General features: G+C 40.8%; 1 protein-coding gene across 27 annotated transcripts; it reads right to left on the bottom strand.

Annotated features, from left to right (window-relative positions):
- Positions 1-76316: 76316 nt before the first annotated feature.
- On the bottom strand, positions 76317-134981 carry SLC16A9 (solute carrier family 16 member 9). Of its 27 annotated transcripts, XM_065521071.2 has the most exons (11): positions 134758-134981; positions 129419-129502; positions 127931-128047; positions 127705-127829; positions 127306-127601; positions 127067-127220; positions 110518-110749; positions 99576-99719; positions 90930-91025; positions 79252-80166; positions 76317-78517 (listed from the first exon to the last, which is right to left on the bottom strand). In XM_065521071.2, exons 7-11 carry the CDS (start codon positions 110711-110713, stop codon positions 78339-78341), a joined length of 1530 nt encoding a protein of 509 aa, XP_065377143.1. In that variant the 5' UTR covers positions 110714-110749; positions 127067-127220; positions 127306-127601; positions 127705-127829; positions 127931-128047; positions 129419-129502; positions 134758-134981; the 3' UTR covers positions 76317-78338. The 27 variants fall into 27 exon arrangements, with proteins under 27 accessions (XP_065377143.1, XP_073858218.1, XP_073858212.1 ...); XM_074002117.1 differs by lacking the exon at positions 99576-99719; XM_074002111.1 differs by lacking the exon at positions 127067-127220.
- Positions 134982-144179: the final 9198 nt, after the last annotated feature.

Below are 144179 nucleotides of genomic sequence, written 5' to 3'. Positions count from 1 at the left end.
GTGCTCATGAGAGCAATTTATTTATACATACATGAAACACCTGGTACTGATGGAGAGCAGAAGGAAGAACAATCTGACTCAGGTTTCCTTTAGCCTTCCAGATCTCACTTCTTGTGTCTTTATAGCCATGCACTGCAGGTCTATAGCTTTCACATATTTTTTCATTATCAACCAAGAAACCCAATCTGAGCACACTAGCTTTTTATTTTTGGCAAGGCAGACGACTCAACCGCTGGAGAATGCTCCCCTGGCAAATCTCTCAGGCAATCCCTAATCCACTTGCTGATTGCTCTCATCACATGAGACCTAAAACAATTTCCTGAGCTGGGGGCGGAGTCGGCAGGTGAAGGGGATTAGATGGCTATGACTGATGCTGCTTTCTCCCTGGTCAATGGGGTGGAGTGGAGGATGTGGGGACTCTGGAGATTTCAGCCACACTTTCTAGGGATTCCTGTTGCATCCTATAAAATAAAATGACATGTCACTCTGCATCTCTGGTCACTTCCCTAAAATGTACCTCAAAACCATCTACTACAGAGGCCCTAAATTTTTCTTTCCTTAAACAATCCACCACTGCACGAAATAGATGCTTTATTCACGTGGCTTATCATCCATGCCCTCATCATCTGTGTGATAACATTAGCTAAGTGAGAACATATCCTCACTTCTCTCAGTGGTTACTGCATTTCCTATTAAGTCCTGGATCATTACATTCCCTAATTGATTGCTACCCCATCTTTGAAGCTGCAGCTGCTATTTTAAAATCTCACCACAAAACTGCTCCAGTTTATTTAATTTTTGAAGATTCTCCTGATGATGTCAGAGAAGCATTGATTTAGGAATCCATAATTACTACCACCAGTGGGTCAAAAGACTTGGAGTCCACTGTTATGAAAGGAGAAGAATCAGCATAGTCACTCATCCCTATGTAAGTAGAAACCTTGGAGAAAACAAACCAAAAAGCCTCAATTCCATCGCTTTCTGCTCTTTTCTGTCCTAAACCTTACATATGCCTGTTAGCAGACAAAGCAGGCTTTTACCAAAAATGATATCTATATGAATAAACAAGGTCAACAATCAACTAGCTGTACTTACCAAGTAGAGTCTGGTACAGGAATATTGTCTAATGTGGCACTGACCAGATCCCCAACTTCTGTTCTGAGAGTTCGCTTAATCCTTTAAAGAACAACTGGTTGTCCAGAGAATTTTGGACAATAAATAGAACAATCTTAAGAATCATCCTGGGGCTTGACAAGACTAAGAACAATTTTGCTTTTTTTTTTTTTTTTTTTTTTTTTTTTTTTTTTTGAGCAAAATTTAGCCTGATACTGAACATGTGGTATGAAGAAATGCATCCCCCTCACCTCCAAAAGGTCCTGTGAATCTGATCAGGCAGGAAATTTAGAAGGCTGAGAATATGAGGTATCTAGGTAGCAGCCTGGCCTGGGTACATCAGCAAATATCCATTTCTCTTGGTGGCTCCCCTCTCTTCACTTAAATGTCAGGTCAGGCAGGAAGAAATCTTTTCATTCTCAGATACTATGGATTTCTGAGAAGACAACAGAACATTGACTTTGGTTGGCCCTAGTTGGAAAGGGGCAGATTATACAACACTATGATAGAATTTTCACTTTGTTCCCAAGCACAGAGCCTTTTCAGGTTTTCTAAACCTCAATTTTAATGCTGTCAATGGTGGGAAACTAAGTTTAACTAATTCATTTTTCCTAAGTGTCCTAAAGAGTAAGGAGGCCAGATAACAGTTGTGTTCTATTAATAGGACTTATGCTTAAATGGGTTAATAATATTGAAATGGGAGAACTCCCTGGCCCCTTTGCAGGACATGCAATGGGAGGTGTGGCTCTCTGTTAGGCCACCGCAGGCTCAAACTCCTTATGGAGCAGGTGCAGGAACTGGGGCAAGTGCTTTTGGGCTCCAGCCCCATGGCAGTGTCTAGGGGTGGGTGTCTGTGACTCCCAACACCCAAGTGGGTGCATGTAACAGTGTGCACTTTTACCCTTGCTGTCCACATATGGCTTAAATGTTAACCAGTTCAGTGGACTCTCTGCCTTTTTACAAGGGCAGAGGGCCAAGTGTGAGAGCTTTCTGTAACCCAAGCTCTTGTCCAGGGTCCCAAAAGAATCAGGTCATACATGGACTTGAAGGATGAATGTGGGGTTTTATTGAGTGGTGGAGATGGCTCTCAGCAAGATGGATAGGGAGCTGGAAGGGGGATGGAGTTGGAAGATGATCTCCCCCTGGAGTTGGGCCATCTTAGCAGCTGAACTCCTCTCTGCCTCCAGCCAAACTCCTCTCAGCATTCAGAGCCTCCATCTCTTCTCTCTTTCTCTGCCATGCCATTCTGCCATTTGTCTGCTTGTCTCCTCATCTCCTCATCTCCTCATCTGCTTCTGGAACCTGGGGTTTGGGGCTTATATGGGTACAGGATAGGGGAGTAGTGGCCAAAAGGCAACTTTTGGGCACAAAAACAGGAATGCCTGTCCTCATTTAGGGCTGGGATATCCAGGCTTGAGGGTAGGGCCTTTGTCAGGGAACCGCCCTCTTCTACCTGGTATTTCCCTGTCTCCTTTCCATATCAATATTACTTTATTTTAAAAGAAAACTTAGCATCAAGCATTCTTGGGTGCTTTATTGTAGGAATTTGAAGCCTATGAAAGAAGTAATTGGGTGAGATCTGGGATGGGGGTGAGTGTTGGATTTTGACAGAAGTGAGGCTGGGAAAGCTTCTAAAGGGTGTTGTGTTGAGTTTCCAGTAAAAGTGGTAGCAGGAAAAGGAGAAATAGGGGCACCCAGTCTCCCCTTCATCCTTCCCCCATTTTCCTCCAAGTGCCATAAAAATGGCTGTCACTGAATCATCCATAAAACTCCCCTAAACTGACTCTGGGTGGAGTAGTAAGCAGATGGTAGAGGGGGTATGGGAGCTGCAGTCGGTAAGGAAGAGGAGGGAAGTCGTGGTTCCTATTAAGAGTTGTAGCTTAAGTAAGACATGAGCTGGTCAGAGACAACTATAATTGGATTCTATATACAAAGTGATGTCACTTCTCAGTTCCTTAAATCTTTAGCCATAATGTCCAATGAGGTTGAATGTGTCCCTATTCATTCCATTTTAATGTAAGACTGCCAAGAAATAAGTTGAAAGGATTCAGGAGGTATTTAACACTAAGTCAACTTAGGCCCTCATAGAAATGATTAGAGTTTAAAAAACTAAAACCTAGTTGACCAGCTGCCTCCTCTCTTAAAAAAAATACCTAAACTCCCCGAAATGGTGATCTTCACATGTTCCTTGATGGGCACAAACATCGCCTGAACAGTTTGTTTCCATTTGTTTCAGAGATGTTTACAAATGCTCATTGAAACATTTTTAAGACATCTTCTTTAAAATACTTATCAGATTATTCCAACATCTGTGTTGTCTCAGTAGTGGCATCTGTTGATTTCCTTCTCTCATTCCAGTTGAGAGTTTCCTGGCTCTTGGTATGATGAGTGGTTTTTTATCCTATTCTGAACATTTGGGATGTTACATTATGAGTCTCTAGATCTTATGTAAATCTTTTGTTTTAGCTGGCCTATGCTGAAACTGGACTGGTGGTGGAAGCCGGGCACTAACTTTTTATCACTGGAAGGAAGTGGAAGTCCAGACTCCCCAGCAGCCTGCATTGGTATCACCATGGCAGGGAGCGGGGAGCTATTCATTACCAGCAGATGAGGATAGAAGTTCATGCTCCCTGGGTAGTCTCCACTGAACTGAGGGAAGGCATTCAGGGAAGGGCAGCTCATCACCACAGGGCGGAGGTAGAAATCCAGGCTCCCTGCTCGACTTCCTGGGAGACCACCTCAGCATGGACGGAAAAGAGCACCTCATTACCTCCAGGTGAAGATGGAAGTCTATGTTTTCAACCTATGCTTCTCAGCCTTTTCTACAAAGTAAAGGTATGGCATGGATTCTTCCCTGGTATTTTGTTGGAAAAGATTATTTATTGTCAAAAATTTTAAAAAGAATATTGCTTACATGATGTCTGGGTGTTTAGCTATAGTTAGGGGTTAATCCCTAACCATTCTACCTTCTTCTCTCCACCTTTCAGAGACTTTTTATGTTTATTTTATATATAATGTCTGGGTTTTTAGCTGTACTTTATAGGAAGGCTAGGGAGAAATGCATTAAGTTCATTTGTCTAGAACTGGAAATCCTACAGTTTGCCTGCTAAAATGTAAATTCCTTCCCACCACCCATCTAGGAAATTCTGTTTCCATTACATCAGCATGAAGCCCAGGAAACACTGAAGAAGTCAAACACAGACAAAGGGAAGAGGACACTGGTTAAGCCCCATAAATACAACAAACTGAATAATATGGTTACAAAATCACCATAATAATAAGAATCTGTTTTCAAATTATTGTCACATTCCATTCTCTTTGGCCCTTATGCCATTTACAGAAGAACCCAAGGTAGTGACATGACTTCTCCAAAGTCAAACTAATAATCAACAAAAGAAAATATAATCCTTTCTGGCTTTTTTGGCCTACCTTAGCTCTGGAATTCTTCTGTGTTTATAGTCAGCTTCAGCCCTCCAAATTTTGTTAGGTCAGTGGTTCTCAACCTAACCACACTTGTAGGGAACTTTAAAAAATGCTTATACCTGAGACCACCCCACCCCTCACCCGCTTCTTCTTGGAAATTCCCATCTCAGGTCTAGGTTACGGCTGGAGCATCAGTATTTTACTTATTCTCCCTAGATAATTTCAGTGTGCAGCCAAGAATGAGACCACTGTTTGTGGTGTTTTTTTTTCTTTCTTTCTTTCTCCAGTAATTAATTGTAACCTTTCTCCTTTAAAGAAAAACACTAATTTTTTTGCTAATAGCAATAAGGAGAAACAGCTGGAGCTAAAATATTGCTTCCAGGCCCCTTTTGGCTAAGCCTTTGTCAGAACTGTGTAGATGCTAAGCTGTCACGGCAAGTCATATCTCAACAGCATTTAAGAGGATGAGAACATTCAGAAGGCATTAAAAGAAGACACGGAGAAAAGGGAATGATAATGAATTGGCCCCCTAGTTTGCTACAAAGTGAATGTAGCTAGCCATCAAAAGAGGGGTGGGAGTGACAGCAGCCAGAGCTGGATCACCTTTGCATCTTCCCATGTTTTCACTAGACGGATATTTCCATTGAGATTCCCAAATTAATATTTGTAAGTTACAAAAACAAGAAGACAGCAGCAATCAGGAGCACAATACTGACCCCAAGTGGAATAAAATCTAAATAGTACTTCAATGTCCCTGCAGAGGTGAGAGCCACAGTTTCTGATGGAAGAAAAACAATATCAGCTAGACAAAGCTGTTGAGTTTTAAAGATGCTCAGAAGAAACAAATGTATTGATTTCCTTATCGGTAATAAATTTTGATACAGAAGATGCTGAAGATAGTAGTGGTTCATGAGGTTACTTTCAGGTAAATGTCCTACAAGTTCATTATATACATAATTTATATACATAAATTTCTAATTATCGTGTTTATGGGTATGCAGGTAAGGTTAATAATCTTTAGGTAAATATAATCTGAAGATTTTTCTGAAAAAAACAAAAGCAAATTCTGAGAAAACTCTCAATAATCTTACCTAAGTGGAAATTACACACACGTGTACACACACACACACAGAGAGAGAGAGAGAGAGAGTAATTTGGCTTCTCAAAGCTTTGAAACTCATCTCTGGGTTCAGCGTTTATGAGTAGATATTGAAGAACAGAGAAAGGCAAGTGCTCTAAAAGAGAAGATGGGATCAGGGGTTACTAAGACAAATATTGAAGGCTGCAAGCTCAACTCAGGGGCTTCTCCATCTCCTTCTTTGGTTATCCAAATATATTCACTTACCTGAGTGTGTTAAGAGGGGGATGGAAATTATGGGCAAGACTTAGAAAGTAATTAAATAAACTTGTAACATCACTCTAAAAGGCTCTCTCTCTCATTCTCTGCATCAGATTTAGCCCAGCCTATGGTTTTGTGTCCATCTCTTGGGAAACACTCTATGGCCAATGAAATCCCCAAAAATCCTTTTGACTAAAGATGCTGTCTTTATTTGTTACCTTAAGGCTTCTTGAGTCCACAATATGGGGCGTGGGGGTGGAGAACCTCAGCCATAATAGACTATCAATGAAGAGGATGTCAACCAGTATTATTTACAGAAATACAAAGGGCATACAGGTTAAAATAGGTGTGACTAAGGCCCTCAATGAGAATAGATTGTTGCTATGAACTCTCCTCATCCAGAAGTGAAATATCCTCATCAGTCTTGATCAAAAATGTAACATATTATTTTTAAAAGGATGAAGTTTTCTACAAAACACATGAAACAACACCAGAAACTAGATTGGAAAATACTGTCTCTTCCAACACTCTGCCAAGTCTCTGCCCCAGAACAGTGACATCTGAATCTCTGGGGAGCTGGGACAACATCTCCCAAGTGTTCTTGATGATGAGAATTGCCTGGGTCCTTGCTACATCTAGAAACTCCCAGTCCCCCAGGCCATATCTCAGACCCACAGAGTTGAATCTCCAGGGCTTGGGAGTCTGTACATTTCACATTGCCCAGCTGGTCTAGAGTGGGAGGTAGACCTTTATAAAATAATTATATACATATATGGTGCTGTGACAAAAAGAGAATAAGGAGCTATGTGACAACCTAACTTAGGCTGAGGAATCCATAAGACTTCTCAGGAAAAGCCCCTTTTCCCCTTTTGAATGCTGATGTAAAGATGAGTAAGAGTGAATTAGGTATGGTGAGGGCAAGGGGAGAAGGTAAATGTATATTTCAAGGATACGGGAAAAAGTGTGAGGAGGCTCTGGGGAGCTTAGAGTCTAATAGTAGGAGTAGAACATGTACTCCAAACACTAGGAAACAGGTTCATATATTTTAAGTGTCATGGGGTAGGAAAAAATGCAAAATGCAATAAAAATCTGGAGTCAGAATTGTGATTGGGAAAACGTGGGGGTGGGAGTGTGGAAGGACTCAGAGAATTTCTGTCCTCAGAGATGTAGGCTTTCCGAGTAGAAGGCAGAGAATAGGCAGAGATGACAAGGGAATAGCAGGACTGTCTGTGAGCTGGCAGCAGTACAGGGCAGTGCAGGGAAGACAGCAGAGAGAATGGTGACCTACGGGGGCAGATCCCAGAGAGACTTGAGTGACAGGCTTAGGATTTTTTTTTTCTTTCCTGAGTATTTTTTCTTCTCCTGAGCCCTGCATCGTTTTGAAATTCCATTTCTGGTCTAACCCTTGGAATAGTTTCATCTATTATCAACATTCCTACTTAAAATCTTCTCATCCTTTCAGTCTTTAATACTTCCATCTTATAATCATTTGAAAATATTCAGCTATGACACACCTCTCTCCAGCCATCCTAAGTTTCCCAGGAAATAAGGAATTATAGATAGGCTATGTAGGCCTCTGAGCACTCAAATAAAAGCAGTAGTATAAAGCTTTTACTGGTTATTTTCCATTATTCTTTGTATTTAACTCGGCTTAAATTAACTATGATTTTATTTTCAAATTAGTGTTCTCAAAGGAAAATATATTAGATTGAGGCTTTTCATTTGGAAAACCATAATATTCTCATTACCATTTCAATGTCCATTTGGTTATTAAAAGTGATAATTCATGCTGATGGGCAGCAGCCCTGAATGAAGGCCAATAATGAGAGAGGAGAGCATTCTTCAGGCTGTTAGGCTTCAGCTGCTAACCTCATCTACCCTCGCCACAGTGAGGGTCTGTCATCTCATAGTGCCCAGAATGGTCATGCAGATGTGGTCAAAGATATCCATGGCATGGTGCCGCTTACAATAGATTTTATGATTTCAATGTGTCTCTTGTAGTTTAATTTAAATGGAATGAATGACTATTGGCTTGAAGCCATACTGATTCTTCTGGCTCTTTTATATCAAAGACAGCTTCATTCAGGAAATGGGATTTGGTTTAGGTACCCACAGGGAATTTGCTGTGGTCTGAATGTGTCCTTTAAAATGTGTATAAAGGACACAAATTGGAACTGTAATCTCCAGTGCAGCCGTGTTGGAAGGTAGGGCCGTTGGGGAGGTGTTTGGGTGAAGGCTCTGCTCTCATGAATGGATTAGTGCCTTATAAAAGGGATTGATGGAGGCAGTTCTTCTTTTTTTTGCCCTTCCAATTTCCACTATGTGAGGATGCAGCAAAACGACCTTCACCAGATGCCACTGCCTTAATTTTGAACTTCTCACCCTCTAGAACACTGAGAAGTAAACTTCTGGTCATTATAAATTATCCAGTTTGTGGTACAATGTCATAGCACAAGTGGAAGAAGATATAGTCCAAAGAAACTTAAAAAATAACCAGTGACTGAGGTGGATCTTAGGACCAGTCCCCACTCTGGTCTTCTCCAGGGCCACATGTTCTCTCAGGAGGTTGAGACAGGAAGATAAATTGAGCCTGAGAAGCTGAGGCTGTAATGAGCCGTGATCATGCCACTGCACTTCGGCCTGGGTGACAGAGCGAGACCCTGTCTCAAAAAAAGAAGAAAAATGTAGATCTGGAGATCCCTACTTCCGTGAGCCCAGGTTCAGACGGCCTGGAACAGTGTCAAGCAAGTAATGTGTATTTTTTACAAGCTGCCCAGGTGATTCTGACCCAGGGAGTCCTCAGACCACTCTGAGAAACATGGATACAAGGATATTCCAATAAGTGTGAAAAAATTTAATTATCCAATCTGGTTTCATTGAAGATAGAAAAACAAAATAAGAGGCATCAAGACATAGAACCTGAGTTTCAACACTGACTTTACAGTTTTGCCTTGGATTTGAGACAGGGATTAATCTATTTTTCTATAATCAGTGTCATTGCCTAAAAGCCTATAGATGTGCTCTCCCTTCACTCTCTCCCCTCCAGCCTTCACTGCTCACCAAAACTTCTTGCATCTCAGTCTTGCTCAGAGCCCATCCTAGCCACAACCCTCTTTAGAATCCTTTTTTTTTTTGAGACAGAATCTTGCTCTGTTGCCCAGGCTGGAGTGCAGTGGTGAGATCTCAGCTCACTGCAAGCTCTGCCTCCAGGGTTCACACCATTCTCCTGCCTCAGCCTCCCGAGTAGCTGGAACTACAGGCGCCCACCACCACGCCCAGCTAATTTTTTGTATTTTTAGTAGAGACAGGGTTTCACCATGTTAGCCAGGATGGTATCGATCTCCTGATCTCATGATCCGCCCACCTCGGCCTCCCAAAGTGCTGGGATTACAGGCTTGAGCCACTGCGCCCGGCCTAGACTCCTCTTAAATTCCAATGCCCACTGTTGAAGGACCCCAGGTCTTTCTTCCAGATACAAATTCTTAAGAAAGAATATGATTGGCTCAGCTTATCCCAGTGTACTGAAGTAGTAAATGCCCACATAAGGTGGCATTCAAATTATTATAGTTAGCAATTAGCTCTGCACTTACAGAGAAAAATCAGCATCAAGGCTGCCCGAGGCCTGGAGCAGGGTCCTCTAAATCCCTTAGTCTCACAAGGGTTAATTCTTTAATTGCTAGAGTATGGAAAGTTGAGAAGAGAGATGGGCTTAGACAGCCAGGTCAGTGGGAGGGTACCAGGAAGGCTCAGGGCAGCCATCATTTTCAATACAGAAATACGCCAATATTTTAATTACCAGTATAGCCACACTGGTACGGACCACTGAAACCTCTGAATCACTGAGGGTATAGGGAGGCACAGGGCCATGAAATACACAATATGACCACCATAGACAGTGGTCTGGTTTTAACAGGCATTTGAGACTCAACCTGTCCAATACCTATGGGTATATTTGAAAAAGTTATGAACCTTGAGGACAGCAATAACTTAATGTTTTAGTTTTTATTAAACTCCCTCATACAACTATTCATGTTCTCCTACACTAAGGGGACTGAGTCAATTCAGTGTCATCTGACCAGTGAGTGAGGGTTCCTCTGGGCAGGAGACCAGGTGTTGCATATATCCAGCTATGGGGCTTTGGACACAAGGTTTTTAGCTTCCACAACTTAAAAGTGATGAGCTTATACTGGACAGACGCTGCAATCCCTTTGCCACTTCAGATTCCTCTTGTGTTTATGGGGCATTATTTTAAGATTTGTGAGCAAAGGTACAGGCCGTGCCAGCTTCAGGAAGGAGGAGGAAAGGCAGAAATGCAACTTTATTTGGATAAATTCAGCACAGCAATGAAGAACACAGGCTCTAGGATCCAATCCTAACTCAACCAATTGTAGCTGGCATAACCTTGAACAAATTATTCACAGTCTCTCTGCCTCCATTTTTTTGTCCGTAAAATGGGAATAATAAAAAGACTTCACAGTGTTGTTATAAAGAACAAATAAGACAGTCTATGTAAAGTATTTAAATCAGTGCCCAGCACACAGCAGGCACTCAATTAAATATTAAACGATATTATCATTAGAAGTCACCCTAGGAAACTTCTATTCATTACCTCATTTAAATATTTAAGTATTTAGAAGATTAAGTATACTTAAATATTTAAATGAGGTAATTAACCATACAAGATACTGTTTTTATTAATTTCATATTATCTATGAGAAAAACTGAGGCTGGGAGAGATACTTTAATTCACCTAGGTAAAAGGTTGATCAGTTTTTTTCATAAAGGGCCAGACAGTAAATATTTTGGGCTTGGCAGGCTGTACAGTCTCTGACATAAGTACACAATTCCGCCATTATAGCTGAAAATAGCCACAGACAATAGTAAATGAATGGACAAGGCTCCGATTCAATAAAATTGTATTTATAAAAACAGGCTGGCTGGCCCTTGGCAGGCAGCCATCATTTGTCAACCCCTGGCTAAAATCACACAACCAATTGGCAGTTAGGATTTGAACTCAAGAGAATCAATCTATCCACTACACCAGAGATTTTCTAGTTCTTCTTTTAGTAAAAACTTTTTTTTACAACGAAACTTTATGAAGCACTCAGGGTATAAATTATAGCCAGAATCCCACTTAACACATACTTCTCTTAACCATCCCAACTACTTTCCTTGAATAAGTCTGTGGTTCTCAAACCATACGCGTTAGATACAAATGCAGATCTGGGCTAGGCACGGTGACTCACGCCTGTAATCCCAGCACTTTGAGAGACAAAGCAGTTGGATTGCTTGAGCCCAGGAGTTCAACAACAGCCTGGGCAACATGGTGAAACCCCATCTCTACAAAATAAATAAATAAATAAATAAATAAATAAATAAAACTAGCCAGGCATGGTGATCCACGCCTGTAGTCTCAGCTACTCAGGAGGTTGAGACAGGAGGATCAATTGAGTCTGAGAAGCTGAGGCTATAACGAGCCGTGATAATGCCACTGCACTTCAGCCTGGGCAACAAAGCGAGACCCTGTCTCAAAAAAAGAAAAGAAAAATGTAGATCTGGAGATCCCTACTTCCATGAGCCCAGGTTCAGACGGCCTGGAACCTGGAACAGTGTCGAATAATATGTATTTTTTACAAGCTGCCTGGGTGATTCTGACCCAGGGAGTCTTCAGACCATTCTTTGAGAAACATGAATATAAGGATATTCCAATAAGTGTGAAAAACTTTAATTATCCAAACTGGTTTCATTGAAGATAGGAGAACAAAATAAGAGGCATCAAGACATAGAACCTGAGTTCAACACTGACTTCACAGTTTTGCCTTGACTTTGAGACAGGGAGTAATCTATTTTTGTGTCATCAGTGTCATTGCCTAAAAGCTTGTCGGTTGCTTTGAAAAGCAATGAGCCACTCCTATTATGTCATAGATTCCCTTGGCACCTGATCTTATTAATATGAAGTACACATAGAATCTTTCCTTAACCCTGCTATGAATCTAACAAGAAGCTACAACAGTAGTAGATGAATTCCCTCAAGACATTAGGTTGGAAGATTGGTGATAGGAAATGACTCCAGTAGCTTCATTGAAAAGAAATCCGACAAGTTCTGACACATGTGCAGACAGTAAAGGCAATATCGAGTTATATGACAAAGAGGTATCAAAAGAGTGTCTGCTCGAAGCAGCCAGGGACAGCTCAGTGCAAGGAGGGCTCAAACAGGACACCCAGCAGGCAGATGCCTGAGAAGCTTGGTGTGGTACCTAGTTCCACTTCTAGAAGAATACTGTTAGCTGAACAAAGCACAGGCAATTCAAATTTTAATATCATTGTAAGTGCTGAAATGTCCTCATAAAACTTGAAGATCTGTGCTTTCTGGATCCACAGAGAATGGTCTGTACTTTTCTGGGCTATAAATTTGACCTACAGGGAGAGCTAATAAGAAGGGTCTGCCTTTTTTCTTCTTCTTTTTTTTTTTTTTTTTTTTTTTTTTTTTTGACTGGTCTTCCTTGGCTTCTCTGAGACCACCTTCAGGAGAGATTTGGATCCCACATCTGGCTTGTCCCCAGGCAACTGGAACTGCTAAAAACAGACCCACTAAATAACCGCTCCCCAGGTAACTAAAAGCTAGAAACAGGATGGGGTCCCTGCCTGTGAGGGTCTCCAAACATTTCCTTCTACTTTAGAAAAGCCTCCTCCCAGTCTTGCTACAACTTAAAGGGGCACAGCTCCATAAACACTCTGTCAAAGGCTCTTGCTTTTCCTGAGAAGCTGACAATCTGGCCCCCTTTAGGGCTGCTTCAGGAGATAAAATAGAGAAACCACCAGCCTAAAAGTTGGAATATAACAATAATGGCAGCAGCTACAATTTATTGAAGGCCTGTACTATGTGTCAGACTATTTGCTGAGCACTTATCTATACAAATTCATTCAATCTCAACACAACTTTAGGAGGTTGTTTTATATAGGTTATTGCTACTCAAAATCTGGTCCAGGACTAGCAGCATAGGCCTCACTGGGAGCTTGTCAGAGCTGCAGAGTCACGGGCCCCACCCAGACCTAGGAAACCAGATTTAGCATTTTTAACAGGCATCTCAGTTGATGTTTGTGCACATTGCAGTTAGAGAAGCACTGACGCAGTTCGCAAATGAATAACTGCATCATCTTCCTTCCTTACTACCTTCCTTAATCTTCAGGTAAGCACGGGTTTTCTTGCCTGAGAAAAAACGGAGTTGCCGATCATCATTTCCACTTGCTGAGCACACTGTCATGCACACACACATTGCCACTCATCCTCACAACAGCCCTGAAAGGCTGGCATTCAGATTCCCATGTTGCAAACCAAAACCAAGGCCACAAGCCATCAAACAGCTTCCTCTTGCAGAGTTAGAAAGCAGCAGCCTTCTCTGTATGTCTAAAAGATAATGCTTTTTCCTCTCCACCATGCCACCTCTCTCAGATGATCCTTGAGATCATTCGGCTCTTGGTGAACAACTGGGTTGACCCAACTGCTTAGTCAATGGACATATTAACCAGCTATGTTCCCTAACATAGATGTTAGGGAGCTCGCTCCAGTCAGCTCTGAACAGTCCCTTGTTCTTGCTCAGCTCCCTCCTCTCTCAGCACATCTCATTTGTCCAGCCCCAAGAGACCTCAGATCAGCAGCCTGCTCATTACCTGACCTGCTGCATGCTTTCCTAAGTGCTTCACCATGACTAGCTCACCATGGATCGTTGGTCACCACTGATTCCCAATAACACCTGTTCCTCTGTAGGTCAAGACCCAGCCTCACTTGAAAACTCACTAGGAATGGACCTCCCTTTTCCTGTTCCATTTTAGAGCCCAGAGTACTCATAGAGTAGTCTCTTGTTAATGTACTAATAGACAGTCAGAGCTAGCTCAGCACAATTTATCACTACACCTGATTCATTCTAGTGAGGGAGACATTAAGACATCTGAAGCTCCATCATGCATCATCCTGACCAATCTTTCATTTTACAGTGGCACAGTTTGAGATCCAAAAGGCATAAGTCATTTTCTTTCTTCTCTTGGTTAGAAGATCTTTGTAATGGTTGCCCTGAGTCTCTTTGATGCAGGACAGGTGAGCCCCAGAATTGCTGCTTAGTCCAGGAGGATTCTTAGCTTTGCCCAGGAAAGAAGTTGAGCATGAGCAGGTGGTGTTAGACAGCAATCTTTTATCGAATTGTGCTGCTCCTTATGGAGTAGGACTAACTCACAGGCAGTGCACAGAGTCAGCAGGGTACGGGTTCTTGGCAACTGTATTTATGCTCACTTATACCCACTTTCCATTATACTCAAATTAAGGAGCAGGTTAATGCAGACTGAAGGATGAGTTATTTAGAGCTTTCTTTTTTGCAGGGGATGGGGAGGGAATGGCGTTTTGCTCTTGCCACTTAGGCTAGAGTGCAATGGCACAATCTTGGCTCACTGCAACCTCCGCCTCCTGGGTTCAAGCAATTCTCCTGCCTCAGCCTCCTAAGTAGCTGGAATTACAGGTGTCTGCCACCATGCATGGCTAATTTTTGTATTTTTAGTAGAGACGGGGTTTCACCATGTTGGTTATGCTGCTCTTGAATTCCTGGATTCAAATGAGCCACCTGCCTAGGCCTCCCAAAGTGCTGGGATTATAGGCATGAGCCACCACGCCCAGCCAGCTTACTTAGGACTTTCTAGGAAAGGGGTGATAACTTCTGGGTCATGGCCATGGAAAGGGGTGGTAACTTCCAGGTCGTTGCCGTGGCATTTGTAAACTGTCATGGGACTTGTGGGAGTGTCTTATGTGAATGAACAATGAGAACAACCAGGAATGGCTTTTGTCACCATCTACTGGTTCCTGCCAGTTTCTTCATTTCATCTCATTGGGACCAGGAAATAAGTTATTCCAGTCCCCAGCCTCATCTTGAAATGAAATTTTAGCTCATCCTCTTATATCCTGAAGTATTATCATTAGTTGTTGATTTATTATTTACATACAAGAACAGCAACAAAAAACTTTGATGTGTTCTATTTCTCTAGTAAGCCCAGTAGAATTATAAGGGCTTGAAGAGAAGACAAAATAGAAGATAGAGAAACAGACAGGAGAAAAATGAAAGGAAGAAAGGAGAAAATACAGGTAGAATTGTGCATTTGTTTTCATCAGCTCAGAAAGAGTGAAATCAATTAAAACTCTTCCATAGTAGTAGTAAAAATAACTACCATCCATTGTAAATATTCTAGGCATTAGGCACTCCTAAGCATTCTCCAGCTATGACTTTATTGAATTCTTACAATTCCATGGATCAGGTACTGTTGTCAGCCCCAAAAAGAGGAAAGTGATTCAACCTAGTGGTTGAACAATTAACTAAAGTTAGTATGTGATGGAACATATCCAAACCCTAGGCGAAAGCCTACCCTCTTCAACTTGACACTACAGGCACCAGGAACTTTCTCTCCCTTCACTACAGACTTCCATAGGTACCTAGGAATATCAGCTTTAACATGACCATGCTGGCCCTGGAACCCAGAAACAGCAGTGAGATCGTAAATGGAAGAGCTTTAGTTTGGGATAGCTTGGCCAAAAAGGCAATATTCTATCTTCTCTTGGATTCCTGTGTGGCTGCGGATGCTTCAGAAACAGATGTTGAACACTGCTTAACTTCTGCCTTTCCCCCCTAGGAAAACAGAAGGTTCTCTAGTTTCACATTAGCTGATTTCCCATTATGTAGACGGTCTGAGCCATCTTCATTCAATTTATTGCTACATTAGTCCCAAACCTGGCAATGGAAAATACATTAACTTTTAATAACACGCCTTTGATGACTTGTAGAAATCAGTTTCTGCCCGCTCCTTCTTCCATTTATCCTTGTGGATCAGGGAGCAGTGGGGAAAATGGCAAATTAAACCTAATGTCATTCTACAGCTGAGAGAAAGAAAGGAATTTTGAGTTCATGGGACAACTTAAAAAATATAACTAGTGCTTAATCATCTGCTGGAAGCATATGGTAATAAGAAGTAACTTGTGGCCGGGCGCGGTGGCTCACGCCTGTAATCCCAGCACCTTAGGAGGTACTGCACGTACCTTCATTCAAAATCCTGACAATGGCACAACTACCAACAGGGTAAAAAAGAACATTACTTAGGAAATCTCTGGGAGCTACGTTTCCTGATCACAGCCCTGCTTTCCAAGGTGGGGAGCAATTTAGGTTTTATGCATTGCTATAATAGACCCGAAATTAATTCAGCATCTAATCACAACAAGAGCCTTTAGAATCAATCCAATTTTAGTCAACATCATTATCATCACCATCAACAAATGTTTCTTGAGCATCTAGGACACTAGATGCTGGGAATACAAAGAAGCCGGAGCCCTTCTTTCTGCTCTAAGGGGGATTCAACAGAGAGAAAAAGAACAACACATATTAGAACTCACTGAAAAGATATTATAGAAGATGGCTGACTAGAGGTATCTGGTACTTGCCTTCTCCACAAATAAGAACCAAACAGCAAGTAGATAATCATACATCAAATAGATCATCTGAGAACACTGGAATTCAACAGGGGAATGACAGGAAATGCCTAAAGCAAGGAATGAGAAGGAGGCAAGGCAGCCTGTTTGGCGGGATGAGCTGGGAGCGAGGAGAGGCTCCCCAATGTGGAGAGAGGGTGAGTGAGTGACCCCAAAGGTCCACTGTCCCACCATAGACTCTGCAAGCCATGGAGAGTCCCTTGACTCTCACAGACCAAGACTAACATAGGGAGCTGCCTGGAGACCGTGAGACAGCATTGCCCCAGAGAGGGAACTCACACTGGGTCCCACACACACCGTGAGCCTAAGCAGCCACAGCAATGTGCCATACTGAGAGCCCAATCTCAATCAGATTGCATCTTGCCCTTGGACCCAACAGCCCCTGCATCTCGAAATCCCTGAAACCCCACTGACATCCCTACCCAGAGCCCCCTTCACAGCTGGCTTCTGCCTCCAGGGCTGAAGCCATCAGCAAAGACTCTACTACCCCCAGCAGTGAAGCCACAGCATATTTCCATGTACTCCAAGGACAATTCACCTGCCTGCAGTACTGCCACAGCCAGGGCACCAGCAAAGTGCACGCTCCCCAGCCGTCTGCATATGGCTGCTGCTGCTGAAAGCAACCTCACCCTCCCCAGTAGCAGGGCTGCAGTGAAGCCACTGACTCCCCCACCAGAGAATTCCACCTTGGGCCTGAGGACCACACGGTCCCTGCCTACCACAGCCACAGCTTGTACACACCACCGGGGGCCCTTAGGACAGGTTTCCCTGGCCCAACAGTGTCTTCTCAGTGATCAAGCCCTCTGCCCATGGGGCTGGTGATGACCCAGCCCAATTCAACGCTATTGGCACCTGAACACCCCTCCCAGGGGCCTGAGGTCCTGCAGGTCCACTCAAACTGCCACGACCACCACAGTGGGCACCCACTGGCACATGCCACCTGCAGACCTGGGGACAAGCCCACTCAACCCATTGCAGCCACTCCACTGCCAACACTAGCATGAACCGCTTGGGACCCAGAGGTTACTCCCACCACTGTTACTGCCATTGCCCATACCACATTGGCTGCCCAGGGCCTGAGGACCCACCCACCCACCAAGCCCACCACTGCCACTACTGGCATCCAAGCAAGCCACCTGGAGACGTATGAATCTGCCCACCTGGACCCGCTAACACCTGTGCCAGCATATGCTGCCCTGGGTCCCAAGGACAGGCACGCTGAGCCTACTGCTGTCAACACTAGGGCCCAAGGACTTTCCCACCCGGTGTCCCTGTCCCAGGCAAAACTTGACTACAGCCTGCATTAACTACTGTATGCTAAGCTACTAAAGAAATCACAGACACCACTGATGCTCTTTATAGCCAAAGAAATCATAAGAAGACTCCACTACTGCACACACCCAGAATCAGAGTCAAGTGCCCTACCCCCAACCAACACTGTAGGAAAAAGCCCTCCTCTACAAAACAAATTCAAATAATTGAAAGAAGCGACTGTGACACCAGATACACAGATATCAATGTAAGGAAAAAAGAAGCATGAAAAAGCAAAGAAATATGATGCCTCCAAAGAAACATCATGATTTCCAGCAATAGATTTCAATCAGAAAAGATATTTATGAAATCCCAGACAAAGAATTCAAAATGATGATATTAAAGAAGCTCAGTGAGATACAAGAGAATAACAGAAAAATAATACAAAGGAATCAGAAAAACAATTCATATTATGAATGAGAAATTTGTCAAAGAGATAGATAGATATTATAAAAAAGAACTAAACAGAAATTCTAGAACTGAAGAATTTATAAAGTGAAATACAAAACACATTCAAAAGAAGGGGCTCCAAGAAAGCTGACTAGAAGCATTTCATGCTCAGCTTCTCTACTTTTAAAAGAGCCAAAATAATGTATAGACAAGCACACTTTATTCAAGAGCGAACATTAGAATTCAACAGAAAAGTGATAGGAAATACCAAGAGTAAAAAAGGATAAGGAAGAATGGCAGCCTTATTGAGCGGGATCAGCTGGGAGTGACGGCTCAATGCTGGGAAGGTGGAAATGAGAGACTTCTAGTGGCCTACATCCTCACTGTTGAATCATGCAACCCCAGCCACAGGAGATCCCCTCAACCTGCCACCTGAAGCTAACACAGGGAGCTGCCAGGAGACGGGGGGATGGAACCACTCCAGGGAGGCAGCTTCTGCTGAGACCCACACACTTTCCTAGACCTAAGCAACTACAGTAAGGTGCCTGTTTCTAACCTAGCCTTTGGCAGACTGCGTGCTCTCCTGGAGCCCGGCAGCACTGGAACAGAAGCATTAGGGAAACCTGGGCTGTTGTTGCTGAGACTGCGATATGAGCCGGGAGCATGCTTTCATAGCCAGGGTTGAGAAATGAGTGAGGCATGGACTGTGTCTGCCAGTGCTGAAAAGTGAACACCACCAACACTGAGATTAGTATGCAGTGGGGCATGAGTCGCCACTTGGACCTAGTTGCAAGCCGGGCAGGGATTCCTATCACCAGAGCTGAGGTGAGAGCTAGGCGGAGGGTACTGCCATGGGGGGTGGGATGTGAGCCTCACCAGGTCTGGGACATGAGAGGGATGCACACTCCCCACCCACTACTCCAGGCTGTGGCCACCAAGGGTGGTCCAGCACTCTCCAGTGGCAGGGTCTCAGTGCAGCTGCTGTCACCCTTCACCCAAGCACTTCACCGGGAGACTAAGAGACTTGCCCCTGCCAACCATGGCTGGTACCTGCTTTCACCTTTGGGGAGCCTGAGCACTTGCCAACCCAGCACAGCTTAGCCATGCCATCCAAAACAGCATACAGCTGGGGGTCCTAGGGATTGCCCAACCAATCTACCACTTTGGGCACCTTAGCACTCCCCCTGGAAGCCTGAGGTTGAGCCTGAACTCCTGGCTGCTACCACATCAGCTGACACCTACCTGCAAGCGCCACCTGTGGTACTGGGGACTGGCCTACCCACCCCATCACAGACACCACCAACATCAATGCATGCTACTGGAGACCCAGAGAACATCCCACCACTGCTACTGCCATTGCCCATTCCACCCCAGCTGCCCAGGGGCCTGAGAACTCACACACCTGCCTGGGGCACTGCTGCCACTACTGGCATCCGAGAAAGCACTTGGAGGCCTGAGAATAAGCCCGCTGGTGACTGCCAACACAGGTGCCAGCACACACCACTCTGGGACACAAAGATAGGCACATTCAACCCACTGCTGCTACCAATGGGGCCTGGAGACTGGCCCACCTGGCATCCCAGTCCCCAGCATGACTTCATCACAGCCTCCACGAATAACCACACCCTAACCCACCAAGGAAATCACAGACACCACTAACATTGTTTACAGCCAAAGAAATCACATAAAGACTATACTACTGCACACACCCAGAATCAAAGCCAAAGTGTCCTACCCAACCAACACCATAGACATGTCTGCAGGAAAAAGTTCTTCCCTATGAAGGTAAATTCAAAAACAGAAAGAAGTGACTGTTACACCAGATGCACAGAATATCAACGTAAAGACACAAGAAAAATGAAAAAGGAAGGAAAAATGAACCTCCAAAGGAACACAATAATGATACTGCAATAAATCTTAATCAAAAAGAAATTTTATTTGCTTTCTTTTTTTCTTCTTCTTTTTTTCTTTTTTTTTGAGACAGGGTCTCACTCTGTCACCAAGTCTGGGGTACAGTGGCATGATCACGGTTCACAGCAGCCTCAACCTCCCCAGGCTCTGGTGATTCTCCCATCTCAGCCTCCTAAGTAGCTGAGATTACAGGCACATGCCACTATGCCCGGTTAATTTCTATATTTTTTGTAGAGATGGGGTTTCACCATGTTGCCCAGGCTGGTCTCAAACTCTCTGGGCTCAAGCAATCCACCCACCTCAGCTTTCCAAAGTGTTGGGATTATAAAAGTGAGGCACTGTGCCTGGCGCAGATCTTTTTAAATAATCCATTCAAACAAAAATAAAGAAAAAAGAATGAACAATGGCTATAGTTAACAACAGCGAATTGTATATTATATATTCCAAAATACCAAGAAGAGAGGATTTGAGATGTTCCCAACACATAGAAACGATACTCAAAGTGATGGATATCCCAAACACCCTGAGTGGATCACTACACAGTTTATGCATGTAAGAAAATATCACATGTACCCTGTAAATATGCACAAATATTTGTATCGTTTTTTTTTTTTAAAAAAGGTATTATGGGAGATAGGTTGGGACAGAGAAGGAAAGCCAGGAAGAAAAGACAGTATGTGCAAAAGCATGGAGATCAGAATTCGAAGAGGATACTGCTAAGGTAAGAAGGATCATCTGTCTGTAGCACAGCATTCATGCCAGGGTTGGTATACAGAGGCCTGGAAGATGTTGAGTGACTATGATACTTCATCCTTTGGCACTAGGGAATCATTGAAGGTTCTAGATTAGGAGAGTGATTTATGCAGAGTGCGCTTAGGAAGATCTGCAGTGGGCTTGTGCAGTATGACACCAGGAGAACTTAGTTTAAGAGGGACTCATTTGGAAATGGTCCCTGGGATAGGTAAGGCAAATACAGACTTGAGGGTGGCCTGTGGGAATATGAAATAAAGGCCCACTATAGACACCAACAAAAACAAGATGTCCACAATTCCTTTCTATGTGCCTCTAAAATTATCTGCCACTTCCTACTTATCTTTCCACCAGTGATAATAAGGTAACAGAAAGACCAGGTTGAAACACTTCATTTTTCTCTCACCGATCCTATACTTTCAAATAAATTTCCTTTGATTTTGCTTTCCCTTAGTGTAATTTTTCAAATTTTTATGTTTTACCATATTTGAAAAGAGGCCTTGTTTTAAACAATCCCATTTTAATAAGACATCTTCCTAAAGGAGACTTTGGGAAGGCTGTTTATTAAGTTGATATTATCAACCAAATACGCAGTTCTCTAAACAAAGATAATGGTTAATGCAAAAGCAACCACAGGCAATTGGGGTTGGTTGGCTGCCTGGGGCTTTATTCTTTTAATTAGCATTGGAATAATTCTCGCCTCTGAGGGCCAATTACCTCCTCCAAACAATGGCAAAGCCAAATCCATTTAGGATGGACATCCCCAAGTTACGAATGGGTTGTGCTCTAGAACATGAATTTGTCATTTTAGAGTCAGGCCAAAGCTTTCTCACAGAGGAAAAAAAATGAACCAGAGAATAAGCAATGTAATGGCTCTGTGACAGGCACTTCTAAACCTTTTGTGTGGATTATTCCATTTATTCTTCACCTCAAATTCTATAAAGTTGGCATGATTATTATTGCTGTTTTTGTGAGGGGGAAACTGGGATGCAGAGTGTAAATATCTTCCCTCAGATTATACAACTAAGAAGTGTCAGCACCAATGGACTATGCTCTCGTTTGTTTGTGAGATGGGGTCTCCTTATGTCAACCAGACTGGAGTACAGTGGCATGAACCTAGTTCACTGTAGCCTTGACCTCCTGGACTCAAGCAATCCTCCCACCTGTCTCCCAAGTAGCTGGGACCACAGGCACATGCCACGACACCCCGCTAATTTTTCTTTTTTTTTTTTTTTTTTTTGTAGAAATTAGAGACAGAGTCTTGCTATGTTGCCCAGTCTGGTCTCAAACTCCTGGCCTGAAGCAATCCTACCTTGGCCTCCCAAAGTGCTGGGATTACAGGCATCAGCCACCACACCCAACCCATGCTCTTAACCAGTGTTCGAACCTGCCTTCTCTGGGGAGTAGGAAGTTTCTAAGTAGGGCCATGTGTAGGGTGAGGCAGGTGAAGCACTTGCCTTGGGCGCAGAATTGAAGGGGCTGCAAAAGCACACAAACACAAACCAACTTGGTAGACCAGCCCCAATCAGCCTTTCGAGTCTGTAGCGAAGTTTCCCTAACCTCCTCTCACACTGTAGGACTTGGTCAGCCTGGGCCATTCAACATACCCATCTTAAACTCATGAGTGGTCCTCAAACATGAGTTCAAGAATCACCTGTAGTTCTTGCCCCACCCCAAAAAATTAGGATTTGGTTGGCCCAGGGTGGTTTTTGTGCCACTCCCATCTGCAGCTGGCCTCCTGCCATTGACCCTCTGCCTGACTACTCACCTGAGATGGAGAGCCGAAACTGGACCAGGAACGAGCAGAGGGACGGTCAGCCTGAGAGCATAGCTACTTGGCCAGAAGAGCAAAGAGTGGGAGAGGAGGGACGAGAAATCAAGGACAGGCTTCTGGGACAGCATAACCAGGCCAGCTCTGTCCATAGTGAAGGGTAACACTATTAGTATAGAGAAATCTGGTGGAAAACCATTCAGTATTAGCTAAACTGGAATGGCCCTACACACCATCTTTTTAAACAAATGCCACTTGCCATTACAACAAAACACAGGCTATAAAAACTAAGTGCAATGTTCAGATCAAATTTCAAAATATTTGTTTATCTATTTTTAAGTACTTATTTGAATAATCAAAGGAATGGTATCTTTATCAATGTTTAACTCTTTCCCATTTTTCAGAGGCAAAAGTAGAAGCATGAATAATCAAAGGAATGGTATCTTTATCAATGTTTAACTCTTTCCCATTTTTCAGAGGCAAAAGTAGAAGCATGAATAATCAAAGGAATGGTATCTTTATCAATGTTTAACTCTTTCCCATTTTTCAGAGCAAAAGTAGAAGTATGAAAGTTTAAAAGGCTAGCACATAAACCTAAAAAAATGGCTTGATCTGGATAAATAACAGTAGAGACAGAAAGAGCTAGGATATGTTTTAAGGGCAGACCTAACCAGACTTGCTAATGGATTGATTGTGGGAGGTGAAGGAAAAGGAGAAGTGAAGGTAATTACTGCCAAAGCACATGGAATCTGTCCCAAGCCACCAACAGCTTCTGGAGGCATATGGATTAGCATTGCATTTAGATCATGACGTTGAAACTTCCACGTCACTTCTCCAAAGATAGCTACACCCCAAAGAGAAAAGTGTTGGTTACTCACTGCTATCAAGTATCCACTTGGTGCTAAAATACTGGTAGGGGGCATTGTTAAACATAGCATACAAGGAATACAAGGAATGAATTTTTTCCTCTTGAAGATTATTAACTCATAGATGCAGCGGAAGAACAAAGATATTCGGCATATGAACAGGAGTCTCTCACATGCTTGAGCTTTGATATCAACACACACTCTGATTAATTAAAGAGGCTGATGTGTTTATTGCAATTTCATCAGGAATTGTCATTCTAAATAATTGAGACTTGAGTGGACTTTGCAGGATATTAGGATTCAGATAGGCGGAGAAGTAGAAGGGAAGCACACTTAATCAACTGGATTTCATGAAGCAAAACTTCTGTCAATTCTGAGCTAAATGTAGATGCAATGTATCAAATAAGTGTGAAGAAATCACTGAAATGAAGTCCCATCAGGATCCTCCAAGCAATTCCTGGGACTTGGGATTCGTGTTCCAGGGCCCTTAGTCTCTGGAGCAAGGATAATATGGAAATTGGCTGCCAACTCTTATATTTAGCCAAAACCTTGAGTTTTCTGAATCCATAGGCCTTTTTAATGGCCTCTGTTAGTCTTTTTCTCTTCATCTTCTCTAAAAGAAATTAATAATATCTAGAGAAATACTATAAGGTTTGGGGTTCTTGTTCATATATTTTCCTTTATGACAAACTAGATGATGCTTAGAATTTGTTTTTATACAAGGGTTCTTTCCTGCTCCATGATATTTTCCAGAACAGTATTTGATACATAAAGGTAACATACATAATATACATTTAAAATATAAAACAAATTACATCAAACACTATGACTACACTTCTAAACCTGAAACTAGACTGTTGACAACAACTTATATTTATTTCTGTGCTTTTCCCCATCCTCTTGTCCTCATTTTATCACTGAAGCAGCCACTGCTTGATGTTTTAAAAAATTATTTATGAAACTATTTTTTTTAAGTTTTTATTATCGGACACGTGCTTCTGTCTATAAACAACATATAATTTAGTTTTATTTTTGAGTTTTATAAAATGGTATCATATATGAACCTTCTGAGATGTATGTTTCTGAAATTCAACCATGTACTATGTAGTCCAGTCATTTTCTCTGCTGTATGATATTCCATCATGTGAATGTACCTCGATACATGCATTTACTCTTCTTACCACGGGAAAAAAAATATTGTAATCTCTAGTCACTCAAAAGTCCAACCCTGTGTTTTATAATTACAAGATTAGGAAATGATCACAGCTAAAAATATTAATGCATAAAGGGAAGTAAGTTTCACAAGTCCATCATTAGCCTTCATATTTATATAAGGGCATGTCACTCTGAATGGCATCAGTCTGTTTTATTTTTGAACCGAATTTATGCAGCACCAAAAAGAACAGATCATCATTCAGATGAATGAGGGCTAAATTTTCACTTGTCAAACATGTGTTTTGAATCTTGTAATACAGACAGCACAGAGGAAAATATAAGAAAGTTACCCTTTAGAGAAGCTACCTAAATAAATTTGCCATCAAAATAAACCAAATGTATAATTGAAAAAATATCTGATGTGTCACCTGCAAGCTTGATACACAATCATAAACTCTAAGAATAGAGCAAGTAAAAAAAAAAACTTTGGTAATTATGGCATTGATTCTAAATTAAAAGCCATTCAATAACTGATCATTCATTGATCCTGGAAATTTTTACTTATGCCCATGATAAAGCCAGAGAATAAAAATAATTATCAAATTTTGCAGATTGTATACTCTACATAATTTATACCCATTTATCCCACTGAATCCACTTTAGCAAATGATTAATCAGTTAACTTTTCTTTCTCTCCCTCATGGTTGAAATACGGTTGCAATTTTTATTTTTTGCATTTCATTCACTGCAAGGAAGAATACGAATTTATCAACTATTCAATTGCCAAAGAACCCACAGGCCAGTGTATGTGGAAGATTTCCTTGCTTCCTGAAAAATGGGTGTTGTATAAACTTTCAGGTCTGGAAGATCTATGCAGTTTATGCTTTTAACCAATGTGGAATAATGGTTAATAACTCAGTAGTTAAGAAACATGGAGAGAGAGAACAGAATTACGGTTACCAGAAGCTGGGAAGGGTAGCTGGGCAGAGGGATGGGGGTGGGGTGGAGGGGTTGGAGGAGAGGTGGAAATGGTTAATGGGTACAAAAAAAATAGAAAGAATGAATAAGATCTAGTACTTGATAGCATAATAGGGTGACTATTTCCTTTATTATCTGGATCTTTGATGTATGAATTGGTTATGAGAAAGAATAAATATTGATTGAAAGGCTCTCAATAAATTGCACGGTATTTGTATCTGTCATCATAAATTATAAATGTTGAAAAATGAATCTTGTTAGAAAAAGATTGCGAAATACATTTTGAGAGTTTGACATCCTGATACACACACGCGCACATACACACACACACACACACACACACAGAATCCTGATTCATGAATTTGCCTTTTACCTTACTTTTGTTGCCTTAACTTTACAGATAAAGACCTATACAAATTAACTTCCCATATTGCTTCAAAATTACTTACTTCAGTCCCATCACAATTCATTCAAAAAAGGAAAGGAAAGTGAATCGGTATGGATTTCCTGTCCTGTGTCAGGCACCCCATGCAGGCCTTTCCACACGTAGTATTTTATTAATGCAAGAGCCCATTTATAGAGGAGAAACTGCAGTTCAAAGATCTGCTTGCTGAAGGTCATCCAAGTGTTTAAATGCTAGGAAATCAAGTCTTTTCAATTCCAAAGCCCACATTTGAAATAATTAAGTCCTAATCATTCTGCAATTTCAATTCACCAATCATAATTCAAAATAAATGGGTCACTGGCAGGCCTTGAAAATATTTAAAAATAAAGATCATCCAATATTCTTCAGCAAAATGGGAAGACTAAAAACTATGTAATTTGTAGGTGGTTTATTAAGAGCTATAACTAACAAATCAGAAAAGCTAAGACTCAAAATGAAGTGAATATTGAAGTTAATATGACTTTTTAAATTGAGGTATTTTGGGTATGGGGAGAGACAATGTTGGTGGTAATAGTGGCTTTTTGTTTTTCTTAAATGTTTTTGCTTGTTTTGATAAAAGCTGTATTGCATCTGCCTCATAGATAAAGATTTAATATTAACAAACCACAAGAACAAACGTGTTCATTGAACTTCTATTTTACTTCCATCTGCTCTGTCTAAAAGTATATTGTCACACTGGCAAAGGTAAAACTAATTTTGTTAAGTGGGAATTGAAGCTACAGAAAGGTAAGGAGATTTTAAATGAGGACCTAGCTGCTCTAAATGAGTTTCAAGTGGGACAAAAAACAAGTACAGGGGATACAGTGAGAACTGGTATTGGCAATCTTTGAAGAAACAGAGAAAAAGAAAGCATAATCCCCATTCTCATAAAATAAAAGAAGAAAGCACATTCTACAAAAACCATGTAGTTGAAATGTCCAAAGAGAAATAAAAGGCTTCATGCAATCTACCAACAGTACTAATGGCTGCCTGGGAGGTGACAAAGAAGTCAGACCAGTTCCGCTTCCTCCGATTAACTTCACCTTCATGCTTTACAAAGGTATAAAGGAAGAGGACTGTATGTTCACCTGCTGTTTGAAAAAACAGCAGGGATTTGAAACAAAGATCCGAAAAATGGTCTGGGTTGAGCATCTGAGACTCTCTGGGAAGTAGCATTTGAAATTCATAACAGGGAGACCCAACTGTATTGAGGGACAGTCAGAAAACACTTCCCTGAAAAGGTGGCTGTATGCAGTTAGGCTAAGTAAAAAGGAGGAGGAAGACATAGCCTATGCTCAGAAGAGAATAAAGGAAGTGAGGGGTCCCAGTCCTGGCCCCCAAAGAAAAAATGGCTTCCTCCATCTCCTTCCCCCAAGTCCTAGGTACCAGGCTGCAGAGACTTAGCTGGAAGGCAACTAATAGCAGTGACAGCACAGGTGGAACATCTCTGGGGGAAGATTAGTTGGCCAGTGGCATGCAGTTTCTCCTTGAAGCATCAACAGGATGATGCTAGCCTCTACACACATTAGCAATGACCAGGGCTCCATCCCCATGATCTGAATGTGGAGCAAAATAACAACTACCTACTGTGTGCCAGGTACTGTCTCCAGTGCTCATAGTGATCCTATAATACAAACTCCATTATTCTTTCATTTTACAAATAAGGAAACTGATCTTTAGAAAGCCAACCAACTTGGTCCACATAACACAACTAGTTAATGCCCGTGAGGATCTGAACTGTAGTCTACCTGGCCCCAAAGTGGATACTATCCGCTCTACACTTGAAGAAAGAGAGATTTGGATGCACCAGACATCTCTCCCCAAACTTTGAGCCATGCTTGGATAGGTTGGGTCATGAGGTGGGGGCCCTCATTATGGTATTAATTCCCTTATAAAAAGAAGAGGAGACCAGGCTCTCTCTCTCTGAGTGCACGCACTGAGAGATGCCGTCTGAGGAAGAGGCCCTCGGGGGAACCTGATCATGCTGCATCCTGATGTCAGATTTCCAGCCTCCAGGTCTGGGACAAACAAACTTCTGTCGTTTAAGTCATCTAGTCTATGATATTTTTGTCATGTAACTCAAACTGACTAAGACAGTGACCTAACAAAAAATCGACAAAATCCTGGGTAATGAAATTTTCATGTGGGTAGGAACCCAGAGGCAAGTGCTTTGGATCAGTGAAACAATTCCAAGAATTCTTGTCACAGGAAATTTTTGGAAAGTCCCAGACTTTGGCCCAAAGAATTAAATGTGTAAGTAAAATAGTGATATGTGAAAAAGAATTAATAGCTCTTGATGAACTTTTAGGCAATTTGAGACAGTTAAGAGATGTAGCCACAAACAAATTAGTAAATTCTTAATCTCTAATAGTGGAAATGATAATATCTAAAAAAAAAGAAAACGACATTTCCAATTATTTGTTAGCATATATCTGAAGTACTGTGTGTCATCCTCAGTGCCACAAGTCAGGAGTAATACTCCCAAATGGAAGTATGTCCATAGTGCACTTCATTCATTCATTCAAGAAACATTTATTGAGTACCTCGTATGTTTTGATCAGTATTAGGATTAGAATAAATTCCTACTAAGAACGCAGCGAGTAGGAAAGAAATAGTCACTTGCTAACTTACTGTAACACTGTTTTTAAAACCAGTAGTTATCTTTTAAAAATGGATACTGAATCTTTTAATAAGATGATATGATGTCTGAAATTTGCTTCAAAATAATCTGATGAAATGGAGGGAGTGGTGAAGTGATAGCCAAAGCAATGTTGGTCATGAGTTGGTAAGTTGAATATGTGGCAGGGTTACATGAGGATTCTTTATACTATTTGGCCTTTTTGTATATTGTTCGTAAGTTTTTATTTTAAAAAAATGCTTACTACTCTAATAGAGTATATATTATAAAGGGGGAAAAATAAAACAAAGGCATAGTCGGGCCGGCTGCGGTGGCTCATGCCTGTAATCCCAGCACTTTGGGAGCCAAGGCAGGTGGATCACGAAGTCAGAAGAGAGAGACCATCCTGGCCAATATAGTGAAACCCCGTCTCTACCAAAAATACAAAAATTAGCCAGGCATGGTGGTGGATGCCTGTAATCCCAGCTACTCAGGAGTCTGAGGCTGGAGAATCATTTGAACCTGGGAGGTGGAGCTTGCAGTGAGCAGAGATCATCCCACTGCACTCCAGCCTGGGCAACAGAGCGACACTCCATCTCAAAAACAAAACAAAACAAACAAACAAAAATATAGTCCCAACAATGGAGAGCATTAAGAAGTAAAAAATACAGACGCTCTGAAATTCATAACAGGGAGACCCAACTGTATTGAGGGACAGTCAGAAAACACTTCCCTGAAAAGGTGGCTGTATTAGACTGTTCTTACATTGCTATAAAGAAACACTCAAGACTAGGGGATTTATAAAGTAAAGAGGTTTAATTGGCTCACAGTTCTGCAGGTTGTACAGGAAGCATGGTGCCAGCATCTGCTTGGCTTCTGGGGAGGCCTCAGGAAACTTACAATCATGGCAGAAGGTGAAAGGGGAGCTAGCAAGTCACATGGGGAAACCAGGAGCAAGAGAGTGAGTGGGGAGGTGCCACACACTTAAATGACCAGATCCCATGAGACTCACTCATCATTACAACAACAGTACTGAGGGGATGGTACTAAACAACTCCTGAGAAAAGCTGCCCCATCATCCAGTCACCGCCCACCAGTCCCCACTCCCAACACTGGGGATTCTAACTCAACATGAGATTTGGGTGGGGACACAGATCCAAACCACATCAGTGTCATACAGCTGGGGCCTGAGGAAAAGTAACATTGGCCAAATGAATGCAGAGGGAATTGGAAGGAAAAGACTGTTTCAGTCAGAGGGGCACACATGTCTGAAGGCCCAAAAGCAAAGGAGAGAATGCCCTGTTCAAGGAACTGAAAGAAGTCTGCTGTGATTGAGATCAGGAAAGACATGAGAATAGAGATAAAACACAAGGCTGAGAAGTCAACAGACAGCCATATAGCTATGGGATAGGGTTTATATTTTATTCCAGTACAACAGGATGCCATTAATTTATTTTCCACCAGAGAGTAACAGAATCAAATTTGTAGATTTAAAGTATCGCTCTCTGGCTTTAGGGTGGAGAATTGACCAGAAGGTGGCATTGAGAGGTAGGGAATGATGATGCAGAGACTATTGTGTTAGCCTAGACCAGAGATGATGGCAGCTTGGACTAGAGTGGTAGCCATGGTAGCCCTGAGTAAGGAGAGTAGCTGATAGATTCAAGAGATACTGAAGACATAGAGACAACAAAACCAAGTAAAAGACTGCATGGGGATAGGGGTGAGGGAAAGAGGAGGGGCAAGGATAAACCTCATATTTCAGGTACCTGGGTTGCTATGGTCTGAAGGTTTGTGTTCCCCAAAACTTGTATGTTGAAATCCTGACCTCCAGGTAATGGTATTAGGAAGTGGAGCCTTTAGGAGGTGATTAGGTCATGAGGGTGGAGCTCTCTTAAATGGGATTAGTGCTCTTACAAAAGAGGCCGCCTGAGGGAGCTGGTTTGCCCTTTTGCTGTGAGGCCTGGCAAGAAGATGCCATTTATGAACCAGCAAGTGGGTCCTGACCAGACACCAAACCTGCCACCTCCTTGATGTTGGACTTCTCAGGCTCCAGAACTATTAGAACTAAATTTATTTTGTTTATAAGCCACCTAATCTATAGTATTTTGTTATAGCAGACCTGACAGACTAAGACATGCATGCATGGCTGCTATCATTTACTGAGCCCCCAAACACTGACCAAAATACAGGCTTAGAAGGGAAGAGAATGGAGAGTTAGTGAAGCCATGGGAATAGAAGAGAAGGTCCAGGAAGGGAGTGTAGAGTGAACACAGAAAATGGCCTGTGGCAGGAAGCAGAGTGGTGAGGAATCTTACATTAATAGCTTATGAGAAGGAAACACAAAGTAACAGTAGAGCAAAATTCTCATAGGTATAGGGCCTTAATTTAAAAGAAAGATTAGACTTTCCATATGTGTCCTGAAGGCCAATTGAGGACAACAGTTTAAAGTTTGGGAAGTGTATTTAGATTTACCATAAAGAAGAATTTTCTAAAAGCTCAAGTTCCCCAAACTGAAATGAGTTGTTTAAGCACAATCATAATCACTTTCTATGTTACCTCATTTAATTTTCGAATCCTATCAGGTAGGTATTCCTGTCCTCATTCTGCAAATGAGAAAATTGAATGGCAAGGAGAGTATGTAATTCATTCAAGATCACACAACTAATAAGTGTTGATATTGGAATTTGAAATTAGGCCCTCAGTCCTATAGTCTTTGCATCCACTACTCTGAAAAGAAAGCTAAACTAAATTTTATAATTCTGAGGGTTCACAATCTAAAATGTGGTGAAAAATGTGACTTCCTTTAGAAGGACTACTATATGCAATCACTCAGTCCCAATCTTTCAACTCTAAGTACAGATGAAGCACTTGAAAAAGCAGGTTTTTATTCACATACATATTTCTTTTTTTTAATTTTACTTTAAGTTCTGGGATAGATGGGCAAAACTTGCAGGTTTGTTACATCAGTATACATGTGCCATAGTGGTTTACTGCACCTGTCAACCCACCATCTAAGTTTTAAGCCCCACATGCATTTGGTATTTGTCCTAATACTCTCCGTCCCCTTGCCCCACACCCTACCCCTCCACCGACAGACCCCGGTGTGTGATGTTTCCCTCCCTGTGTCCATGTGTTCTCATTGTTCAACTTCCACTTATGAGTGAGAATGTACGGTGTTTGGTTTTCTGTTCCTGTGTTAGTTTCACATACATACTTCTTTCTGCCATGCGTGTGTGTGTGTGTATGTGTGTGTAAAGCTTTTGCTAAAACTACTTTGGATATTGAGGATAAAGATTCAACACTTAGAGTACACAAATCTCTGAGCATTCTACGTGAGAATGTAACTGAAAGTATGCTACAAGATCATCTGATGTAAAATTAAAAGGAAAAATTTAGTAACAACAAATCGGATGTATATAAAATTAACAGGAAAACATTACTGTCAGGCTACCAAGCTTTTGGGTTCACTCCTTCAGCAAGGAGCTTTTTGTAGCCCATTTGTAGGGGCGGGTGCAAGACTTTGATAATATATGAGATAAATTCTATGGTGTTTCTACTTAATGCTGGAGAACTGTCAACCTCATTTCCCGGGAGCATTGGCACATGGAGTCTGACTCATGCTGAGAGCAGAAAATTATAACCTTTCAGTAGCACATTAGTCTTCATTTCCCAATTTATTTGTAGCATTTTGAGACTGCAAGGCATTTTTATGGCATACATATATTACTATAGTTACATAAAAGTCACATTTCATTCTAAAGCAAAGATGGATGATAGATAGCCTGTCATTCTCCATTCCCCCAGAGAAAGCAGAACGTGGAGTATGGGCTTACCAATATAATTTGAGATAGCAACTGAAGTGAGATAAAGAGTAGTGTAGTGTGTATCAGAATACTAAATGGGAATCAAGAGGCAGAGACGTGCTCCTAAAATTCATGGTGTAACCTTGAACATGTTAATTTTTTACTATTCTTATTCCTTTCTGATAAAATGAGAATGATATTCACATCTTATCTATCTCGTGGTAATGTTCCAGTGCTGTAGATGAGACCAGAGACAAGGGAGACAACAGAGATGATAAAGGTTTCTGCCAATTTCCATCTGTCAAATCACTCATCATAATAATACATTTATCTTCCTTGTTTCCGTGGCTCTGAGCTCATGCCTTGTATTATAGTGTTTTCTCAATGATTGTATGTGTTGCTTTTATAATGATTCTTATTAATGAGCTTTGTGTTTTAACTTGGAAAGAAAAAACAGGTCCTAGCCATGATCAGTTTATAAACAGGGGTTATAGGGAAAAATAAATACTCAAGGTAGCTGATGTAGAAGTTCATTGAACTCCCTGATTCCACTGGGTAAGACTATGCCCAAATTGTTCTAAGCTAGTGAGTCTGTCAACAACATGGTAGGTGTCCCCACCCCGAACCCCTCAGGGCTTACCACTTCCATGCTTGTACACTGTCTTCACACACACACCTTCCCCAGTCCTTAGGGGACCAAAGACAGTTAGCACTCTTATCTCTAGACCTCCATGTTCTCCTTAAAGACCTTTATAAGGAGGTAGGGAGCAGCTATGAAACTGAAAAAAAATCATTCCTTTAGGTGTAAATCATCTCAAAGTGAATGCACACAGAAAAAAAGAGGCTATGATCATAATAGGTAATATTTATTCAGCATATCTGTAAACCAGATCCTCTGTAAAGTGCTTTACATACATCATTTTATTTATTCTCATGGCAACTTTATGAAATAGAATTGTTATCTCAATTTTGCTGATGAGATAACAGAACCATGAAGGGGTCATATGGTTTGAAAGAGTCAGGGTTTGGGCGTGACTGCCTTGTGATTCCATGCATGCATTTTCCCCTATGCTACATAGACTCCCTACAATAAAATAAAGCAGTTTTTGTACATCTAGTAGCCTAGGCTTCTAGTTTGCAGCATATACCAACTGGTGCAAGACCCAAAATCAGAATCATTACAAAGCCTGAGAAAGAACGTAAATTGTGAGAGCAGCAGGAAAATATCTTAATAAATACAGCTGGTAATTACCAGACTTTCAGACATCACCTGTGCTGCACTGCTGGCTGTAAAGCGAACAATCCAAGTTTACCCAACATGAGTAAATTGCTGAATGTGCAAAAAACACAGGGAACTCACAACAGTGTTCTACACAAAGTCTTCCTTTTGGCTGCAAATATGCATACCTCAAGAAAACAGATAGGGATAAAAATAAAGTGAGCCACTGAAAGCATGATCCATCAAAAAAAAATTGGTAAACTGGACTTCATCAAAGGTAACATAAAACAAAAAGCAAAACTTTTTCCCTGTGAAATATCCTGTAAAGAGGATGAAAAGACAAGCTACAGACTAGAAGAAAAATATTTGCATACCACACATCCAGCAAAGAAGTTGTATCGTTCAAACTCAACAGTGAAAAAATCAAACAATTAGAAATAAATAATTAGAAAAGGAGCAAAAGCCATGAATAGCTAGTTCACTGAAGAGGGTATACAGGCAGAAAATAAGCACATGAAAAGATGTTTAACATCACTGACCACTAGGGAAATACAAATTAAAATCTATATCACTACATACCTATCAAAGGGGATAAAACAAAAAATAGTGATAACTCCAAATGCCGGTGAGAATGTGGAGAAAATATATCACTCATATGTTGCTGATGGGAATATAAAATTGTACAGCCACTCTTAAAAAAAGAGTATAGCAGTTTCTTACAGAACTAATTATGCAATTACCGTGTGACCTAGCAATTTTACAATCTTGGGCATTTATCCCAGAGTAATGAAAACTTATGTTCATACTAAAACCTATGCATAGATGTTCACAGAAGCTTTATTTATGGTTATCATGAGTTAAGGAGTGGCTGGGAGGAAAGTGACTGTGGCAATAAAAAGTAGTATCAGGGTTCCTTAGGATATAACTGTTTTTCATCTCGACTATGGTAGTCCTACCATTCCAAACGTGGTAAAATTGCATAGAACAAAATACACACACACACACACACACACACACACACGAGTGCATGTAAAACTACTGAAATCTGAACAAGGCCAATGGATTGTAGCAATGTTAATTTCCTGATTATGATGTTATGCTATAATTATGCAAGATGTTGGCTGGGTGCAGTGGCTCACACCTGTAATCCCAGCACTTTGGGAGGCTGAGGCAGGGGGATCACCTGAGGTCAGGAGTTCAAGACCAGCCTGGCCAACATCATGAAACCTTTTCTCTACTAAAAATACAAAAATTATCCAGGCGTGGTGGTGCACACCTGTAATTCCAGCTACTTGGGAGGCTGAGGGAGGAGAATGGCTTGAACCTGGGGGGCGGAGGTTGCAGTGAGCCAAGATCGTGCCACTGCACTTCAGCCTGGGCGACAGAGCAAGATTCTGTCTCAAAAAAAAAATTACCAGTGGGAGAAGCTGGGAAGCAACATATGAACTCTCTTTGCAGTATTTCTTACAAGTATATGTAAATCTACAATTATAAGTTTTAAATTTTTAAATTGTATTTAGTAAAATTTAGAAGTAAAATTGGAATATAGGAATGTTTATGTTTGCTCATATAGATTAAATTATAGTTTTACCTTTACAAAATGATGTATAGGTAACTCATTTACATTATTGGTGCTAAGGTTTATCTCTTTTTTTCTTTTTCTTTAGGTAAATAGAGCAAGGAGATCCAGCAGTAAATTAAAGCATATTTGGATCTTCCACAAGAAGTTTTAGATTTTCATGTCTTACATGTCAACAGGGTGTAGGGGAAAGAGTCCAGTCCCAGTAATCAGGAGCCCTCAGTTCTGATTCTGTTTTTACCTCTCTCTAGCCAAGGCCAGGTTTGACCTTTAGTGATAATACAACACAAACATCATTTCCTTTAGAACATCAGTATCTGAAATGTCCATCCTTACTGAACATTCTTACGGTATCTTAATTTAACTTATAGAAGGCAAGAACAGCTTTTTCTTATATTTCTCCTCCTGAAGTCATGTGCCATGATTCAACTTTCTCTTTGTTCATAAATATATGGAGGACCTTAATCCAAATTCATAAATCTTTAGATATCTGTTCAAATAGCAAAATATTCCCAACCCAGTACCTCTCAGATCTCTTAGGAAACCTCAGTTCTTATCTCCACTGCTGATGTCCTGGTAGAGCAAACTTCTCCCAATAACTCACTCCCTCTTCAGCCAAATTAAAACTTAGATTTATTCCAAATGACTCTGACATGTCATTAGAGGAACAGTTACTAGCTATGTGCATTTGACCTAACTCTACCTTTCAACAAGATCATACAATGATTGACTTAGCCAAGGAAATGCATGGCAGCATAGTCTCAGAATTTTTCTTTTTCTTTGCTTTCTAACTTGACCAAAAAGTTATGAGCTTTAAAAATGCCAAACTGTGTCTTTGTCTTGCAACTAATGTAGCTGAGTTCACGTTCTAATACATAATGGACTGATACAATTTTTTTGTCTCTTGGACAGTGAGGTAATATGTTGGAAAGCTGGGGGTACACATTCTAGTGTGGAGACCCCATCCTCCATATGCTTAGTTTATTACTTTAAATCAGGCAAGTCCTAAGGAACTTTGGAAGATGGGATGGTCATCCCTAGCAGATACAGGTAATAGAAAGAGGATCAAGTAGGGATCTCTCTAGATTATTGTTCCAAGAGAAGGTTTTGACAAAAATAGTTTGTAGCAAATATTCTGTAAGATAAGAAAAGCTTTGGATTTGGCGAAATACCATTTGAGACTTATAAAATAGGAAGTCCTAGGTACAAGGTGATCTTTAAAAGAAATTCTAAGGTCAAACAGAATGAAGTTAAATGTTACAGACTGAGTGTTTCTGTCCCCCAAACTTCATATCCTGAAGTCCTAACCCTCAATGTGATGGTCTTTGGAGGTGGAGACTTTGGAATGTAAGTAGATTTGGATAAGGTCATGACGGTGGGGCACCCATGATGGGTTTAGTGTCCTTATAAGAAGAGAAAGAGACCCCAGCTTGCTCAAGAGCTCTCGCTCTCACTCCCGCTTTCTCTTTCTCTCTCTCTCTCTCTCTCTTTCTCTCTCTCTCTGTCTCTCTCTCCCTGCCATCTGAGGACACAGTAAGAAGGCAGCCATCTGCAGGCTAGGAAGAGAGCCCTCACAGAACTTGACCACGCTGGCACCCTGATCTGGGACTTATCCTGTCACTGGAACTGAAAAATAAATACGTGTTGCATAAGCCACCCAGCCTGTGTGTTTGATTGTGGGAGCCCAAGCTCACTAAGAGTAAGACTGTACTGGACCATATAAATGGGCAAGATTTCAAGCTATCATCGTAAAGGGAATCAGACTATTGAGTCACCTCTTAGGGCTTAAAGTCACGTTAGCTCAAAATTTGAAGCAGCCTGTACAAAGAAAAAGAACTCACTTCAGAAACTAATGGGTCCTTGTCAGACAATAAGTAGAAATATTTATCACCATATAAAAAGTTATTCACCTCTAAAAATAAATGAGTAAATAAATAAATACACAAGTGTTTCCATAACACTGAATCCACTACGTAAGTCAAGGACTCTTTGGGATGAATATTTCCTTGGCACAGTCTTCCTGAGGTTCTCAGTGCTTTGTGAGGTGAAGCGCAGGGGTAGGCAGTGTTAAGGGGGAGGTGCCTGTACATATAGACATTTCTAGTGATTCTTGCCAATCCTCCTCTCACCACTGCAGCCACTGCTCCCCCCACTACCACATCAGAATAACAGCTCAGAAACATTTAAAAACAGGTGAGGAATCAAGTGGAAAAGGAAAAGAAAATAGTTTCCTGGCATCATGTCTTTTTCTGGAGCCTCCACAGTTGGAACTGGTGTGGCACCACCCCACTCCCCCATCCCAAGTGAGCACTATCCCTCTTGCGTCAGGAGCAGATTCAAAGCACTCTCTGGAGTTAGTTTCCCTTTTGGGTTTTGTTATTGTGGTTGTTGTTGTTTTGTATTGTATTGTTTTGTTGCTTGTTTGAGACAGGGTCTCACTCTGTCACCATCCAGGCTGGAGTGCAGTGGCACAACTGTAGCTTCAGCCCCTGGAGTAGCTGGGACCAGAGGAGCATGCCACCATGCCCAGTTAATTTTTAAATATACATATATATATATATATATATATATTTTTTTTTTTTTTTTTTTTTTAGAGATGAGGTTTTGCTCCATTGCCCAGGCTGGTCTTGAACTCCTGGGCTCGAGCAATCCTCCTGCCTCAGTCCCCAAAATGCAAGGATTACAGGCATAAGCCACCACGCCAGGCTTATTTCCCTTTGGTAATCCCCCTAACCTCTAGCAAAGTCTTCTTCTGACTATTCCAGCTCTGTCTCACAGAGACATAAAATGTCTCACATTTTATGACAAAAATTAGAAGTATCTACCGTCCTTGGTGGGCTGGATTTCCAAAGAGAATATGGAGAGCATGAAAATGGCAGTGGAATGAGCAGAGATCCCAAGAGGAAAGGAAGGCTTTGGTAAGAATTTGTGTCATGAGCTCCTGCAGCACACCCCAAGAGATCCTCTTTACAGGGCAATCGTGAAGGCTCTGGGTTTTAAGTACCATACCATCTCCTTAGGAACACCTTGATGATAGTAACCTTCCAGTGAGGAAAGTTCCCCACCTTCCCTCTCTTACCTCTGATATCACCTCTGAGCCCATTCACTGCCTTCGACTTCATTTCACACATTAAAGCTACTAATGCCAATTTGTCCAGAATAGCATACTAACCTGAATATAGACCAGGTCCTGAATGTATAGCAGGCCTGGGCAAACTATGGCCCTCTGACCAAATCTGGCCTACTACATGTTTTTATCAGTAAGGTTTTATTGGAATACTGCCATGTCCATTTGTATTATATCTGCTTGACTTCATGCTACAAAGGCAGAGATGAGTAGTTGTAACAAAGACCACATGGCCCATAAAGCTTAAAATATTTCCTATCTGATATTTATAGAAAACATTTGCTATCCCCTGGTATAGTCATCTTTGTTTAGGCTGCTATAAGAAAATACCACAAACTAAGTGGCTTAGAAACAACAGAAATTTAAAAATTTATTTCTCACAGTTCTGGAAACAGGAAAGTCCAACATTAACCATCAGCAGATTCAATGTCTGGTGAGGGCCTGATTTATTTTTTTTATTTTTGTTTTCATTTTATATTTATTTATTTATTTGATACAGAGTCTCGCTCTGTAGCCCAGGCTGAAGTGCAGTGGTGCGATCTCGGGTCACCACAACCTCCACAACCTCCGCTTCCTGGATTTAAGCTATTCTCCCACCTCAGCCTCCCTAGTAGCTAGGATTACAGGCATGTGCCACCATGCTCGGCTAACTTTTTTGTATTTTTAGGAGAGATGGGGTTTCTCTATGTTGGTCAGGCTGGTCTCGAACTCCCAACCTCAGGTGATCCGCCCACCTCGGATCCCAAAGTGCTGGAATTACAGGCGTGAGCCACCATGCCTGGTCGAGAGCCTGCTTTATAGATGGTGCCTTCTTGGTGTCCTCACATGGTGGAAGGGATGATGGGTCTCTCTTGAATCTCTTTTATAAGGAGATTAATCTGATGCATGAGGTCTCCACCCTCATTACCCAATTATCCCCAAAGGCCCCATTTACCACTTCCTCATACTGTCACATTGGGGGTAAGGATTTCGACATATGAATTTGGGGGAAGGAGGACATGAGCATCCAGAGCACAGCAATAGTAAAAGTAAGAAAATGAAAAGAAAAAAAAAAACACACACACACATTGTGTACTTAGGTATTTAAAACTGCTTTCATATGCATAACCCTATTGGAACCTCTCAACACACTTTCTTTGGTTTTCCTACAGTAGTCTTGAGTAAGAAAAAATAATTTTTTTTAATATTCAAATAAGCGTATGACTTTAGTACACTAAATGATAATAATATATTTACTATCAGTTTTCACATATTCTATTTGCTAGAAAGGGCAAATGGTAATCACATTATTAACAGTTGTTGGCCTACTGAGGTCTGGAGTAAAATTAATCACAGATAATTTAACTAGCAATTCTCCCCCTCATGCTAGGGACATGGCCACAAGAGCAGGAGGGCACAGGGAACTGGGGTCTTCTTATACTGCTGGCTGCAGGCCTTTGAGAAAAGCCCTGTGGGAGAGCCACTATAGATGAAAATCACTCATTTCCTATCACACGTCTTCAATGTCTTGTGCATTGAAATATTTTTATTTTGAGATGGTTTGGGCTTTTTAGTCCATTTGGGCTAACAACATGTCTTAGATTGCATGGCTTATAAACAACAGAAATTTATCTCTCACAATTATGGAGGCTGAGAAGCCCAAAATCAAGGTGCCAGCAGATTTCAGTGTCTGGTGAGAGCCCGCTTTCCCATTCATCAATGGCATCCTCTCCCTGCACCTCCTGCATCCCCACAAGGTGGAAGGGGTACACCAGTTCACTCAAGGCTTTTATAAGGACACTAATCCCATCCATGAGGGCTCCGTCCTCTTGGACTAATCACCTCCCAAATGCCCCACCTCCTAATACCATCACCTTGGGGGTTAGGATTTCAACATATGCATTCAACATAAACATTCGGACCATAGTAGATGGTTTTAACTTTTTTCCTTGAATTTTTTGATACTTTTAAATTTTTTAAGGTAAATATATTATCTCTGTAATCAGAAAAAAAAAATGCTATTTAAAAATAAACTATACAAAAGGCCCATTAATTTCACATACACTATTTAGGTTATCTATATAACATCCTACAAAGCTAATCTTCTAAAAACACACAAACACACAGCCATTAAAAAGTAACTGTGGGCCAGGCGTGGTGGCTCACACCTGTAATCCCAGCACTTCGGGAGGTTGAGGCGGGCAGATCACAAGGTCAGGAGTTTGAGACCAGCCTGACCAACATGGTGAAACCCCATCTCTACTAAAAATACAAAAATTAGCCGGGCATGGTGGTACACACCTGTAATCCCAGCTACTCAGGAGTCTGAGGCAGGAGAATCTCTTGAACCTGGGAGGCGGAGGTTGCAATGAGCCGAGATCACGCCACTACACTCCAGCCTGGGTGACAGAGCAAGACTCCATTAAAAAAAAAAAAAAAAAAAAAAGTGACTGTGTCCATGGACATAGAAAGTAGAAGGATGGCTATCAAAGGCTGGGAAGGGTAGTGGGGTGCTGGGGAGAAGGTGGGGATTGTAAATGGGCACACAAAAAAAGATGAATTAGACCTATCATTTGATAGCACAATAGGGTGACTAGAGTCAATAATAACTTAATTATATATTTAAAAATAATTTAAAGAATGTAATTGGATTGTTTGTAACTCAGAGGATAAATGCTTCAGGGGATGGATATCCCATTCTCCATGATGTGCTTATTTCACATCATGTGCCTGTATCAAAACATATCATGTATCCTATGAATATGTACACCTACTATCATCCACAAAAATTTTAAAAAGTGACTGTGTTGCCATATACAGTAATCTAGAGGTACCAGTTGGTGGCCTGTTAGGAATCAGGCTGCACAGCAGGAGACGAGCGGCAGGCAAGCGAGCGAAGCTTCATCCGTACTTATAGTTGCTCCCCATCACTCACATTACCACCTGGGCTCCCCCTCCTATCAGATCAGTGGCATTAGATTCTCACAGAAGCGTGGACCCTGCTGTGAATTGTTCATGTGAGGGAGCTAGGTTGCACACTCCTCAGGAGAATCTAATGCCTGATAATCTGTCATTGCTTCCCCTGTGCCCCCGAGATGGGACTGTCTAGTTGTAGGAAAACACGCTCAGCATTCCCACTGATTCTACATCAAGGAGAGTTGTATAATTACTTCATTCTGTATTACAATGTAAAAATGGTAGAAATAAAGTGTACAATGAATGTAATGTGCTTGAATCATCTGGAAACCATCCCTCCTCCCCACAGTCTGAGGAAAATTGTCTTCCACTAAAACTGGCCCCTGGTGCCAGAAATGTTGGGGGCTGCTGCGGTATTCCATGGCCATCTAAATATTTCCTGTATATCCCAGGATAGTCGTTCCCAGGGCTCAGCTGTAAGATCTAATACATGAGCTCCCCAGCCTTCTCTTGGTAGAGAATGCACTTTTAAAAACATACACCTTATTTTTAAGGCTGGGCACAGTGGCTCACAACTGTAATCCCAGTGCTTGGGGAGGCTGAAGCAGACAGATCACTTGAGACCAGGAGTTCGAGACCAGCCCAGCCAACATAGTGAAACCCCATCTCTACCGAAAATACAAAAATTAGCTGGGCGTGGTGGCATGCACCTGTAATCCCAACTACTTGCGAGGCTGAGGCAGGAGAATCACTTGAACCCAGGAGGCGGAGGTTGCAGTGAGCCTAAATCACACCACTGCATTCCAGCCTGGGTGACAGAGCGAGACTCTGTCTAAAATAAATAAATAAATAAACAAAAATTAAATAAAAAACAAAAACATACACTTTTAGAATAGATTTTACTTCTAGATTTACCCAAAAAATGAGAAGATAATACAAAGAGTTCCTCTATGCCTACCCCACACAGTTTCAATTAACATCTTACATTATAGCCCATCTGTTACAATTAATGAGCCAATGTTGATAAATTATTAAAGTCAAAAGTGCAACAAGGCTGGCATGGTGGCTCACACCTGTAACCCTAGCACTTTGAGAGGCCAAGGCAGGTGGATCGCTTGAGCTCAGGAGTTCAAGACCAGCCTGAGCAACATGGCAAAATTCTGTCTCTACAAAAAATACAAAACCTAGCCAGGCATGGTGGTGTACTTCTGGAGTCCCAGCTACTTAGGAGGCTGAGGTGGGAGGATCACTTGAGCCCAGGAGGTCGAGGGTGCAATGAGGCAAGGTTGTGCCACTGAACTCCCAAAGTGAGACCCTGTCTCAAAAAAAAAAAAAGGAGTCAATAGTACAATACATTCAAGACTTCCTGATGCCCTTTTTCTCTTCCAGGATCTCATCCAGGATCTCACATTACCTTTAGTTGTCATGTCCCCTTAGGCTCCTCTTGGCTGTGACAGTTTTTTAGTCTTTCCTTATTGTTAATGATCTTGACAGTTTGGGGGAGTCTTGATCAAATATATTGTAGGATGCACCCACAACTGGGATTTGTCTGATGTTTTTCTCAAGATTAGACTAGAGTTACAGGTTTTAGGGGAGGAAGATCACATAGATAAGTGATACCTTTATCACATCACATTAAAGGCACATACTATTGATATGACTGTTGATGTTTACCTTGGTGCATTGGCTAAAGTAATATTTGTCAGATTTCTCCACTGTAAAGACACTCTTTTTTCCCCTCTTCCTTTTGATACTGTGCTCTTCAGAAGGAAGTCACTATGCAAACTCTATATTTAAGAAATGGGGGTTATGCGCCACCTCTCCTAAGGCAGTTTTACCTATATACATTTGCCTACATAAATTTTTTTTAATTCTTCCACATAGATTTGTCTCTTCTTCCCCACTTATTAACTTATTCAATCATTCACTCTAATCAATATGGGCTTGTGGATATTTCTCTTACACTTTGGGTTATAATAGAATGTAATTTTATAAAGATATAAAATACTAAAATACAGTGTTCCAGAAAAACAACAAGAGCTATGATCCAAGCCCTGCCTGTGCTGCTGAAATAATCGATGTCATTTATTGGGACAATCTGTTTCCATGTCCAGTTCTGTCCTTCTGGGGATAGTTCTCCTGCTATGAAAAATAAAAAAGATTAAAAGTTAAATGCTGAGCCTAGTCTTTCTCATTCCAGCCATACCTGACTTGTGGCTTCTGTCTGCAATACTCATTTAAGAAATACTTACAAAATGATGCGTCCAAGAAACAGTGAGTCCCTAAATCTCTTAAAAGTGCTATTTGCTGTCCAATAAGGCAGTAAAGAACATTTTCCCTAGGATGCACTGTGGTTCAGATAGAAGCCCTGATTTTGCACAGAGCGCTTTCTCTTTTATTTCTTCACACACAACCATTGGAAAATTGACTTTCCCAGGAAAAAGGAGGGAGGAACATTTTTGTCCCTGTAATTGAACATTGATGTTGAACTAAGAATCTCTCCTATGACATAAGAAAATTCATATCAAAGCATATTTAGATTTTTAGTTTATTGTTTAAAAAAACAAAGGTCTTTTGAACCCAAGGGAGGCATTCCCAACAAAGCACTCCTCTAAGAGAAGGTCAAGCATTGTGGGCAGGAATAGCACTGTTTTTCTGTATTCCTTCAGTACCCACATACAATAGATGATAAATATATATGAAATATATGTGAGTTAATTAACTAATTGGAAGAAAGAAACCCAGGCTCCTGCATCAGGAGGCCCATGTACCTGTCCATGACCTGGCTGTCTGTGCTGGAATCACTTTGTGATTCTGTGGCTCGGATTTTTTTGAGCAGGGATGGGAGAGGCTGTTCATTCTAACTATTAAAAAGCAAAAACACTGCATGTACTTTGTACTGGAAGTTCTTAGACTTCAAAATATGTTCCAGGAAACCGACTGAGAAAATGTCACTGCTGGGTGAAAGTAGCCAGATTGATTATAATTGCGTGACAGTCACGGAAAACAGGCCACCATTGCTAGAAGCTTCCACAATTGCTCCTGAGAGGAAAAGGGGCAGTGACAATAAAGAACAAAGCTGCTCCTCATTTTTCTAGACCAAGCCAGATTTCAGCAAAATTAAGAATTAAACAATATGTGTTTTTCTATTTTCTCCCCGCTTTGTATGTAATTTTTACCTTTTAAAATAAACTGTTATTACAGGAACAGAACACATGTAGAGTAGAAAATAATGAAGTAGAAGCAAGTATAGCTTTAAAAATAAAAACATCACATTTCTGCCTTGCAGAGAACACCATTGTTAACAGCTTACTGACTGTCATTCTGGGTTGTTTTTCTGTATATATGTACAAATTATGTGTGTTTAACTGAAATGAGATCATATACTATTTTATTGCCTATTTCTTCAGTCAGTGATCTCTACTTTATTATTTCAACTAATATCCAGACAACATTCAGATTTTCCTAATTGACCCCAAAATGTCTTTTAGCTGTTTTTTCAAACCAATATCCCACTTAGAACAATGAGGGCATTACACTTTTTCATTTTTCCTTTTTAGTCTTTTTTAATCTAGTTCATTCACCCAGACTTGTGAAATAGATAGTTTCGATGATCCTGGAGAATGTTCCACCTTCTGGGTTTGGATTTGTCTTTGCTGCTGTCTTACAGTGTTGTTTAGCCATTCCTGTTCAGTCTAAAGGCTCAATGGGCTCAAGTAACATCACATCAGAAGACATAATCATATCTTAGCACAAGTTGATGATGCTGAGCCTGGCCCCTGGATCGATGTGATGATGGTCTAATATCATGTTGTGCTTTCGCTTTGTGCAAGTTTTCCCCCTGTATCTGAGCATGTATCTGTGTGGTATAACTTTGCCACAATGGAAATGTTCCATTCTCCTTCAGCTAGCCACCTAATGATTTTTTTTTTCTTTTTTTGAGATGGAGTCTTCACTCTGTTGCCCTGGCTGGTTTGGAGTAGCCCAGTCTCGGCTCACTGCAACCTCCGCCTCCCAGGATCAAGCATTTCTCCTGCATCAGCCTCCTAAGTAGCTGGGATTACAGGTGCCAGCCACCACACCCAGCTAATTTTTGTATTTTTAGTAAAGACAGGTCTTACCATATTGGCCATGGCTGGTCTCGAACTCTTGACCTCAGATGACCCGCCCACCTAAGCCTCCCAATCCCAAAGTGCTGGGATTACAGGCATGAGCCACCGCACCTGGCCCACCTAATGACTTTTAACACAAATTGATCATGCATGCCTAGAGGAATACTTTAATTATGATTTCCAAAACCGTATTTTCCTTTTTCTTCCCTTTTTTGCATATTAAAAGTATCTATCTCCCTTTGAGCATCCCAACTGTTCCCAGCCACTTGTGGATTCTCAAGGTACCATATCAATGGTCTCTTGAGCCTTCCAGCTGGGATGGACACATATGAATGTATAAGCTTCCACATTATTAGCATGAGGGAGTTAGCTCTGCTCACAGCTTCATGAACTATCACCCCAGTGCCTCCCTGTTTTGTAATGACGCTACCTGAAACGTCATTCATATGTAAGGGCAACTGAGATAGGGGCATCAACTTCGTAAGTGGGATCATGATTTGGATTTTGGAAATACACACACTTTTGTAGCGCTTTGCATGTATTAATAGAAAGCATTCAAAACCTGGTCTTTTTTTCCTTGTATGGTTTATTGTTCCCCACCCTCTGTTCCCCATCACTACTTCACCCTCATGTTGCCATGAGATCTAGTGGGAAGGGGCTGATCCTATCTAAGTCAAGATCACTTTCTCCTATCATTTGTCCTGTCTGGACTTCATAACCAAAGAACACATGACTATTGCAGCAACAGTTTCCTGAAATTCTTGAACTATGGATGCTGGAAATGTAAGAACATGCTTTGATTGACTTTGTCTTGTGTATCAGGCATTGACTTTGTCTTGTGTATCAGGCATTCTGTTAAGAACATAATTCTGAAACACCAATTTATGGGTAAAGAAAACTGAGGACAGAGATATTAAGATTCTTGCCCCATGCTTCAGATATTTAGTTGTCTATTGACTACATTGCCCCACTCCTCCCCTGCTGGTAAAGTTCACCTCTCACTCCAGAGACTAAAAATGTCACAGCTAGGGTATAAACATGTGACTTATTCAGGCAAGAACAAATCTTCAAGAGGGCTTCTGAGATATGCTTCCCTTCCTCATAAAAAAAGAGTGCATAAGAAACTCCCACTCCTCACTTTTTTTCTTTTTGCCTTTCATTGGGATTGTGTGAGAGAGTGATGCTTGGTGCTATGGCAGCCATCTTGTTACCATAAGACAATATTTTTGATGACAACAGCCAGCATACTGACAATGGCAGAGCAGAAAGATAGAACTTGAATACTTGCTGGCATCAATTGAAACCAAACTTGAGTATCTGATGGCATCAATTACTAGCCTCAGAATTGCCCTGAGTTACAACTTGCTTGTACATGAGATAGTAAATATCATCCAAACATCCTAACTAACACACTTAGGAAGCAAGGAGTAAGGGTGTGAGTCCCACTGTGTCTCCTATGAAAACAGGAGTTTCAATTTCTTAGCCCTCCTTGTTTGTTTCTAGACTGTAGAATATTCAAAGGAGAGTCAGAGAGACTGATGGCCCTGCTATGTTCTACCCAGCCGCCCCCAAATATGTGGCCTGATGCTTAGCTCTTCACTTATCATTCAGCTAGGCCTTATTTTACAATGGTTTGGTCTATGATTTACTGGCTGATGTTGGCCCCAAGTCTGCCCCCTCATCCAGACTTGAACTTGTCTTTAAGATCCAGCTCTGGGAAAGGCATCTCAAGCACTAAACCTCCTCTTCTGCCTGCAAGGGTCAATATAAGAGCCTGGACCTAACTGCTGGCAGGTAGCCCAAGTTAAATAAAAAATAAATGCTAGGCAAATACTCGATCTTCCAAGCATGCTGCCTGTGTGGCAATATTTCTGCTAATAGACTCCAGCCATGAGTCATCTGTCCATCTTGACATACTGTGCATTGCAGATGAGAAGGAATATTCCTTTCCCCTACAGTATTTGCATGTTGATATTTTCCTTTAGGGAAATACCTGAATTTCATATCACCCACCTCATTAAAATTTACCTTCCACAGAACTCGTGTAATATGTACTTTTTTTTTTTTCCCCCCGAGACGGAGTCTCACTCTGTTGCCAGGCTGGAGTGAAGTGGCGCAATCTCAGCTCACTGCAGCCTCCACCTCCTGGGTTCAAGCAATTCTCCTGTCTCAGCCTCCCAAGTAGCTGGGACTACAGGTGTGCACCACCATGCTAGGCTAATTTTTGTATTTTTAGTAGAGACGGGGTTTCACCATGTTGGCCAGGCTGGTCTCAATCTCTTGACCTGGTGACCCACCTGCCTCGGCCTCCTAAAGTGCTGGGATTACAGGCCTGAGCCACCATACCCAGTCAATACATACTTTTATAATAAAAATAAAGTTGCAAATGAAAGCTTAAATTGCTTCCTTAGCAGAATTATACTTTTAAGGCCTGCCAATGCCTTAACTGGAAGGAGAGATTCACACAGAACTACAGGTGCTGAGGCCACCTAGTGGGAAGAAATTTTTATTTCAGAGGTTTTTTTCTATGCCATTTACATCCCTTGTGCACACAGGCATGTGCATGCATACACACACACACACACACACACACACATACACACACACCGTCACCAGGTGTGATGGCAGCCCACGAGCCTTAGCAAAAAGGTGAATGTTGGGGCCAAGAGCAGACAGGACTCCACTGTGTTGCCTCTGATCTAGGAGGCTGCATAGGCAGAAGCTGTGTCTGTTTTTACTTAATATCTGAAATTGTAGGTACACTCTGACTCTGGGAGGAAAGGGGAAGCTAAACACAGAGAACCATTAACTTTGGGGACTGAAGGAGGGGACATAAGTTGTTTGACCTTGTTAGTTGTAATGATTGTTCTTCGCCTTTGTTTGAATAAGTAAATAAAATCCTGTAGGTAAATGTGCATTTCTTGACATCTTGGACCTCTTCCACTCTGGATCAAGGGACCCCCAGCTCACTCATCAGACAAGGAAGGGTCAGTAAGGTTGAGCTCAGCCAAAAGTCATGAAGTCGGAGAAACTTGTCCCCAGAACTCTGCAGTCTACCGCTTTTGGCTCTCCTTTCTCCCCTCAGTTCTAGGCCTACTGTTAAATTAAGGTTAGCCTAAAGCTGCCTTCTTACATATTTTAAGTTTGGCCTAAAGCTTTCCCCATACATAGTGAACTGTAACCCGATTGGTGTGTAAACAGAGTGAAACCTACTCTAATACCAATCGCCAAGTTTCAGCCACTTACAGGCCAGCTGTTCAAACTGTATTCAAAGAAGGCAAACGCCAAGCTGTAATCAATCTGGCTGTTTCTGTACCTCATTTCCATTTTCTGTACATAACTTTCCTCTTTCCATCTATAAATCATCTCGAACCACGCAGCAGCATGGAGCCTTTCTGAACCTATTCTGGTTCAGTGACAACCCAATTCACAAGTTCTTTGCTATCTACCCAGGCAAGTCTCTTGTACACTGACCATTTTCTCCCTTATAGTTACTATTCAAATATTGCCTCAGCTAAACCTTGGGGAAATGTCCACAATGATGGGATGAGAGCTTCGTGTGTTATTCTTATGAAGTCTTCTCATGGGCCCAGAGCACAATACCTTACCCCAGAAATGAAGCCTGCATCGTGAAATCTCAAAATGGGAGGAGAGAGATGATTGAATCATGGCTATCCAGCTGCTCCTCAGAATGTTTGTTTGGCCTATATTGAACACAGGGAAGACATTAATGTTACCAGAAAAGCCTGATCCAGACCCCAAGAGAGGGTTCTTAGATCTCATGCAAGAAAGAACTTGGGGTGAGTCCATAGAGTAAAGTGAAAGCAAGTTTATTAAGAAAGTAAAGGAATAAAAGAATGTCTTCTCCAAAGCCAGAGCAGCCCCAAGGGCTGCTGGTTGGCTGCTTTTATGGTTATTTCATGATCATATGCTAAACAATGGGTGGATTATCCATGAGTTTTCCAGAAAAAAAAGCCGGTAGTTCCTGGAACTGTGAGTTCCTTCCCTTTTTAGACCCTATTGGGTGGCTTTCAGATGTTGCCATGGCATTTGTAAACTGTCATGGTGCTGGTGGGAGTGGCTTTTAGCATGTTAATGTATTATAGTTAGCATATAATGAGCAGTGAGGATGAACAGAAGTCATTTTCTTCACCCAAAAGTGGGATTTGCCCGGCTTCTTTACTGCATCCTGTTTTATCAGTAAGGTCTTTGTGACCTGTATCTTGTGATACCTGTCCTGCTGACCACCTAGCTCATCCTATGACTAAGAATGCCTAACCTCCTGAGAATGCGGCCCAGCAGGTCCCAGCCTCATTTTACCCAACCCCTATTCCAAATGGAGTCGCTCTAGTTCGAATGTCCCTGATATTAACACTCCAAATAATGCCATAGAAATGTTAGCTACTATCATCATCACCATCACCATCATCATCAGGCCCAGGGATTGAGTCAGGCATGTGAGGCTCTCACTTTCAGAGTCAATTTGCATCCCCACCTGCTTTACCTCTTTCCAGCACTGACTGTAATCATCAATGAGGCCTTAGTAGCTCCCAGGCCCTGTTATAAGGCCCTTATACGTTATTAATTCATTTAATGAGAAAAAGAAACAGCCACAGAAAGCTCACCAATACACATTCTGCCCAAGTTACACAGTGAAAGAAGGGTAAACCTTGGATTTGAACTGGTTTAACAATACTTAACACAGGTCTCTTAAGTTTCTGACACTTGGAGACTCAGGGACTCAAGATACTGATTTTATTCATCACTCTGAGTACAAGCACATCTTTGCAAAAATCGGATGACATATTTTAAGTGGGAAATTGCAGGATAATGTAGTCCATTGTTAGCAGTGGTAAGTTAGTCAACTGTTGGTGGGAGTGTAAATTAGTCCAATCATTGTGGAAAGCAGTATGCTGATTCCTCAAAGAACTAAAAGCAGAACTGCCACTTGACCCAGTAATCCCATTGCTGGGTATATAACCAGAGGAATATAAAGCATTCTGCCATAAAGACACACGCACACGAATGTTCACTGCAGCACTATTCAAATAACAAAGACATGGAATCAACCTAAATGTTCATCAGCGACAGACTGGATAAAGAAAATGTGGGGCCGGGCGCGGTGGCTCAAGCCTGTAATCCCAGCACTTTGGGAGGCCGAGACGGGCGGATCACGAGGTCAGGAGATCGAGACCATCCTGGCTAACATGGTGAAACCCCGTCTCTACTAAAAAATACAAAAAACTAGCTGGGCGTGGTGGCGGGCGCCTGTGGTCCCAGCTACTTGGGAGGCTGAGGCAGGAGAATGGCATAAATCCAGGAGGCGGAGCTTGCAGTGAGCTGAGATCCGGCCACTGCACTCCAGTCTGGGTGACAGAGCCAGACTCAGTCTCAAAAAAAAAAAAAAAAAAAAAAAAAAAAAAAAGAAAATGTGGTACACACACACTGTGAAATATTACACAGCCAAAAAAAAAGAATAAGATCATGATTTTTGTGGGAACAGGATAGAGCTGGAGGCTATCATCCTTAGCAAGCAGGAACAGAAAACCAAATACCATGTGTTCTCACATATAGGTGGGAGGTAAATAAGAAGAACTCACGAACACTAAGAAGGAAACAACAGACGCTGGGGTCTGCTTGAGTGGGAAGTGTGGGGAGAGGAGCAGAAAAGGGAACTATTGGGTACTGAGCTTAATACCTGGGTGATGTATTAATATGTACAACAGACCACTGTGACACACGTGTTTACGTGACAAACCTTCGCATGTACCCCCAAACCTAAAATAAACATTAAACAAAAAAGACTCTGCCAGTGACCACAAGCAAGTCAAACAGCCTCTCCATGCCTTTAAGCAAATTGCAAACTAATACACCTTTGGCGCAGGAACAAATGATAAGGGAATTTGGGAGTACAGGTGTAAAATAACAGGGAAGTACAAAAAGTTACTCACAGAAAAATTACTGGGCCACGGATATTGGCAAAACCGCTGCACAATCTGTCAGTTTTCTAACACTGGTTTTCAACCAATGCTGGCCAAAGCAACATGTCTGCTGATAAAATTCAGCTGCAGACTGAGTTGTGGATTCAATGAAGTGAGCACGGTTTCCAGGATGTATCACCAATGGCCAGGAGCTAATTCCTAACTTGGAGCAGCTGAAAACAATCACGCCACATTTTACAGTAACAGCAGACAGGGATGCCAAGTTCCTCGGCTAAGCCGAGTCATCTGTGAAAAGTAGACACAATTCAATCTAAATAATAGAGAACAGTGGCAGCCTGGATTGATGTTTCTGCATGACTCTCTGCTTAGTTCAAATTGGAGCCATTACCTCGTCGGATTTCTCAGCAGGCGGTTTAGCCTATAGGAGACATTCCCTATTCAGTAACAAATCTCATTTCCTCTCAGGCTGAAGGAGACAACAAAAGCCAGATGGCCCTTCAAGACTGTTCATGATGCTCCATGAGCCTAAGATGGATGCGGCCCATTTCTAGACTCTTTTCAGCTGAACCACAAGGTGGTGCTAAAGTACAAAAAATGCTGCTACAGCCTGCAGGTGTCACCCACTGCGAGGAAGGCAAAAGAAAGACAAGACCATTATTTCACATCCCTGAATAAAAAAGAAAATGCAAGTCTAGAAGGGCCTAACGAGGCCTCAGCACACAGCAAATCCCCACTTATTCTTAGTAAATTCGGGTGCCTGAGTTTCAGGAGGCTGCAGGTAAATTGGGTCTGAAAATTCAAAGGAGCTTAAAAGAGCAATTAAGCCTTTGGTTGGCTAATGAAGGCAGCACTGAGCAATAGGGCCAGACAATTAGTGTAATTGAGCTCAGTGCTGAAAGAGCTACTGTGTCTCATTGTAAATTCTGCACCTGTTAAGGGCTGTGTGTGTTTACAGGTGGGCTAATCAAAGAAGAAAGGCACGGGTAGATCCTGCAGAAAATTTCAGGCAACTGGAAGGTCACCTCCCCCAAAATCCAGGGAGCACAGAGGACTGCTTTCCTCACAATCCTTCCTTCTAGACCTGTATTGTGCAATACGGCAACCACAGGTGGCAGGCCCTAAACTGAAAATATACGCTGGAGTTCAGCAACAACAAAAAGTGAAATCGCTCATTAATCAGTTGGATATTAGTTACATGTTGAAATGATGACATTTTGGACCCACTGAGTAAGACAAATGTCAAATTTAATTTTCCCCATTTCTTTTTACTTTTGTTCTTTGTCTCCTAAATATGTTTAGTTACAAAGATACTGCTCTCAGTATATTTCTATGGGATATTACTTCTCAAAGAGAATATCATTGATAAAATATGGAAATACTTCCACACCAATGGGATGCTTACACTGCCCTGGGCCTCATCCCCTCCTCCCTATGTCCCACTGCCTCGGCTGCTCAATCCCTCACAGCCCTGCAGTGCCTGCCACCCAGCCAGCCTGAGGGAGGCCCCTCATTCCCTCACATCCATCCCACCACCCCCAGGATGGGCCTGGATCCAAAAGAGAATGCCCTATGCCCATCTGGCAAGTCTTAGTCACACTGTCCCCGGCTATAAGAAACAGCCTTTGCAGTGACTCTAACAAGTGTCAAATATTTGGTATTTGTTATTGTTGCTTTTTTTGAGACAGAGTCTCACTCACTCTGTCACCCAGGCTGGAGTGAGTGCAGTAGTACTATCTCTGCCTTCTGGGCTTAAGCAATCCTCCCACCTCAGCCTCCTGAGTATCTGGGACTACAGGCATGTGCCACCACTCCCAGCTAATTTTTGTATTTTTTGTAGAGACGGGGTTTCACCATGTTGCCCAGGCTGATCACAAACTCCTGGGCTCAAGTGATCCTCCCACCTCAGCCTCCCCGTGCTGTGGGATTACAGGCGTGAGCCACTGCACCTGACCAGTTGTCGACCCTTTCGAATATCACTCACACCTATAAAGTTTGCACTTATCTCTACAATGACATTTCTCAATTTGTATATTGGTCTCCTCAGGAAGCATATGAGCTCATGGGTGGCAGGACAAACCTTGACCAGCCTTATTTCCCCTGCTCCCAGTCCTGTGAGCACTGGTATATATGTGTGCTGTGCATATGTACCTTGTGTATTTGTTGGTTGAAGGTGAGTAATAGAAAGACACCAATGCAGGGTCAAGAGGCCACACAGTGTCCTTTGATCCTGGGGCTCTACAGACCATGTTGCCTCTCACATTCAAAAAGGAGACTGACTTCTCCAAAAGAGATACTGAGATCAATTTCTCCCTTGGGGTTAGGCTATTTGGGAAGAACAGAGAGCAGGAAATCTATGAAGGGTTTACACAGTGAAGAAAGACAGAATCTGGCAGAGTGCGGTGGCTCACGCCTGTAATCCTAACACTTTGGGAGGCCGAGGCGGGAGGATCATGAGGTCAAGAGATCGAGACTACCCTGGCCAACACGGTGAAACTCCATCTCTACTAAATATACAAAAATTAGCTGGGTGTGGTGGCACATGCCTGTAGTCCCAGCTACTCAGGAGGCTGAGGCAGGAGAATCGCTTGAACTCAGGAGGCAGAGGTTGCAGTGAGCCAAGATCATGCCACTGCACTCCAGCCTGGCAACACAGTGAGACTCTGTCTCAAGGAAAAAAAAAAAAAAAAAAAAAGAATCTAGAATTGACTTTGTCGGGAATCTGACATTTGGCATCAAATGACCCAAGTCGTGTTCATCCTGTGGGTTGAGGTCTCAATTTGATCTGGCTCTTCACAGCCTCATTTATTCTGTTTCTTATATGAAGATGTCTATTTCTTTCCAAGCTCTCACTTGAATCAAAAATTGCAAGATACAAGGCAGGTACATTTTCTTCTCTCTAGGATTGAGGGTCTCACATAACCCTTACAACAGGCCTTGGGAAGGAGGCCAGTGGAAGAAGAGCTGTTCACCAGAGAGGACCCCCTTGTCAGTTTGAAAGGAGAAGGCATTGGATTACTCTGTGCCTTGGGGGAGACCTAATGTGTCAGCAAACCACAGGTAAGGATTTCACTGACAGGAGAATAAAGATTGAACTCCAAGGCTTTCTCTCAGCTCTCTAAACCTGACTCCTGTGTTGCTAACAGAGAGCATGGAGGGAAATGGCTTGCCCATCCAAATGCGTAGCACTTGGTGAAATTTCCTGGGCTCCCAGGTGTTTCCACTAATCAAGGAGGCAAGGACAGGAGATACCAACTCATTGTAGGAAAAGCAGATGACTTTATAAAGTGCCTTCCTAAGAGTACACGCCCCGACCACAGCCAGCCTCCCAGCTATCCTTTATCGAAGGCTCACAAAGTGCCAAGCTCTGTGCTAAGGAGTTCCCAAACCTTACCTCAATCATCATTCCAAATGAAAAGATAATTACTATTATTGATCTCTACTTTGTAGATGAGGAAACTGACACTCAGAGAGAGTCATCAACTTGCTTAATGTTATACAGCAAACAGGTTTCAAGAGCTTCCCCGATCTGTCCAAATTCAAAGTCCAGGAATTTAATCACTACAAAATGCCACTCCTGATACATGAGAGATGTTGATTACTCAAGAAAAGACTTCACAACATTAGCTCAACAGAAAGGTTGGTCTCACCAACCCCTCTCCATACATACAACATTGGAGGGGGCACTGAGGGTCTGCCTGGCACTGGTTTGGGCACAGCTAACACTTGACTCTTCTTTAGACTCAAGTGGCTGCCTTGGGGGCTGCTTTGCTGAGAATCATAGCTGTCAATCAATTATGTGCAAGAAGGACACCGCTGTGATCACCTACTGTTGACAGGTACAGAAGGGAGTGGGAGAGAGAAAGTTTGTTGAGGTGCACATATATACCACTTTATATAACCTTCATAACATATAAAGGAGGGGCCGGAGGCTCAGTAAGGTAAAGGACTTGGCAATTGTCACATAGCTAGCTAGTAAAAAGTAAACAAAGGATTTAACCTAGGATTGTCAATCTCCAAAGTAAGAGACTGCTTCTCCCCATGAGACAGAGTAAGGGCCCCCCTAAGGGGCCAACGTGAGCCTCTCCAAACATGGAAATAAAAGAAAATCTTGAGTTTTCTTCAAGGGAAATTCTAGGTACCTCACTAGCCTTAATAAGTAAGTGACCAATTTGGTAAGCAGGAAGGTGACTGTAGCTTAAAACAACGACCATCCAAGTAAGTTAGAGCCATGAGATGATTGGTTCCCTATGGAAACTAAAGATATCTTCACCTATGTCCCTGACTTGTTTTTCAAACCTGAACCCCTACCAGATGGAAAATGCCAACTGCTGTCACACAGAGCTCAGATAAGGGGAAACTGAGGGCTGAATTCTGACCACTGCTCCTTGTTCTAAATTTCTTCCTGGGCAGCCTGGAGAAAGTCATGCCCACAGGCCAGACCTTAGCATTCCTTTCTGTTAACTCCAAGTTTTTAGATGAAACTTCACTTTCTTAACCAATTGCAAATCAGAGGATCTTTGAATCGACCTATTACCTGTAAGCACCCACTTCAATGGTAACCTCCATGTATTAATTTATTATTTTTGCCTGTAACTTCTGCTTTTCTGAAACTTACCCCTGCCTTCAAAAATTCTTGCCTGTGGTCGGGCATGGTGGCTCATGCCTGTAATCCCAGCACGTTGGGAGGCCGAGGAGGGTGGGTCACTTGAGCCCAGGAGTTCAAAACCAGCCTGGGCAACGTGGCAAAGCCCCATCTCTACTAAAAATACAAAAATTAGCCAAGTGTGCTGGTGCACGCCTGTAATTCCAGCTACTTGAGAGGCTAAGGCACAAGAATTGGTTGAACCCAGGAGGCAAAGGTTGCAGTGAGCCGAGATCATGCCACTGCACTCCAGCCTGGGCAACACAGTAAGACCCTGTCTCAAAAAATAATGACGACCACAACAACAAAAAAACCCTTGCTTGTAAGCTATCGAGGAGGTCAGATCTTAAGCATGAGCTGCCCAATTGCCCTTGCTTGGAGTCCTGCAAATAAATGTCCTCCCTTCTCCTGCTATAAAACCTCAGTGTGACTGTTCGGCTTTACTGCATTGGGCGAATGGAACCTAGTTAGATTCAATAACACCCAGAGTGGATGAGATACCTTTTCAAGGTTCTTCTGAACCATATGATCATGTAACTTCAGGAGAAATTCAGATGCTAAAAAGAATTTGAAATTATAGTGCCTGGGAAACGGTAATTCTCATTAATGAAATTTCATAGTCTCTTTCCTCTCTGTTAGGATAGCCTTTTGTGTGTAATACTTATCGTATTTGTACTAGTTAAAAATATTGTTGGAAATAGAATCGGTGAAAGTGTTTTGAGATTCTTTTTTCTTACAGGCATGGAGCAAAAGAGTCAGGCAACGAAAGTTGATTTGGACCCTACTAAGATCAAACATTGTATGAAATACAGATTAGTGACTAAAGCAGACATCAACTCTACCTATTCTAGCTAGTGATCTGGAAGAAGCCAGACACTCAGATTTTTTCCCCGTTAATCTCTCACTAACAATTTATGCAGAAGCCTTATTGAATCTTCCTTCCAAATCTCTTTCCGAACATCCTCTCCTCCATCACAATTCAAGCATGCATCATCTAGACTTTGGCCATCTATGTCCTCCCTGCCTCTAGTCTTGCCCCTGCCATTTACCAGCTTCTCAATTACAGCCAGAAGACTATTTCTAAAATGCAAATTGGGCCATGTCACTCCTTTGCTCAAAATTCTTTCATGAAGAATGAAGTGAAAACTGAAAGTTTCTTATAACAACAACAACAAAAAATGCATATCTACCTCATAACCCAGTAGGTCTAAGTATTTTTACCAAATTGTGGTATATTTATAGCATAGCATACGACAACGTTTTAGAAAAGCTGAAAACATAACAGTAGGGATTATGGGTACCAGATTTAGCAAATAAAATACAGATTTTGCATGGAACCTGCTTTTGCTAAAAAATATTTGGAGTTTATCTGAAATTCAAATTTAACTGGGCATCCTATACTTTCTCTGGAAAAGTTAACATGGATAAATCTTCAAAATATTATGTTAAGCAACTGAAGTCAGACACAGTAAAGCAGACGCTAAATGATTCCTTTTGTATGAAGTTCATGGGCAGGAAAAAGTCATACTTAGTGATAGAAATTAGAGCGGTGGCTGCCTCTGGGAAGTGAGGATTGAGGGGAGACTAAGGGACATTTCCAGGGTAATGAAAATGTTGGTGGGGAGGGTGTATACATGGGTGTATACACAGGTATGTACATTTAATAAAACTTGTCGACTTGTACTCTTCATTTTGCCTCAATGTTTAAAACTTGTAAAATAACCCCACACTATCCTCCATGGATTCTCAACCCCTAAGCTTTTGAATATAGTACACGTTTCTTCCTTATCTTGCCATTCTTATGCATAGGTCTTCCTTTCCTCCCATTATCCTTAGTGAGTCCTTCTGACCAAGTATGATGAAACCCTTACTCATCACTTCAGACTACCCCTGGCTCTACCTCCTGTAAGCTGAAGACTTGCTAGAGAGATTTAGACCTCCCTCTCTTCTCCCGTCCCTGGTACCTTGCAACCCACCTCCACGACAGCACTATCCCATTGCATTATTGTCATTGTTTGTGCTACACTACACTGTAAATTCCTCGTTAAGGCAGGGACCTTTCTTCTTTGTATTAATGCGGTACAATGCAAGGCACCTAGCCACCATCCGTGAATGAACAAAACAGTCACTCACTCTGGCTTCTCTGCTTAATACCCTACCTAGAAGCTCAATATGTTCATTTAATTTTTATTTCAAATATAATATTAAGTACCTATGCACTTATATTTAAAAAGTAGAATGGTCAGAAGAGAATGAATGAAGGACAAATCTTCTGTATACCCTATTTGCACATTTGCCTTTACCAGAAGCAACCACTATTTACATTTTCTTCTATACCATTCCAGAAATTTTCTATGCACAACTAGCATTTTTTGTGTGTGCATATATGTACATATTTATATATTTCTCCTATTTACATAAATAGGAGATACTGTGCTACTTCTTTTCTACTTTCCACTCCCCATTCCCAGTCTATTTTAGGTCCTATTCCTTGTCCTCAGAAGTGACCCCTGTATACCTTATACACCTTGCAGGCTAGTTTCCAATTGGGTTTGTCCAGTGAGAGATGATGGAAGGGGATTGGAGAGTGAGAGGAGAGAAGTTTGGGTATCTCTTCTTCCTCCACTTTAGCTGCATGCTGCTGGTAGTAGTTGCATCCCTTCACAACTTCAGCTTCTGCATGCAGGCTCTACTTTCAGTCCCTAGCACTTTCAGCACCTTTGGCCCCAGGGATATGCCTTAGATTAGGTTCCCTGGAAACTAACTGAGATGGAGAGGTGTGTGCAGATGGCTTGTGGAAGGGTGGTTTTTGGGAGACACCAGTAAGGAAAGGAGGAAAGCAGGCCTGGCTGGAAGGAGAAGCTAACCTGAAATGCAGTTCAATGAGGCCTCAGCTGATGCTACAGGGAACTTCTGGATGGCCCTTGAGAATTGTCCCAAATTGAGACAAGGGGGCTGGGCTTTCATATCACTGAATTGAACAGTCGCTGACCATGGTCACCCCCAAGCAAAAGTGCAACCTGGGTGAGACTGTACCTGTGGTGGCTGAGCGAATTCTAGTGAGGGCTCAGCTGTGAGCAAACACCAGCTGATATTCTCAGCCCTTGTGGATGATGTGTCAGACCTGAAAAGGAGACCAGGTGGAGCAGCACTGTGATAATGGTTTCCCACTGGTGCTAGTGTCTGAGTGTCGTAACGTACCCTGCCCACACTTCTGGTCATTGTCCATTCATTAAAGCTCAACATTTGAACCATCTGGGGCAAATTCTGTTTCCTGATTGGATCTTGATTGATAAACACACACACACACACACACACACACACACACACTTCACTTAATCTATCCTGAAGCACACACTATATCAGCGCATCTCAGTCTCTCTTATTCTCTCTACTGGCTGCATGGCAGTTCAGTATCGATATAATTAATATAATATAATATTAATCTTTATTAAGCCTTCTAATCTTAGACATTGGGGTTGTTCCCAGTTTCAGTCTTATATTCAATGCTGTCATGAGCATTTGTGTTCATCTTTGCACACATCTACAAAATTGGTATAAATTTATTTTTGTGGGTTTTTTTGTTGTTGTTGTCATTTGTTTGTTGTTTGAGGCAGAATCTCACTCAGTCACCCAGGCTGGAATGCAGTGGCATGATCTCGGCTCACCACAACATCCACTTCCCTAGTTCAAGTGATCCTTTCACCTCAGCCTCTTTAATAGCTGGGACTACAGGCTTGTGCCACCAGGCCTGACTAATTTTTAAATTTTTTTGTAGAGATGGGGTTTCACCATGTTGGCCAGGCTGGTCTCAAACTCCTGAGCTCAAGCCATCCACCTGCCTCAGCCTCCCAAAGTGCCAGGAAGTAAAAATTCATAATAGTGAGACTACTGTATCAAAGGGTATACACATTCAGATTTTGGTAGATATTGCCAAATTGTCTGTGAATAATTTACTCTGGCGCCTGTCATCATGGCATATGAATACATTCAGAGTTTAGTAGATATTGCCAAATTGTCTATGAATAATTTACTCTGATGCCTGTCATCATGGCATGTGAGAGTGACTGTATCACTACACATTTCCTAAATGTGTGTGTTCACCACTTAGAGCAGCCTGTTTGATTTAAGAGCTCCCAGGCACACGCTTCTACCACTCCACATGCCTCCTTTGGAGATACACTTACTGCTGGACTGGAGGAAAACCACTCATAGATGTTGTGTGACCTCACCACCTGTTTTCCCCACAGTCATTTTGCCTTTCCTTCGTGTAGACTGTTGCATGATACTTGGCCCTCAGATGCAATTAATGGAGTAATTTCTATCTGTCCCCTCTTCTCCCTGAGTTCAAGATGGCTTTATAATTCCATGAAATGTCTACAGCTAGCAAACCGGAAATTAACCTGAAATAATGAAATCTGTCGTATACAAATACATCTTACTATGTAATCAGTAATCAGGCCAGTGCCTCACATTGAGCAGGCTCTGCAGACACTGAATGTGTGTGCGCTGCTTGAGAATACTAGCGATCATGACTTGACAACCCTTTTGAAGCCACTGTAACATCTTAAGGGAAAAACATGAGCTTTCAGAAAAAAAAATCAGGTTTATTAATTCTGTCAGCTCGATTCCAAATTTCCCCCTTAATACCCTCCCATTTATGCATAACATAGAGACATGTTTCATTTGCTTTGACTAGGAATATTAGCATGTGAATTAAACTCTCTAAAATTAGGTTCTGGAATGTTCTTGGTAATGGAAGAGAAGTTAGATAATTTCAGAAACACAAAATGAAAGGCCACCTATTGGGTTACTTTGTAACTTTAATCCTTTATCTCTTAATTTTAAAAAGAGCTACACTTGATTTTAATAGAAGTAAATGTCATCTAGTAAAATCTGATAGGCTTGTCACCTCCATTCAAACTATGAGACACAACCTGCGAAAAACAGACCATCTGCAAGGGTCAAAAAAGGAGAGAGCTGAGGCTGGAGTCCATGACTTCCAGACACCAAGGCAGGTCGAGCAGCCCCAGGTTGTTGATACACCACAGTGAAGGCTAAATGCCATCCTTTCTTCCCTTCCTGTTACCAGGAAGACATCACACAGGAGAGCAGCTCTAGCCAAGAACAATAGGGCTGAGCTAGCCAGTAGAACCAGACTGAATGGGAACAACAGGAGACAGGTGGTCAGAAGTCCTGGGTGTGCATCCCAGCTCCATGCCCTAAGACAATTCCTCAGCCACTGGAATCTTCAGTTTCCTCCTTTATAAAATAGTGATTTCATCATCTGCCTGGCCTACATCACACTGTTGTTATGAGGATCAGATGAGATGATGAATAATAAAGCACTTTGTAAACCAGGCAGTGCTGTAAAATCAAAGGAGGTGATACTTTATAACTTCATCCACAGCAACTGCCACCCAGTAGGTCCAACCAGAATGCCTTGCCCCAACTTACTACACAGGTGGGGAGGACTTTCATAAGGAAGATGGCTAGGGATCACCCTTCAGTCAGACAGATGTTTCAAGTTATTTTTCCAGAACTGTGCATGAGTTTGTAATGACTCATCCACATTCTCTCAAGGTAATTTCCAGAGGAGAGTATCAAGAATGATCAAAGCCAAGAATTCACTTTTGGCCATGAGACAAAAACAAATTGGCCTTGTGTTTAAATCTCACATAGGGATGGAAACAGAAATTTTGGGCAAATGAGCATCATGTTCAATCAGTCAACAGAGTTTATATTTTCATCATACACAAGAATAAACTACTGAAGAGTCATTTATATTGATGATTTCCAATCACTTTCCCCCAATTCTCTATTGAACCCATTCTAATGAGACACTTGTGTGCTGACTACTCCTGCAAACTACTTATCAAGATCACCCAATGATCTCCACACTGTTGAAGCCAGGGATCAGTGTGCAGCCCTTACCTTACTTGATCCATCAGCATCATTTAACACCACTGATCACTTCCTCTTTCTTGAATCGCTTTCTTCACTTGGCTGCAGAGACACTCTTCTCTCCTTTTCCTCCTATCTTACTGACCTGGTCCCTTTCAGTCTCTTTTGTTGATTTCATGGAATTCTCAGACTCAATCCTTGCCTCTCTTCTCTTCACTCACTCCCTAGGTATCTCATTCAGACTCGTAGCTTTAAATACCTTCTGTATGACCGGTGACTCCCAAGTACACAGACAGCAACCCTGAACTCCATGCTCGTACATCTTGCTTAACATCTCCGTTTGGATGTATATCTCAAACTTAACATAGCCACCCCAGGACTCTTATTTTACAATATGTATAACTTTTCCCTTCTCAACAAACGGCAACTCCATTCTTTTGGTTGCTGAAGCCAAAAGGCATGGGATAATTTTTGCCTTTCTCCTTCATACCCCATACCAAACTTAATATTACTCTACCTTGAAGTATATCCAGAATCTGGTTACATATCAACACCGCTAATCTATTCCAAGTTACCTTTATCTCCCAACTGAATTACTGTAATGGCTTCCTACCTTATCTCTCTGCTTTTCCCCCTTGCGTTCTTACAGTTCATTCTCAACAAAACAACCAGAAGGATTCTCTTAAAGCATTAATCAGGGTCAGGCATGGTTGCTTATGCCTATAATCCCAGCACTTGGGGATGCCTGGGCAGGAAGATCACTTGAGACAAGGAGTTCAAGACCAGCCTGGGCAACATAGTGAGACCTCATCTCTACAAAAAATAAAAAAAATAAACCAGGCATGGTGGTGTGCATCTGTAGTTCCAGCTACTCCAGAGGCTGAGGTGGGAGGATCACTTGAGCCCATGAGGTAAAGGCTGCAGTGAGCTGCGATTGTACTACTGCACTAAAGCCTGGGCAACAGAGTGAGACCCTGTCTGAAAAAAAAACCAGATCTGTCACTTTTCTTCCTTCTTACCTTCCTGCCTGCCTTCCTTTTTTCTTTCCTTTATTCCTCCCGCTCTCCCTTCCAATCTCTCCACTCCCTATCTCTCATCACTGGATTGGTCTCAACCTCATTTAATGCAAAAGCCAACATCCTTATAGTGGTCTATAAGGCTCTGTATGATGCCTGTAAGTTCCTTCAGTCTCTGATCTCCTCTCCTTCTCATTCACGTTACTCCACCCATCACAGCTAAGCATATTCCTGCCTCAGCAACTTGGAACTTTGTTGCTTTACCTAGACTGCTCTTTCCATAGGTAGCCATGTAGCTTGCTTTCTCATTTGCGTCATGACTCTACTCAAATGTCAACTCCTCAATGAAAAACCTCCCTGTCAATTATATCTTTAAAAACATCCCCATATCCTAGCCTGCTCATCCCTCTTACTCCTTCTGTCCATTGTATATATATATGTATGCATACACACACACACACACACACACACACACACACAGATCTATTTGTTTTTTTATCTCTCTGCCTTACATAAAATCTAAGCTTCTTAAGGCCAGTATGTGGCTGGCACATGGTGGGCATTCATTTATTTCAATATAAATAACATGCAGGTACATTTAAGTATTCAATTTTCAAAATAAAAATAGCTGGCATATCCCATGACTTTCGGCCTAGAATTCATAAATTTTAAATTATGTTTTGCCTTGTTTGTCTAGATTTTAGAGGCAGAGAGAACATCGCCTGTCGGTTTCTGACACTGGGGATCTGCTTGTGATGTGAGCAATGTGATTTGAAGGAGCTATCTCACAAGGGATTTCTGTGAACTAGTGAATTTAAAAGACTTGACCAAAAATTCCCATGCTCTCAGCAGATTTTCCTGTTTCCTCTTGGAAACTATCATAAGGGAGCAGATTTAAAAGATAAGTGATTTAATACACAGGACGTCTAGCTAGTTGTTTAGAAAAAACAATAAGCTTGATCCCTAGCTCACTGCTTACACTAACACAAATTTTAGGTGGATGGAAGTTTTATGTGTAAGAAATGAATCTGCAAGACTACACAATGGTGATTTCTTTCTTGCTCTAAAAACCCAGATTATGCTCACATGTGTGGTAATGATTTGCTTTAGGCCCCGCGCAAGTCTCAGGATTAAATCTTTTAAAAAAATTTTTTTGAGACTGGGTCTCACTCTGTTGCCCAGGCTGGAGTCCAATGGTGCAATTATAGCTCACTGCAACCTCCAACTCCTGGGTTCAAGCGATCCTGCCACCTCAGCCTCTTGCATAGCTGAAACTATAGTGCATGCAACCACACCCAGCTAATTTTTAATTTTTTAAGTAGAGATGGGGTCTCATTATGTTGCCCAGGCTGGCTTCAAACTGCTAAACTCAAGAGAGCCTCCCGCCTCAGCCTCCGAATGTGATAGAATTACAAGCATAAGCTACCACGCTCAGCCAGTTAAATCTTTATTAGTCATTCTTGCCAATTTCATCTCCAACTCTAGTGACTGAACTGGAAATGGTCATGCAGCATGATTTGGACCCAAGTCCAGCCATGGGCCTTCTGAGAATGGTTTTCCACTTTGTCCAAACATGAAGTCTGAGGAGAAGCCTTCATCTCCTATTTTTATGGTTGTCTGCATATGACACTCAGAACAGTGGCAGCCCGGCCAGACGCGGTGGCTGATACCTGTAATCCTAGCACTTTGGGAGGCTGAGGCTGGCGGATCACAAGATCAGGAGATCAAGACCATCCTGTCTAACACGGTGAAATCCCATCTCTACTAAAAGTACAAAAAATTAGCCGGGTGTGGTGGCGGGCGCCTATAGTCCCAGCTACTTGGGAGGCTGAGGCAGGAGAATGGGGTGAACCTGGGAGGCGGAACTTGCAGTGAGCCAAGATCACGCCACTGCACTCCAGCCTGGGCAACAGAGCAGACTCCATCTCAAAAAAAAAAAAAAAAAAAAAAAAAAGAACAGTGGCAGCCCTTGGAGGCCATGAGGACAGCCAGCCTAAGAGGATAAACTACTATATTATGATCATAAAACAAAAAGATGAAAACAACTTAGGTCCTTGATGACAATGTTTTGTCACAAAATTAACTATGCTGAACTTTTCTTAGCTCCGGATTTTTTGCTATGCAAGATAATGAATATTCTTAACATACTTACTTACAATTTTTAATGTTGGTATTCTGTAGTCTGTAACCAAAAATATCCTGATACATTTAAAAAATAATTTGAGGTTGAGAAGGCCTTCCTAAGCATGGAAAAAAACTCATAAGGCATAGATGGGAAGTATTTATAAAATTCACTCCATACTATGTAAACTTTTTATTATAGTTACAAAAATAAGCAAATAAGTAAAAATATTAGCTACTATCTAAGCTACTATCTAAATTATACAAATAACTCATAGCTACTAAGTTACTATCTAAGCTACTAAGGTATACAAATTTATATTTTAAATGAATTTGAGAAAACATGATAAAAATGAGTTAAATAAAAATAAAAGCTTTAACATGGCAAAAGATGTGATAAATAAAAAGACAAATGAAAAAATGGGAAAAACCAATTTCAACTTACAGTACAGACAAACAAGGGGTAAATATCCCTAATATAGAATAGAAAAGGTTTCTAAAAAATAGGGAAAAAACAGGCAAACTGTCCTGTAGAAAAGGAGAATTTACAAATAAAGGAATACAAATATCCCTTAAATGTATAAAAAGATATTCAATCTCACACATTATAGGACAAATACAAATTAAAAGTGCACAAATAAACCCAAGTAAGTATCAAATTGGTGACTTAGTCACACGGAGAGAAACCATTTCAAGGGACTATAACATAGTTGGCTCACACATCTAGAATAGGTTACTCTAGAGACAAAAAGAACTAGAAAACAGTTTTCAGTAATCATATTACTAGTAATAATTATAATATTATTGCTATTTTGAGAATGTTATACAAATAGTAGGATAAAGCAAATACATTACTGTCATTCGAAAATTGGGATTTTTAGCAACACAGAATTTAAATACAAAAATCAATGAAGTTAGGTAAAAAACATGTGATCATTGATTTAAATTAGAGTTGTCAGTATTAACTCATGATGCATTTTCTGCTTACAAAACAAAAATACCGATTTTGCAGAAACAATCTCCAACCCAGTAGCAATGAGTGTCTCGAGTACCCACATTACAGTCTAAAAACTATCCCCAAAGACTCCTTGGAGGAATAGCTAATTCCAGATCTGAGGCAAAAAAATATCCAAAATGATCCTAAAATATCTTATCCTATTGGTGAGTAAAGAAACTGTCAAGGACTACTGACCGTATGTGGACTTTGGACTCAGGAGTCAATTTGGTAGAAAATTTGAGCATCAAACAACAACAAAAAATAAACTGCCATTGCTGAAATTCTCCCTCCTCCAAAATTTAAAATCTGTGAAATCATAATAATATTTGCCCTCAAGGGAGGGAAAAACTCACTCATTGGTCAACTCGGAATCAACTAGGTTGGTTTCATATCTTGGCTATTGTAGATAATGTTGCAATAAATACAAAGGTGCAGATGTCTCTAATATAATGAATTCCTTTCCTCTGGATAAATTCCCAGTAGCGGGATTACTGGAACATATGGCAGTTCTATTTGTAGTTTTTTGAGGAACCTCCATACTGTTCTCCATAGTGGCTGTACTAGTTTACATTCCCACAAACAATGTATAAGAATTCCTTTTTCTCTGCATCCTTACCAGCATTTGTTATGCTTCGTCTTTTTGATAACAGCCATCCTAATTGGGAAAGATGATACCTTACTGCCGTTTTGACTTGCGTTTTCCTGAGATTAGTGATGTTGAGCATTTTTTTCGTATTTATTGGCCACTTGTATGTCTTCCTTTTTTTTTTTAATTTAATTTTTATTTTTTTAAGAGATGGGGTCTCACTTTGTTGCCTAGACTGGAGCGCAGTGGTATGATTATAGATCATTGCAGCCTTGATCTCCTGGCCAAGCAACCATGTGCCTATGCTCCTGGCTAGAGTAACAGCACTGTGGCCTCAATCCTGTGGCCAGTCTCCAAGTTAACCAACCCAGTGTGTATACACATAAGCCCTTGGCCTGTAAAACAGCCTGGTGAGCCCAAAACCAATAACACTGCTACCACAACCTCTCTCAGCTTTGGCCACTGAGAAATTTTTAAATGCCACTAGTGTGGATTGTAGCTAAAGAAACTACACAAAGACTACACTGCTAAATCTACCTAGAACAAAGGCCAACATATCCCACCAAACTGATACCCCAGGACCCATTCATACAAATAAATATTTCCTGACAAACTCTGGTTATTATATTATATTATGTTAGCTATTATAAACAGGATTCTCCTTCTTGATTTCTTTTTTGGCTAGTTTGTTGTTCATGAATAGAAACACTATTGATTTTTCTACGTTAATTTTGTATCCTGCAACTTTACTGAATTCATTTGTCTGTTCTAAGAGCTTTTTTGATAGAGTCTTTGGCTTTTTTCTACATATAAGAGCATGTCATCTGCAAACAGGGAAAAGTTTACTTCTTTCTTTCCAATTTGGATGTGTTTTATTTCTTTCTTGCTTAAATGTTCTATCTAGGACTGATAGTACTGTGTTGATTAAGAGTGGTGAGAGTGGACATCCTTGTTTTGTTCCAGCTCTTAGAGGAAAAGCTTTCAGCTTTCCCCTGTTCGGTAAGATGTTAGATGTGGGTTTGTCATATATGGCCTTTATTATATTGAGGTACTTTCTTTCTATGCCTAATTCATTGAGAGTTTTTATCACTTTGTGATAAAACTCACTTTGTGTGTTTTTGTTTGATCGTTTGATGCTTTTTCTGCATCTATTGAGATGATCCTATTGTTTTTGTCCTCTATTCATTGATGTGATGTATGATGTTTATTGACTTGCATATATTAAACCATCCTTATATTCCTAGGATAAATCCCACTTGATTTTGACATATTATCTTTTTAATGTGTTGTTAGATTAGGTTTCCTAGTATTTTGTTGAAGATTTTTTGTGTCCATATTCATTAAGGATATTGGCCTGTATTTTTCTTTCTTGTTGCTGTTCTATTCTTACCAGGTTTGGGTATCAGGGCAATGCTGGCCGCATAGAATGAGTTAGAAAGAATTCCCTTTGCTTCAGTTTTTTGAGATAGTTTGAGAATAATTGATATTAATCCTTCTTTAAAGATTTGAGAGAATCCAGGGGGTGAAGACATCTGTCTTAGACTCTTCTTTGTTGGAAGACTTTTTTTTTTTTTTTTTTTTGAGACAAAGATTCACTCTGTCCCCCAGGCTAGAGTGCAGTGGCCCGATCTTGGCTCCTTGCAACCTCTGCCTTCCAGGTTCAAGTGATTCTCCTGCCTCAGCCTCCCAAGTAGCTGGGACTATAAGTATGTGCCACCATGGCCAGCTAATTTTCGTATTTATAGTAAAGACAGGTTGTTGAACAGGCTGGTCTTGAACTCCTGACCCCAGGTGATCCACATGCCTCAGCCCCCCAAAGGGCTAGGATTACAGGAATGAGCCACCATGCCCAGGCCGTTGGAAGATTTTTTATTACTGATTCAATCTTATTACTTGTTATTGGTCTACTCAGGTTTTCTATTTCTTTTTGTTTAATCTTGGTAGGTTGTATGTGTACAGCAATTTATCCATTTCCTCTAAATTTTTTAATTTATTGGCATACAGTTGTTCAAGATATTTTCTAATGATCCTGTATATTTCGGTGGTATCCATTGTGATGTCTCCTTTTGTGTATCTGATTCTATTTATGTGTTTTTTTTTTTTTCTTAGTCTAACTAATGGCTTGTTGGTTTTGTTTATCTTTTCAAAAAAACAGCTTTTTGTTTTGTTGATCTTTTGTGGGGATGTTTTGTCTCAATTTCATTTATTTGTTCTCTGATCTTTATTATTTCTTTCCTTCTACTAATTTGGGGTTTGAATTGTTCTTGCTTTTCTAGTTCCTTGAGGTACACCATTAGGTTGTTTATTTGAAATCTTTCTAGTTTTTTTAAATATGTATTGATTGCAATAAACTTTCTTCTTAATATTGCTTTTGCTGTGTCCCATATATTTGGGTAGGTTGTGTTTTTATTTTCATAGTTTCAAGAAATTTTTTTTATATTTCATTCTTAATTTTTTTCTTCACCCATTGGTCATTCAGGAGCATGTAGTTTAATTTTCGTGTATTCATATAGTTTCAAATGTTTCTTTTGTTATTGATGTCTGGTTTTATTCTATTGTGGTCACATAAGATACTAGATATGATTTGATTTTTTTTTACTGGGACTTGTTTTGTGTACTAACACATGGTCAGTAACTGGAGAATGTCCCATGTGCTTATGAAAAGAATGTGTATTCTGCAGGTGTTGGGTGAAATGCTTTGTAAACATCTGTTAGGTTCATTTGGTCTACCGTGCAGCTTAACTTCAGTGTTTCTTTGTTGATTTTCTATCTAGATCATCTGTTACAATGATGAGAGTGGGGTGTTGAAGTCACCAACTATTACTGTATAAGGATCTCTGTCTTTAGATCTAATAATATTTGCTTTATGTATCTAGGTGCTCCAGTGTTGGGTAAATATTTACAATTGTTATATTCTCTTGCTAATTGGTCCCTTTACTATTATCTAACGTCTTTGTCTTTTCTTGCAGCTTTTAACTTGAATTCTCTTTTGTCTAATATCAGTATAACTATTCCTTTTCACTTTTGGTTTCCATTTGCGTGGAATACCTTTTTCCATCCCTTCACTTTCAGTCTATGTGTGCATTTACAGGTGAGGTGAAATTCTTATAGGCAACATATAGTTGAGTCTTATTTCTGAAATCCATTTAGCCAGTCTATATCTTTTAAATGGGGAATTTAAACCATCTACATTCAAGATTATTATTGATAGGCAAGAACCTACTCTTGTCATTTTATTTATTGTTTTCTGATTCTTTTGCATATTCTTCATTCCTTACTTTCTTTCTCATTGCTTATTTTTGTATGTGGGTGGCTTTCTGTAGTGATAAGGTTTGATTCCTTTTTCTTTCTCCTTTGTGTATTGACTCTGCCAGTGAGTTTTATAGTTTTCTTTTTTTTTTTTTTTTTTTTGAGACGGAGTCTCGCTCTGCCGCCCAGGCTGGAGTGCAGTGGCCAGATCTCGGCTCACTGCAAGCTCTGCCTCCCGGGTTCACACCATTCTCCTGCCTCAGCCTCCTGAGTAGCTGGGACTACAGGCGCCCACCACCTCGCCCAGCTAGTTTTTTGTATTTTTTAGTAGAGACGGGGTTTCACCGTGTCAGCCAGGATGGTCTCGATCTCCTGACCTCGTGATCCACCCGTCTCGGCCTCCCAAAGTGCTGGGATTACAGGCTTGAGCCACCGCGCCCGGCCTATAGTTTTCATGATGGTAGTTTTACTTCCAGATGTCAGACTCCTTTGAGCATTTCTTGTAAGACTAATTGATCTAATGGTGATTAATTCCCCTAGTTTTTGCTTGTCTGTGAAAGATTTTATTTCTTCTTCATTTCTGAAGGATAGCTTTGCTGGGTACGATATTTCTGTTTGGCACTTTTTTCTTTCAGCATTTCAGATACGTCATCTCATTCTCTCCTGGCCTGTAAGGTTTCTGTTGAGGAATCTGCTATTAGTCTAGTAGTTATTTCTTTATATGTGACTTGATGCTTTTCTCTTGCTACTTTTAAAATTCTTTCTCTCTCTTTGACTTTAGACAATCTGACTCTAGTTTGCCTCAGAGATAACCTTTTTGGTTGAATCTTTCTGGGGTTCTTTGAATTTCCTGGACCTGGATGTCCATCCCTCTCCCAAGACTTGGGAAGTTCTCTGCCATTATTTCATTAAATATATTTTTCTCAACTTTTCCCATCTCTTCTCCTTCTGTATATAATGGGAATGCCCATTATACAAATATTTGTTCACTTAATGGTGTCTCATATATCCTGTAGGCTTTCTTCATTCTTTCTTATTTTTTCTTCTTTTATTTCTGTCTTCCTGTGTTATTTCAAATAATCTGTCTTCAAGTTTAGAAATTATTTTTTTGCTTGGTCTAGTCTGTTATTGAAGTTCTCAGTTGTACCTTTTATTTCTTTTTTGAATTCTTCAGCTCTAAGATTTCTGTCTGGTTCTTTTTTATAGTATCTCTTTGTGGAATTTCTTATTCAAATTACGAATTGTTCTCCTGATTTCCCTGAATTGTCTATCTGTATTCACTTGTATCTCACTGTGTTTCCTTAAGATTATTATTTTGAATTCTTTTCTGACATTTTTACGTATTTCCTCTTGATTGGGGTCTGTTACTAGGGAATTCTTGCTTTTACTTGCAGATGATGTGTTTCCTTGCTTTTTTGTGGTTGATGTGTCTTTGTGTTCATTTCTATGCATCTAGTGGAAAAGTCACCTCTTCCAATTTTAAGAATTAGGTTTTGTCAGGAAAAATTTATTTGTATGAATGGGTCCTGGGATATCAGTTTGGTGGGATATGTGGGCCTTTGTTCTAGATAGATTTAGCAGTGTAGTCTTTGTGTAGTTTCTTCAGCTATGACCCACACTAGTGGCATTTAAAAATTTCTTAGTGGCCAAGGCTGAGAGGGGTTGTGGCAGCAGTGCTGTTGGTGTTGGGCTCATCAGGCTGTTTCACAGGCCAAGGGCTTATGCTATACACAGTGGGTTGGCCAACTTGGGGATTGGCTCACTAGGAAAGGCCACAGTGCTGTTACTCTTGCCATGGGCGTAGGCACATGGTTGCTTGGCCAGGGTGGGGGTGTGCCTACCAGGAGAAGCTTGCAGAGCTGTTTCTCAGGTCCAGAATGCAGGCATAAAACTGCTTGGTCAGCCTGGGGACATATGTGTTAGGGGCAGCCCTTAGGGCTATTTCTCAGGTCTCAGATGTGGTAACACAGTTTCTCAGCTCACCTGAGTGCATGACTGCTGGAGGTGACCCAGGGGGCTATTTTGCTGTCTTGGAACACAGATACAAATCTGCTTGGTCAGCCTAGAAGCATATCTGCTATGGGTGGCCCACAAGGCTATTTTTCAGGTCCAAAACATGAGCACATTGCTGCCAACCTGGCCTAGGGGCTTGTTTGTCAGGGGAGCCACGAGACTGATTCTCAGACTCATGACATTGCTGCATGACTGCTTAGCAAACCTGGTGGTGTTTCTACAGGGAAGAGCCTACCAAGGCTGTTTTGTAGGTCTGGGATGCAAGCACAGGCATGAAGCTATGCCCACTAGAAGCAGCCCATGAAGCCCAATACATGGGTGAACAGTTGCTTGGCTAGCCTGGAGGCATGCCCACCAGGAGCAACCTGCAGGACTGTTTCTCAGGCCCTCGTTGGGGATGCAGGGCCACTGGACAGTCCAGAGGCATGTCTGTGGAGAGCAAGGGTGCTACAGGGCTGTTTCCAGATTCTGGACTCATTTCCTCTCCAATGGCACAGGGGCATATCAGCTGCTTGGAGGCTCAGGGACTGCTTCTGCTCACGATAGTGTATGCAGCAGTTTGGCCAGCTCAAGGGAAGGGTCGCCCTGGGTGGGACTGCCAGACCATTTGTTTGACTGGAAGTGCAGCAGTAGAGGTTGGTTTCTTGGCTGTGCAGGACCAGAGTCACAGCTGATTCTGGGCTCTGGCTCCACGCTGCTGGGGTTGTGGCATTCACTCATCTCTGTGGACTTGTGGAATGAAGATGGAGCTCCGGTGCTGGAGAGGTGCCGTGGCTGCTAGCCCCCAGAGCAGGGTACATTCCAGAGGTGACTTTGGTCTCAAGATGGCACTGTGCTGCAGCAGCTTGGTTCACAGAGGCTCGAGGGTAGGAGTACACACCTTGTGCTCCTAATCTGGGGCAACGTAGCTGAGTGAATTCCCAGCAGCTCTCCAAATTGGGCTCAGGACTTGTGAGGACTGCAGGATTTTCCTGTTGTAAGGACTGTAGCTGTCTGCAGTATCAATGAGGGCTGGTGGGGATCTTTTGCTTCCTTTCCCATGCAACAGGAAGTCCCTCCTGTCTCGGACAATCCAATCTAGGTGGAGGAGACGGGACTGCAGCTGTCAGGTACCTCCACACTGCCCTCCTAGACTTTGAATCACCACAGGTGCATCTCCACTGTCCCACTGTACCCCAGCAGTCTATCTTCAACACTGCAGTCAAATTTTAGCTGTGTATTTCTTTCCTTGGTTCTTTTGTGTGAGCGGAGAGTGCCAGGCTTCTCTAGTTAGCCATCTTGCTCCCCTAAATCCATTCTTTTTGGAATCTTAATGTGAATCAGACATGACTGAACTCCACTGGGCCAATGCTGAAGGACCATCCCAGCTCCAGAATTTCCCACAGGAGCTGAAGCTTCTGTTACAACTGCGTTGCCATCTAACTTATTCTGATCAACTCTGGGGCACCGATGAGCTCAAAGAGTACAGGAACCTTGTTTATCTTGCTCATCATTATATCCTTGGTACCTGGGAGAGTACCCAACACATACTAGGTGCTCACTTAAGAAGTGTTGGATGAATAAGAAATGAAGTACCTGAACCTGTCAGGAAAGAGTCAGACTCCAAATGTCCTAAGACAAGAAGGCGTCTTTATGGTATCTTGACAGTTGAGCAGCCAGTCTTGCCAACAGCTTTAGAGCTTAAACAGGACAAGACATGGTTTGTGAAGTACCTGGAACAATACTGGGCACATAAAAGGCCTTCAAGAAAGGTGTCTCCAGCCGGGCGCGATGGCTCACGCCTGTAATCCCAGCACTTTGGGAGGCTGAGGCGGGCGGATCACAAGGTCAGGAGATCAAGACCATCCTGGCTAACACGGTGAAACCCCGTCTCTACTAAAAATACAAAAAATTAGCCTGGCGTGGTGGCGGGCGCCTGTGGTCCCAGCTACTCGGGAGGCTGAGGCAGGAGAATGGCGTGGGCCCGGGAGGCGGAGCTTGCAGTGAGCCGAGATTGCGCCACTGCACTCCAGCCTAACAGAGCAAGACTTCGTCTCAAAAAAAAAAAAAAAAAGAAAGGTGTCTCCCTCCCTCTCTGCTCTGATGACCCTGTGTATTTGGCATTATCTCAACATGTTGAGATTTCAGTTGTCCTGTTTCCTGGTGGGAAAGACTATGGAACAGAGTTTGCATGCAGGAAGTTTACTAGGGAGTGCTTTCCAGAAAAATGCCTGCTCCTTTGTTGCAAGGGTTCTAAAGTCATTTGGGCTGCCCTTAGCAATGCCCTATTAGAGCTGTAGATATTCAGCAGTTTTCAGATTTAAGCTGGAGGAATCACAACTTGCTTTATCACATCAGGAACTTTTCCAGGAGAAAAGAATAAGCATATATTTGTGGCTATGTAGTTTTAAGTTGACCTATCGCAGGAAAGCACTTGACCACAGTTAATTATTAGGTATTGAAAACATGTTGCTTACCAAAGATTTTAGAATATCTTTTTTTATTAAACACTGATTAAATTTAAATTTTTCTTTTTGCAAGGAGAAAGAATAAAAGTAAATGACTCATTAGGACAAGGAATGCATGCAGCAAAAAAACAACTAATGCAGCTGAGATCTACTAGTAATAGAATCCCAGGAGACCTGGCAAGAAATTGCACTCCCTCAAGAGTAAGTCTCAAAGGCTGGAAAGCAATGAGGTAAGGGACCTGAGCCGAAGCCAATTAGTACTCAGTAAACAAATCAGATCATTTTGCTTTCTGCCCAATTTCAGGCCCACCTTCTGAGCAGTTCAGATGAGAGTTCTTAAGAAAAAGAAAAAGTTCAAATTCCCATAGCAATTCAATTTACAAAGTGGCTTCTATTTGATTTGTGGAGGAACAGCCTGTGTTTTGTTTTGTGTCAGAGCTTCTGAATGGCAATTCCAAAAAATGTGCTGAGTCATGAATCCCTAAGGAAAGAAGATTTTGACAAGAACAGGCAAGAGCTGTGACAGTTATGTGATTAGGAATAACAGAGGCTCATTATTCTTCCAAATGAAGCTCTTTAATGCAAACATTAACCCTACACCAGTTCCGGGAACACTTGATGCCTCCCTCAGGTACAGAGAAGCAATGCATTTAAGAATGACGACAAAAATAATAGCTAATATTTTATTGGACATCTACCATGTCAGGTATATATACTGGGAATCTTATTTAATTCCCACAATAGCCCCCCTGGCCACAGGGACCGAGATAGGCAATCTGGTTGTGGAATCACAACCTTAACAAGTGTGTACACTGCAGTCCCAAGTATTATCCAGGTATTCATAGAGCTCTGATCATTTTAACTGACTGCGATTAAACTCCTTATTCAAAGAGGGATCTTACTGACCATCCTTTATATACAATTGACTATATAGCAGACGGTCCCGAGATTTTTGTTTTTTTTCTTTTTGAGATGGGGTCTCATTCTGTCACCCAGGCTGAAATGCAGTGGCACAATCTTGGCTCACTGCAGCTTCGAACTCCCAGGTTCAAGTGACTCTCCTGCCTCAGTCACCGGAGTAGCTGGGATTACAGGCATGTGCTAGCACACCTGGTTAATTTTTGTATTTTTAGTTGAGATGGGGTTTCACCATGTTGACCGGGCTGTTCTCCAACTTCTGGCCTCAAGTCTCCCAAAGTGCTGGGATTACAGATATGAGCCACTGTGCCCAGCCCAAGATTGTTATTAATGAAGGAGAAAGTGCATGACACTGCTAATGTAAATCATGTATTTTATGCGCTCAGTATAATATTCCTAAGTAAAAGAGAAAATGAGATGTCCTTTGTTTCAAAATGGAGCTCCCCTTTATGTCCTGGAACATCCTGAGTTAGGATAATTCTATACCAATTGCTAAGTGCTGAGGCTACCCAAGGTCATGGGACTGGTTGGCTGGCACATATGTTTTTGGTCATGACCTCCCAGTGCTGGAACTCCTGGTTCTTGGGAATTGTTCCTCATGAGCCCTTTAAAGATTGGTGGCTGAACTTTCTTCCCTGCTGACATGATTACCCTACAGAAAATTTTCTCTGTTCACTAAAGGATTGGTTTTAGAGCAACCCTCCTGGGTAGGCCTAATTTCTAAACCATGTTAGAAATTAAAGGGTTTACTTTAATTTCTACAAAGAGAAACATTTTGCGTTTTGGTTTTGGAAATTACTTATACTTTTATAATATGCTGTCCATAGTATTATGACAATTATATTTTAGATTATAAAATGAGGGTCATAATTTCCATCTCACAAGGTTATTATGAGGGTTAAACAACACAAGCTTGAAACATATTAAGAATTCTATAAATAATTGGTGAAATTATTATTAAGAATTAAGACCTGCAGAGTACTCTTTACAACAAGAGGTAAAGCTGATATACCAGCTTTTTGGAAGGCAATGATCAAAGTAGCTAAGCATTTAGAATATGCTTTTGTCCAGTCACCAAGTTCCAGAGTCTGAATTATGCCGGGTAATTTATAGTTTTACATTCAAGTGATGTGCCACTATAATTGGGTGGAGAACTAAGAGGAGAGAAAGCAACCAAACTGATGCAAAACAAAAATATTTTATTGTAACTTAAAATTCATCCCCTAGACAATAGATAACACACACATTGGATGTTATTTAGTAGACATAGTGAAGATGCCTTTGGACAATTATCAGCATTGATGAATATGAAGATGTCACATCAAAGTCAAACTTTTTCAGGTTATTGAGTTTCCTGAACATAACATTGGCAAAAAGGAACTTTCAACACAACAGGTAGTTTTGTTTTGTTTTTTATGTCACTTATTTTATTTACTAACCTTGATAGGGACTAAAGAATGAGGTACGGAAAACTTTCCAGAAGTCTGAGTGTCGTGTAGAAGTCCAAGACATCTTGGAGCTCCATTATTGCATTATTAAGTAGAATGAACTGTTAGGAAATTCTCCATACTCCAGGTTTACTACATAGAAAAGTACTATTTATCTACCTCACAGAGGTGCTGTGAGGATTCGTGCTTATAAAGTGCTTCAGGCGCCTTCAAAGAAAGGCAACATACAAGTATAAAATAACCATACATATTTCAAAAGAAATGAAAAGATGATTTTGGCACAATGGGAAGGGTGCCTCCTATTTAAAGAACACTTGGCTATTTGTTTATAAAAACCCCCTGACCTCTTGGGTTTTTAGAAAATTATTATTTAAAAGAATAAATGTTTTTCCATTGCCAATCTTATAAAAATTCTCAATCCAGGTTGTGTTATCAGAATCACTCGAAGAGCTCAATAAAATGATAGATGCTTGGGCAACAGCCTACACCAGCAGAATTAAAAGCTCCACACATGATACCCAGGCACCTATATTTTCAAAAAGATCTGTAGAGGATTCTGATGCACACCGAAGTTTAAAACCCATTTCTTTAGGAAAAAAATCAAAGTATTAAACATTGGAGTTTATCCCAAGGACATTTTTCTTAAGGTTAAATGCAGTTGAATAAGGGTATGAATTTCTTATTGCCCTTTTCCATTCCCATATCCCACGGAGACTTAGAGCATGCATAGCACATGCACACACACACACATACACACTCACTTTTAGTTCTGCCCTTGAATTAAATTTGATAGTGGTAAAATCCGATAGTAGCAAATAAATGCTTCACCGGGAGGATACGCAAGAACTTGCAACCCATCCCCACTGTGCCCAAAGCAAATGGATGGTTCCCATTTGCCAGAACGGAATGATTGAGAAATGTGTTTCCAATTTGGAAACAGGTAAAATTAGCACTTCCCGGGAAACATCAGCTGAGTGGATGGTCAAGAAACAAAAGTGAGCAAGGCTGGAGTGGCCAACCATGAAGAAAGTCTACAGTGACTACTCCTCCATTTGGAGTTACCCACATCTCAGCAAACACCTTAGGGACTGAAACAGTGTATGCTCAGTGGGTACCAAACAACATGCGAGTACTTCAGTGAGGTAAATAAAACAGAATAATGAAAACTGGTGACTGTAGGTTAAAATAACTTTAAAAAAAAAATGACCAATTTGTTCCACTGCAATTCTTAAGGCTGTTTTAGTAACCACTTTAATTTCCTGGCTGGCTTGAAGTCTTCTGTTTACTAGCAAGTCAAACATAGAGAAGAGAATGATTTATTTCCTAGTGGGCTTCACACATATCTTATCATGCTGGTTGCATCACTTTTAAAATAGGAGTGGTCTCTCTAGGTGCCTTGTAGTGGAATAAATGGAGTCGGCAGAGAAATTATACTTCTTTACACAGAGAAAGCCTTGTGAGGCTGGTCAAACTTTTTACAATGTTAAGAACTAGTGAATAACAGTAAAATAGAATAGTCCCATTGATGGTGCGGGGAGGAGAAAGAGAAAAAAAATACATGAGATAGAGGCTACGCATACACTACATAAAAAATAGGATATGTAAAAAACAATAATAATTCACTCAGAGTCATCCATTGTGAAATTTTGCTATAAGAAAATAATCTTGACTCTAGAAAATTTGCTTGAGAATCTGTTAAAATATCATTGCTATATGGCATAAAATAGCAAAAATAGTGTCTTCCAATATTCCTCTAAACATTAGAGGCAACTTTGTACAAGAAAGTTGTTGGAGCTGGCTTGGGGAGTTGCTTGTTGCATGTATTCCAAGAAGGCAAGGCTGCCAGCAGCAGAATAAAACCTCCCAGCAGGACGCAGAAGCCACTAAAATAAAATGCAATGTCATAGGTCTGGGTCCAGTCATAAAACCAACCTGAAAAGACAGTAAGAAAAAAAGTAAGTTTCATGGAAATAGTACGAACATCCAGCCCACACCCTAATTTCATCAGTTTTATATATAGCTATAATTATGATATATATTACTCTACTACTTCCAACGTGGTTTACTGGGAGTTAGAAGAAGAGAATCTCTCAAATATTTGGATAAGAATAAGCAGGCAGGCTGGGCGCAATGGCTCATGCCTGTAATCCCAGCACTTTGGGAGGCCAAGGCAGGTGGATCACGAGATCAGGAGATCAAGACCATCCTGCCTAACATGGTGAAACCTCATCTCTACTAAAAAAAAAACACACAAACAAAAACAAAAACAAAAATTAGCCAGGCGTGGTGGCAGGCGCCTGCAGTCCCAGCTACTCCAGAGGCTGAGGCAGGAGAATGGTGTGAATCTAGAATGCGGAGCTTGCAGTGAGCTGAGATTGCGCCACTGCACTCCAGCCTGGGCAACAGAGTGAAACTCCGTCTCAAAAGAAAAGAATAAGCAGGCACTTTGAGTTTCTCCCAAATGTAGAGTGAATACAAATCCCAGGGCATACATACTGGCTTTCTCAATTACATCAAAGCAGTCTTGAATAAATCATTACCATGAGATGTTCCATGCAGATTTATTTTGTACAAATTTGTGCTACTATTACAATCTGGATTTCTGTATCTGGAGATATGACAGGGAAGAACAGTAAAATGGGATGACTTTAAGATAAATATCTTACCAACGATGGGTGGTCCAAGGCTATTTCCAAGTCCAGCAAAAAACATTAATATCCCATAGGCATGGGCTAATTTTTCAATTCCCACAGTCTTTGTGGTCACATATGGAAAGATGGACCAATTACCAGTAAAAAACCCTAGAATCGCAGAAAGCAACGCCAGTGTGACATAGCTTTTGGCAAATGGAATTGCACACAAGGCCAGGCCCATGATGATTAAGGTAGCAACATAAAGATACAAGGTATTAATCCACTTGAAGTCAGCCAATATCCCTAAAAGCAGTTTACCAACTGCTGTCATAATGCCTATAATGGAAATAAGTGGCATAATAAACTCTTCTTCTTTCACATTTGAACTTCTTGCTACATCTTCCATAAGTAATGAAGGTGGAAACCCTCCGATGTCAAAGAGTAAGATAGCAATGAAAAGGGCTGAAAATACTTTGTTTTTAAAAAGAGCCACAGTTTCTCCACAGTAGTTTTTATATAACTGCCACTTCCTTTTGGCAAGCTGTTTGCAAAAATATGTCTGTTCTGCAACTTTCTTTTTGTACGTTTCAGGCTCTTTTGTGTGTGTCACTGTGGGGTTTTTAAGAAGTAGGCTTTCTTGTTTCCAGTCACCATTGGCTAATATGCTCCTGCATTTCTCCTCACTACTGTAGCTCTTGTCAAGAATGTTTATGTTTTCTTCCAGATTCTTTCCTTTTTCATTGTAAATGCAGTATTTATCTGGTAGATCTTCTGGAGCTATTTTTTTAGGCAAAGGACAATCAGAAGATTGGAGGGGTCTCATCAGACTGCCACAGGCTAATATATTTAAAGCTAAAGCACCCACAATCAGCAAGCATCCATCCAGTCCATAGAACTCAACCAGCATCCTCTGCAGAGCAGCATATATGAAAAGGCCAACGCTTGAACCTAAAAAGGGAACGGGAACTGTTCAACCTCATAATCTCAGGCTCTCAGGATTAGAATTTGTAGTATCACAATTCAATTTATTTTTTACACTGGCATTTATATGTAACTTTATATTAAAATCATAGTAAAGATAGAAGATAACAATAATAACAATAATATAGCAATACTGATAGAACATTTAAGAATTAGAAGTTGCAGCTCAGACACTGTTAAGCACTTCACATTGCACAATCATGTTTCATGCTTTTACTGATCCCATTGAGTAGGTCCTATTATTATTTCCAATCTAGAGATAAAGTGACCTAGGGCTGGAATGGTTGAGAAATTTGCCATGGATCAAAAATCTGTAAAGAACATAAATAGGATTCACACTCAGTCAGTTTGACCCCAATAGCCCATATTCTTAACAAGTATCATTGGCTGGGCACGGTGGCTCAGGCCTGTAATCCCAGCACTTTGGGAGGCCAAGGCGGGTGGCTCACAAGGTCCGGAGGTCGAGACCATCCTGGCCAACATGGTGAAACCCCGTCTCTACTAAAAACACAAAAATTAGCTGGGCGTGTTGCCGCACGCCTGTAGTCCCAGCTACTCCGGAGGCTGAGGCAGGAGAATCACTTGAACCCAGGAGGTAGAGGTTGCCGTGAGCCATGATTGCGCCACTGCACTCCAGCCTCGTGACAGAGCAAGACTCCGTCTCAAACAAACAAACAAAAAAACCCCAAAACAAAGTATCATCATGAAACTACTTTCTTTGCACTTATTATGTGTCAGGCTTCATTCTACATATTTATTCCAGAAAAGTAAATTTTCATATTTTACTTTTTAAAAACAGTATATTGCAGTTTAAGGATATTTAAAATGGCTTGATAGTTCAAATCTATTGCTGAATCACCAGAATGAGTGATTCACACTTTTCATGCATTAATGCAATTATGAGAAAAGTATAATTTTTAGGGTATTTAAATTACAAAGTATGCTGGTTTATACATCTGTGTAACACTGTGAATAATTCACATTTTTAGCACTGATCACACTAAACACACAGTGTTGCCAAGTTATGGTAGCCTAATCAATTGGTACTGTTCTCATCTGTTTCTGATTTCAATCTTTAAAAACAGAGCATTTTAAAATTTAAACGTTGTTGGGAAATGTCATGTGAAAAAACAGGAAAAAATAGTCTGAAAAAGTTGATCATGTGTTTAAGATGGTCAATATTAAATTACATTATAACCTCATGAGGATGCCAATAGGACCAAGCTCAGAGGCATCACTGATTGCATGGATATGATTGCTATAAAAACCCATCTTATAAAACAATTCTTCTAAATAGCCAAATGGCTCTGCCTTAGAGTTGTAAGAAAATATTTTCTTTGGGACCTCAGTTGTCCCTTCTTAACATTTTTTAAAGTTAACCCCTTCATTCCCAAAGGAAAAAAAAACTTTGCAAATATTAATGTCTCATGTTAATGTAACGGCAGCTAAAATAGACTGCTAAGAGAGTATCTCTTTGCTAACTACTGAGAAGTAGTAACAGTAGAAAAATGTAATCCTTTCTTTCTCTCATTAAATGTGGCATATACTGTAAAACTTAAAAATGCTACAGAAAACACACTGACAGAATTAAAAACAGCAGGGTGACCTCAGGTATTGCTGGCTGCATTAGTACCCATTAACTATAAATTTGTGATTTTTGCCTAACATTTCTTTGTACAGATTCTAACAAAGTGCCACATCATTAGATACTTAAAACTGCTCTAGGTGTTTTGAAAGTTCTATATTTTCACATGGAACAAATAAACAAACAACTTTCCTATTCTTGCCAACCAAGTTTATCTGTCAACATGATGAAAATCAATTCAACAGATATTTATTGAACACATAAGATAGGAGAGAGTGGGGAAAATCAAATTACACATTGGAGGCTAGTTTCCTCAGCCTTCATCCCACAAGAACATGTCTGTGGTTTAAAAAGACGCAGGAATGGTTGGGCGCGGTGGCTCAAGCCTGTAATCCCAGCACTTTGGGAGGCCGAGATGGGCGGATCACGAGGTCAGGAGATCGAGACCATCCTGGCTAACACGGCGAAACCCCGTCTCTACTAAAAAATACAAAAAACTAGCTGGGCGAGGTGGCGGGCGCCTGTAGTCCCAGCTACTCGGGAGGCTGAGGCAGGAGAATGGGGTAAACCCGGGAGGCGGAGCTTGCAGTGAGCTGAGATCCGGCCACTGCACTCCAGCCTGGGTGACAGAGCGAGACTCCGTCTCAAAAAAAAAAAAAAAAAAAAAAAAAGATGCAGGATTTTTTCCCCCCAGGGTATTGAAAAGTAATTTAGAGTTTCCTGGTGGAATTTTGCAAACTGCAAAACTGTGATTTTTTTTTTTTTAATTTTAAGTTCCAGGATACATGTGCAGGACGTGCAGGTTTGTTACATAGGTAAACGTGTGCCATGGTGGTTTGCTGCACCTATCAACCCATTACCTAGGTATTAAGCCCCGCATGCAATAGCTAAAACTGTAATTTTTAGTCTTCAAAAAGAACATCCTAATTTTAATATAATCATTGCAAAGGGTTAAGTGAAATAAAACTAATTATGCTTCCATGCATGTTATACATTATTACAAAGAGAAAATATTAAATGGTGTTCAGGGAACACAAAGCAGTGAGAAATACAGCCATGCTTTAACTCATTAATACCAGGGATCAATAACTTCTGGAAAGGATCAGAGAGTAAATATTTAAGGCATAGAGGGTGTACAATCTCTGTCCCAAACACTCAACTCTGCCCTTGAAGCATGAAACCAGCCAGGGACAATCCATAAAAAAACAAGTATGGCTGTGTTATAATAAAATTTTATTTATGAACACTGAAATGGAAATTGCACCTAGTTTTCACATATTATGAATATTCTTCTTTTGATTTTTTTCAACATTTAAAAAAGTAAAAAGCAATCGTAGCTTGTTAATCATACATAAACCAGCAGTAGGCCAGATTGGGCCCATGGGCATTTCTGGACCAACCCCTGTTCACTACGAAGGAAGATCGCTTTCCCCAAACCTTTATTTCATGCCCACATTCCTTTCTTTCAACTAGATCACAATATTTCAAGTGTTTGGATGTGGGGTTTCTTTTTAATTTTTAAAAAACTCTACTGTGACTTTTGTTTTGTTTATCATATCTTTGACTGAAGGTGGGTTCATACTTCTCCCTAATTTCCCTTCACCGAGCTCCCTGTGAGTTGAAACTGAAAACTCCTTTCAATCTTGACTGTCCATAGTTGCTTCATTTTTTATTTAGTGTGCTATGGACCAGGCCCCTGTGCCCTCCTCTCAAGACTGAGTGAAAAGCAAGATCGATCATCTGTCACAGCATGCAATTCCCAACACCTTCAAAACAAATAAATTTGGACATTAGGGAAACCTAGGTCAGAATTATAACTTCTAACACTTGAGAGCTCTTGTCATGTGCCTTACACATACATCCCTTTCATATGTCCAATAACCCAATGTGATGGGTACTATTTGTAAATCAAAAATAAAATTCTAAGCCACCCAGCCAGCTGATGGACCCTCCCCTTGGCCAAGGATATTCCGAAGTAAACCTGAAACACTAGTTCAGGCCATGATAAGGTCAGAGGGATGGGGGCTAGACATGCCTCATTTTACTCTCCCCTCTTTGGAATTCAGACACAGCTGAGCAGTATTAACATTAAAACAGGCACCTTAAGATTGAAAGAACAGACTCTTTAAGTCTGATAAGAAATACTCCCTTCTATTGATTCTATCTGCATAATGGGACTCTTGGTCTCCATAACCCCTTGTCTTAACCCAGACATTCCCTTGTATCGAATCAGGATCTTTAGACAATAACTTAATCCTTTCAATTTACTGCCAATTAAAAAATTCCTGAATCCACCTACAACCTGGACACCCCTGTTTCCAGTTGTCCTGCCTTTCTAGACCAAGCCAATGTACAACTTACATGTATTGATCAATGTCTTATGTCTCCCTAAAATGTATAAAATGAAGTTTAGCCTGACCACCTGAGACAGAATCTCGTGGGACTGTGTCACGGGCCACTTGTTGCTCATGAAAATTCAAATATTTTAAAGAATTTGACTCTTTTCATCAACATACTATTATCCCCAGTTTACAGTTCCGAAACGGAGGCACAGAACAGTTAAGTAACTTGTCTAACACCAGATAGCTAGTGAGTGACAGAAGGAGCATTCAAAACTAGACAGTATGGATCCAGGATCGTGCTTCTAACTCGACGTCATGCTGCCTCTACAGAAAATACAGTACAGCTGAGACCCACTGTCCTTGAAGCTGCCATACCTACTCTCACAGTCCTTCCTACACTTGTAGAAGATCCTCACAGGTTCTGCAAACTGCAATCCAACTACTCTGGATTCCCCATCTTCTGTGTCTGCATCCCTTCTCCCATCACTGCCTTAGCCATATCCTCTGACTCTGGCCTTGTCTCCACCTAGACCACAATTCCCACTTCTCACCAGGCAGTGCTTCTTAAAATACACTGGAGAAATATCCAGCTGGATTCAATTCAACCACGAATCACTTTGTTGCCACTCGGTTGGCCTCAGGAACAAAATATTAGTTTGGATCCTGTTGCCAGAATAACTACCGACGTTCTTCAGCCTAGCTAAAAGCCTGACCTTCCAGGGTTACCCACCTGCCTGGGGCTGCTGCCTTTCTTTCAGAGACATCCTGGCCAGAGAGAAGGAATCTAGAGAGCAGGAGTGGCTTTCAAAAGTCTCTAAGATATCTAATTTGGGGGCATTCAATGTCCAACATAACATATGAAGAGAAAGCTTATGGGCCCAGTAAATTGAGAGTCACATGCTGGTGAAGACTTTGCCAAAAGAAAAAGCAAGTGCTTCTAGAAAGTACTTTATCCCTGAAAAAGGTAGGAGAAAAGGAAGGAAAAAAGGGATAAAGTGCTTTCTAGAAGTGCTTGCTTTTTCTTTTGGAGAAAAAAGAATAAAAAGGAACAAAGCCTCCAAGAAATATGGGACTATGTGAAAAGACCAAACCTACTTTTGACTGGTACACCTGAAAGTGATGGGGAGAATTGAACCAACTTGGAAAATACACTTCAGGATATTATCAAGGAGAATGTCCCCAACCTAGCAAGACAGGCCAACATTCAAATTCAGGAAATACAGAGAACAACACAAAGATACTCCTTGAGAAGGGCAACCCTAAGACACATAGTTATAAGATTCACCAAGGTTGAAATGAAAGAAAAAATGTTAAGGGCAGCCAGAGAGAAAGGTCAGGTTACCCACAAAGGGAAGCCCATTGGACTAAAAGCGGATCTCTCTGCAGAGACCTTACAAGCCAGAAGAGAATGGGGACCAATATTCAACATTCTTAAAGAAAAGAATTTTCATCCCAGAATTTTATATCCAGCCAAACTAAGCTTCATAAGTGAAGGAGAAATAAAATTCTTTACAGACAAGCAAATGCTGAGAGATTCTGTCTCCACCAGTCCTGCCTTACAAGAGCTCCTGAAGCAAGCACTAAATATGGAAAGGAAAAACAGGTACCAGCCACTGCAAAAACATACCAAAATGTAAAGACCATCAACACTATGAAGAAACTGCATCAACTAATGGGCAAAATAACCAACTAGCATCATAATGACAGGATCAAATTTACACATAACAATATTAACCCTAAATGTAAATGGGCTAAATGCCCCAATTAAAAGACACAGACTGGCAAATTGCATAAAGAGTCAAGACCCATCGGTGTGCTATACTCAGGAGACCCATCTCATGTGCAAAAACGCTCGTAGGCTCAAAATAAAGGGATGGAGGAAGATTTACCAAGCAAATGGAAAGGAAAAAAAGCAGGGGTTGCAATCCTATTCTCCGATAGAACAAATTTGAAAGAAACAAAGATCAAAAAAGACAAAGAAGGGCAGTATATAATGGTAAAGAGATTGATGCAACAAGAACAGCTAACAATCCTAAATATACATGCACCTAATACAGGAGCACCCATATTCATAAAGCAAGTTCTTAGAGACCTACAAGGAGACTTAGACTCCCACACAATAATAGTGGGAGGTTTTAATATCCTGCTGTCAACACTGGACAGATCAATGAGACAGAAAATTAGCAAGGATATTCAGGACTTAAACTCAGCTCTGGACCAAGCAGACCTAATAGACATCTACAGAACTCTACACCCCAAATCAACAGAATATACATTCTTCTCAGCATCACATAGCACTTATTCTGAAACAGATCACATAATTGGAAGTAAAACACTCCTCAGCAAATGAAAAAGAACAGAAATCATAACAAACAGTCTCTCGGACAACAGGCAATCAAATTAGAACCAGAATTAAGAAACTCACTGAAAACTGCACAACTACATGGAAACTGAACAACCTGCTTCTGAATGACTACTGGGTAAATAACAAAATTAAGGCAGAAATAAAAGTTCTTTGAAACCAAAGAGAACAAAGACACAATGAACCAGAATCTCTGGGACACAGCTAAAGCAGTGTTTAGAGGGAAATTTATAGCACTAAATGCCCACAGGAGAAAATTGAAATATCTAAAATCGACACCCTAACAACTCAATTTAAAGAACTAGAGAAGCAAGAGCAAACAAATTCAAAAGCTAGCATAAGACAAGAAACAACTAAGATCAGAGCAGAACTGAAGGAGATAGAGACAAGAAAAATCCTTCAAGAAAAAAATCAGTGAATCCAGGAGCTGGTTTTTTGAAAAGATTAACAAAATAGATAGACCACTAACCAGACTAATAAATAAGAAAAGAGAATAGAATCAAATAGACACAATAAAAAATGATAAAGGGGAGATCACCACTGATCCCACAGAAATACAAATCCCATCAGAGAATACTATAAATACCTCTACACAAGTAAACTAGAAAATCTAGAATAAATGGATACATTCCTGGACACATACACCCTCCCAAGACTAAACCAGGAAGAAGTTGAATTCCTGAATAGATCAATAACAAGCTCTGAAATTGAGGCAGTAATTAATAGCCTACCAACCAAAAAAATGCCCATGACCAGGCAGATTCACAGCCAAATTCTAACAGAGGTACAAAGAGGAGCTGGCAGCATTTCTTCTAAAACTATTCCAAACAATAGAAAAACAGGGACTCCTCCCTAACTCATTTTATGAGGCCAGCATCATCCTGATACCAAAACCTGGCAGAGACACAACAAAAAAAGAAAATTTCAGGCCAATATCCCTGATGAACATTGATGCAAATTTCCTCAATAAAATACTGGCAAACCAAATCCAGCAGCACATTAAAAAGCTTATCCACCACAATCAAGTTGGCTTCATCCCTAGGATGCAAGGCTGGTTCAACATACGCAAATCGATAAACATAATCCATCACATAAACAGAACCAATGACAAAAACAAAATGATTATCTCAGTAGATGCAGAAAAGGCCTTGGATAAAATTCAACACCCCTTCATGCTAAAATGTCTCAATAAATTAGGTATTGAGGGAACATATCTCAAAATATGACAAACCCACAGCCAATATCATACTGAATGGGCAAAAGCTAGAAGCATTCCCTTTGAAAACCAGCACAAGACAAAGATACCCTCTCTCACCACTTCTATTCATTATAGTATTGGAAGTTCTGGCCAAGGCAATCAGGCAAGAGACAGAAATAAAGTGTATTCAAATAGGAAAAGAGGAAATCAAATTACCTCTGTTTGCAGATGACATGATTGTATATTTAGAAAACCCCATTGTCTCAGCCCAAAATCTCCTTAAGCTGATAAACAACTTCAGCAAAGTCTCAGGATACAAAATCAATGTGCAAAAATCACAAGCATTCCTATACACCGATAATAGACAGAGAGCCAAATCATGAGTGAACTCCCACTCACAATTGCTACATAGAGAATAAAATACTTAGAAATGCAATTTACAAGGGATGTGAAGGACCTCTTCAAGGAGAACTACAAACCACTGCTCAAGGAAATAAGAGAGGACACAAACAAATGAAAAAACTTTCCATGCTGATGCATAGGAAGAATCAATATCGTGAAAATGGCCATACTGCCCAAGGTAATTTATAGATTCAACGCTATTCCCATCAAGCTACCATTGACTTGCTTCATAGAATTGGAAAAAACTACTTTAAATTTCATATAGAACCAAAAAAGAGCCCATATAGCCAAGACAATTCTAAGCAAAAGGAACAAAGCTGAAGGCTTCACACTACCTGACTTCAAACTACACTACACGGCTACAGTAACCACAACAGCATGGTACTGGTACCAAAACAGAGATAAAGACCAATGGAACAGAACAGGGGCCTCAGAAATAACACCACACATCTACAACCATCTGATCTTTGACAAACCTGACAAAAACAAGAAATGGGGAAAGGATTCCCTACTTAACAAGTGGTGTTGGGAAAACAGGCTAGCCATATGCAGAAAACTGAAACTGAACCCCTTCTTTACACCTTATACAAAAATTAACTCAAGATGGATTAAAGACTTAAATGTTAGACCTAAAACCATAAAAACTCTAGAAGGAAACCTAGGCAATACCATTCAGGACATAGGCATGGGCAAAGACTTCATCACTGAAACACCAACAGCAAGGGCAACAAAAGCCAAAATAGACAAATGGGATCTGATTAAAGTAAAGAGCTTTTGCACAGCAAAAGAAACTATCATCAGAGTGAACCAGCAAACTACAGAATGGGGAAAATTTTTGCAATCTATCCATCTGACAAAGGACTAATATCCAGAATCTACAAGGAACATAAACAAATTTACAAGAAAAAAAAAAACAACCCCATCAAAAAGTGGCAAAGGATATGAACAGACACTTTTCAACAGAAGACATCTGGCCAGGCACAGTGGCTCATGCCTGTAATCCCAGCACTTTAGGAGCCTGAGGCAGGCAGATCACAAAGTCAGGAGTTTGAGACCACCATGGCCAATGTGGTGAAACCCTGTCTCTATTAAAAATACAAAGCTTAGCTGGGCGTGGTGGTGGGCACTTATAATCCCGGCTACTCGGGAGGCTGAGGCAGGAGAATCACTTGAAACTGGAAGGTGGAGGTTGCAGTGAGCCGAGATTGTGCCACTGCACTCCAGCCTGGACAAAAGAGCGAAACTCCATCTCAAAAAAAAAAGAAAAAGAAAAAAGAAAAGAAAAGAAAAAAAGAAGACATTTATGCAGCCAACAAACATGAAAAAAAAAAAAAACTCATCATCACTGGTCATTAGAGAAATGCAAATCAAAACCACAATGAGATACCATCTCATGCCAGTTAGAATGGCAATCATTAAAAAGTCAGGAAAGAACAGGTGCTGGAGAGGATGTGGAGAAACAGGAATGCTTTTACACTTCAATCATTGTGGAAGACAGTGTGGCGATTCCTCAAGGATCTAGAACTAGAAATACCATTTGACCCAGCAATCCCATGACTGGGTATATACCCAAAGGATTATAAATCATTCTGCTATAACGACACATGCACATGTATGTTTATTGCAGCACTATTCACAGTAGCAAAGACTTGGAACCAACCCAAATGTCCATCAGTGTTAGACTGGATAAAGAAAACGTGGCATGTATAGGCAGGGCGCGGTGGCTCACGCCTGTAATCCCAGCACTTTGGGAGGCCAAGGAGGGCAGATCACCTAAAATCCGGAGTTCGAGATCAGCCTGACCAACAGGAAGAAACCCTGTCTCTACTAAAAATACAAAATATTAGCCAGGCATGGTAGCACATGGCTATAATTACAGCTACTCAGGAGGCTGAGACAAGAGAACTGCTTGAACCCAGAAGGCAGAGGTTGCAGTGAGCCAAGATCGTGCCATTGCACTCCAGCCTGGGCAACAAAGTGAAACTCCATCTCAAAAAAAAAAAAAAAGAAAAAAAAGAAAGAAAATGTGGCACATATACTCCACAGAATACTATGCAGCCATAAAAAAGAATGAGTTCATGGGACATGAGTGAAGCTAGAAACCATAATTCTCAGCAAACTAACACAGAACAGGAAACCAAACACCACATGTTCTCACTGATAAGTGGGAGTTGAACAATGAAAGCATATGGGCACGGGGAGGAGAACATCACACACTGGGCCTGTTGGGGGTGGGGCTAGGGGAGGGATAACATTAGGAGAAATACCTAATGTAGATCATGGGTTGACAGGTGCAGCAAACCACCAGGGCACATGTATACCTATGTAACAAACCTGCACGTTCTTGCACATGTATCCCGGAACTTAAAATATAATAATAATAAATAACAAATAATGAGATGGTTTACTTTGGAATTTCAGGAAGCAAATACAATGGATGAAAAAATAGCTTTTAAAAAAATATCATAAACACTAGTTTTCAAGTTTTATGGTCATTTAAATTTAAGTTTCTAAAAGTGCTTTGACAATCATAGGTGTCCATGTAAAAATTTATTAATGTTATACTAAATATCAGTTTACAATTTTAGAAGAGCTATATATTTTAGAAAACATCCCATATAAGACATAAAAATTTATAATGTAAAAAAAGAAAAAAGAAAAAAGAAAGTCACTGCCATATTTACGGTGTAAAATAAACTTTCCTTCTAGAAGTAAAGAAATTATTTTGCTACATGATTGGTAGCTGGGTAATGACTGGTTAAACATGTCTGTGCTTGGTAACTTTTTACTTTGTTTAGCAGACTGAATGGTGACAATACTGTACTCAATTTGAAAATTTACCTGTTGAAATCAGGCCAAGCGCTAGGCCTCGGCGATCGTCAAAATACTGGCACGTAATGGTCACTGTTGCAGTGTATAATAAACCACATCCAAGACCTAAGCATGAGAAGACATTGCATAAATTAAGACACTGCATTACATCAATACAAGAGAAAAAAGGAAAAACAAGTATGCCCAACAGGGCATTCCATTATTCACTGGCTAAAACTGTTATAAGTACAGACTCCTAGATTCCTTCCATGTGTGTAGCCCCAATAGACACCATTGGGCAGCCTCATTTTTCACCCCATACCCTAGATCAGGATCAAGTAAAAAAGCATCCAATGTCTAAAGCACGAATGAATAATGCCAATGTAAATTAAGACATTATGGAGAGAGAGAAAAAATGGCTAAATTCACATACAAAACAGCAAATTTGATCAAGTTTGCCCCTTAGAGATCTATGCCTCTTCCAAGTCGTTGCCCCCAGCTCAGTGTTCTTCTTCTAAGTCCTCTAAACAACTTTTTAAAATACACTTGATCACTCAAAGCTATTTTGTTACAGTTTAGCCTGCACAACCCAGTCTGCAATATGAAGGCCCTGTGGGGTTCTTATATCATCTCACCACAGTGAAATTTATATCTGTAAGTCTTCGTCTTTTAGAGGGCATATTACCTTATTTAGAAGTAAAATGTAGTAATGTCTTTACTTTAAAATACTTTCACCAAAAAAAGGAAGCACATACAACAAAACACTAACAACTATGGTTGTTTGCTATACTATTCACTTTTCTGTAAATTTGAAATTATTTTATAATTAACAACAAAAAAGTTACAACTAAATTTTTGTTCCTGAATCACAAGGGTAATATTTATCTCCAGATAATCTCCAAGGCTCTTGTTTGCTGGCTTAGTATTTTCTTCCCTTTTAAGAATCTGACAACCCCAGTTTGTTTTTCATATAACTCTCCTTTGGCCCTCAGTCATTTACTTTATGCCTTTCTTCCACAACATTATCTGTTCTTGAGGATCACTCTAAAACAACACAAGAGCCATAGTCTAACAACCGAATTTTAACTATGGCCTATTACGTGAATTATTAAGGTCATTTTCATTACTTAAAATAGCCACCTGGACTATGATTTAAATGAATACATGAGGTTTAACAAATACACTGCATAAACATTTTAGGAAATCAGCACTTAACCCACGACTCAGATGATCATCCATGATTGCATACAGTCTTATTAATGAAATGAGAGAGATTAAAACAATTAGACTTTAAATAACCCTTTAAAAATAGAGTGCCCTTTGATGTCATTTATGGGGAAAAATACTTTCAAAATCTAAGGCATGAGTTGGATTAATTTATACAGTTGTCATTACTACACAGAGGACATTTCAGAACATGAAATAAGAACTGTTTCTAACCAATCAATTTTGTGAAGCCAATAACTGTCACCCTTAACTAAGACTATTTCTGAAAGCCTTTGGAGGGGGCTTTATTGTAAATAATGCAAATTTACATTTGCATTATTCATTCATATTTTCTGTGATTTCATTGTCAGAGCTGTGTCAAAGGTTAAGCATCGAAGACATGAAAAAAAGACATTTCCAATTACTAAGTGTCAATGCCAAAAAAGTTGAAACAGCAACTTTTAAACTTTAAATCTTATACTAAAGTGAATTTTTAAAAATGATTTGAAAGTCTTAGGGTTCAGATAAGATTACTTCACTTTTTTTTAACGTACCAGAAATCTGAAATGCATTTACTTTAAATTTGTCAGAAAGCAAAAGTTGAGGCCAGACACGGTGGCTCATGCCTGTAATCCCTGCAGTTTGGGAGGCTGAGGTGGGAGGATCACTTGAGGTCAGGAGTTTGAGACAAGCCTGGCCAATATGGCAAAACCCCATCTCTACTAAAAATACAAAAAAATTAGCCAGGCACCCAATGGCACACACCTGTAGTCTCAACTACTCAGGAGGCTGAGGCAAGAGAATCATTTGAACTCTGGAGGTGGAGGTTCCAGCAAGCTGAGATCGTGCCATTGCACTCCAGCCTAGGCAACAGAGTGAGACTCTGTCTCAAAAAAAAAAAAAAAAAAGAAAGAAAGAAAAGGTGGCATGATTTACACTCTTAATCTGCATCAGGACAACCTTAAACCAGTAGCTGTTAAAGAGAAGTCTGTGTACCTACAGTCCCTAAGATCTTTCATGAAGTTAGTCAAGTCAAAACTATTTTTATAATAATACTGAGATGTTCTCCGCTCTTTTCACTATGTTCACATTTATGCTGATGGTGCAAAAGAGATGGTGAGTAAAACTGCAAAAAGCCTACCACAAACTAAGGTATTCCTAAGGAACTTGACACTTTATAGGCTTCACCACCACACCCTCACAGTCAAAACAAACACATTTGCTTTCAATGCTTCACCTGAATTACAATAATTGCTGCGAGGATAAGCACTTACGATTGTTTTATAGCTAGCTAAAATAACCACTTTTAAAATAGAACATCATTTTATTTGAAACAATGTCTGACAGACAAACTACGGTTATTTAACCTTGGGTGTCTGGCCGATATTTTCTTGGAAATGAACCAATGCTGGGAAACAACTGGCAGTAATTGTTACCAATGATAAAATTCATGTTTTCCAGCAAAAAAACAAAAAACAAAAACAAAAACCAGAATTTTGGAAAACTTGTATCTGTCACTATGCATTTGACAGCTTCCCAATTCATAAAGATTTCTGATGAGCTTTTGGTAATATTAACCAAAGTGATGTTTTACAATAAAATGTGTTAACATTTTTAAGCTCTTGCATAACTCAGCAAATCAATATTTTTCAAATAGCCAATGCATGAAGCTACAAAGTTAGGTTTGAGTAAAGATCTATTCAAAGCACGGAATAAACAAATGGATTTCCTATAACAGAGTATGAAAAGTATACTGATACAGTATCAGGTTCATCATTGCAATTAATCCTTAGGAAACTATCACTTACCAAGTTTCGGTAGAGGAATATCTATAATTACCTATAAAGGCTATTCAACACTCTTCCCTTTTCTAATTACATCTTTGTGTGTGAGATCAGATTTTCTTCATATACACTTCAATCAAGAAGCATATTGTAACATATTGTGTACAGAGGTAGATAGGAGAATATAGCTGCCTTCTATGAAACCAGACATTAAAGAGATTTGCAAACATGTAAGACAATGGCACTCTTTTCACCAAATTTTGTTTGCTTTGGAAAACAGTTATTTTTCATAATAAATATAATATTTATGTTAACATGTACTAGATTTGTTATTTTGAAATGAATAGCTAAATATTTGTAAATGTTGTATCTCTTAATACAGTACATTTTAATAGACTAAATCTAAGTATAATATTCATAATCAAAAGTTTCTTGGTATCTTAAATAAAAGAATATAAAGGGCCCCAAGATCAAACAGTTTGGAAACCACTGCCTTAAAGCATTCCTTGGCCTCCAACCAGTTTGGATCAGACCCCTGCCAGTGAAAAAATTCTGTGTACCAATCTCCAGTAAAAGTTTAACAATTTTAAAATTAAATACTTGTACTACTGACAATTCACAGCATCAGTATTAGTAAGGCATAGTTGTTTCCCTTTCTTTAAATGGTAAAAACTAAATATATTTACATGTTGCAACATTTCATTTCCACACTTTACCTTCCATTTCACACACTGGAGACACAACTTCAGAGGCCTCTTTCCCCTCATCTCCTCTCATCAAACCAGACATCAAGCTCTTTTTCACACCCACGGCCTAAATTGTCAACCTCAGTCTCTCTCTGCACTAACACTGCCTCAGTTCATCTCCTCATCTTTTTTTTTTTTTTTGTCTCATCTAAGGCCTCCTAATAGCTGTCTCAGCCTTCAGTACCTTTCCCACCAATCTGTCTTCTAAACTGTTGTCATACAGTTCTCATTATGTCATACTACTGCAATAAAGACCACATAAAACGGTTAGCATCTGGCCTCTGTTACACACCATGCTTTGACATATTTACAACTCCTCACACCATCTGTGCATTCCTTAACAAATGTATATAAAAAGACTGCTGTTTAGCCATTCTATCTTGCTTCTCTGAGTACTTAGGCTACCGAAAGGTCCCCCTCACACCATCCCCACTCCCCTTCTAACCGTATTCACTTGAACCACTTCCTGCCTGTTCTTCAAGACTCAGCTTAAGCATAAATTAAGCATGAAGCCTCCACCGTGTCTCCCCTGCACACGCACATACATTGGCTTCATCACTGCACTTATTGTGCTGTGCTATAAGTTACATATTTTCAAGTCTATTCCTCCAACTAGACAATTGGTTGTGTGGCTTTGGCAAAGTCATTTAAACTCGAATTCCTAGTTTCTTTATCTGTAAAACAATCTCGTAAGATAGTTGTAAAAATTAAGAGACATTAAAAAATGTAAAGATGTAGTTTCTGCCCCTACACTATCATGAGTACTAAAAAATATCCATTATATTGGTATACTTTTTTCATTTTCACCTGAGTATTATGGCATTATGTAGATACTGCCTCAGACTACATTAAAAAAATCATAGTACCTTATTATACCTGTATATCCATGACACTTAAAGATTATCTTCAATTATACAACAATTTTGAAAGAGAGGGCTTGTAAATCTCTATTTCTGCTAAAGCGAATATACAGGAAATGCCCTTTATCTCATTTGGCAGAATTACAGTAAGAGAATCAGACTGTCTACAAACATGTTTCTTTTCCCTCCCCACTCTCAGTGGACTACGCAGATATTACCAAAAAAGGGCAGTGGCAGGAGGCGGGGGGGGGAAGAAAATGGAATTCTTCCAAAAATCAGGAAGGGAATAATAAGAAAACCATAATCAGGTAGCTAAATAACAATATATTCTAAAGAAAAGAGAATACAAGGAATTGATTTTGAGTTGTGCTTTTCAGAAAAGCAAAGAGAAATTATTAGAAAGAGGCTTGAGCAAATCATTACAGGCACATTTCCTGCACCGCCACCTCCTACCCACCTAATTTTCATCTCCCACTGTATTGCTTTTTCCCCGGTTTAGTAATTTTATTGAGAAAACAGGAGCCTCAATTACCAGATTTGGCCGTGTGGCTTACAATCACTTGCCAATCCATAAAGATTTCTAATGAACTTGTTGGTAATATTAACCAAAGTGATGTTTTACAATGAAATGTGTTAACATTTTTAAGTTCTTGCATAACTCAGCAAACCAATGTTTTTCAAATAGACAACGCATGATGCTACAAAATCAGGTTTGAATGAAGATCTATTTAAAGTACAGAATAAACAGAGGCCGGGTACAGTGGCTCACGCCTGTAATCCCAACACTTTGGGAGCCCAAGACTGCGGATCACCCGAGGTCAGGAGCTTAAGACCAGGCTGGCCAACATGGCAAAACTCATCTCTACTAAAAATACAAAAATGAGTCAGGCGTGGTGGCATGCTCCTGTAATCCCAGCTTCCTCGGGAGGCTGAGGCAGGAGAATCGCTTGAACCCCTGAGGCGGAAGTTGCAGTGAGACTCCATCTCAAAAAAACAACAACAAAAACAAAGTGCAGAATAAACACATGAATTTACAGAGTACAAAAGCTATACTGATATGGTATCAGGTTCCTCATTGCTGAGGCGGAAGTTGCAGTGAGACTCCATCTCAAAAAAACAACAAAAACAACAAAGTACAGAATAAACACATGAATTTACAGAGTACAAAAGCTATACTGATATGGTATCAGGTTCCTCATTGCAATTAATCCTGCAATCTGACAAGTTGGTACAGGTTTTCATTTGAGCTACAAAAACCTAAGCAAAAGAGCATCATGTTTTCAAATTGTTAGTTTTGAAAAAATCAATTAAATGGTAAAACAGAATTATATCATTTAATACACTTTAGTATTCTTTTGACATTTTAGGTTGTAATATCCAAAATAACTTTAATTTCTTTTTCTATATTTTTAAATCTCTTACACAAATATGTCTGATTCAATAGAGCTTCTTCAGTAGCCAAAAACTACTGCTGTATGGGTCAGAAAGGAATTTAAGGAGAAAGGAACAAATATGTATTAAACATCTGTTTGCCTCTTTATAAACATTATCTCATGAATAGTCACAATACCTCCATGAACTCATATCAGTGCCATTTTATAAAAAATAAAAATGGAAGCTCAGAGAGGCTGAATAATTTTTCAGGGTCATAAAACAAATGATAATGGTTTATGCTAGCTAACATTCATTGCATTATGTCACTCATCTTCACAAACTCTTATAAGATGGGTGCTATTATTATGCTCAGTTTAAAAATGAGAAAACAGTAGTTACAAAACATGTTTACAGTCACACAGCTGGCAAGTGGATAAAAGAAGGTTAACCCACATGGTCCAACCCCAGAGCCTGCCTGCTAGTCAGTGTCTGATCTTTCCCTTGATCACATTGTCTAGCTTAAGAGGCCATCTAGCTCATTAAAGACAAATGAAAGTCTTTAGGATATGATTCTGCACAGAATTGCATCTTATAAATGTTACCATGAGACTGAACCCTTCTTATTTTTCTAAAGAGCTCATGATACAGGAATAAGATGTTAGACTGTGTAATAATTTCCTGTCACTTTCTTTTCAATTTGATACTCTACTTCAAATGGTAACAGAATGAAAGTGCCAGTGTTCGTTATTATCTCATTTATTTATCCCACAAACATTCCATGAGCCCTATACTATGAGCCTACTGATGAAATAAAACTATGAAGAAATCAACGATGATGGTAAATATTAATAATTTGCCAGCAAGCAGTAACTCTCAGGTCCCCAATAATTACTGTGGTGAGAGATATTTTTATTAATTGAAATCTAACTCAACTCTTTATTGTTATCTTGCTTATCATTTAGTCCTCACAAGACCCATCTGAGGTGGGTTTCTTAGGCTGCTTTCACAGATGCGGGAGGGTACAGCCATTCATGGAGATGAAGGAGCTTGCTCAAACTCACAGAACCTTTGTCTGCTGACCTGAAGTCCAGTGCTCCCTCCATGAGCTGACAGTTTCCTCTTAGTCACTGAGAATCAGAACCTATTGCCAAATCAGAGTTATATACATCCTCAGACTTGAGCCTGTTTTCTGACCCAGAATCCACTAACTGAAGGAAAGGCCAGGACTCTAGGAGGAGGGACATTGCCACAAACATGATGACAAGTTTGTACATATGGAATGATTACCTGAGTCTTTCCCCAAAGAGAACTATGGCCATCTATTTAAGTAACTGTACACTGAGGAAAGTGAAATACATTTTAAACATTGTTGTCAGAGACATGAAGAGTCTGCATGGCTTCCCCTTAAAGTGGGCTTACATGGGGCAGGTAATATATGGGATTATGACCCAACTGCTCAGCCAATGGTCCTTTCCCCAGTCCCTGATATTTAATTATAGCACATATATGCAACAGCTGGTAGAACTCCCTACATTGTTCTGTGGTCCCTTGGCCAAAGCAATAAGAGTTATCATTCCCTACAACGCCATCATAGTGAGGAAAGCCAAGTGAAAGCCCCGTAACTCCGCCATCAGCAGCAGCAGTCAAAAGTGTAAGCCAAATCCCATATAAATGGACGGACTACTGAGTGTCAGACTGAGCGTCTCTAAGTATCAGACCAAGTCTTCTAGCTTTGTTAATTTAGTTAGTAATATTTTTACTTCTCTGAGTTTCACTTTCCTTCTCTGTAAAATGGGTTCTTGTGAAGAGGAAATGAGATCATATAAAGCATTTAGCACAGTCCCTAGCATACGATAAGTACTCAGAGAATATTAGTTGCTACATTTTCTATTATTTATTATTGGGGAAATATTTCCAGGCAGAAAAGAGGAATATCGGTAGTCAACAAAATTAGCTCCTTTGAGGCATTAAGAAGAAACTTGAAAGCTGGAGGCCATCTTTTTCTAAGTCTCTACCAACAGCTTCTAGAAATACCAAGTCTGGTGATTTTTAACACTGAACAGAATTAGTGTAATGACATGATAAGGATATCTTCCCAAATTTTCTGTACTCTAAGGTCCTGAGCCTCCTATACTTTCCTCCCCTGTAACCAGTATCATCCCACCACTCAGCTTTCTTCACTCATGTCTTATCTCTAAAAAAAAAAAATAATACTAATACATGCTTTCAAATCTACTTTTTACTTGTGCTGTGCCTTTTCACTTGGGCCCACAGCAACAGATGCTATGGAATGCAAACAGCTGTTTGTGAACACAAACAGCTCCAAAGAATCATGCTTGACTGCCCAACAGGAAAAGAGCCACTTCATAATTTAGTGAAAAGTGACAGATGTCCATAACATCCAAGTTTTGTGTTCCCCTCTCACTTTTCCCGTATGTGCTATAGAGAGACAAGGGCTGAGATGAAAAACTTCCCTGTGCCTTGCAAGGAGATAGAGTAGGGATTGCTTGTTCTCTCAAACATTTGGATTCACTGTGCAGGTTTTTTTTTTTACTAAAGCAACAATTTTTGGAGAAGTGGTTATTGAAAGTAAATTACTAGTGAGCATTTTCACTCCTTTACATTAACTGGATCATAAACCTGGCACTGGTGAATCGATATGTATCTCTTGAAGGTTAGGAAAGTCATAGTGACGAGGTTCCTTACCCACAACAATGCCATAGGAAAAAAACAGAAAGTAGATATTGGGAGCAAAACTGCTCAACATCAGGCCTCCAGCCACCATGAAGCCACTGAAGATTGTGACGGGTCTTGCTCCAAAAGATGAGACACAGAGACTGCAGACAGGACCTAAAACAAGAAGTGAAACCTTCACTTATTATCATATGATCCATCCGTCATAAGTTCAAAATGATTCTTTCCATCATAAAACAACAAAAATAAACATGCACTGAGTATTTATGCTATGCAGACACTATATAAGGCAGCTCATGTGAACAATCTCATCTCATTTTAATCTTACTGCAGCCCTGGGAGGTGGATACTATTGTTAGTCTCATTCTTTTTGATAATGAAATTAAAGGATAAGATCACATAGGTAAAATGGAGGTTCTGGAGTCAGATTTTATTCAAATTCTAGCCCTACTACTTGGTAGCTGTTTGGTCTTGGGCAACTTATTTGATCATCCTGTGCCTTAGTTTCCTCATCTGAAAATGGGAATTATAATAGTACCCATCTGATAGTGTTACTCTGCCCTGTTGACTGACAAGCAAAAGTGACCATCACCTGGAATTGTTCTACCATAAGTGGGCAACTGCTCATGTAACAGAATTTAAGTAATAGTGAAATTCTTTCCTACCAGGACTATACTCAGAAGTATGGAACTTAATATACTAGAAATAAAAGGACGTTAAGGGTTATTTAGCCCAACAGTCTCATTTAACATAGAAGGAAACTGAAGCTCAAAGAAGCTGTTCAAGTCTATGGTAGAAGAAAGACTAAGGATTTGGAAGCAAAGAGAAGTATATCTGAATTGAGTTGACAACCTTTCAAGCTATGATCTCTAATTTTCAAAAACCACACCTACCAGAATGGCTAAAGACAGACAATATTGTTAGCAAGAAAGTGGTAGGAACAGGATTCTCACACACTGCTGGCAGTGTTTATTAAAGCTGAACACAGCAGGCTGTAAAACCCAGAAGTTTCAATTCTATGTATACACCCAACAGAAACACCCACATAAACACCTAAAGTTAAGTACATAATTATATGGCAGTGAAAATGACCTACAACTACACATGTTAAGGGTATATCACACAAACACAATGTAAATGAAAGACACCCAACGTAAGTACAACCCATATAATTTCAATTATAAAAACTACAGAAACAAGCAAAACTAATCTGTGTTAGAAGTCAGGATACTGGCTATCTTTATTAGGGGCTGGGGAGTCATAATCAGAAGAGAGCAAAGGCAAACTTGCAGGGTACTGCTCATATAATCATGAAGGTCATGATTATATGAGTGTGTTCAGTTCATGAACATTCATCAAGCTATACTGTCATGATACATACACTTTTCTGTATGTATGTGTCTTTTACCCCTTTTTGAAGCAACCTCAGAGAAACAATGGAATCCATCACAGTCTCACTATTTGTAAATGACAGAAGCAGGTTCCAATAACCCATGTACTATACTATGTCCTTACATTCTTCTCAATTCCAGAGAATTTCTTAAACACATACTTAAGACCAGTTTATGGCCCCTGAAATATACTGAGATCACAGCTTCTGGTGCTTAAGGCTCTCCCACATTCCTTCCTGGCCATAAATTGGATCCTTCCATTTTCAGGCCCTCTTGTGTGAGTCAGTGCAGAAGAGGAGACTGACACATTTACATGACAAACAGAGGGAAATATTCTGTGCCAGTATTTTAAAAGGAAAATCCATTTGAAAGACCAAACTTATCATCCAATAGTTGGGCTGTCTGTACACCCAATGAGAAATACTTAGATAATTCAAAAATAGAAACGTTTTAAGGGTCTAATTTTACAAATGGATGTCTGAGAGCATAAGGCATGACACTTCTCTGTTGTTAGCAAACTACATTGACATTGAGTTTCAGTGTTCGCAAATTTTACAACACAGTGGAATTGAAACACACAGAGACTATTCCTGGAATACTCGAAAAGTTTCAAGTTTCATCCTCAAAACAGGACTTTAACTCTATGATCCTTAATACACGTTAATTCCACGAGGAAGCCTCAGAGGCTGGGAGTGTGGGGGCAAGATGGAGGAGTCATAATTTTCATAGCACGTACAACCAAAGCCACTGTTGTATGAAATATACAGCATTGTTATAAACTATGTGATAAATTCTGAAGTCACTTTTCTTGCCTAACAAATGATTTTTTTGAAAAACATTTAAGCATTAGGAAAAAATGAACAGAAATTCTCTTACAGGTGAAAACAGCAAATGGAAACAGGTTTTAAAGTTCTCTACTTTCACACTGCCATCTGCTGCTGATTTAGAGAAATATATCATTAGGTCAGAGATCAAAGACAAAAAATTTTAGAACTGAAATTTTGGAAGTTGGAAATGGTCTAAACACCTCAATTTAAAAATGGTGAAACTGGAACTCAGAAAGATCATGTGATTTGACCAAGAGTCCACAGCTAGCCAATGACAGGTCTAAGGCCAAAGTCAGACCAGCATTCTCCCTGATTGAGAAATAGTTCAATTGGGATCTTAATTTTTTCCTAGAAATCAAATTATTAGTAAAGAACATCAGTGTACTGTTAGAGTAGGTAGACATGAGCAGGGCAGGAGAGCCCTTGCCTCACCCAGGAATTTCCGGTAACCATCAGGTGATGGTCAGGTGTTTATTATGCTGTTTTTCTGAAATGATAATTGGCCACAGCCAACACCAGGGGAAAACAGTCTCCCAGTAGATAGAAAACACCTGGAGCTGGTGATCAGCAGCTTCCCAGTAAGATCTCAGGAGTTGGGCACATGGACTCGGGCATGCTCTCTAAGAGGCAAAATGGATGTACAACCTTCCTATGGGGTGATTTGACTGCTAAAGGAAAATTGTCCCTACGGAGCACTAGCACAACCTCAGTAAACACACTATGCACGTGGTCACCCTCCCAAATGGCCAACACTGCACATGCAGCAGTTGAGCAACAGCCAACCACGAGGGAAGAATCAAGAGAGAAGGAAAATCCCCAGAACCATGCCAACTTGTAAAACCCCAAGTCAAGGACTGAATGGGGCACTTGAATCTCTCAAGTTGCCCACGTGGCCCTCTTCCAAGTGTAAATACTTCCTTTCACTCCTGCTCTAAAATTTTTTAATAAACTCTCACTCCTGCTCTAAAACTTGCCTTGGTCTCTTTGTCTGCTTTAAACCCACTTCTGTCCCCTGGCTGAATTCTTTCCTCCGAGGAAGCAAGGATCAAGTTTGCTGCAGACCTGTATGGATTCACCACTGGTAATGGTACTTTGGTTAATGTCTTATAGATAACATAGCTTTATGAACTTATGTTAGATGAAAACATAAAATTTATAATCACTTGGTGTTCAATAGTTTACAGCAAATTATTTTACCCTTATCCTTAGAACCCGGGTTTATTTATAGATCCTATTTACATAGATTTAAAATACAATAGCCTCATATTTCAGCAATAACAAGACAAAATGTATCAAAGTGACCATCAAGTCACATCTGCAAAATGTGACACATTTATATGTTTAGCTTTGTAGTAACTGTGCAAGGCCTCAAGATGATAAACCATCTATTATTCCTCAGCACTGGATGAGTTTCAAGAGACAGATTAAATGAAAGGGCTACTTGCAGGAGATTTCTTACAATGCAAAGTGAAAACTTTGCAGAAGGGAACTTTGGAACAAAAGTTAGTTTACCTATGACATGAACCAGTGATTCCACACCTTAGAACCTGAACAATTTTAGGGGAAAAAAGGGGAAAGGGGGAGGGGGATTCCTAATTTTTTATTTTCACAAGATACTTTAAAAATGGAATAACCGGCCAGGCATGGTGGCTCAAGCCTGTAATCCCAGCACTTTGTGAGACCAAGCCAGGTGGATTACCTGAGGTCAGGAGTTCAAGACCAGGTTGGCCAATATGGCGAAACCCTGCCTCTACTAAAAGTCCAAAAATTAGCCAGGTGTGATGACACATGCCTGTAATCCCAACTACTCAGTAGGCTGAGGCAGGAGAATTGCATGAACCAGGAAGGTGGAGGTTGCAGTGAGCTGGGATCACGCCACTGCACTCCAGCCTGGGCAACAAGCAAAATTCTGTCTCAAAAAAAAAAAAAAGTAATAGCCATCTATTATTACTACTGCTTAATTAGAGAAAAAGAAATGTTTAAATAAGCAAATAGTGAGAAGGATGTAATTTCAGAATAAAATGCAAGGCAGTAAAAAGGTAATGGGAACTTCACACACACACACACACACACACACACACACACACACTCATACATTTCATCTATCATTGCCTTTATATTTATTTTGCCTTTGGTGAAAGTTTTTCTGGAACTTACCATTGCCTGTGTATTAGTGTTCAAGAGCCAATATTACTGTTGTCAGTATTGGTGTTTAGAAACCACTATTGCCTCAGCTTTCTAAGTTACCACCACTCCTGGCTAATTAAAAAAAAAAAAATTACAGAGACAGGGTCTCATTATGTTGCCCAAGCTGGTCTTAAACACCTGGTCTCAAGTGATCCTCCTATCTCAGCCTCCCAAAGCTCTAAGTTTTATAGGCATGAGCCACTACACCCAGCCCAGTGTGTATTTATTATACCTATAGCTCATCTAAACTGGAATGAGCCACATTTCAGGTGCCCAGTAGCCACATGTGCCCACCGTACTGGACAGTACAGTTCTAGAGTCTCATATAATGTTAGAAAAGGACACAGAGAAATCAAACACAATCCAGGATCTAGACAAGAGGCAAAACAAACTCACATCAAGGGTTAAAATAAAACCCAAGGCCAAAAGCACCAAAAGAAAGGTTCAGACGGCTTGTTTGGGGATTTCATAAGAGGGAGAACAACCAAGGCCACAGAACTAAGCCTTGAACTAGGCTGCGAAGTATGGTTATGTCAACAAAAGGGACGAACATGTATTCTAAATGGAGGAAATAGAAACATAATGTGATTTTTCAGTTTTTAATTTATTATAGGATAGTTTTGGGAATGAAATTATTCCCTTTGGGAAATAAACTCAACCTCCATGCACTTCTTTTTCCTAAAAAGTTTCAGAAAGTCCCAAGAGTAGAAGGATGGTCAGGTCTGCTGCAGTGAATACATAAGTTGGCTGATGCTACAGTGAGAAACAAAATATAGCAGTAACCAAGTTGTGGACCTGCCATGCAGCAAGGATTTCCTAACAGAGTGGATCAGTTGGGCCTGTGAAGGTTCTGCCTTTCCACCTAAAATGCAGGGAGCCCAAGGTGTGAGCTCCCCCAAATTGCAGGTTCCTCAATCCTTGCTCCAGCAAAGACTGTAAATCTCAAGTTCATCTCCTTGAAAAAGAAAAAGGCACTAAGGAGCCACGCCCACTCAAATTGTTGATCTCATATACCCTGGCTGCCTTTCATTTTAGTTGGTTTGGTGGTATTTAGATGGCAGAAAGCTTAACCAAAACCTGGTCTTTATTCCTACCAATCTTAAATCTGCCTAGCACACTGGGAACCTGCCAATGCAACAGAATCCTTGAGAGAGGCAGGAATTCAGTACTTCTTGAAGGAGTTAACAGTGCTTAGAGATAAAGCCCAAACCCAGCTCTGCCAGCACTCATAACTCATTCAGCAAGTGGGCCTGGCCATACTGACTCACTGTATTAACATGGTGATATGTTTACTGACTCATATTATGAGTTTGAACACCTTTGGAGGAGGTGAAGACAAAAGGGAGAGGGCAAGAACTCTCAAATCTGCTTTGAGTACAAAACTGCAGACTAGATCTCCGTGTTGTTTCCTGCTGTTTCAGCACTTGGGTAGTGTGAGAAACAGAACCACCGTTTCCTTGAATTTGGAGAACAGTATCTAGCCAAAGGGTGTGTTAGCTCATCTTAAAACAATGCAAGGCCGCGATAGCTCTCTAGTTCAGTTACCTTCCATTCCTCCCATATCAGTCAGGTTTCAACCAGAGAAACAAAACCAGTAGGAAGTATATATTAAGACATTTATTGCAAGGAATTGGCTTACACATTTCCATACTAGGCAGCCAGACAATACCTGCCTAGCTAACCAAGTCAAAAATTCGTAGGGGAGGCTGTTAGGAAGGGCATGTTGGAACTCTCAGGGATAGGTCGCAGCTACAATTACAAGCAGAATTTCTTCTTTGGGGAAAGCTCATTTCTGCTCTTAAAGCCTTGCAACCATTGAGCCAAATCCATCTAGATTTTCTAGGATAATCTGCCTTATTTAAAGTTAAGTGACTATGCACTTTACTCACATCTACAAAATAACTTCACAGCAACACCTAGATTCGTGTTTGAACAACTGGAGAAAGTAACCTAGCCAAGGTGACACATAAAACTGACCGTCACACCTTCCAACATAATCCCTCCTCTCCAGCCAAATTTACTCCACCAGAACACAGCCTCTGCAGTACGGGATCCAGGCCTCTGCATAAAGTTAATTCACATGGACTTCCCTCTCCCTGTCTATCTGCTTATGAAAGTCCATCTTCCTATCTGGCCCATCTCAATAGCTTCCTCAAAAGCTATCCCTCTAAAACCTCAGAGATTGTTCTGCCATTGCTATTCTCCTTGATACTTGTGAATTCTCAAATTATTAGTTACCTTTTTTTTCTGTCTCTTCCCTGAGACTACAAACCTTTTAGAAACATGGATGGTGTTTTCTATCTTGGCATCCCTAGCTCAGAGACCTTAGGAATATATGTAATGAGAATGCGCTCATTCACAATGTATAACTCAGGAGGGTGGGATCCTTCTTACCCAGCTTTATTCATCCCAGGGATTATCCGGACAAAGAAAGAAATCAGGCAAGGAGAAGAAGTATTTTCTTCTCAATTATTTAAGTTTCAAGGAAAAGGAATTAAGAATTAAGATTTTGAAGAGTGTAAAGCCCAGAATTCCATGCCTTTTCACAGTTGTAATATGTTGTTACGAGCTACTGTCCAAATCTAGGTTTGTCAACGCCCAGGAGTAGGACTTCATATTTCACATGCTTAGGCACAATCTTGGCAAAGTTCCAGCTCCCTCTCCTGCCCATCTTTCCAAAAACTGTCTTCATCTTTCATCCTGAAGGGTCCCTTTCTTTTGCACATTTTATAGACAATTTACTTCTCATTATTTACATGGCATGAGTAGTGCCACATGCAAGGAGAAATCTACAATAGTTCTCTTTATTTTAAAAAATGTCAAAGCAAATCATACATCAGAGAGTTATCAAAAAGTTAAAGATTAAAATTTAAAGATAGAGGGCTTAAGTCAGTGGTAGTTCCTAACTAAAAATCACTTTGGGGACTTAAAAAAATTCATGAGGTCAGGCACAGTAGCTTATGCCTGTAATCTCAACACTTTGGGAGGCTGAGGCAGGAGAATCCCTTAAGCCTAGGAGTTTGAGACCAGCCTGGACCACATGGTGAGACCTTGTCTCTACAAAAAATAAGAAGAAAATAATTAGGCATGATGGCATGCACCTGTAGTCCCAGCTAATCAGGAGGCTGAGCTGGGAGGATCACTTGAACCCGGGAGGTCAAGGTTGCAGTGAGCCAATACAGCACCACTGCACTCCAGCCTGGGTGACAGAGCAAGACCCAATCTCAAAAATAAAAAATAAAAAAATAAAAAATTCATGAATCTAGGCCCCATCATGGACCAAATGAATTAGAATGTCTGAGTGTCAAATCCATGCAATTATATGCTGAAATGGTCCCATAGATGATCCTAATTATCTCCCTGGCTAAGAACCGCTGATGTCCATTTGAGTAACCAACATAAAAATACTTATTCCACTTCCAAGGTACTAATAATCCACTTGTTTCTCTGTAGAGCAAAGTTGTTATAAAGCAGATGGTCAAAGTGGCTTGCACACTGCCAGACACTGCTTACTAATACTACATTAAACACTGTTTCAGAGTTTGCTTCTTAATTTATGCTATGAGGAACCCAAAGAGGCCAACATCAAATACAATATGTTCGGCCGGGCGCGGTGGCTCAAGCCTGTAATCCCAGCACTTTGGGAGGCCGAGACGGGCGGATCACGAGGTCAGGAGATCGAGACCATCCTGGTTAACACAGTGAAACCCCGTCTCTACTAAAAAATACAAAAAACTAGCCGGGCGAGGTGGCGGGCGCCTGTAGTCCCAACTACTTGGGAGGCTGAGGCAGGAGAATGGTGTGAACCCGGGAGGCGGAGCTTGCAGTGAGCTGAGATCCGGCCACTGCACTCCAGCCCGGGCGGCAGAGACTCTGTCTCAAAAAAAAAAAAAAAAAAACAAATACAATATGTTCAATGGAGCCAGCCATGCTGAAACTTGTACACAATATCTAAAGTGTATGTATGTATGTATGTTTATATATATATATATATATGCATACACACACACACACACACACACACACACGCAGGCGTAAGTTATAACTGTTTAGCCATCCTTTTCTTCCCTACCATTTTTCATTCTTGAATTATTTGCCCGCATTTTTTCTACGCTCATCTTTAAAAGCTTTGCTCACCAGGTGCAAATGACATTGAACCTAGAGAGGTTAAGTGACTTGCATAAGGTCACTCAGCTCAATGGTTGTAGAGCCAGGACTTGAATTAGCTTCTGACTCCACCCTCAAGCTCCTTCAAGTACTTGTTGTCTCCTAGAATTTTGATAAGATGGCCTAACTCTCTGGTCCCTACAAGCAGGGCTGGCTTGTTGGATTTGTGACCTATGCAAGTTGCACAGGGCCCAGTGCTTAGAAGAATCCCACACTTGGTTTAGTGCTCTGCTGTCACTAAATTCTTAATTTTTTAACAAGGATTCTGTATATTCATTTTGCACTGGGGCCTGCAAATTATGTAGCCAGTTCTGCCTAAGAGTAAAGAGGGCTGCTCCTGGCTCTTGAGATGAGTGATCATCCACCTAGAAACTTGGAAAACATGTAGAGCTGTAGTTGAATTGTCAAAAACAGTCAGCTTCAGCTCTGACCACCAATGCCCATCCTTAAGGAGATCTAGGCTTTCCTCAACCCTCTACTCCAACCTGGACAGACTTGTGAAAAGAAGCTTCATTCTTCAAGTATGTGCTAATTGAGTTAGCATTTCAATTATCCTTTGACCCTTGCTGGAAGCCAAAGTAATTACATTTCTGTTTAACTTAGTATTTGCTAATAGAAATGGTGACTAATTAGAGAACATTTAAAAAATTCTTTCCTCCCCACTACCGGTCTTATTTTAGAAATCAATACTTTCAAATCGCATTATTAACATTATCAATTATCATCCACTTGTACTTTGATGGCTTTACAAGCAATCCTTATTTTGAGAAACTCTATGAAACAAATCTAGGGCAAACTTTTCCTGTTTCCCTTGAGCTCATAATGGCAATATTTTTATTTGTTTACTTATATTTAGTCATCTTATCTGACATAGTGAGATGATCCCGCATTGTTTTTTAAGCCTTTTTGTCTTGTTTATAATTTAACAAGGTAATACAATAATTGGAAGCATTGCTTTTTTTGAAAGATATCCCCTTTAAAATTCAGGAGAAGCCGGGCGCGGTGGCTCAAGCCTGTAATCCCAGCACTTTGGGAGGCTGAGACGGGCGGATCACAAGGTCAGGAGATCGAGACCATCCTGGCTAACACGGTGAAACCCCGTCTCTACTAAAAAATACAAAAAACTAGCCGGGCGAGGTGGCGGGCGCCTGTGGTCCCAGCTACTCCGGAGGCTGAGGCAGGAGAATGGCGTAAACCCGGGAGGCGGAGCTTGCAGTGAGCTGAGATCCGGCCACTGCACTCCAGCCTGGGCGACAGAGCCAGACTCAGTCTCAAAAAAAAAAAAAAAAAAAAAAAAAAAATTCAGGAGAGAAGCATATTTAAAAGAAGGAATGACTAATGCATTTTGTTTTAAGCATATTTTCAAGAAACCATTTTAGAGCTGAAAAATACCTTACAAATCATATTTAATGTTCTTATTTTCCCCATAAGAATAGAGACTGTGATTTGCTCAATGAATAATGGTGAGTTCATAGCATACAGGAAGAGAGCCCAGGGCTATGGACTCTATCTAGATCACTACCTTTTGTGCTTCAATAGTTCCAAATATGTTGGAGTAATGGTCACTAAATATTACTGCAGAGTTCAAACTATAACTCTAGAAGTTGAAGTGGCATATGATTTTAATGGTGCAAAGGAAAATAAAAAGTCTCTACTGTTCTCTCTAAAGATGACAGGAATCACTATTACATCACATGTAACTGTTCATCAAGAATATCACTTTTGGAGACACACAAAATATATCACATGTATCTTATACATAACACTATATTAAAATATTTAATGAAGATTTTAATGTTGTGATTGGATTGGATTTTGTGAGACTCTTTGCTATGTCTGCTTTTTCTTGTGAAGTTCTCATGACCACAGGACATGTGATTTGACCACAGTGTATCTGGAGCAGAGAAGAGTAATCACAAGCCATGTAGAAGCTGCTTAGAAGGCTGCCGAGAGCCATTTGGTCCTTTGGTCCTTACCAGTGTACCTTGAACATACTTTGAATGTACCTGGATCACTACCTTCATCTCCCTGACTCATTCTTACTCATACATGTGTGTCTTACAAGACTGTGAGCCTCTTAAGGGCAGGAACCATGTGTTTGCTGTTCATCTTTTCATTTGTAGCATCTAGTTCACTGCCTGGCACATCATAGAAAATAAATGAATAAAGAAAAATGAATGGATGGATGATTTAACATCTTAGGGAGTGCCTGCATTTTCACACAGATTTATTACAGTGAAAGTACAATCATTTTAATGAAGGTGGGAAAAGATATGTTATACTTTGAAAAGAAAGCCCTCTCTGCCTTGCATAATGTTCATGATGTAGTAAGCGTAATTAAATGATTAAAGAGTAAAGAGAGGCATAAATTTATCCACTTACTTGCAAGCAAGCCAACTCCACTTGCCAGGGATCCAACCCAGGCTGTTTTTCCTTTCCCTTCACCAAAGGCATCCAGCCATTCTATGTACAGGACTCCAACAGCTAGCGGGGATCCGTAACACAAAAACTGAGTAAAGAAGGAGACAAACACAATCACCCAGCCCCATCCGCCGTCAGGTGACTTTTTAAGTTCCATTGTAAGACAAAATCAGGAGATGTTTCTCTGCAGGTCCTAAACAAAAACAAACAGAAAAGAAAAGCTTATTTAGAGTGTGGTAGGACACAGCACTTGGGGTTAAAATATCTCCTCCGAAAGTAAAAAATAAAAAAGGTTCTCCAAAGACACGCATGGAAAAGCATAAAATATCATTGACATAACAAGTTAACAAATACATTTGCATTTATTATTTGAATAAATGATGCATATACATGGTACAATTTTTTTTAATTATAAAAAGGCGTAAAGTGAAATATAGCCTTCTCAACCTTGTCTACCTTCACCAGGTTCCCACCCTGCTCAACCACAGAGAGCCACTGATGTTAGTTTCTTAGTTTTTAGTTTCTTGAGTTCCCTAGGAAGCAGATTCCTAGCAAGAAGGAGACTGATTAGGAATGCTCTCTAGTTGATGCCTATGGAAGGGCATAGATGGCAAAGGGAGTAGATCAGTTGCAGATAACTTTCCAGTTATAAAGAAGGGGATTTCTAAAGTTGGGATGACCCTTCAGAGCTGTGCTGAGCTGGGTGCTGGGAGCTTCCCATCCACACTTCCACGTTGATCATGCACTGGATGTGGCTACCCAGGAATGGGTGGTGATCAGAGGTGAGGTGGCTCCCTTCAGAGGAGGCAATCTATCCCCATAAGAGCTGTCAGCATTCTCGGCAGTTGGGGCAAGGACTCTGTCATTCCTGAAGGGGGCCTGGAGGGGAACTGGCAGCACATCACAATGACCACTGACTGGAGTATTTTTCCAGTTTCTTTATGCATGTATAAGCAAAACCAAGCAAATATTCTCAATGTCTTTTTCATAAAAAAGTAGTATATTATACATTACATTCCCCACCTTCCTTTGTCCACTTAACATCCTGAGAGATTTTTCCCTATCAATACATAGACAGCATCCTTAGTCATTTTTATAAGTACATAGGATGTACTTATACCATATGGCTGTATGCTTGCTTATTTATTTACTTATTCAATAGCAAAAACACTTGCATGGTTCAAAATGAAAAAAGACAAAAGATGAACAGTCCCCTATCTACCTATTTCCCACCTAAGCCTTATCTCCTCCACAGGTAACCAGTGCATCTTGTTTCTTGTATATCCTTCTAAGGTTTCTTTATGCATACACTGGCAAACTCAAATATAGATTTCCTCTACTTTTTACACAAAAAAGAGCCTATTATATACATTGGTATGTGTTCTCTTTCACTTGACAAATATCTTGAAGATCTTCCACATCAATGCATACTGACCTTCTTTATTCATTTCTTACTTCTGTACTATAATCCAGCATGGATCTTTATCTTAAGTTTGTTTGACCAGTCCCTATGGCTTCAATGAAAAACAATGTGCAGTGAAAAACCTTACATATTCATATACCTTTTTGCTTATACACATATCTGTTGGATAAAATCCAAAACAGGAATTGCTGAGTCAAAGGGACTATACATTTATAATTGTAATTTCAGAAAGTATTGAAAAAGGCTGAGGTGGGAGGATCATTGAGGCCAGATACTACCAAATTAAGTTCAAGAGCATTGAACTAATTCATATTGTCTCCAGGATTTTGAATGTGTTGTGAAACTTTTGGATTTTTGCAAATTTCTTGGTTTTAAAATAGCATTTCATCATAGTTTCAACTTGCATTTCTTCTTCTTTTTTTTTGTTTTTTTTGAGACGGAGTCTCGGTCTGTCACCCAGGCTGGAGTGCAGTGGAGTGATCTCAGCTCACTCAACTTGCATTTCTTATAGTATAAATGTGGTGTATCATTTTGGAGATGAAAAGTCAGCTGAAATTCCTAATTCTTAGGTGTATTTGGATATTCTATTCTGTTCCATTGGTCTGTGTATTCATACATCATTACCACATTTGTTTAATCACAGAATCTTTTTTATAAAAGTTCTTTTACCATATGTTACTCTCTAATGGGGCTTTTTCTGTCTTTATAATTACGCTCCTTTTGCAATATTTTGTAGCTATTCACGTTTTCTATTCTATATGAACTTCAGAATCAGCCTGTCTGGTTCAAAAAGAAATCAGATGATGCTTTCATTAGGACTGAGTTAAATGTAAAAATTGATATAAGGAGAATTGACCTTTTACGATGTCAACTCATTCTAAGAACATAATATGTTTTGCATTGTTCAAGTCTCCATCTATGTTCTTAGTGTTTAAAATGTTCCTCAATAGTTCATTGTACTGTATTTTTATAGATTTTATCCTTGCTGCTAATATTGTAATTGGGGTCATTTCTTTTATTTGTCTTCTGTTTGTATGTTTAAAAGCTATTGATGTCTGTATGTTAATTTTACACCCCACTTCCTTACAAAATTATCCTGTTTGTGGTGGATTTTCAGATGATTTTCTGAATATACAATACACAATGCAATACAGTCATATAGTCACCTACAGTTACAATTTTTATCTCCTTATACGTCTTAAATTTTTATACTTCACATTTCCTTCTTTTTTTTTTTTTTCAGACGGAGTTTTGCTCTTGTTGCCCAGGCTGGAGTGCAATGGCACAATCTCGGCTCAATGCAACCTCCTCCTCCTAGGTTCAAGCAATTCTCCTGCCTCAGCCTCCTGAATAGCTGGGATTACAGGCACCCACCACCATGCCCAGCTAATTTTTTGTATTTTTAGTAGAGATGGGGTTTCACCATGTTGGCCAGGCTGGTCTTGAACCCCTGACCTCAGGTGATCCATCCGCCTCAGCATCCCAAAGTGCTGGGATTACAGGCGTGAGCCACCGTGCCTGGTTCCTAATTTCTTTCTTTTGTCTTTGCATTGAACAGTACATACAGAATAATATCAATTTACAAAAGTATACATTTTTTTCTAATTCCTAACTTTAGTGGGAATGCCCTCAAATACCATGATGTTGTCTCTGGTGCCTAGTTGGATTTCTTTTATAAAGTTAAGAAAGTAATTTGCATTTTTATATTTTTGAGTGTTATTATAAGTAATTGTTATTATATTTTATCAAATGTGTTTCCAGTGTATAGGAAGATAGTCATACAATTTTCCCTTTATAACTTTTAATATGGTAAACTATATGTTTTCTACTACTGAAGCATCCATGAATTATTGGATTAAATTTCCCTGGTTCATGCATTATTTTGACTATGTTAGTCTATTTTGGGAGGGGGATTTTTTAATTCATAGGCAAAATTGGTCTATTTTTGTTTTCGATTTCTACTAGTGTTGGTACCCAAATGGTGTTTACTTTATTTAAAAATTTGGGCTGGGCACAGTGGCTCATGCCTGTAATCCCAGAACTTCGGGAGGTCAAGGCAGGCAGATGGCTTAAGGACAGGAGTTTGAGACCAGCCTGGGCAACACAGTGAAACCCTATCTCTACCAAAAAAATACAAAAATTAGCCTGGTGTGGTGGTGCAGCTGTAGTCTCAGCTGCTCAAAAGGCTGAGGTGGGAGGATGGCTTGAGTCCAGGAGTTTGAGGTTACAGTGAGCAATAATTGCACCACTGCACTCCAGCCTGGGGGACACAGTGAGACCCTGTCTCAACAACAACAACAACAAAAGGCAAGAAAAGAAAAGAAAAAATTTTCTTCTTTTTCTAAACAGCTTACATGGCAATGGATTTGGAGATCCAAGGCCTAACCTTCAAGTCCCCAGCAGGGCCTCCCACTTAACCTGCACCTTCCATGTCTCTTCACTATGCCAGGTTTACAGTCAGGTGCAACAGAGTCTTTGCCCACAGATTCTGCCAAACCATGCACTTGGCTGTGGTTTCAACAGATAATGTCTGAAGACAGTAGGAATATCAAGTATCCATTCACACGCAGCCTAATTAGATGACAAGGCATTTGGCTACCTTTAGAGAGTCATAGCTATACCCATCATTTGCCTGGGCTTCTGTGGATTTATTTCTTCACTTTGATTTCAGAGCAATGCTCAGAACTCATGTCACCATGTGCCATAAGTCTTTATACAAATTAACTTTCAACATTTAATAACCAAAAACAGAAAGATGTTACAAGTAGTGAACAAAACTGTAGGTATAAAATCCAGACACTCAAACCACATGATTGTGTTAACAGAATTATCCAAACTTCCAAATCAGAAACTTTTGTAGTAATCAAATATGTTCCTCCATTGGACATTTACTCTCTCCGTAAACTCTCTTACCTACTCTATTGTGAAACTAAACAATGCAATTCTGGTCTTTCTAATGACAATTTAGTACTTTACAATTTCTGTTCAGAATCCTCTTTAAAGAAAATATTGTCTGAACTCCTCAAACTAGATAGGATATGATAGAAATAGCCAAACACCTGAAGAGACTAAGAGGTTGTGTGAAGACAAATGCATATGAGATTGTCCTTCATTCAAATGCTCCAATCACAGCACTTCAGGAAAAGTACACATTTATAGAGACAAAGCACCACAATCATGAATAAAGCCAGTATTCCTGAGAGGTTGTGGGTAATGGGGGAGGATGAAGAGAATTATCTCCCTTACCAGTTTTCAAACCTAAGTAGACAAAAATGCCTTTCTACACCACATACCTCTGCCCTACCTTGCATTGCCATGCCTTGCCTTCAGTGACATTTCAGGATGTAGGACAAGAGCCAAAGAAATTCTCACAGTAAATATTTAAGAGAGCAAACCTTGGAAATACAAAGTTCCCATGCACATCAACTCTGACTAGAAAGGCAAGTTTTTATAGTGATGACTAACAGCTTCTGATCTGTCATCATCTCAGAGTTTAAGATACATGTAGTCTCAATAGAACACAGTGAAAACTACCATTTAGTGATTTCCTGTATTCTGTCACTCTAGCACCCTCCTCCCATGGCTTCCTCTATTCCCTAGGTGCCTCTCACCAGCTGTTTTTCTGATATTCTGCACTGGGTAAGGTGATTTTATAAATAGGCTAGTCTTCATTTCTCCTTTTTGGTAATGGTGCTCAACTTCCTTTTTGAGGATATAGATCTGCCCTACGGCTAGAGGGCTTGTGGGACTGTTAATTAAGTTTCCTCGACCTTGAGCAATAAAGGGCAGATAACCCAAGAGAAGCCAGTAGGCTTTCAGGACTCTGAATCTTGATTGAAATGCCTGAATCTTGAGTGAAATGCTCTAAGGAAAGGACAGGAAAATCTGCAGAGATTACGGATCCCCATGAAAGTGCACTGAAGAGACCTCTGTCAGTTCTACTACCTTGACCTCCCAGAGATACCGAAGCCTGGTTTCTCCAGCCTTCCACGTTTGTGAGCTAACCCAGTAAATTATTTTGTTAAGTTATTGATACTCATTTCTTTACTTGCACAATATATTTACTTGGATAAATATAATGCAGTAATTTCAAGTTGATTATTTTAACCCTCTATACCCCATTTGGTCCCATTTGGGACAAAGGTAAAGCTGAGGAATATTGTTGATGACCATAGAATATAAGAAATACAGATGTGCCGTATCTGTTTTTAAGAAAATTTCTTCCTATTATCGTCCCTTCTTCATATTTTGTGATCTAATATGATAAATTCCCTTATCTGGCATTCTTTTTAATAAAAATTCCAAATTAACTAAAATTTCCACTAAGCCTATTTATCCTAATGTTTACAGAAATGCAGCAAGATAAAAGTGGTCTTAAAAATTAGCTGGGTGTGGTGGCATGCACCTGTGGTCCCAGCTACTTGGGAGGCTGAGGCAAGAAGATAGCTTGAGCCGAGGAGGTCAAGGCTGCAGTGAGCCATGATCATGCCACTGTTCTCCACCCTGGGCAACAGATCAAGATGCTATCTCAAAAAGAAAAAAAATAGAAGAAGACAGTGGTCTTTATTCAAAATGTTCTTGATCATTTACATTTACATTATATTGCACTAGTTACTAAGGGAGACCAGAAGACATAGAAGGTGTGGTCCCTGACCTCAGAAGCTCTTTTAACTCCCTTAGGAAGGTAAGATATGTGTACATGGGAAAGTGTCTCTATGTGGGAAGGTATGCGCACAAGAGAGTACGTACACGACTGGGTGCCAAACAAGTGGATGGATATTAAATGTTTAGGAGTCAAAGGAAATGAAAGCACTCAAGGTGGGAGCAGGAGTGGAAGGGCCTCATGAAGTAGGTTAGTTCTAAAGAACAATGAAGAGATTCATATAAGGGCAGCCAAGGCAAGAGGAACAACATGAACATACATGTGTAATCAGGATAGGCGTGATAGGTTTGGTGGAGTTGTAGAGGGCAGTTCTTACAGGGCTCACATAGCAAAACAAGATTAGAAAAATGATACTTTCCATGTAAATTCAAGAAGAATGAGTTTCAAGAAGTCTGTGTTTATAACCCCAAGAAATAATTGTTTCTACATATTGTAGAATAAATCATTTATATTATCTAAGTGGTGGAATATTTTTTCAAAAAAAAAAAGGCCAGGTGGGGTGGCTCACGCCTGTAATCTCAGCACTCTGGGAGGCCAAAGTAGGTGGATCACCTGAGGTCAGAAGTTCAAGACCAGCCTGGCCAACATGGTGAAACCCCATCTCTACTAAAAAATACAAAACTTATCTGGGCAAGGTGGCACGCGCCTGTATTCCTAGCTACTCAGGAGGCTGAGGCTGGAGAATCACTTGAACCCAGGAGGCAGAGCTTGCAGTGAGCCGAGATCACGCTACTGCACTCCAGCCTAGGTGACAGAGCAAGGCTCCATCTCTAAATAAATAAGTAAACAAATAAATAAAACAAGATCTGTAAGTATCAGAAGGCACTATGTTATTTAGGCTTACGATCCATGCATATATTCAACGTTTTGGAGTCTTATTCATACAACTGTATGAAAATGTGTTTCTAGGAAATACAGATATTGTACTATATTCTAGTAAACTCTTTGAGAATTTGGAATCTCCTTTAACCAGAGTGTTAGCAAACCAGGACTCTAAGTGACCAGACACCTTATAAAACTCAAAATTAGAAACCATTTTGAGAGATCATTTGAAGAACACTAATTTAGGGGCAGTTTTGTTATACTACAGGGTTTAAAGAAGTATCACAGATTTAATTTGAACTTGAACTTGTAAGCATCTTTCTTAACTTTAACTTAAAAATTAAATACAGTACATGTATTTTGAACCTCTCTTGGAGGAGACAGAAGAGCATGAAATAATATTAACCATTAAGAAGATATCACTATTCAACAAAATTAGATTATCATTAGCATAAAGGATAGTGTATCTCCTAAAGCCAGAACCTGTTTTGTTAAAGGGGAAAGGAGAGTTGGCAAGTTCTAATCACTTCCTTCAGGAAACGAAAGACTATTGATGAAAGACTACATTTCATTCACAATAAAGCTTTAAGTTTCAATGCCTTCGATTGTGTTTAGTTCTGCTCAAATAATGCCAATCCTTTGTTTCTTCAACTCTTTACATTGGCTGAAAATTTCTGCTCTGATATAGGCTGTCGGAACTGCAGGTGTGACATTTAAGAACACTGAATATTTCTATCTCTGAAATGTATACATATGCACTATACTAATTTTTGCCAAATACAAAGTGATTTACAAGTATTTAATCTTATTTTCGGTTGACAGTTTCCTGTTGCCTTTGCTCCCTTCCCCAAAATAATCATGCCCTAATAACCCCCATTTGAGCATTGTCTATAAATACCTCCTTAAAGATTCATAGATATACTTTTCACTTGAAATATAAAAGGAGTTCAACAGTAGCACATTTTTATTTGAATCTCAATCACTACCAGATTGTCTGGTGCTGAAGCACTTTATTTTAAGAGCCTAGAATCCTGTGACTTTATCTTGGGAAAAAATGGTTGATTCCAGGTTGATTTTGCCTTGATCTAGTCATCTGTGAGGTGAGTCAAAAGTCTAAATCATGCTGGGTTCCATGACCTTCCTACAGTTACATTTATGACACTTTAAGGCTATAAACCACGGGTGAGGAGGTGGACTGAAACCCTCATACGCTGCTGGTGCAGATGAAAAGGCTGAAGCCACTTTGGAAAAAAGTTTCAGGGGTGGAAATGGGGAATGACTTAAAGGGTGCAAGGTGCAGGGCTTCTTTGTAGGATGATGAAAACATTTTAAAATTAGATTGTGGTGCAGGTAGCACAACTCTATGAACATCCTAAAAATCACTGAGCTGCACACATGAAATGGATCAATTTTATCATGTATGAGTTATACTTCAATAAGGCTGTTAAAATGAAACACTACAAAAGCTACTGAAAATTATATTTTAGCTCTGACTCCAATGTAGGTAACAAGTTTTATAAACTAAAGAGCAAACCTGTTCAGCCAGAAGCAGTTGTAATACTGATGTCACTCTTCCCCTCAATGACTTTTGTCCCTCCAAACATATATCATTTATCCTATACCACCTCAGTTTGGGTGAAGGAATCCTGGGAATTGAGAAATAATTAACTAATACCAAAAAACAAACAAACAAAAAATGTAGGTAAACAAGTCATTCTTTGGGTGTTTTAATGAAATGTAAGTAAAAATGTAGATTTTTGGGGGGAATTCTAAAACAATAGGTAAACAAATATATTTAATACAAACTGAAGCTCATAACTCAAATACAAATTAATTACATTTCATTTCATGAGAGGCATAACACAAGTGATCATTTCTCTAGTTCTTGAATCCGCCTTCTCCCTACCACATCTATTATTCGACTTCTACTTTTGCTTTCCCATTTTTTTAAACAATTTCATTTTATACTGTTCAAGGGGTAAAAAGTGCATCTGCAGTCATCAGCTGCAACAGTGTCAACACACTTATAATTGATTTTTATTACCATTTTTAAGTAGCATAGAACTTTAAAATAAGTCTCCTCTGGGTCAAAGACCTAAACTGTCAGGTAAAACTACTCTCTTTGTTGATTTACATATTAGCAAATGTCATCACGTTAACACTAATGTAAGTCCTTGAAAAGTTATAGTCACCAGTGACTTAATTTTGGCACTTTCCAATGACATTTCAAAATGTCAGTGTATCATTTCTCTTCTAAGGTCAAATAAATATAGTTATATATCAACATCGGTTTTTAAGGAAAAGAAAAAGAATCCACCCTGTTGTGCTTCTAAAGTATTAAAACTCTTTGTAAAATCATATTGAGTCATCTTCATTCTGTGTGTGTGTGTGTGTGTGTGTATATATATATATATATATATATATATACACACACACAATTCTATAAGCATTTTCTACAGTTTGAAATAGCTATTCCAGGGGGTGAACTCCAAATGATATATATACATATATTTACATTTTTTTTTTTTTTTGAGATGGAGTCTTGCTCTGTCATCCAGGCTGGAGTGTGGTGGCGCGATCTTGGCTCACTGCAAGCTCCGTGTCCCAGGTTCACTCCATTCTCCGGCCTCAGCCTCCCGAGTAGCTGGGACTACAGGCACCCACGACCACGACTGGCTAATTTTTTTTGGTATTTTTAGTAGAGACAGGGTTTCACCATGTTAGCCAGGATGGTCTCAATCTCCTGACCTCGTGATCCGCCTGCCTCGGCCTCCCAAAGTGTTGGGATCAAAGGCATGAGCCACTGTGCCCGGCCTCCAAATAATAATTTTAGTACAACTGTGAATCCAGTTGTGATGGCCTTGATCAGATTGTCACAGAAGTCAAGATGCAATTAAGCTACTTTCATGTTTCTGACTACTAGCATACTAAATATTGAAAGAAAACATAAAAGAGGACATGAAAACCAAGGTTTTGGTTAAATATCTACAGCTTAAAAATTAATGCTATTAGCCAAACAGTGATGAACATATATAGAAAATAGTCTACATATTAAGATAGACTATAGATAGAATACATTAAATATACTAAATATTCAGCCAGGTGCAATGGCTCATGCCTGTAATTCCAGCACTTTGGGAGGACAAGGTGGGCGGATTACTTGAGGCCAGGAGTTTAAGACCAGCCTGGCCAACATGGTGAAACCCCGTCTCTACTAAAAACACAAAAATTAGCCAGCTCTGTTGGCGGGTGCCTATAATCTCAGCTACACGGGAGGCTGCGACAGGAGAACCGCTTAAACCCAGGAAGTGGAGGTTGCAATGAGCTGAGATGGTGCCACTGCACTCCAACCTGGGTCACAGAGCGAGACTCCATCTACACAATGGACTATTATTCAGCAATAAAAAGGGATGAAATACTTACACATGCAACAACATGTATAACATAAAAACCTTAAGCTAAGTGAGAAAACGTAATTGAAAGAGACCACATATTGTATGACTCCACCTATGTGAAATGTCCAGAACGGGCACATCTGTAGAGACAGAAAGCAGATTAGTGGCTGCCTAGGGCTGGGAGGTTTTGGGGTAGGGAGAAATAGGGAGTGACTGCTAATGCATATGAGGTTTCTTTCAGGGGTGATGAAAATGCTCTAAAATTGATTGTAGTGATGGTTGTACTACTCTAAATATACTAAAGCCATCAAGGGAGCTATACACTTTAAATAAGTGAATTATATGTAATTTATAATTTAATAAATCCAAAAAAATTAATGTAAACCCTGACCATGTGAATTTGTCAAAACTCATCATACTGTATGCTTATAATTGTTGAATTTTACTGGATGTAAGTTATAACACGATAAATCTTGTTGGGAACAGACCCCCTAAAATCTGGCCATAAACTGGCCCCAAAACTGGCCATAAACAAAATCTCTGCAGTACTGTGACATGTTCATGATGGCCATAAAGCCCATGCTGGAAGGTTGTGGGTTTACAGGAATGAGGGCAAGGAACACCTGGCCCACCCAGGGCGGAAAACCGCTTAAAGGAGTTCTTAAACCACAAACAATAGCATAAGCGGTCTGTGCCTTAAGGACATGCTCCTGCTGCAGATAACTAGCCCATCCCCTAGTTTCCCATAAGGGATACTTTTAGTTAATCTAAAGTCTAAAGAAACTATGCTAATGACTGGCTTACTGTTAATAAACATGTGGGTAAATCTCTGTTAGGGGCTGTCAGCTCTGAAGGCTGTGAGATCCTTGATTTCCCACTTCACACCTCTATATTTCTGTGTGTACTTGATTTCCCACTTCACACCTCTATATTTCTGTGTGTGTGTCTTTAATTCCTCTAGTGCTGCTGGGTTAGGGTCTCCCCAACCAAGCTGGTCTTGGCAACTTACTTTTTAAAAGATGAATGCTATAAACACACAGTTACAATGACCAAATATATGCCCTGACTTAGAGATAAAATTAACAACAACTGCATGAGACTTTTCATAAATATGAGCCTACATACCGGGTCAATGGCCCTCCTCCCCACCCACATCCACTCTCCCCACCTATACCTACACCCAAATTTTTAACCTAGTAACAGGTTTGTGTGAGGGAAACAAAATCAGGAAATGAGGTGTTGCTTACTTCATTGGTATTATAGCTCCTCAAACAAAGGAGCAACAGAGCAAAGCTTCTCCTCAGGTGCAGGAATGCCTAAATATCATGAAAGAAGAATCTGAACAATGAGAATAAAACATAAATTCAGGGTTTCTGAGGTCAACATCAGTGACCTTGGGCTGCTTTAGGTACACATGGAGGAAAGAGAAACAGAAAAATATTTTAAGCAAGTTAACAATTTTTTCAATTACTTCCTAGCTTTCCTTTATTCTTCTTAGTCTTACCATCAAGATGGGGTAGATAGGGAGAAGGCACATTTTTCTAGTATCTGGTTCCAGAACGATAGGAACTGAGTAATGGTTAAGATCAGACGCTTTTTAAATCAAGTTTGTATCTAAGTTCTGGTCCAGTCTGTGCTACTTAGCATGGGATTTTAAGCCAATTGCTTGTTGGCTTTGAGCCTGTTTTCTCATTTGTAAAATAGGATAAGAGTGGGTTGCAAATTCAAAGCTCACTGCTAGGCATGTAGTAAAAAAAAAAAAAAAATGCTTAATAAATGTGAGCTATTACTTTCACAACCTTAGGATTTTTTTCTGGTATTGAAGAATCTGGAACTTAAGGGATTTCTGGTAATTTCATAGCCATTGTCTAAGGAGTAGTTACTGGTTACTCCAGAATTCTAGAACAACAACCGGTTACTGGATCGTTTAGAAACATAGGGCTTTTAAAACTTTTAAATCGGCCGGGCGCGGTGGCTCAAGCCTGTAATCCCAGCACTTTGGGAGGCCGAGACGGGCGGATCACGAGGTCAGGAGATCGAGACCATCCTGGTTAACATGGTGAAACCCCGTCTCTACTAAAAAAAAAATACAAAAAACTAGCCGGGCGAGGTGGCGGACGCCTGTAGTCCCAGCTACTCGGGAGGCTGAGGCAGGAGAATGGCGTGAACCCGGGAGGCGGAGCTTGCAGTGAGCTGAGATCCGGCCACTGCACTCCAGCCTGGGTGACAGCGCGAGACTCCGTCTCAAAAAAAACAAATAAATAAATAAAACTTTTAAATCTTTAGTTATTTCTTAATACTTAGAACACTTAAACAAAACTTTATAAAACAAAAGAGCAGAATAATTAGATTCTTTCAGGAGAATATGACTTTTTTTCCTAAGCACACTGGACCATAGAGGAAGACCAAAGGAATGCACAGTTGCCTGCTCCTTGACTTGCTGCATTTGATGCTGTCCCCACTGGTAGTGGCAATGCTATTAACCCCACACTTCGATGTGGCAAATCCCCAGAATCTCTTGGCTGGTCTCTGGCTAGAGAATGAGCACAGTTTCACCCTTGTGGCTCCAGAAAGGGCAAGAACACACCACTGCCAGCCAGAAGAGAGAAAAGTCTTGTTCCATCTCTTTCCCATTGTCCCAAATAGCCAAGCACAGGTTCAACCACCCAAAATGCCACCCTTCTGCTGTGCAGTAGCCAAGGAAAAGACCCGAGAGGAGCAGCTCCAAGAACCTCTGGGCAGTCAATGCCCAGACACTTGCCCCAATTCTTTGTGTCCAAGACACACTCAGCTGACAAAAGTCAACACTTTGTCTCTTTTTCTTTTTTTCTTTTTTTTTTGAGACAGTTTCACTCTTGTCACCCAGGCTGGAGTGCAATGGCGCGATCTTGGCTCCCTGCAACCTCCACCTCCCAGGTTCAAGCGATTCTCCTGTCTCAGCCTCTCAAGTAGCTGGGATTACAGGCATCCACCGAAATGCCTGGCTAGTTTTTTTTTTTTTTTTTTTTTTTTTGTATTTTTAGTAGAGATGGGGTTTCACCATACTGGCCAGGCTTGTCTCGAACTCCTGACCTCAGCTGATCCACCTGCCTCAGCCTCCCAAAGTGCTGGGATTACAACACTTTGTCTCTTAAGCACTGCACAGTTGAGTTTATCTTGGCATTTTTCACAACCCAGTGTTCTGCTCTTTCCCCAGTTCTGCTTTTTCCGCAGTCCCCAACAGAACAGGCATGGGGCTGGCAGGAAAACCCCTGAGAAGATTCTAACAGAGATAATGGTGTGAATGACGATAATTATAAGGCTGTCAGGATAATGACTGTCACCTATTAATTTGCTCAAATTAACAAAACAACCTCTCAGTGTGGGAAAGGTAGCACAAGAGAGGCTGTGATCATTTGGTAAAGGTATTATGTGGTTCACAAGAATGGCTGGTTGAATTTCCACTTCTCTGTGTTTTCAATAACTACAGTCTCATACAAGTACACACACAGATACTTACATCTATGAGTACATGAGAACATCTATTCTAGAAAATTTCACGTAAGGAATAAGCACACTGGCTGGTGTTCTGGATAACCTGAGTGTACATCACAGCTCTGGTACCAGCCAAGAGTGTGACCTTCAGCAAGTTACTTAAATAGCTCTGTGCCTCTTTTTCTTCATCTGAAAAGTGAGGGGAATGGCAGTATTTACCTCATCAGATTGTGGTAATAATTATATGAGTTAATTTCTGTAAAGCATTTAGCTCAGTGCCTGGCACATAGTAATCTGAATATAAAGTATCACTGTTTTTTTTTAATACCTTTAAATATAATTGGTAGTCACAAAAAGTTATTTTTTATCCTCCTATAGCTCCCCCCAAAATCTTTAAGGTACTTTCCCTATAAAGACCTCTGGCCAGAACATCCTCGACTCTCCTCCTTCCCTGCCACAATAGCACATCTTCTGTTAGATACTTGGTTCTAGGTTTTCATTACTTCAGATTCAACTGCACTTAAAACACACATACACACACATACTAGTATCACATCTCTCTCTTCACCCAAAAATAACAATATGATATGGAAATGGCATTTTTAACATCTCGTAGAATAATTTCCTGATGGAAAGAAAAGTCAGCAAATAGGAAGAAGGAAGTCTTAGTGAGGAAAGACCAGAATGACAATCATAGGCTGCTTTTAGATCACTGAAAAGCTCCCAGGTCACTGACAGCCAAAAAAAGACAAAATCAAGAGGCACTGAAGTCCAAACAAGGTTTGCTTTTGTTTCCTGTCTTTCCTTCCCTTTCTTCCTTCCATCCCTCTTTCCTTCTTTCCTTTTCTCCTCAAATCAGGAAACCACATAGCTGGTTAGCACCCCCTTTCCAGATGTTGCAGCACAGTTATTAGGGTACCTGTTGGTAGAATGAAAGCTGACAAATGGCTTTTTCTCTTAAGCACTGCACAATCAAGTTCATCTTTGCATTCTTCATACCCCAGTTTGCTGCTCTTTCCCCAGTTCAGAGACTCCTTCCTTATCCCAAAGACTCCTAGGATCTCCCTTTCAAAACCAGTTTTCAAAAAAAGGTGGGTAATTCAATGTGCAGCAAAAAGCAAATGAAGAACCCCATTTTAAGTTTGTATTTCACATGAGCACGTTTCTAGCATCCATCCAAGCACATGCTAAAACCTACAGGGGATTTCAAGCCTGGCTATGAAGCACAGGCAAGGAGTTTGGCATAAAGTAACTATTTAGTAAGTATTAGATCTTGTTACTGTAGTTGCATCTTTCAAAGGTTTTCTCAGAAAAACAGGAAAGGGTACTCTCCCTACCTCTGCTTCCTCACCTTCTCATCATTCCTCTACTCAGTGATTTCTGGCTTCTGATGCATTCAAACAAGAAAAAGTATTTTCACTATGGCATTTCCTGCCTCCTCACTGTTCGTCAGCACAGCCTCCTCATTCTTGACACTGTTTACTTCTCTGTTTTTACGAACCACTGCCCCCTTGCTTTCGGGAGCCCACTCCCACAAGACTCTCCCAGGCTCTCTCAAAGGCCACCAACTGATCACAGATACTCAAGAAAGAAGTCTGAAGTCTCCATCCGCAGCCCTGACCTCTCTTCAGAACTCTAGATCCACATTTCTAACCAATTTTTCACCATTTTCCATGTCAATATCTCAACTGGATGTGCCCAGGCCCTTCAAACTCAATTCTTAATTTCTCCTCCTGAATTTTATCTGGAAAACTGTCATGACCATAATTCCATTTGCCCAAGCACAGAGCCTGACTTCATTGCATTCCAGCTCTTCCTTGAATCCCAGCCCCTCGTCTCCAGCATACCAGGGTCCCCCAAAGAGTTCTGCAATCAGACTCCTCCTCTCCATCTTTTCTGCGAATGCCTAGACCATCACAACTGCCTACAGATGGATCTCTCAGCTTACACTGTCTCCCTGCTGCAGGGCATCTGCCCAGCTGCTGCCAGATGGATCTTCCTAAACCACGGCTCTCTGGTCATCTCAATTCTGCTTCCAAGTTTTCAAATTCTTCCATGGTTCCTTATCACCCACAATTTACCCATTAGCAGAGCACAAGTTATTTCATTAATTACAAAAGGACACTAAGAAATCAATGACAATCATTCTTGCCCTCATGACACTTACAGTTGTCCGTCACTAAAACTATAATGTTATTCAAAAATTATAAACAAAAATGAAAACATTGATTTTATAAAACCATGTTTTGTCCATATGACATCAGATATCCAGATCTTTAAATAAGTAGCCAGTTACCTGATTCTTTCTTCTAACAGTCTACTGTAACGCTAGGATATCCCACAAATCTGTGTCCCCCAACCCACAGCTCATGACTCAGCATTTTAGCATGCTCCCTCCCTTGTCCAAGCTTTGACTCTTCAGTTCCTGTTAGTAGGTGGAGGCAGCTGGAATGCCTTTCTCCAATTTCTACTCTTCCTTCAAGACTGAGCCCAAATGTTTCTCTCATCTTGATGCCATCCATGAAACTCTACATCAGTCATTCCTCCTCCAAGGTCTCACACCAATTTAAGCATCCCTGCTACAACATTTATTATAATACATTGTTATTTGTTAAAGGACTAGCCCACAAGTCTATCCCATATGCCTAGCACTAAGAATTATGATTGGCACATAAGGAAAGCTCAACAAATCTGTATGAAATGAATGAATGAATTCATTGAAAGCCTACTTACCTAAATCTCCTATATATTCAAATGACTAATCAAATATCTTTCATTCAACGAAATGAATTGAGTGCATTTAGAAGGCATTGTGGGGTGAAGGAGATGTGGCCCCTTCCTCTCCGGAGCTTAGAGTCTGTTTCCACCACTGAATCTGAAAAGCTAGCTGAATATATGAGTAAAAAACTTAAAATCCAAATCTTTTACCAATATAACATCAGATGACAGGGCTGAAATGATCAAATAATTACCTGATTCTTTCCGATTCAGTTTTAAACGTTAAACATTCAGTGACGGTTAACATACTCTCTGATGTGGAAGGGTGGGGTTGACTTATTATTGGGACAAGGGCAAATCATGGCTCAGAACTGTCACTCAGAGCCTCTTGTTTGTCCTCTGTAGTCAGCTCAGTCACAGTAAGGTATGTGGTTTCTCTGAACACGTCATTCTTGTTTTATATACTCAGATGCTTCCTTCTCATTGTCAACATCTGCTCTGAACTTTAAGTTAAAGTCAGGTCCACTTGTTTGTAGAATAGCTCATTGACCTAAAGCAAATAACACATCCCAGCCAGTCAAATCCAAGCAACCCAGCCTTAAAAACACACTTGTATTAAAGAATTTCACTGCAAATCCATTCATTATGTTTACCTTTTTATTTTTTGGATCCATATAAATAGCTTTTTTAAAAAATCTAAATTGCCATATTAACTTCTAAAAGTCAAACCACTTGATTGATTCATCTAGCTGAAATTCAAGAACATCCCCAGATAGCTCTGTTAAGGAAGAGGGACAGAATATATGGTGAAATATTGCCAAGTTAAAGACAATGAAGATTTCTTTATCTGAACACCATAAGCCAAGCATATAAATATACCTCATCCAAGTGGAAACCAAAATTGATTCTTTCACATTGAGATGGAAAGACAGAACAGGAAGTAAAATATTTAGAGGAGCAGTTCTGAATCTTGGAATTAAATCACACTAATTGTTCCTGAAAGGGACAATAAATACAGGTAATTAATTTCTGGAGCCTCTGATTTTTTGAGACAGGTCCTTGCTGTGTTGCCCAGGCTGGGGGTACAGTGGTGCAATCACAGCTCATCACTGCAGCCTTGACCTTCCAAGCTCAAATGATCCTGTTACCTCAGCTTCCCAAATAGCTAGGTCTACAGGCAGGTGCCACTACAACCAGCTAATTTTTTATTTTTTGTAGAGACGAAGTCTTACTGTGATACCCAAGCTGGTCTCGAACTCCTGGGCTGAAGCAATTCTCCTACCATGGCCTCCCGTGGTAGGAAGCCTCTGAATTTTATCAATAGTGCTGCTATGAAAAAAGAATATATTTTAACCTTCAAGGCCTTGTAGATTTTTCAAAGTCTAGCATTTGCCAAAGAACTCCTCTAAAGCTGTCATAATTTGGATACTGGGAGTACTACCATCTGTTTTAGCAAAAGGGGAAGAAATAGGTTATATAGGATCACCGAAGTCTGAAGCCAGAAGGAATTTTGGAAACTTTGACACCACTCAGGCCAAATCTGATCTCTTAATGTGTTTTGTTTGGCAGACGCAACATTTTTGGTTTTGTTTTTTTAGCAAATTTGAATGAATTGCTGATTTTGTTTTTATTTTTATTTTTTTGAGACAGAGTCTTGGTCTGTCACCCAGGCTGGAGTGCAGTGGCGCGATCTCGGCTCACTGCAAGTTCTGCCTGCCGGGTTCATGTCATTCTGCCTCAGCCTCCCGAGTAGCTGGGACTACAGGCGCCTGCCACCATGCCTGGCTAATTCTTTTTGTATTTTTTTAGTAGAGACAGGGTTTTGTCCTGTTAGCCAGGATGGTCTCGATCTCCCGACCTCGTGATCTGCCCGCCTCTGCCTCCCAAAGTGCTGGGATTACAGGCATAAGCCACCGTGCCCGGCCAAACTGCTTATGTTTTAACACTAGAAGATTTCACATAAAAATCTGAATTTCAGGATTCTCTCAAAACATTGAAAGGTCTGGTAACACTGGGCCCTCATTCTTACATAATGATTAACTAGAACTGAGTAAGTCTGGCTCTCATTGGATGAGGCATTTTCTCTCCAGGTCCTTCCACTCACTAAAATCTCCCTGACCACAGGACTAAGGTTGCCTTGCATTTAGTTTCACCTATGCTATCCCCCACACCTTCACACACCTACTACCCAACCACTGCTCCCAGTCCTCTTTGCTCATTTATGATGCCTGTCTCATCTGGGTAAACCTTGTGAAGATTGTGTTTGCCACCACTAATCTTATTCAATCCCTTAATCCACCCATGAGGAAACTGAAGTTGAGAGACGCCATGCTGAAGGAGAGAACAGTTTCAGGATCCTTTACTCACCAATCCAGTGAAGAGTCATCTATTTCTAAGTCCTACTCTCAAACTCAAAAGTGAAAATAGCAGGATCTGCAAACCACTCAGAGTCTGAGAAAAGATGGAAAGATCCAAATATTTAACAAAGTAAATACAAAAATTGAGATGTAACAGAGTTAAATTTAGGCAGAGCGAGGGCCACACACTGAGATCCATTGGTATCATCATCTCCCTGTGTCCCACACTGTTACCAGGGTCACTGGACTGCCAGGTTCTCATTTCAGCTTCTCTCTACTCCACACAACCCTCTTCTGCAGAGCCTGGCCTGAGAGTAGTGTTCTGGTGAGGAAATCTATGATAATAACAACACTGATGTGTTCTTTCAGTTAGCAAACGTTTTGCACAATTTATACATGATCATGTGATGTTTCATCTGTTGTCTAAATACATACTTTAGTATGTCATGTACAAAGTGGTATGTTTACTGTATTACCTTCATAATAAAAAAAATCAAGACACACAGAAAAATATATGTGATGCTGAAATGCAAAAAGATCTGGTGATTTGGGGAGTTTATTGGGAATCGTGAGAATATTGGTAATCAACATTCTTCCAGAGAATCTGGAAGGCCTGGTCTTCACATTTAGTGCTATCACTTTTGCTAACATTTTTTTTCATCCCACATCCTGTCTCTTCTCAGAGTTTAAGAGTTTCTTTTGGGTGGGTCATAAAAGTACAAGATCCAATGAGTAGTTTAAAGGTATATTAAAACATTAAAATATGTCCCGTCACTGAACGTGTAAGGTAAAATTAATCTGAATGATGAAAATGATGATGCAAAGAGAAAAACAGAGAAACAGTCCTGCTACAGGAATCAGGCACAGTTTCTAACTAATATTAATAATAATTATCATACACTACGCCCCTGTTACATGTTAGTACAATAGTTCAAAGGACAGGCTCTGGGGGTAGACTCCTTGGTCCATTTACTTAGCTGTGTGACCTTGTAAAAATTCTCAGTCTAAGATCAAAACAACGCCTCCCTAGATAACATAAGGCTATGTGGCTCCCTTGGCATAACATGTTTAATAAACATTAATTATTATTATTATTAATGATTGCAACAGAGAATAGAAAATGACTATACTCTGCCTATTGCCCCAGGAAAGTAGAAGTGTTTTCCAATCCAAAGAGTTTTAATCAAGCTAAGAGCTATTCATATCAATGGAATGCAGGTTTGGGGGTAAATCACTGTTGGATTTAGATAAAGCATTGAAGGATATTAGGAACACATTATTCTTTTATTGATTGAAAGTAACTGATAGGAGGCCGGGCGCGGTGGCTCAAGCCTGTAATCCCAGCACTTTGGGAGGCCGAGACGGGTGGAACACGAGGTCAGGAGATCGAGACCATCCTGGCTAACACGGTGAAACCCCGTCTCTACTAAAAATACAAAAAAACTAGCCGGGCGAGGTGGCGGGCGCCTGTAGTCCCAGCTACTCGGGAGGCTGAGGCAGGAGAATGGCATAAACCTGGGAGACAGAGCTTGCAGTGAGCTGAGATCCGGCCACTGTACTCCAGCCTGGGTGACAGAGCGAGACTCTGTCTCAAAAAAACAAAAACAAAAACAAAAACAAAACAAAAAACAAACAAACAAAAAAAAAGAAAGTAACTGATAGGAAGTAAATATTGAGATTTTAATCAACTACTTATTTGAGAAGGAAACTCATAAAACTGAAATTAAAAGCAAAAAGTACAGTTAAGGATGTTGACACTGCTTATGTAAATATACCAATAACGTTCAATCACATTTTAATTTCTTAGCATGACATGCCATAGTCTCTATGATCTAGCCCCATCCCACCTCCCAGCCTTATCTGTCTTAAATTCCAGGCTTCAGCTACTCCAAACTGCTTTGCTTCCTGTAAACACACTAGACTTCCTTATCTCTGTGCTATTCTCTTGTTCCAGCAGGCCTCTTTTCCATCAAGGAAATCCTCTTCCTTCTTCAAGTCCCAGCTAAACTGCTACACCCACCCCACAACTTTTCTTCATACTTAGCCTTGAATGAACCTCTCCTTTTCTTTGTCATTCAGTAGCACACTATTGATGTTGCTACCCTATGACTCCATTTGTACTATCTTGTAATACAGATATTTGTAAGTCTATTTTTCTCACTAAACATTTGGAGGCAGGGACCATGTGTTCTTTCTTTTTTTGAACTTGCTTTTTTGTTATAGTTCAATCTCATCATCCATAAGGGTTACTTTGGTGTCTGCCAAGAACCTCCCAAAGAAAAGGCTAAGTAGCTCAAAATATATACATTTTTGCAATCATTAATTAAAGTCAAAGTCATTAAGTGATACTATCTTGGAAAGCCATGATGGAAAACAACATGGTGGTTCCTCAGAAAAATTAAAAATAGAATTACCATATGATCCAGCAATCTCACTATATACCCAAAGGAAAGGAAAGCATTATATTGAAGAGACAGCTGCATTTCCATGTTCCTTGCAGCATCATTCATCATAGCCAAGATATGGAATCAACCTAAATGTCTATGAGTGGATGAATGGATAAAGAAATGTGATACACACACACACAATAGCAGACTAATTCAGATTTGAAAACGAAGGAAATCGGTCAGGCGTGGTGGCTCACGCCTGTAATCTCAGCACTTTGGGAGGCCAAGGCAGGTGGATCACCTGAGGTCAGGAGTTCGAGACCAGCCTGGCCAACGTGGTGAAACCCCATCTCTACTAAAAATACAAAAAAATTAGCCAGGCATGGTGGCACGCACCTGTAATGCCAGCTACTCGGGAAGCTGAGGCAGGAGAACTGCTTGAACCCGGGAGGCAGAGGTCGCAGTAAGCCACGATTATGCCACTGCACTCCAGCCTGGGTGATAAGAGCAAAACTCTGTCTCAAAAAACAGAGTGAAACTCCATCTCAAAAAAAAGAAAAAAAAAGAAGGAAATCGGCCGGGCACAGTGGCTCATGCCTGTAATCCAGCTTGGGAAACATGGCGAAACCCCATCTGTACAAAAAACACAAAAATTAGTTGGGTGTGGTGGCACACGCTTGTAGCCCCAGCTACTCGGGAGGCTGAGGTGAAAGGATCACCTGAGCCTGGTGAAGTCGAGGCTGCAGTGAGAAGAAAGAGACAGAGAGAGAGAGAAGAAAGAGAAGAAAAGAGGGAAGGGGAAGGCAGGGCAGGGAAGGGGAGGGGAGGGGAGGGGAGGGAGGCTTGAATCTAAAATGGTTGAACTCAGAAAAGAGAGTAGAACCCTGGTTACCAGTAGCTAGAGTTGGGGTGAAGAGATGTTTGTCAAAGGATACAAAATTTCAGTTAGATAGGAGCAATAAGTTCAAGAGATCTATTGTGCAACATAGTGACTATAGTTAATAACAATGTATTGTATTTTCAAAATTGTCAAGATGGTAGACTGAAAGTATTCTCACCACACCAAAAAAAAAAAAAAAAAAAAAAACGATAAAAATGTGAGGTAATACATAGGTTAGTTATGTCGGTTGGGCCATTCTACAACGTATTACTATTTCAAAACATCATGTTGTGTGCATCATAAATATATACCATTTTTATTACCTAATTAATTAATTAGGGGTTTGAAAGATTGGGGCAAGGAAGTAAAACTTGAAAATGTGACCATGCTGTGTAGTTGTCATCCTCTAGCTTGAGTTGCAAGGCCAGATCCACCCCAGAGCACCATGTGTCCTGATAAAGATTCAGACACCAACCAATTCACACCACCTTTTCAGACTCAAAGTCAGAAGCCGGAAAAGATTTCCTAATGTCTTGATCTACCTCCCCATATCTTTGGTTCCTCCCGATGTTCATCCTATGGATATGAAGGATACTTGTTATTCCACTCGCCTACACACAAAATGGAAGAAACCAATAGGGATGTTATTAGGGGATCGGTGGTGCTGAAAGTCTGAGTTGCTGCAAAATTGCAGGTTAAGCTATTTTATTATCTAATTCCTACTTCCGAGGACTTTTTTTGAGGTGGTGGGGGCCGCGGGACTGGTTTCTGACAGTGATTTGGGTATTAACCATGTTTTCTGCATTTACATATTTATTATTAATTATTGCAACAGATAATAGAAAATGGCTTTACTCTGCATTTGGTCCAGGAAAGTGTAAGTGTTTTCCTATTAGAAGTTTTAAAAGACGCTATAATCATGCAACAAATAATCATCCTTTCTCTTCGGAATCTTCTCTAGCTTCCTCAGCCCTCTGTCTAAACCTGCCTGAAGAATTTCTCAAAGCTGAAGCCAACTCAAATACAAGAAACTGTTAAGGCATAACAATTTACAAAATTTGGTGGAACAACGGAAAATTCTACTCTGGGTGCAGGGAATGGGAGAATCCACCTTCAATATGAACTATTATTCAGTTAATTCAAGATTTAAAAAAAAAACACATCAAAACTGTAGCCTAGAAAATTGATCAAAAATGTTATATCGAATAACTTACTACATAAGTAATATATTTAGTGTAAATCCTGACTAAACTTCCGGACTAATTTGTGTTGGATAGACTAGGCACCCCAAAAACAAGGTAAAGCACTGATTTGCTTTGGATGGCCAAGTTTGTTCATGGTTATCAGCTCTCTGGAAAGCCTCTGGGCGCTGGTGAAGCCACAGCAGGTTACCTCGGGCGAACCAAAGATGGGGCATTAAGCACCAAGTCCTCCCAAGTTCTGGCTGAGCAGCCAGGTGGCCAAGGTGCCGGTGCCTCCTGCGGCGGTGGCAAAGGCTGGGCTCCCGCGCTTGCCCAGGGCTGACGGGTGGTGCTGAACCTGGCGCCGGCGTGCAGAATCCGCCGGCCCTGCGCGCTGCGCTCCACGTAGGTCAGGAGTACCCCCGGCTCCCCAGTCCCAACCTTCCGGGGGCACCTGCTTGCTTGCGCTCCCATCCAAGGCAATTGGAGGCCTTTCGGTCCTCTGGGAAATGGAGGCCCACCTGCATCACATGCACCTCTCCCTGCTCTTCCACCAGCAACCCTAGAAGCTCTCTCAGGAGTCCAAGGGCAGCTCTCTGGGGGGCCAACGTACCAGCCCCAGGACCACCCTTCCTCTCTTTCTACTCCGTGCAAAATGCCGCCTTCAGATTCCCGGGAAAACTTGCACACTTTGTAGAAGCACCCCATCAAAAAGTGGAGAAGCGAGGGGCGGGCGCACCGTGGACACTCGAAGCCCCGGCATACACCCCAGACAAAAGCCACGTTCCATGCTGCTCCACCGCCCCCTCCTACTGCTCGGAGTCGGAGTGACTTCTTGTCTCTAGGACACAGGGCTTGCTGCCCTCCCTTGGAACCCTCCCCACAAGCTCCAGCCCTTTACCTGAGTCCCGGCCTCTGCGGGGCCTCCGGTACTCAGCACCCGGCGCAATGCCCCGGGCGGCCGGGCTGGTGGTGTGGTGGGGGCAGCGGCCGCCGCTCTCCCGTGCAGCTCCCGGCCCGCCGGGCGGCTATTTATCCGGGCCAGCTGCGGCCCCGGCCCGTGCCGGAGTATTAGGCAATCGGTCCCGCTACGCGCGGCCCCGGCAGCCGCCGCCCTCTACCCCCAAAGACCCGCAGCGGCGGCGGCCACATGGAGCTGGGGAGCCGGCCCCCTTCTCTGGGCTCCACCTTCTCTTTCTCCTCCTCCTCCCCGGGGTTTTCCCTGTTGTCTTTTTCTCCCTTGTCTGTCTTTGCGGGGCACCCCGGCCAGTCTGAACCGGTTGTGACTGCGCGGGTGGTTGGGGGAAGGAGGAGGAGGCGGCGGAGGAGATGGAGGCGGAAAAGCGGGCGGTAGGGGCGCTGCGCCTGCTCCCGCTGCTCCCGGCCCGACCAGGAGTAGGGAGGGCACTGCCCGAGCCGCGGCCCCGGCCCTACCAGGCCTGGAGCCACTAAGGCCACGAGAGAGGTGGGCACCGTCGGCCAGGCGCCCTCTCGGTGCGCACACACGCGCGTCCCCAGGCGCCGCTGTGCCCCGGCCGCCCACCACGTGCCCTGACCGAGCCCGCCAAGGACCGTGCGCATTTCGGGGGAGCCGGGGTCTAGAAATGAATGCGAGTTGTCCTTGGTCTCCCTGGCTCCCGGGGCCACTGGCGCCCTCCTGGCCGGAGCTGTATGCTCAGCTGGCAGTGGTCCCGGAGAAACGGGCACCAGAACTTTGTGGAGTCCGTGATCCTGGGAAGTGAGGAGTGAGGATGCCAAGTGAAGTCCTTTGTGACAGCTCCGCGGGACAGGAGGGCGTCCCGTGGTGCACACACACACACACACACACACACACACACACACACACACACACACACAGAGGCTGCTTCTAAGGACGTCAGTCTGTCCTGCAGTTGAACTGCACTAACAATACTACCACTGGCAATACTATCTTTGGCTGAAAGGTAATGGGCTTGCGCGCGGATACAGATGGCTGTTTCATCCCTCAGAGTCACTGCAGCAGCTGGGGGCTTCCAGAGGTACCAGTGGTTCGCCAGCTGTGGGAACCCTCCACAGTGGTAGGCACTTTTTGTGTTTCTCTGTGTATGCGTTTTTCTGGGAAGCCGCACCACACTGTGGCCATCAACCACCTTGATGAGAACTCCCTTCATACACTGAAAGTCACTGGTCCTGGCCTAGACGAAGACTCTACACCCGGCAAAGGGTTGGTTTCAGAAGTGCTGATCAAGCTGCTGAGCCTCCATTTCCTTGTCTATGAAATTACAAGAATTTTGCCTGTATCATGGAGTCTGTGTGAGATGAGAGTTTAAAAAACCTGTGGAGCCTAGGCAACCATATTATGTTTTCTTACAGCACAAATGTGGTGGAGGTTCAGTCCTTTTGCCCCCATCAGTCCTTTCTACTCAATTTACTCACTTTCAGGTTAGAGGGAAGAGAATGACCACTGCTAGTCAATAGTATTTTGTTTTGTTCTAAGAAGGAAAAAGAGAAGGGGGGAAAAGTAACAGAAAGAGAGCAAGGCGGTTCCAAGAATTAGTTCTGGAAGGAAAAATGGAGAAGCTATACTGTCAACACCATAAAAAAACTTACTTCCGAAGAGGAGAGGGAACACAATAGGGGATTCTTAGGCTGTATTTTCTACCTGGTTTATGGTTACTCAAGTGCGTTCACTTTATGGTAATGCATTGACCTCTACACCGATAATTTGTGTTCTTTTCTCTATATGTTTCAATGCAAGATTTTTTTTTAGATGGAGTCTTGCTCTGTTGCCCAGGCTAGAGTGCAGTGGCATGATCTCAGCTCATTGCAACCTCCACCTCCCAGGTTCAAGCAATTCTCCTGCCTCAACCTCCTGAGTAGCTGGGATTACAGGCACGCAGCACTACACCTGGCTAATTTTTGTATTTTTAGTGGATACGGGGTTTCACCATGTTGGCCTGGTCTTGAACTCTTGACCTCAAGTGATCCACCACCTTGGCCTCCAAAGTGTTGAGATTACAGGTGTGAGCCACCACACCCTGCCAATGAAAGATAATTTTAGGAAGTCTGTCTTTGATTCAAATACTTCCTAAGCACTAGAGCCCATGTTATCTTGATTGTTGCTCAAACCAATCAATGTATATGAACTTATGTTTTGGGGACAAGGAGACCGTGCCTGGAAAATATTCTACATCCACCAACTGGTTTCTGAAATTGACACATGCCTGTTATCACTTGCACCAAGTTTTCCCAGATTTCTTTTGGAGATTTCTTTTGGAAGAAAGAAATCTTGGCCAGCACTTCCATCTCTACTCAGGCCAACCCTTGCCTATCAACTAAGAACCAAATATGAGCTTGTGCTCTCACACAGGCATGCTCCCAGCTTTAGAGAGGAAGACTGGTTCTCAGAGGTCATAAACTCAGATGACTGCAGGGCCAGGTTTCTAATGTAATTAATGAAGTGGCTAGAAGGGAGCTTGGAGGAATCAGAGAGCTGGAATCTGGCCCTGGGGCAGTGTACACTTGGCTCAGGGGACTGTTGCCAGGCTGGAATGTGAAAATTGCCCCCATCATCTGCAGGAGAGCATTCAGACGTGTAAAAGAACTCAGAAATCTAGTTGAGCCCTGACACTTTACTTGCAAATGGAATTTGACCAGGAGAAGCTCAAGATGTGCTCCAGATCACCCTGAGGGTGGGGGAGGCAGATAAGTCAGCAGAGACAAGGCTAAAACCACCTCTCTATGCCCCCACTTTTTTTCCCTCAAGCGACAAAAAATGCAAGATGTGCTTGCAAAGCGAGAATCAGATCAGTTAGATATTGCTGGCTTTACAGCTCTGGCCAGCCCTTTGGGTCACTCTCCAGGCTCAGCAATAGTTTCAACAAGATGGAAAAAGGCAGGCTATTAAATAAGCCAGATTTAAATGAACCCAGCTTTGGAAGAAAAGGAACCTGAGAAATGCTTTTAAAGAAAAGTTGATACAGAGGTGTCAACTAAATAAAAGAGTTCATTCTTTGCTTTGCATTATTATTAAGGATTTATTAAGAACTTCATAATTTGTGAAATGTTCTAAGGTCTCCCTTTCTTAAACTATTTGCCACCTTAGTCCTTTAGAGAATGAGATGGAGCAATTAACATAAAATTGCTCTTTCGTCCTTATCCCAGCATGGAAGCAGAAACACGAAACTCAGAGGGCAGAGCAAGGTGTCATCAGGTCAGGGGAACGTGGTACATTTGACCAGCACCTGAGTCACTGGTCCAGTGCTTGCCCAGCTGACCAGACTTTCCTCCCTGACTTACCATGCCATGCAGGTTTCTTTTCTTTTGACATGATGTTCTTCTCCTGTTATGAATGACAGCATAGCTACAAAGACACTACACTTCGTATTAAAAACAATTAAAGAAAACTGATTTTGTGGGTTTTATAGCAGTTGGCTTGGAGATCTATCTATAAACCATTCTATTAATTCCAATTTATTCTCTCACACTCTAACAGACAAATGGTCAGAAAATAGTAAAAGTGGATAAATCATTCTCTCTTATGCTTATAGAGCTTTTGTTTAAAAGGACAAAGTTTCAAATGTTAAAAGTGACCTTAAAGATACACTATATTGTATTTTTACTTGCAATTCTCCAGAATATCATTTCATATTTTCCTGCCTTTATCTTTCATCACATTATCTGGCTCAAATGACTTTTAATTTAGGGGAAATGGGGAAGATAAATACATGGTATTGTTTTGTTTTGTTTTTTAGAGACATGGTCTTACTCTCTCATCCAGGCTGGAGTGCAGTGGCATGATTGCGGTTCACTTCACCCTCGAACTCCAGGGCTCAAGGGATCCTTCACCTTAGCCTCCTGAGTAGCTGGGACTACAAGCATGCACCACAACACCCAGATAATTCAAAAAAATTTTTTGTAGGGACTTGGTCTTGCCATCTTGCCCAGGCTGATCTCAAACACCTGGGCTCAAGCAATCCTCCCTTCTCAGCATCCCAAAGTGTTGGGATTATAGGCATGAGCCACCGTGCCCAGCCTGGTTAAGTATTGTTATCTTCACTTTGCAGATGAGGACACTGGGGTTCCGAAAGGTTGAGTTACTTCCCGAGTCACTCGATGGGTCAGTGATGGAGTGGGATTCCGAGCCTGATCTGGCTGATTGTTAAGCCTGTGCTCTTCCCAATCTACTTTAGAAAAATGATTGAAGGCTGGGGAGAGCTAACAATGAGGACTGACTTCTTACGCTAATTTAAAGCTTCACAAGAAACCCAAGAGGTAGGTTCTACTAGTATCACCTACCTTTTGCCAATAATGGAAATAAACTAGAGAGAAGCTGAATAATTTGCCCTCGATCACATAGTGAGAGGTGAAGTTGAGGTTTGAATCTTGGTGACCAGGCCACAAAGAACCCTGCTCTGAACTGTCACCCTAAATTCTCATGAAAGTGGGAATCAGAAACATAAAATTATACCGAATGTGCATATTCTTATGTATAAGGAAAATTAAGGCCTCGTGAGGTTAAGAGAGGTGCCTAAAGTTGGAGGGCACCAAAGTGGCTGATACAGAGGCAGACACAGGCAGTGTGAGTCCAGGGTCCACATATAACGTAGGACCTCCAGCTGTGCTTACCGAGCTCTATACCAGACTCCAGCAGAGTGCTTGGCACATAGCAGATTCTCAAAAGTGCACTGAAGGAGAGGAAGAGAAAATTTCTGCATGTGTCCAGGACACTTTAAAGCCATGTCCCACATTTTAAATCCACCCATAGAATCATATGTGTTACAAATTCAGTTTACATGACCTACAGTGTCATCATTAAGGAAGAAGGGTTTACTACCAAAGGCAGAGTATGGAGTTCAAATGTACTAATGGATCCAATTTCTTCTTGTGAAAATACAAGTGGAGTAGATGAATACTATATAAAATAACTTAACAATTTAAATATTTAATATTAATAATTTAATATAATAACCAAAGCTCACATTTTAAAGAAGTGACTATGTACAGTGTATTAGGGTCCGGGCAGGAAACAGGATTCATCCCAGATAGTTATAGAAATCTTAAGGGAAGGCCGGGCGCGGTGGCTCAAGCTTGTAATCCCAGGAACTTTGGGAGGCCGAGACGGGCGGATCACGAGGTCAGGAGTTCGAGACCATCCTGGCTAACACGGTGAAACCCCGTCTCTACTAAAAAATACAAAAAGCTAGCCAGGCGAGGTGGCTGGCGCCTGTAGTCCCAGCTACTTGGGAGGCTGAGGCAGGAGAATGGCGTAAACCCAGGAGGCGGAGCTTGCAATGAGCTGAGATCCGGCCACCGCACTCCAGCCTAGGCGACAGGGCGAGACTCTGTCTGAAAAAAAAAAAAAAAAAAAGAAAGAAATCTTAAGGGAAAAACACTTTATAGCAATGTGGGCAGAGTCAAAAGAACAAACAGGAGGCACCCAAAGATGAGGGACAGTAGGAAGCCTTTACTGCTCCTGGGGCTTCAGTGACAAAGGGAAGACCTAGTGTGCCCATGGCCTGGGCTAGCAGTACCTGAAGGGGGCTGGAATTGGGAAGGAAGGTAGTTTATTCCCAGAGACAAGGCATCAAAATGGGAGTAGAGCCAATATCCTCACCTTTCTCTCTGCTCTCAGATCTCACGGTGGTGCCTACCCTTGGCCAAGCCCAAGCAGAAGGCAGGCATTGAGGGAGCCTGGGGAATGCTGCCCATAAGAGTTCAGCCTCCCAGGAACAAAGAGTCAAAGAGGGGCAGAAATTGGATTGGGATGGTGGAGGAGGTGGTAAATGAAGAATGACTAGAACCACCAGGCACTGTGCTAAGTACTTTACTTATATTATTTTATTTTCTTTTTTTTTTTTTTTTTTTTTTTTTTTTTTTTTTTTTGAGACGGAGTCTCACGCTGTTGCCCAGGCTGGAGTGCAGTGGCGCGATCTCGGCTCACTGCAAGCTCCGCCTCCCGGGTTCCCGCCATTCTCCTGCCTCAGCCTCCTGAGTAGCTGGGACTACAGGCGCCCGCCACCGCGCCCGGCCAATTTTTTGTATTTTTAGTAGAGACGGGGTTTCACTGTGGTCTCGATCTCCTGACCTTGTGATCCGCCCGCCTCGGCCTCCCAAAGTGCTGGGATTACAGGCTTGAGCCACCGCGCCCGGCCATATTATTTTATTTTCATAATGACAAACTTATGAGGTAGGTACAATTTATTCCATCCAAAAAATGAAAAAATAGAGGTATGGAGATTAAACTGAGGCTGTTTGACTCTGGATTCTGTGCTCTCAACCGCTACTATTTAACCAAGCTGTATTAAAAATAACATTTTCATCGGGATGTGGTAGCCCATGCCTGTAGTCCCAGCTACTTGGGAAGCTGAGGCAGGAAAACTGCTGAAGCTCAGAAGTTTGAGTCCAGCCTGGTCAACATAGTCAGACCCCCAACTCTAAAAATAAATAAGTAAATAAATTTATTTATTTACTTATTTATTTATTTATTTATTTATTTTTGAGATGGAGTCTCGCTCTGTACCCCAGGCTGGAGTGCAGTGGCCGGATCTCCACTCACTGCAAGCTCTGCCCCCCGGGTTCACGCCATTCTCCTGCCTCAGCCTCCCCAGTAGCTGGGACTACAGGTGCCCGCCACCACCCCCGGCTAATTTTTTGTATTTTTAGTAGAGACGGGGTTTCACTGTGTTAGCCAGGATGGTCTCGATCTCCTGACCTTGTGATCCACCCACCTCGGCCTCCCAAAGTGCTGGGATTACAGGCGTGAGCCACCGCGCCCGGTCAGTAAATAAATTTAAATGATATTTTATAACTACTTACCTAATTGGAAACTACTTAGCTAGTAACATACATGCTCTGTGTTTGTCACATAACTGTATCATTGTCATCACTCCTATTTTAATAAATTTGCCCTAATTTCATCAGCAATTCTCCTATAGTCAGTCTCATAAATTTTATGTTGATTCTATTATCTTAAACCTTCTATCTTTTTCTTCAGTTCTGGAGATGTGCCGTATTTGTTATCTACAACATAAATTCCCATGTATGAAATACAAAATATACTGTCATTTTATTTATTCATTCATCAAATAATTCTTGTAGCCCGGGCATGGTGGCTCACACCTGTAATCCCAGCTACTCAAGAGGCTGAGGCATGAGAATCGCTTGAACCTGGGAGGCGGAGGTTGAAGTGAGCAAAGATTGAGTCACTGCACTCCAGCCTGGGCCACAGAGTGAGACCCTGTCTCAAAAAATAAAAATAAATAATAAATCTTGTTTATCTTATGCCAGGCATCATATAAAACAAAGGAGGTTGCAATCTAGGAAACAAGACTGAGAGTAATTATCAGAATGGGCAAACCACCCCAATCAGGGAACTTGTACTATGTTAAAGAAACAGTCCGAGGCACTGCTTGGCTTGAGAAGGAGGCACTCCAAGACAGAGAGGAGAGCATCTGCAGAATCTTCATGGCATGAAAGACTCCCATGGTATGCTAGGGAATTACAATGGATTATTACAAATGATTAAAAGTCAAGAGTATTTGTGGGAAGGGGAAGGTAAACAAGCATAAGGCTTTTGAATGCAGTTAACAGTTCCCATCTCTTGGCAGGATAGCATAAATTGGAGAACTTTGAAGGACCCAGGTTCATTTAGAGATCTCGTTGGTAGGGACTATGTATTCTCATGAGGAAATTAATGAGCTCCATCCTTGCAGAGTTTTATTCAAAATTCAAAGTCCCAGAAGAAAGTGTGACTGGCCTGGTTTGGGCCATGTAACCATCTCTAAGCTAGGAGAAGACAGGGCACTTTGAGAGTACTCATTGGGGGAGTGATACTTCTCCAAAAACAAACTGGGATGCTGACTAGCCAAAAAACAACAAGTGTTCTCTACAGTGGTTTAGACCATGGAAGTTCTCATCTCCACATGAAGACTATCCGGCAAAGGAGAACCATTGAAACATTCTAAACAGAGGAATGACATTGTTGAATTTGTGTTTCAAGGTGATCACTCTTAGAAACCATGTTGGAGGATACACTGACTGGGAAGGAGACTAGTTAGAAGGCTGATTTAATAGCTGAGGCAAAAGATAGGAAAACTTAAAATCTATAAAATTATAAAATGATATAGGGACCAATTCGAAAGATTGAGAAGTACCACACAACTGGTAGTGGCTGTGATTAGTAAAGATAAAGGTCTAAGATAGTTTCTGTATTTCCAATTAGAACTTAGAATAATAACAAAGAATTGCTAGAAAGTGAGGGAAGTGTGCCTCACATTGCAGGATCCTCTAGAATAGTTCCAATTTCAAATATGATATCTCATCATTCCAATAACAAAAATTTCATGAAACTCCAGCATTATTGAATCTAAAATACATCTTCAAGATTTCTTTTGCAACTGGCAATAGTACAAAATTATTTTGTCAAACTCAGTTTCTTGATTTGTGGCTTGGAAAATATAATCATAGATCACTGAAGAGATGCAACAGAAACAAAAAATAGAAAACCTATGAGATACCAGTATATTGAGGAATGGTGTCTGGTAAAGCAAGTGCTAAAGTTTCACTGGAAATAGGACTGTCCTAACCAAGAAGAATCAGAAACTGATGATTAGGCTAAAGAGGTCTTAGGGAAAAAAAGACAATATCTTTTGGCAGTAAGAAGCTAACGTCTGTCAAACTCCAGGGGTAGAGCTGGCTCAGATAGAAGCATGACAATAGCTCCTTTAACCTCAACCAAATCTATCACTGTGGATTTAGATTAAAAGTCATTATGTTTCCAAATCTACAGAGAGGTATGGTCCATGGTACAAATACTTGAATCCATCACAAAGACTCTGGTACCTACCAATCTAAGGCTGAATTGATCGTCAACATCATGCACAGTGATAATTATGGGCATTTCCTTTTATTGAATCTGGTCCTTCAGACATCTTTGGAGGCACAAAGAAGCTGCTACTGGGTGTTTTAATTCCTAGGGTATTTTTTGTCTTGATTATTTCTCTTAGTCACATGTGGTCATGAATGCTTTTTTTTTGGCATTCTTTTTTTTTATTTTTTATACTTTAAGTTATAGGGTGCATGTGCACAACGTGCAGGTTTGTTACATATATATACATCTGCCATGTTGGTGTGCTGCACCCACTAACTCGTCATTTACATTAGGTATATCTCCTAATGCTATCCCTCCCCCCTCTCCCCACCTCACGACAGGGCCCAGTGTGTGATGTTCCCCATCCTGTGTCCAGGTGTTCTCATTTTTCAATTCCCACCTATAAGTGAGAACATTCAATGTTTGGTTTTCTGTCTTTGCGATAGTTTGCTGGGAATGATGGTTTCCAGCTT

Source organism: Macaca fascicularis, chromosome 9 (assembly GCF_037993035.2).
Source record: "Macaca fascicularis isolate 582-1 chromosome 9, T2T-MFA8v1.1".
Lineage (NCBI taxonomy): Eukaryota > Metazoa > Chordata > Mammalia > Primates > Cercopithecidae > Macaca > Macaca fascicularis.
Note: the sequence above shows the minus strand (reverse complement) of the source record. Positions and strands in the feature narration are given on the sequence as shown.

What these genes read in the sequence shown, in the direction of transcription:
- SLC16A9 (XM_065521071.2), bottom strand. Translation starts at nt 110,713, where the DNA reads ATGGAACTTAAAAAGTCACCTGACGGCGGATGGGGCTGGGTGATTGTG. An exon ending in TGGAGTTGGCTTGCTTGCAA is followed by an intron (nt 99,720 to 110,517) that starts GTAAGTGGATAA and finishes TTCTTGTTTTAG; the next exon opens with GTCCTGTCTGCAGTCTCTGT. An exon ending in TTCCTATGGCATTGTTGTGG is followed by an intron (nt 91,026 to 99,575) that starts GTAAGGAACCTC and finishes TCTCATGCTTAG; the next exon opens with GTCTTGGATGTGGTTTATTA.